Raw genomic sequence first — 116406 nt, 5'->3', positions numbered from 1 at the left:
CAGATCACTGTCTCTGGAAGCTGGCCTCCCACCGTCGTCCTTGTCGCCCTCCTCTTCCTCGGTGGCCCCGCAGCCTCACTATGACCAGTGGCAGTGGTCGGCAGCTGTCTGCGCCCTGTGGGCCGGCGGCTCACGTCCTTCCTCCACTTCCTGAGAGCCTGCTGTGCCAGTGTGGTTTGTATGTTGATGGTGCCTCAGTTCCTGGTTCCATGCGCTTTGTCTCGACTTGATGAGGTAAGTATCACCTGCATTTTACGGCTGTGGAGACGCAAGCCCAGAAGGTCAAAGCCAAGGACTTGGAGGCACATTGTTTTGGGGATGATCCCAAGAAGCATGAGTGAGGACATGGGAAAAAGGAGCCTGAAAGCAGAGAAGTCACTGGAAGGCGCGTTCAGGAGCGGCCCCTGCTAGGGGTGACCAGGCTGTGACTCACTGGAAAACAGCCTCCCACCTGGCCTGACTCTGTCCATGCGGGCGGAGAGTTGCCCGGGCATTAGCGCCGCCACACTAACCCTCGCCCCAGCCTGCAGGACAGGAATCTCCTGTGGTACCAGAAGAGCCCCCGGGCAGGGGCGTCTCTCGTTACGCTGGCTGGACGCAGCGTAACGAGCTCCCCAGCCGCAGGTGGACGCAGGTAAGCCACGGGGGTGTGAGTGCAGCGTCACCGCCTGCGGGTTTCCAAACCTGAAGCCAGGCCCCTACGCAGCGCTCTGCCACGGCGCCCTCTCTCCTCCAAGTAGCAAGTGACGCCTGCACAGCCCCTTCCAGCCTGGGGCACGCTCTGCGGGTACACGCTCTAATTCAGTCCTGCCGCGGGCAGGGTGGCAGTCACCGTGTAACCCCTATTTTGTAAGTAAAGAAGCTGAAACGTGGAGAGAAGAAGATCTCTCCAGTCACTCAGCGCCAGTGTGCTGCAGCCGGGGTTCCAGCCTGGCTCTGGCTGTCCCGGAAACTCAGCCTGGAGTGAATACACCTGGGTGCTTTGTAAGTAAGACAGGACCCAGAGAAACGAGGGGTGCTCCCTCTCCCCTCTGCCAGCCTTGGAGTCTCTGCATCACCACCCACTCCGGCCAGCCACGGGGCAGCAGGATGGAGGACAGGGTGTAGGCGTGGGAGCAGGACAGCCTGTGGTCAGTCCCTCTCCGCTTTGATGTTGCTGAGGTCCCAGTGGGCAGAGAAGGCTCGAGGAAGTGCGCCTGCTACGGCAGGAGCCCTGGGAGGGGGCACAAGCCTAGGGCGGGGGTCGGGGGCCCCCGCTGCCCAGACAGAGCCTGCACACAGTGGTGGAGCCAGGGAGCTGGAGGGGGCGGCGTTGGGAGGCCCGGGCCAGCCCCTCAGTGCTGTGTGCCCCTCTGAGTCCAGCTTGCTCACCTGTGCAGTGGGGACACGGGCTGCGCCCTCCCAGCCCACTGCACCCGTGAGACCCGGCCTGCCTGGCTGGGCCAGCCTCTGGGCACCAGGCCACAAAGCTCAGGGCTCAAGGCAAAAGCCATGCCCTTTCCACTTCTCATTCCCCACCTAGGGTGCCGCCGTCCACTGTTTTCCTTACGATTCCAAAGGGAAGAGACATTCGTCACAGGAAATAAAGGACCAAAGGAGCAAAAAGAAGACTATAAACACCCTGGCATCCAGAGATAGCTGTTCCCTACACCATTTTTCATGTGTGTGTATGTGTGTGTGTTGTATTTGCCAAATGGAATCATAATGTGCGTTCGGTTGTATACATTGGTTTTCAGATTTCAGCTGGGTACACGGTCTCCTTATCTTTAAATAGCCACTTACACCCTCGGTTTTCATCCCTGCCAGCTCTGCCCAGCATGTGGAGTGGACCTCACACGTGTCAGTGTCCTCACACTCCCACAGCTGAGACTGAGGCAGGAAGCAACACCCATCCTTACGGGGAAGACTGCTCTCCAATATTTTTGTTTTTTCTGGACCCTAACATAATCCACTGACTGAGTTCATGGCCCACCAAGGGGTCTTGTCTGCAGTGTCCCACTGCCGGAGGAGCCAGGTCCCCTGTCGGACAAGGTGGGGTGTCCAGCGTGGGGCTCTTGGACACAAGGCGTCATCCACCCACACGGACTCTGTGCACATCTCTAGCCCTTGCCTCTGGCTTCTGGAAGCTGACTCCCTGAGTCAAAGGGGAAGGCATCTGGGGACCCGGCACAAATCACCCTCCAGGAGAAGACTCGGGGTCCCTCCCACCACGGAGGACTCAGCGCCTGCTTCCCTCATGCACACCAAGCATTGTAGTTACAGCAGCTTTGGGGGAATTTTTTTTCTTTTGGCTGGCTCAGCAGATGACGAATGACCTCTAATTCATAGTCTTATTTTTAGTTTTCTAAGGATGAGTGAAGGTAAACTTTTCATCACCGAGTCATTTCCAAAATGTGGCCACTTTGCCCAGTCCTGGGGTAAGCCTGCTGGTCACGACCCCCTGGGCATCTCCAGGGGGCACAGTCCATGTTCCATGTCTAGCCAAGAAGCTCCACTGCTTGTGCTGTTGCAGAAACCAGTGATCAACAAACCAAGCCCCACACCTGGAGAGTTGGCAAACTCAGGTTTATTACATCAGCGGGCCCAGAGGAGTTAACACTCCAAGCTCTGAGCCCCGAACAAAGGGGTTACAGAGTTTTTATACACGGACAGGCATGATTAAGCGGGTTTGCGGGTTTGCAGGGGCCGGGCAATTGCAAAGAGCAGGACAAGGGTGAGTGAGATGAGCTCCAGTCTCTAGTGTTCTAAGTCCCCACTTTCTGAGACTACGTGACCTATGTGATCCAGACTTTGCAAGAAGCAAGCTGAGTTACAGAGGCAGAAGGAACAGGAGGTTATGTAAAATTTTAACTTTTCCTCTTCAGTGCAACTGCTAAGTGGTTAGTGACTGATTTGTGACCCACAAGATGCAGGAAGCATGATGGGAGGTCACTTCCAAAATGTAATGACAAAAACATCTGTCCCTTCCCTCTTACCTGCTCCCTCCTGTGTTCCCTCTCCGACCCTCCCTCCTGCTCACTGCCTCCCCTCCCACTTCTCTCTCTCTCTCTCTCTCTGTTCTGTCTCTGGATCTGTGGAAGCAGGCACCCGTGTTGTGAGCTGCCCGGAGTAGTTGTCACAAGGAGAGAACCAAGGAGCACTCAGGCCAACAGACAGGGACTCAGACTCTCCGTCCAAACGCAGCCCTGCAGCCTGCGGGTGACTTGGGAGCAAATCCTCCCCGAGTTGAGCCCAAATGAAGCCACTCACCAGCCTGTGGGACACCCAGAAGCAGAGCAACCTAGCCAAGCCGTGAACAGTACCCAGACCACACTGGGTTGGATAGTAGGTATTTGTAGTTTTAAGGTGCTAAGTTTTGGAGCAATGAGGAACTGACAGCTCACACAGTCCATGGGCCCTAGGTTCCAGTCCCACCCTCCTCCCCATGACCTGCTCCTCCTCCCTGGGCTCGCTCCAGCCGCGCCAACTACCTTCCTGCCCCTCTGCCCAGACTCACCTCTGCCTGACAGTCTCTGCCCGAGCGCTGCCTTCTCCCTCCCGTCACCTGTGAAGTGAGTCGCTCAGTCGTGTCTGACTTCTTGCAACCCCATGGACTGTACAATCCATGGAATTCTCCAGGCCAGAATCCTGGAGTGGGTAGCCTATCCCTTCTCCAGCGGATCTTCCCGACCCAGGAATTGAACTGGGGTCTCCTGCATTGCAGGCGGGTTCTTTACCAACTGAGCTATCCGGGAAGCCCCATCTGGTTCCTACCAATTTCACCCCAGGTAGGTCTCTCGGACTGTCCTACCAAGTGACTCCCAAGTCCTTCCTCAGAGCTTCATCTCAGGCCCTTGAAAGGCACTCTCCTTTCACATGTCCTTAGTTTCAGGCTTCTGTCCATGTCCATCTCCCTCCAGACTGTGAGCTCATGGCAGACAGAGACCAGTCCGTCATCTTCAGCATCACACCCGACCTCCAGGGCACCTGGGCAAGGTGAGTGACTGCTCGGTGATGAAGTGGAGGGATTTGGGAAACCCTTTCTTGATTTTGACCAGCTGAGTCTGGAGTTGAATGCTAATAACAGGAGATGAAGTTAGCTCTGAGGCTGAGGGACAGCCAGAATGACCTATGCATAACTCTTTCTGCCCCAGTTGCTCCCCGGAAAAGCTCAGTGGGCACCTCAGACAAGGGAGGCTGCCTGCCCCCTGGTGTCCAGCGCCAGAACTGCAGCCCTAGGAAAGAACGTCACAAAACCAAACACGCATACTTCCTTGTGTGACCTTTCAAGCCAATGGCTCTCAAGTCCCAGATGAGCAAAGAAGCAGGACCTTCAGGCCCCAAGGGACACGCCAGGGACCTTGGTAGCCTCACTGGCCACTCTCTCTGTCCACCCCAAGTGTCCTCTTCACACATGAGACATCCTCAACTGGGCCAGGATGAAGCCCACCCTCTCTCCAAGCTGAGAGCCCCGAGGGTCCAAGAAAGACCAGTCCTGTCCCTGGACCCTGGACTTGGCCTGCAGTGCCTGTGCCACTATGGAAAGGGGATATATGCTGGAGGAGAGACCTGGCTTGTCCACGGTCACACAGTGATCCAATGGCAAAGCTCATACTTTGGCCGGGATTAGATTTGGCTACATACAGCGGCAAACCCAAAATAATGGCATAAACAGGGGAGAGAGATTTATATCTTTCTCATGTAAGAGAACCCTAGAGGCAGGCAGTCCGTGCTCATCCTGGGCTGCTCTTCATGGAAGGTGATAGGTGATCTGTCCTGCTCAGTACCTCAGCACGTGATTGTAAAAATTTTTTTGCTGGTTAAGCACAGACTTACCTAAGATTTGTGTGGTGTGTGTTGTGGTTTAGTTGCTCAGTCATGTTTGACTCTTTCGACCCCATGGACTGTAGCCCCCAAGGCTTCTCTGTCCATGGAGTTAATTCTCCAGGCAAGAATACATGAGTGGGTAGCCATTCCCTTCTCCAGGGGATCTTTACCACCCAGGGATCAAACCCAGGTCCCCTGCATTGCAGGTAGATTCTTCACCATCTCAGCCACCAGCGGGGTGGCTTCCTAAGATTTTTGGTTGTGTATTGAAACTTGCTGGGAGTTCCCTGGTGGCCTAGTGGTTAGGATCCCAGGATTTCACTACTGTAGCCTGGGTCCAATCCCTGATTGGGGAACCAAGATCCTACTTTCTATCATCAAAATGGTCCAAAGTGGCTGCTGGGGCTCCAGTCTGAACCCGCCACCATTGCTGCCTTTCAGATGCAGGAGGGAGGCAGGCGTGAGGGCAAAGGGGACCGGCTCAGCCCTGGCAGCTCCATCTGACCACCTGACCTCCCCCCAGAGTCCCACACCACACTTCTGCTCACATGTCATGGGCCTAAACTTTGTCTGGTCACTCTTAGCTGCAAGAGAGAATGGGAACTCTGGTCTTTTAGTCTGGTGAATTGCTGCCTATAGTCAAACTGTCTCTGTTTTCAAGCAAGGGGAGAATGAAAACTATGGAAACAACCAGCGCTCTCTCCCTACACGGAACTCCAAGATGAGGAGTAGGAGACGGCTTGTTTTCGGAGGCACGGGGCATTTGTTCACCTACCACAGCCTGACTTGTCTTGGTGTTTTTCATTCACCAACAGAACAAAAAGTATTGGTTCCAAACCAGGATATATGAGTGGGACTCTTGCTTTTAGTTCCCAGAAAGATTATCAAAGCCACACTATTGGCTCGTCTGCTTATCACTTGTAAGTGGATCTGAGAAAATTCTTTTCTATTTCATAAGCGGGGTGGGGTAGGGATTGTGGGGATTTAAAAGCAAGCAGCATGTTTATTAAAAATCTATTCAGAATTATTTCTCTGTAAATAAAAGTATAAAATGCATTTTCCTCAGCATTTTTGACCCTCATGATAAATGTGGTAGGAAAGATAATCCACAAAAAATAAAACTGATAGTGGTTAAAACTGCTCACGGTAAAATGTATCATTAACTAAAATTAACAGAAGGAAAACTATATTTGAAAATATTTTTACATGCATAATTTGACCCCAGTAAAGTGACTTAGTTAAAATAATGATCCCTAAAATTTATAATAGCAGAATCCATAGTCAATAAATTGCAATGTGGACCGCAAATCAAGTAATTTAGATTTAAAAAGTGATCCTGACAAAAATAATTGCAGTGAATTAAGAATAAAAGTGGGCAAACTAGAATTGGTTTTCTGTGTTATATGTTTTGCATGATATCATCTCATGTACTTTTTAAGATTTATTTTATTGTATAGTTTAATTACAATATTGTGTTAATTACTGCTGTATAGCAAAGTGACGCAGTAATATGTTCTTTTTCTTTATTTAATTTACTTATTTATTTTTGGCCATGCTGGGTCTTCTCTGCTACATGGGCTTTTCTCTATTTGGGGAGAGTGGGGGCTGCTTTCTCGTTGCCGCGCACAGGCTCTTTATTGCGGTGGCTTCTCTTGTTGCGGAGCGCGGCTCTAGGGCATGTGGGCTTTAGTAGTTGCCGCGCGAAGGCTCGTTAGCCATAGCTCGCAGGCTCCAGGGCAGAGGCTCAGCAGTTGTGGTCACAGGTTTAGTTGCAAGTGGGATCTTCCTGGACCAGGGATTGAACCTGTGTCTCCTGCTCTGGCCAGCAGATTCTTTACCACGGAGCCACCGAGGAAACCTACATTCTTTTTCAAATTCCTTCCCATTATGGTTTATCACAGGATGTTGGATGTAGTTACCTGTGCTATACAGTAGGACTTTGTTGTTTATCTGTTCTGTATATATCAGTTTGCATATTCTAATCCCAAACTCCCAATCCAACCCTCTCCCACTCCCTCCCCTTTGGCAAACACCAATCTATTCTCTATGTCTCTGATTCTATTTCTGTCTCATAGATAGGTTTCTTTGTGTCATCCCTTAGATTCCACATTAATTTACTTTTTAAATACCGAATAAGCTTCATATTTTAGAGCAGCTTCAAGTTTATAGAAAAATTGAGCAAATAGCACAGAGTTCCCAATTATTCCTTCTCATTAACCCCTCTTCTCAATTTACTCTATTTTTAATCTTGCAGTAATACAGTTCATTTGCTAAAATTTATGGGCCAATATTGGTACATTATTAACAGCTAAAGTCCATAGTTTGAGGGGTCTATGCATTTTGACAACTTCATAATGTCACGTATCCATCAATACAGTATCACCCAGAATAGTTTCCCCTCCTCAAAAATCCCCTGTGCTTGACCTATTCTTTCCTCTCTCCTTCCCCCAAACCATTGACAACTGGGATCTTTTCACTCTCTGTGTAGTTTTGCTCTTTCCAGAGTGTCAAATTGTTGGGATTGCACATTATGTGGTCTTTTCAGACTGGCTGCTTTTACTTAGCAATATGTATTTAAAGTTCCTCCAAGTCTTTTGGTGGCTTTTTATTGCTAAGTAATATTCCATTGTATGCACATATCACTGTTTGCTTATACATCAGCCTATTAAAGGACACCTCGGTAGCCTCCAGTTTAGGACAATTATGAATAAAGCTGTTAAGTATTTGTGTGGAAGTTTTTGAATAGACATAAATTTTCAACTCTTATTGGATAAATGCCTAGGATCATGATTGTTGGATCATATGGTGGGACTACGTTAAGCTTTGCAAGAAATTGCCAAGCTGTCTCCCAAAGTGACTATACCATTGTTGCCTTCCCACCAGCAATTCTGTTTCATACCATCACTAACATTGGATGTTGTCATTTAGCCCTTCTGATAGCTGTTTGCTGATATTTCATTGCTGTTTTAATTTGAAATTTCTTAATGACATATGATGTTAGACATCTTTTCATATGGTTATTGCTATCTGCTTATCTTCTTTGATGAGATACCATGTTCAGATCTATTGCCTGTTTTAAAATTGTTTGAGTTTTGTTTCTTGAGTTTACAAGAGTTTGTTTGGTTTGTGGGACCTTGTTTGTTGAGTTTTAGGGGTTCGTATGTTTTGGATATCCTTGTTTGCCATCTTTATTCCTTCTTCCTGAGGTATCTATTCAGATCTTTCAACCATTTTTAAATTGGATAATTGTTTGTTTTCTTATTGTTGAGTTTGAAGAGTCCTTTGTATATTTTGCACAATAGTCCTTTATTAAATAGATGTTTTACAAATATTTTCTTCCAATCTGTGATTTATCTTTTCATTTTCTTAACAGTGTTTTTTGCAAAGCAGAAGTTTTTAATACCAATGAAGCTCCAACTTACCAACTTTTTCTCTCATGGATCAAGATGTTGGTGTTTTATCTAAAAAGTTATTGACAAACCTAAAGGTCACCTAGATTTTCTCCTATGTTATCTTCTAGGCGTTTATAGTTTTCCGTTTTACATATAAGTCTGTGAACCATTTTGAGTTAGTTTTTGTGAAAGGTCTATGTCAAAGTGTTTTTTTACATGTGGATGTTCAGTTATTCCAAAATCCTTTGTTGAGAAGACTATCCTTCTCCACTGAACTGCCTTTGCTTCTTTGTTAAAGATCAGTTGACTACATTTACATAGGTCACTTCTGGTGTCTCTTCTATTCCGTTGATTTCTTTGTCTATTCTTTCACCAATACCATACTGCATGATTATTTTAGCTCTACTTTATGGTAAGTCTGAAAATCTGGTAGTATCAGTTCTTCAACTTTGTTCTTCTCATTCAATGTTGGGTTAGTTCTGGTTTGTTTTTTGTTGTTGTTGTTCTTGTTTGGTTTGATTTGGTTTTTATCTTTCCATATAAACTTCAAAACCAGTTTGTCAATAGTCAAAAAATTACTTGCTGTGATTTTTATTGAGATTACATTTTATCTATAGATTAATTCGGGAAGAACTGACATCTTGACTACTTTGAGTCTTCCTATTTGTGAACATAAAGTCCTCTTCACTTATTTAGCTCTTCTTTGGTTTCTTTCATCAGAGTTGTTCAGTTCAGTTCAGTTCAGTCACTCAGTCGTGTCCAACTCTTTGCAACCCCATGGACTGCAGCACGCCAGGCCTCCCTGCCCATCACCAACTCCCAGAGTTTACTGAAACTCATATCCATTGAGTCGGTGATGCCATCCAACCATCTCATCCTCTGCCGTCCCCTTCTCCTCCCGCCTTCAATCTTTCCCAGCATCAGAGTCTTTTCCAAGGAGTCAGTTCTTTGCTTCAGGTGGCCAAAGTATTGGAGTTTCAGCTTCAGCACCAGTCCTTCCAATGAATATTCAGGACTGATTTCCTTTAGGATGGACGGGTTGGATCTCCTTGCAGTCCAAGGGACTCTCGAGAGTCTTCTCCAACACCACAGTTCAAAAGCATCAATTCTTCTGCGCTCAGCTTTCTTTATAGTCCAACTCTCACACCCATACGTGACTACTGGAAAAACCATAGCTTTGACTAGATGGACCTTTGTTGGCAAAGTAATGTCCCTGCTTTTTAATATGCTATCTAGGTTGTCATAACTTTTCTTCCAAGGAGAAACCTTCTTTTAATTTCAAGGCTTCAGTCACCATCTGCAGTGATTTTGGAGCCCCCCAAATTAAAGTCTGTCACTGTTTCCACTGTTTCCCCATCTATTTGCCATGAAGTGATGGGATCGGATGCCATGATCTTGGATTTCTGAATGTTGAGCATTAAGCCAACTTTTTCACTCTCCTCTTTCACTTTCATCAAGAGGCTCTTTAGTTCCTCTTTGCTTTCTGCCATAAGGATGGTGTCATCTGCATATCTGAGGTTATTGATATTTCTCCCGGCAATCTTGATTCCAGCTTGTGCTTCTTCCAGCCCAGCGTTTCTCATGATGTACTCTGCATGTGAGTTAAATAAGCAGGGTAACAATATACAGCCTTGACGTACTCCTTTTCCTATTTGGAACCAGTCTGTTGTTCCATGTCCAGTTCTAACTGCTGCTTCCTGACATGCATACAGATTTCTCAAGAGGCAGGTCAGGTGGGTCGGTATTCCCATCTCTTTCAGAATTTTCCACAGTTTGTTGTGATTCACACAGTCAAAGGCTTTGGCATAGTCAATAAAGCAGAAATAGATGTCTTTCTGGAACTCTCATGCTTTTTCAATGAGCCAACAGATGTTGGCAATTTGATCTCTGGTTCCTCCGCCTTTTCTAAATCCAACTTGAACATCTGGAAGTTCACGAGTTGTGGTTCTCCTCAAAACTATCTTATATGTACTTCTTAACTCTCTTTTTTCTTTTTAAGCCTCAGGTGGCCACAGCAAGGTACTCTGGCTGGATAATAGCATATACTGTGTGGTTAGTGCTATTTCTTGACCCACTCAATTCAACACACATTTCTTGGGCACCTGCAGCATCCTAGCTATGAGTAGGTAGAGTAAAGGTAAGGCAGAAGTATCTCTAGCCACCACCCTGAGGAACCTTCATCATGGAAGAAAAAAATACACACTTGAATAAGTTGTCATCATTACCTGTTCTGAGCCAACAGTTACTATGTCAAAGGCGGTAGTAACCTAGAGGAGGAAGTGATTATCCACACCCAGGGCAGAGCATGGAAGCTTGCCAGAGGAGTTGATATTTGAACTGGGCATGGCACAGTGAGTAGGAGGTCAACAGGAATAAAGATAGTCCTGCCAGGCAGAAGGAAAAACATGAGCAAGTGTTCTCAGACATGGGACTACATGGCCTTTGGGCGAGGAGGTTAGAGGGAGGGTGGACTGCAGGAAGAGGTATGCAGGGCTGGGTTGTGAAAGTTCTTGAGTGACCACGTCTACCTCTGTCTGCAGACTGCCTCAGAGGTGAGCCTGTGTGGCATGGTGAGCGTGTGCAAGCGCTAGGCATTCTAAATCTATAGCAAATCCAGTTTGAATTGGGACTCACTTAGCCTCGATCGCACACGAAACTCTGCTCCTCATACAGCTCCTTCGCTCCGCCTGTCCTTTACGCTGCTGTCACAAATCTTACCTTTTATATTATGTGCCCAGTGACATAGATTTATAATTACTTCTTGTGTTTGTATTTTAAATTATGTAAGAAAAAAGATTCACAAGCCAAAAGTACAAAAGCACTGCCTTTTATATTAACCTATGTAATTACCGTTACTGGCGATCTTTATTTTCCCATATGGCTTCAAGCGGGAGAAGGAAATGGCAACCCACTCCGGTGTTCTTGCCTGGAGAATCCCGTGGACAGGGGATCCTGGCGGGCCGCTGTCCATGGGGTCGCACAGAGTCGGACACGACTGAAGTGACTTAGCGTGCATGCGTGCGTGCATGGCTTCAAGCTGCCATATTACATTGATCCTACTACTGAAATGTGTACAGACAGCATGTCCTTGTGTCCCTTATACAACCCTAAAAAGCAAAATAAGTTTACAAACTAAAGTTATTGCTTCATTCAACAAGTACGTATTATTTATGATGTGTTCTGTGTCCCAGGGGTTCAGTGTTGTATAAGAAATAGACAAGGTTTCTACCCTCTCCTGATTGGTATTGGGGGTGGGGGATGAGGAATGGGAGAATCCGTAAACAGATAACTCTCGATGATAATATGCTCCTGAAAAACAACATGGAAAATGCTCCAGAGATTGACTAGATGTGTGTAGATAGGATGATCCTCACAGAGCTGAGGTTGAGCCAGAAAATTGAACTACAGGGGTGAGGGTTTGTTTAAACAAACAAACAAAAAACCTGACAAAACAAGCAAACTGCCTGCATTTTCACTTATTGTTGGCCTAACTTGATTTTGATCTTAGCGAGCCATCGTTTGAGTTACTGTCATTACGACTTGCTTTATTTTTCACCTTGAACAATAAAAAGACCACTTGACCTTCAGACACATTATAAGATCAGGCCTGAGAGAGGATGACTTGAACTCATCTAGAGCCATGCTTTTCTCAGCTTTAGCATTATGGCTCCAAGTAACTCCAAGGAAAGATCTTGACCAAGTAGTTGCTAATTCTGCTATTTAAAACATCCAGCCACTGTCTAAGTTACATATATCTTTTTAATGGGTCTTGTTTATTTGCAAGGAAATAACCAACTGGAATTTAGAATTTTGTCCGGGTGCTATTTTCAAGAACGACATCATTTGATTAATTAAAGCTTGCTTAGAAGAGGGAAATGTGACACGTGGCCAAGATAAGACATAGGAAAGTTGTGACAGCATTCTCCAAATTATCAGACAAGCCCCGCTCCTTAGGGAGGATTCTACTCTTTAGCCAGTGGGTGGAATTAGGGCCCGTGGGTAGACACACTAGAGAGGGGTCTGTGAGATCAACACAGCATTGTAACCTTCAAGCACTGCCTGCCCAGTAAGGACAGGCTCACACACAAGGGGAAGTCCCCTCTGACACCGAGGTGGTCCACACAGAGGTGTGACATGTTGGAACTCGCCAAGAAGGGCTCCCAGTTGATTGACATGTTGATGTCAACAGGAGGCTGGAAGAAAAGTAGGTCTCAGTTCTCCAGCCTGTTCTCCATTGTACCACCCAAGACCCACCAGGCCTGGAGGCGAGCAGAGAGCCTGTCTAACTTCCCTAGGAAGGAAAGTGTGCAGGGAAGAAAGTCGGAAGAGTGAAAGAAGAAAGAAGAAAGAAGAAAATCTGAACTCTGTCTGAAAAGAGATACTCTATGGATAAAGAGTAACAAAGTAAAACTCAAGGCTCTTTCTGAACAATTTCCAGCCCATAAATTGGTTTCTAGATTTGGTGCAAGCTATTTGCTAACCTATATTATACAGATCTATGGCTCCTCTTCGAGGTTTTGATAGGGGAAAAGCTTTTTACTCTGTCTTTATGCTTTTTTATACATTTTCTTTCATTTGCTTCTTAAATCCCGTATTTAATTCACCAGGTATACAAAGAGGTGGCATGGCATTGTAGGAGGAGGATAGACTTGACATTTGTTGAATAAATGTTTATTACAAGCCTATACATGCCAAGTATTGGAACACTGTGGTGACTATGACTAGGGATATATAATATGCTTTGTAAATAGAACTCCCATAATTACAGTGGTATTTACAAGTGGCTTATAGATCAACCTTCAAACACATTTTCAGCAACATGTACTGCACAAAGGGAGGGAAATGCCATGCTAGTGCTAACATATTGCACTGCTCTCAGATTAATTATCACTTTCCTAGAGGAAAATCTCCTTTGGGGGTTTACTCTAGCCAACAGTTTCCTAGCTCCTTTCTTAGCCAATGGGCTTCACTGGTGGCTCAGAGGTTAAAGCGTCTGCCTCCAATGTGGGAGACCTGGGTTCGATCCCTGGGTCGGGAAGATCCCCTGGAGAAGGAAATGGTAACCCACTCCAGTATTCTTGCCTGGAGAATCCCATGGACAGAGGAGCCTGGTAGGCTACAGTCCACGGGGCTGCAAAGAGTCAGACACGACTGAGTGACTTCACTTTCTTAGCCAATAGCTGGTCCCCAGGACTATAAACTTCTAATTGCAAATATAAAACATCCTGTTTTAAGGAAGTTGCTGCTGAGAGTGAGGAGCCCAGTTTTAAATGAAAAAGACTAAGTGTGAGGGGATGAGAAGACAGTTGGGCAGAAGACCACCTCCTCTACTTAGGGTAGGGAGATACAACTTAGTGCAAAGTGAACTCCAGGAAGAACCCCTCTAAGAGTGGTTTTAACTTCCTCAACTGACGGTGAGTGGTAGGGAATGTCAGGTGATTTGGTAGTGGGGAGATGCAGAATTCTAAGCAATACATGCGTCCATCCCTGTGTCTGTGGAGCAAATAAGAATGTCTTGTTCAGCTTCTCTTTGGGTGGGATTGGCTGCTGGGGAGTTTCTAAAAGCAGCACCCAACCCTACACGACTCTTTTAAAACAAATATTTTGTAATTCCGCTCTTCTACTGCCCTGAAATGAAATCCACAGATAAAATAACCTAGAAAATCAGTTGTATAGTGAAACTGTTAAAAAAAAAAAAAAGCTACTTGTGTTTATACGTAAAGCAGAGCTTTTCTCACCTACAGGAGTGACTGGCAAGACATTCACGTGTTGACTAGGACAAGGACAAGGCTAGAGATGTGGGGGACTCTTGTACACGGCAGGACAATGAGCATCCAGCTGGCCCACTAAATGCCCCTGATCATTGTGACAACCAACAATAACTTTGTGAAAATCCAAAGTGCCCCTGAAGGGAGAAGTTGCTCCCATGGAGAACCACTGGTGAACGGGGATTGACCAAACATCCCCCAAAGAAGCTCTTTTGCTATTTATTGGGTTAACTTGGCCACTTAAGGGAATCTGAGGCTAGAACAAGACCAAAGGGCTCCTGATTTAACAGAAGATCAAGCCCCAGATGATTTATCCAAAGTCAGACAGCACAGGGACAAAGGTCCTCACCGAATAGTATACTCTTAGTCTGAAGCCACACTTTGTGAATACTGACAGCCTGCTTCTTTGATTTCAGGGTCAGCTAACTTGCGCTTGAACACCCCCTATGTGGTTTCTTCTCCCTGCTTCCTCTCTTCCTCCTCCCTAGCACCTAAGACAGTGTAATCTTTGTACCAACTGGTTTATGGACTGTTACAGAGTTAGTAATGTTGTAGTTAACTGCCTTGCTTACAGTATTTGTTACCCTGCCTTCATGCCCTACCCCAAAACTGGACCCTTAACCAGCTGCTAACTCATACAGGGTTCTAACTGTTGCTTCTGACCCTCATACAGGTTTCATCCGTGGAATCATCCTTGCATATGGGCCTTGTCCAAGGCCAAGCCGTGTAAATGACCCACAGCTTGAGAAGGGATAGAGGCAATCTCTTAGAGAGCCATGACTCTCCCCTGTCGGTCTATGACCTTTCTCTATACAATATGGCTTAAAGCTTTCATTATCCCCTGTTTTCCAGTATTCGGTGCCTGTGTGGCCTCTACGGCTTTAGCTATCAGTCCCTTCTAGGGATTAGCCTCTTTCAGCTGACTCACCTTGGAGGCCTTTGTGGGCAGATTAGGGAGTTTTGCTTGATCAGCACATCCTTAGCTTTACCAGAGCTGGGATTTTAGCAGGGTTCCTGGAATCTGTCCCTTTTATTTTTTGTTTTGTTTTGTTTTGTTTCTCCTTACTCAGTTAAAATGAATGCAGTTGTCTAGAAATTTCTCTGCATTTGTTCATGAAGCAATAGCTGATGGGAGAGGGAATGATCATAATGTTAATGATTAACCAAAAATAGATCTGTCTAAAGATTCCTTTTGTCATGGATCTATTTTTCCTGACCTTTTATGAAAGCAAAAAGTACCCAGGAGGCTGGGTTTCATCCATATACATACCTTTGAACATGTTGTTGTCTAGTTTCAAGAAGGAGTTAAAATTGTTATTACTAAAGATTATTTGCAGTTAAATAACTCAGGGGGAAAAGATGAATAAAATCTAAAGTCTTTTCAAGTTGTTTACAAGGGAGATGAAACATGGAATCACTTCCTACATCCTCCTCCACAGTGAGCAAGTTTGAGGGATAAATAAGGGGCTCCAAGAGCTCAGCCACAGGAGGCATCATTTCCAGGTCAGGGCCTCAAGGAAGATTTCCTGGGAGAGTAATTACATAGGACACTGATTAATGTCACAGTCAGGTCCCTGGGACTCATTTCGTGGTACATAAAGTGATAGATACATAGGCTTCAGCATTATGTGAACCAAGAACTTCCAGATGTCCAAGCTGGGTTTAGAAAAAGAAGAGGAACTAGAGATCAAATTGCCAACATTCGCCAGATTATAGAGAGAGCAAGGGAATTTCAGAAAAACATCTCTCTCTGTTTCATCAACTACACTAAAGCCTTTGACTGTGGGGATCATGACAAACTGTGGAAAGCTCTGAGAGAGATGGGAATACCAGACCATCTTACGTATCTCCTGAGAAACCTGTATGAGGATCAAGAAGCAACAGTTAGAACCCTATATGGAATAACTGATTGGTTCAAGATCAAGAAAGGAGTATGACAGGGCTGTCTGTTATCACCCTGTTTGTTTAACCTATACACAGAGCACATCATGAGAAAGGCCAGGCTGGATAACTTATAAGCAAGATAAGCGGGAGAAACATCAACAACCTCAGATACGTGGATGCCACTCTAATGGCAGAAAACAAAGAGGAAATAAAGAGCCTCTTGATGAGGGTGAAGGAGGAGAGTCAGAGAGGTGGCTTAAGACTAAATATTAAAAAAGAAAAACAACTAAGATCACAGCATCCAGCCCCATGAGTTAGTTTCAATCCAGTCACTCAGTCATGTCCGACTCTTTGTGACCCCATGAACCACAGCACACCAGGCCTCCCCGTCCATCACCAACTGCTGGAGTTTACTGCATGGCAAATAGAAGGGGAAAAGGTGGAAGCAGTGACAGATTTCCTCTTCTTGGGCTCCAAAATCACTGCGGACAGTAACTGTAGCCATAAAATCAGAAGACAATTGCTTCCTGGCAGGAAAGTGATGACAAACCTAGACAGTGTGCTGAAAAGAAAAGCAGAGACATTACTCTCCTGAAAAAGGTCCGTCTGGTCAAGGCTGTGGTCTTCCCAGTGGTCATGTACGGTTGTGAGAGCGGGACCGTAAAGAAGGCAGAACACGAAAGAATTGATATCTTCAAACTGTGGTGCTGGAAAAGACTCCTGAACGTCCCCTGGACAGCAAGGAGATCAAACCAGTCAATCTTAAGGGAGATCAACCCTGAATATTCACTGGAAGGACTGATGCTGAAGCTGAAGCTCCAGTATTTTGGTCATCTGATGTGAACAGATGAGTCATTGGAAAAGTCCCTGATACTCGGAAAGATTGAGGGCAGAAGGAGAAGAGGGCATCAGAGGATGAGATGGCTGGATGGTATCTCTGATGCAATAAACATGAACTTGGGCAAACTCTGGAGATGATGAAGGAAGAGAGGCCTGGCGTGCTGCAGTCCCTGGGGTCACAAAGAGTCCAACACAACTGGGCAACTCAACCAACAAAGTGATAGAAATAAGAGTTTTGGTTTTGGAGAGTCTTCTTTTTGGAGACAGTATAGAGAAGAAACAGGTAAGTTCAGATGAGAAGTGAGATGAGGGCAACCAGGGGTATCTGAAGTCACCGCTCTCAATTTTGGGCTGTATTGCAAACTCCAAAACATCCATCAGGTGAGATAAAAACAAGGTGAGCTATTGGTGTATTCTTGGAACACTGTCACTATCTCCCCTTGATTCTAAAGGGTGCTTGCCGAACTGAGAAAAGGAAGGGATTCAACTCAACCGACAGCTTTAGTTCTCTCTGTTTTTACAGGTGTTTCGGTGCTTGTGTTCAATGTGGTGCCTCTTTCCAAACGAACAGGCCCCCAAATAGAAAAATGCTTGAAGGGTTTTAGATGAAGGTTTCACGCTTGAGATATTTCCACCTGTCTCAGCCCAGGATAAACTGGCAACAAATCCATCTTCCTTCCTCATCCTTGGGCCTCTCACCTGGGCATGCCCTTTCCATGATAGCCTCTCTTGAGAAATATCTGGATGAGCCTGTCAGGCTACTGCCTACCCCTGAAAGCCACCTGAGCAGATCACTAAGGACCTCTTGACAGCCCTTGGGAATGGGAAGTGTGTCTGCCTTTCCTGAAAGAGTGACCCAGATGTTCCTGCCCCCAGATCCTGTCTTCCAAGCTTGAGCTTGAGCTTTTGCTGAGAGAGAATGCCTTTGCAAGAGGCAGAGAATGAACGCCTGAGTCTTGTCCATTCTGAAAATTCTGCTTCACGGCCCCATAACATAGGCTTTCATCTAAGGAAGTTTTTAACACAAGTTCGTAGTAGGACTTCAAGAACTCTGAACCCTCTAAAATCATATGTCAAATTTTGTGTCTGTGTGTTGCTTTCACATATTCTAACCCCACCCCTCACAAAATGGTAAGAAACATTGCTTAAAGAGTAATCAATTTGTGTCATCTCTGATGTCCCTTAATTCCCCTGAAATCCAGTTATATTCAGGGCATGGAGGTTAATGTTTAAATTCCCTGGACCTTGGACCAGTCCCAGAGAAAATTTAAAAAAAAAAACTTCCTAGTCTGCCCTTGGTATGCCAGCTATTCAAGGACTTCTGAGAACCTTCTGATATGTGTCAGCCAAAAATCTGTAGAATGGACACTTCACCCAAAAACAAATCTGAAGAGGCAATCAGCACACGAAAAGATACTCGGTATCATTAGAGATGCGAGCGTGCTAAGTCGCTTCAGTCGCGTCCGACTCTTTGTGACCCTATGGACTGTAGCCCGTCAGGCTTCTCTGTCCGTGGGATTCTGCAGGCAAGAATACTGGAGTCGGTTGCCCTGCCTTTCTCCAGGGGATCTTCCTGACTGACCCAGGAATTGAACTGGTGTCTCTTACGTCTCCTGCAATGGTGGGTGGATTTTTTACCACTAGCGCCACCTGGGAAGCCCCATAATTAGTTATGGGGAAACACAAATTAAAATCTCAATGTGATATCTTTATACATGCACTGAAACGGCTAATATTAAAAAGACTGACAATTCCAAGTATTAGAGAGGATTTGGAATACCTGGAATTCTCATTCATGGCTGTAAGTTAGAAGAAGGGGAGCCCAAAATGATACAGTCACTTTAGAAAACCGTTTGACAGTTCTTAAAAAGTCAGACATACACTTATCCTAAAACTAGCAATTCTATTCCCAAGTCTTTATGCAGGAAAAGCACATGATCACACAAAGACCTGCATGTAATTGGTATGGCAGTTTTATTTACAACAGCCCCATATTGGAAACAACACAATTGTATATCAAATGTAAATAGATAAAAACACTATGACACAGCTATACATTTGATGACACAAAAAGGAAAAGACTACTGAGATATGTTACAACCTGGTGATTCTCAAAAGCATTATGCCAAGGGAAAGGAGCCAAAAGGACTACAAATTGTATGATTCTGTTTATATGACATTCTAGAAAAGGCAAAGCTGTAGTGACAGAAATCATTATCAGTGGCTGCCAGGGCCTGGAGGTAGGAGAAAGAAATTAACTGTAAAGGGCCACAAGGAAATTTTTTGGAATGACGAACTGGTTTGAAAAGTGATTGTGGTGGTAGACACATGATGAAATATATTTGTCAAAATTCATCAAACTTTAATTTAAAATATTTATTATATGTAAACTATTCATCAACATGGCTGATTAAAAAAAAACTAGCTGCTGAGCATTTACTTTATATATAGGACAGTTCAAACATGGAATTCTTTTTTGCAAGGATAAAGGATCTCAGACTTGGGGTCAATGAACATCATTTTTAGGATTTATTTTACATATTGGACCCTGGAGTTTGTCCTAATTTCCTACTCCAACTGGCACTCTTTCAATTGGAAGCTGCTGTTTTCATCTTTCCCATCTTAAGGGTACAGCCAGAAGATGTTATGAGCACTGCAGAGTCCAAATTGTGTCTGGTTGTATATTACATCTATTAAATCCACTGCAGTGTTTGGAGCTGACTGAAGCAGAGAGAAGGAAGAGAGAGAGAGTTGAGATAGAATGAAACACAGCAGCAGGGACAGAACAGGTGCCGGGGAGAGACATTTCAGCAGACTTTGTCAGGGACTAGATGTAGGAGTATAAAAGACAGCAAGCATTGTTCAGAGGGGACTTTGAACACTTCCTCGTTGCCTTTGAGAAAAAGCCCAAACTCCTGATCATGAGCTATCAGGCCTTCCATAATCTACTTCATATCTCCCTCTTCATTGCCCACTACCCGTTTTCACTAAAGCTGAAGCTCCTCAAGCACAGGCTTGTGCCTTATAACAAGTAGTCCTCCATAAACATCTGTTACTTAACAGCAGTTGTTCAGTATAAACTGGTTGTATTATAGATATGTACAAATGTCCATTCACCTACTGATGAGCATTTGTATTGTTTTCTTTTTTGGCTATTAGAAACAAGAATATGTTTGTATGTTATGTATGTATGTTACGAATATTCTTGTCCAAGTCATTGTGTGGACATATGCTTTCATTTTCCTTAGATAAACCCTGGGAATGGAATTGCTGGGTCATACTGGCTCAGTTGGTAAAGAATCTGCCTGCAATGCAGGAGACCAGGTTTTGATCCCTGGGTCGAAAGGAAGATCCCCTAGAGAAGAGAATGGCAACCCACTCCAGTATTCTTGTCTGGAGAAATCCATGGACAGAGGAGCCTGGTGGGCTACTGTCCATGGTATTACAAAGAGTCAGACATAACTGAACGACTAACACTATGTTATGTTTAGTAGATCCACACAAGGGAATACTACTCAGCAATAAAAAGACATAAACTTTTGGCGCACACAACAACATGGATGAATCTTAACATGCTTACGCTGAGTGAAAGAAGCTGGATGCTGCCCCACTCCACCCCCTGAAAAAGACACCCCCTCCCACATTGTCTGATTCCATTCATATAAAATTCTAGAAAAAGCAAACTAATCTATAGCAACAGAAAGCAAACTAGCAGTTGGGAGGGCAAAGGACAGTGAGGCACATCGGTTGACAGTTATAAAAGTACATGGGGAAAGTCTTTTGGGGTCATGGATATGTTCATTATTTTTATGGAGCAATAGTTTCACAGCTGTATACATATATCAAAACATATCATATATGTTTAAACAAGTGCACTTTATGTCAATTATTCCTCAATAAAGCTGTGAAAAATACTGTTTGAATAAAGAGCAGGCCCTCTGTAAATGCATATAGAATGAATGTAGAGAAATGTGCAATGTTGGTTTAAGGGACACAAACCAGTATGCCCAATAATCGTTGGTAGAATTAATGTACAGAAGAAACAAGTGAATAAATAGTAGGTGTTCAACAATTTTATAATGAATGAATGAATTTGACAAATGTTTAAATCAGCCTATTGTGTGCCAGGGATTAGGGAACAAAACGAATATCCCAAGGATCACAGAGCTTTAATTTGAGGAGTAAAGAGATAAATAAAACACGTATTAGGGTGCTAGACAGTGCCAAGGAGAGAAAAAGCAGAGAAGGCCCACCGGGACTGTCAGAGGAGACTGACAGTTTTGAGAGTGTGGCCACCCTTCTCCCAGGATGACGCCTGAGAAAAGACCTAAAAGAAATGAACGGGCCAGGTGGGTGTCTAGGAGAATAAAAAGTAACTGCTCTAGAACTGAAGAAAGGAATGAGCAAGACTTGAATGAAACTTATGACGTGTGAACGCAATAGCCGGCGCGCGTAAAGGCTAATAAGATCGGCCGGGTCCAAGGCCCTCCCGGCCAGTCAGTCCTTGCATGGTCCGCGAGGAAACGCCCCCGCCATCTCCTTTCTCCGGCCCGTGCGTGGGCACGCGCAGAAACCGCTAGACGGCGTCGGTTTCCCTTCCCACGCGCGGACGCCGGCGTGGGCTGACGCGGCCGGGGCGCCCGCGCGTGCGCAGAGCCGAAGCCGGCGGCGCCCGGGGCGGGGCAGAGCGGGGCGGGGCCGAGCAGGGCGGGGCGGGGTCTTGAGGTGATTTCCCAAGCCGCGGCGGCGCCTCAGGCGGTGCGGGGAAACCGAAAGTGGGCGGCTGCCGCGGCTGTGGCGGTGAAGAAGAGGGCGGCGGGAGCCGGGCCCAGAGGCGCTGGGACGGGCCGCGGGCCCTCAGGACGAGGTGAGCGCAGGTCCTGCCGGCTACGGGAACGACAGGTGCCAGGCGAGGTCTGACGAGGTTTGGGGCGGGCGCGGCACACCTGTGTTCCTAGCGGGACAGGCGCCCGAACAGGACTCCAACGGGCTGGGGCCTCTTCCCTGCAGCCGCAGAGGCTGCCCCGGTCCCCACTTGACCAAAGCAGGCTGGGCGCCAGGGGAGTTGGAGTTCCACAGCGTTGTGTTTTAAATCTGTGACGGGACCGTCTGGGCGTTCACCCCGGAGTCGGACGGACCTCTGCCGCTTGGAAAGCTCAGTGCAGAGGAAAATACCGCGCGGTGGGTGTGGACTAGGGGCGGATGGTGCTGACCAGGAAGTGGTTCCCGGCACCAGCGCGGCCGGCCTCAGCTGCCCGCCCGGAGGAAGGGATATCCGAGCCCCCTGGCTGTTTGAGCTCGCGTCTTTTACACCGTCCTCTTTAAGTTCCTCTTTACAGACGAGCCCCTGCAGGCCGCTTAAGCAATGCAGGACACAAACACTATCCGTTTCTCTCAAACCGTGAGCAAGCACCCTGAACCCTGGGTGGGTACAGAGCTTCAAGTTAGGAGGGAAATATGAATCCATGAGTGAGTATCTCTTAACTTTCACCAAATCCCCCAACAGGATCAGGTTCTCAGCCTTCATTTAATGGGAGGGAGCTTGAAGCCCACACAACTGTTCTGCTCCCATTTCCTTGAGGGGGTAGGTACATTGCCATACATAACCAGACACCACTCCTTCCCAAACCATTTCAAAGAACCAGAAAGGGAAATACCTTTATTCGAAACAGCCTTGGCCCAGTTCTGAAAGCCACCCTACAAAACAGAAACAAAAACACCACTGACCTGGGTCATCCCTCCCTCCCTACCAGCCAGCCCTGGTGCTGGCCGGTAGGGAGGAAAGACTGCAGGTGGAAAGACTGCAGAAAAGTGCCCTGCCTATATACAACGACTTAATGACAGAAGTGAAACTTAGACCAACTCCTGGCTGCTTTGATGTGGAGGTGTTGCATAATGCAAATAGCATGGACTTTGCAGATTCACGTTGGATTCTGGGTTTCTCCGCATATTAACTGTATGCTCTTGAACAAATCACACGCTTGCTTTGAGCCCGATTTTCTCTTTATCAGTTGGAAATATTTCACTTACCCTGCAAGGCTTTTCTTAGATGGCTACTGCAATTCATTTGACTCAGAATAATAGCCAAGAAGTGTTAACTCTTTTCCTCCCACCAAACTTCCTATATTTTACCTAATTGGATTTCAGTTTTCTTGCATGCAGGGACACATTTTTAAGTTCTCTATATAATGTAAAATGGCCCATGGTAGAGATTATTGCAGTTCCACTCAACTGAGCTTCATGGAGCATCAGTTACATGCACAGTCCCAGCTGGGGGAAGGAAATAACTCTGGGGCCAGCTGGATTAGAACCCACATCTTTTGTGCAGCGCCCTTTGCTGGCCTATAGCCTCTCTGCTAGTTCAACACAGTGAGACTCTGAAGCAGCAGTTGGTGGTGCCTTCAAATTTCAGTCCCTGTAGATTGGAAATGTAATCCCTGCTAATGCCCTTTTAAGTGTATCGGTTGAACATGGCTGAATGAACTATTGAATTTTGTACCAAGAGATTTAAACTCCTTGAAGGACCTCTCTTTAAATTCTCTCTCTTTAAATTCTCTGTGCAGTATAATCTAGTTGGAGACTTAATATGAATGTAAGAAAAAAACAGTTTGTAAGTATTTTAACTCTTAGGTGCCTACTCTGTGTTTGGTCAGTTGCTATTTGTAAGGTCTAAGATTTGACGTAGAGTGAGCGCTTTGCTTCTGGACACTTTCAGGGTCAGCACATAAATCCAGAAAGGACAGTTCCTTGGTGCTTGGAGTGAAATCTAATTTCATATTTATATGAACTGATTTTTCTTTCTTTATGCAGAACCGACTTTCTCCTCCTTCTATTCCCACCTTTGTGCTTTGAAAAGCTTTGTTCTTTTCACTCTCCTCATTGGGCCAATTTTTAAAAAATTTTGTCTTTCAAATAAACCACTTAAAAGTAATTTGTCATTTTTAGCTAAAGGTGTGTGTTAGGATATACGGCAGTTAGTGCTTCTGATTGGCACAAAATACTCAGTGGGACCCCAAAACAAACTCAGTGTTTAGCTCTGCAGCTTTGTCCAGAGGAAGCAAACCCATTTTCATTAGATCTTTGGACCCTCTTTCAGCCCTTGAAGGACTCCAGGGAAGGTTGAGAACCATGGATCTTGCCCATCCTCCTTAGGTTCCATATGAAAAAAACAACCTGAAGTGACTTCCTCAAAGGGTCATAGCTAATTAGAAGCAGAACTGGGATTAAGGCCCAAACTCCTAACTAAGCCACTTATGATCTCAGAGCTTTTTCTCAAGTATGTAGATATATGGAGAGCTGTTATTTATTCATACTATGTAATTAGTAATGCATGTATAATTTGGAGGTTGAAATTATAGTAATAAAAAAGAAAACTGCCCTCTGAAGGAAGTATATCACCACCTGAGGGCATTAATTACCATCTTCAAAAAAAAAAAAGAGTTGGTAAAGGAGTAACTCAGGTGGTAACAAATAGACTGTAATTGGAAATAAAAGATAACATGTAAACTGTTGCCGGATGAGAAACTGCCTCCAAAGGGTCTTAGACAAAAATCTTCCTTCTTTTAGGCTCAGTTTATTGATGCATAATGAGGGGTTTGGGATAGACTAGATGATGCCTAAAGTCTTTTCAGCACACACATTCTGGATTTTAGGGGCCTGACTCATTGCTAAAATAGTATCTTCATGGAGAAGGGCAACCATTTACCAGAAGGATGTGCCCTAAGGAGACACCAAAAAATTGAGTAGCTGACTAAAGAAGATATGAGAGATTGTTTGGTGATTTCAGTTTACCCTAATAATTCTTTAGATTTATTTAAAGGTTGAGTGCCACTCTTTTACTCAAATTTATGACACAAAAAAATGCAACAAGGAAAATGAATCAAATAGTATAGTTGGAAATAGTTGAAAAAAGAGAAACTGAGAGGAGAAAGCATAGATGGGAGCATGACCAGCTTGACCAAAGGTCTCTGGGCAGCAGGAGTGAGGAAACCGAAGCTACGGAAAGCAGATCAGATGTGAAATGACTGAGCCAGGGAGGATGAGCTAATGGTAAAGGCAGGTGTCCAGAGGACACCAAAACCTGCTTCTGCAGAATAAGACTCTCCAGGGGCCATTTTCGGGTGTATTAGAAAAACTGAATTTACACAATGTAATATTGAAAGTGAAAGTTATTTTAGGCTGTTTACATTGTTTAAACCTTGCTTTCCAAAAGGTGGTCATTACTTTCCCCTGCCCCCTGCCCCACTTGGTGCACATTGTTGGCATTTTGGGGTACTCGTGATTAATTGTGTAGCAGAATAGAAAAGTAATAGTGTAAAAGAATTGAATTTTTACAGCAGTTGGAAAGTATTTTGGATTTGAGTGCCACACCCTTAAATCAGAATGTGACAGATCCCCATTTCATGCCACTTTAACAGCTAGTCACTAAATACGCCTCAGGGTTGCTCTCCATGTTCTCCAAGTCAGATTTACTTTCAGAAGCCAATGCTGTACATTTGGAGCAGCTGTCTGAAAGCAAGCCCTACGTTTGGGAGCCAGACCTGGATTCTTGTTGTGGTTCTGGCCATAAAAATGTGTGAGTCCTGGAATAATCACCTTGTACCTCAGTTTCCTCATTTTTAAACTAAGCAGTTTGGAGATGGTGAGAAGGTGCCCACAAGCATTCCACGCTTCTCTCAGCTCCCCACTCTGAGGTCAGGCCACCGTCCTGTGCTGCCATACAATGGTCCAGGGACATTGTATTGACATAGCAGTCAAGTGACTTCTGCGTACAAGTTAGGTGAGAAATCTTAGGGGAGATCTGGTGGTTTTACTAAGCTTGCCTGGTCAAGTATGTTAATGAGGCAAGTAAGAAAAACTGGGAAAGTTGCAATGTTTCAGATTTGATGCTGTACTAAAAATGTCTCCAGTAGGCCAATGCCTGTATCTTTGCACTCTTAGCCATGTAATGCACATATTCATAGGTAGTTTCCCATCCATACCAGGCTTCTAGGAAAGTATAACCACTGAATGCCAAGTATTGTGCTAAGCACATATAACTCTATTTTTGACACTTATCATTCAGAAAGAGAGGCAAGGAAAGGAGGAGAAAGGGTGAGAGGAAGGCCATGAAAGTCAAGTGCAGTCTGTTGTGATCATTGTGGCTGATTTCTTTCTCCTTGACTGAGGTCTTTGCTAGCTGACCTTGGTCAGTTTCTGAGATTAAAGTATCCTGATTAAATAATTCCCCAAATTCACCTCCACTTTACTCTTCTTAAGCAGGGGATTCTTACTCAGCTCAAGCAGCCCCTTTATTATCCAGGGAAACCCTTTAAGAATTCTAACCTGAATTTTAAAAGATGACCAACCTTATTTCTCCCAGCCTAGCCTAACTTACCATCATCAGGGTTTGCATAACATTCTCAAAGTAAATTGAATTCTCTTAAACTCTAATCACAACACTTTTAGAGAGTAGAAATAAGGAGGAAGATTGAAAGAACAAAATGGCAGCTTAAGCAGTCGGGGAACCACTTTGAAAGGATTGCCGTTGAGGCTCTGCACTGAGTTGAAATTCCCATGGTAAGCTTTCTTCTACGCTTCTAATGGATGACACCCAAGATAATAAACTTGATTTTTATAGTTAGAGGAAAGTACTCTTCTGTGTATACTTTTTATAAAAGTTCTTGAGAATAACTGCCATCTTCAGGAAAGCTGAGAAAATGCCATGATAACCAAGGAATTAGCAAAACTTAGAGCATTCTACAGCTGTATAGGAGATTAGAAAATAACATTAGGTTTTTTAAGCTTTAGTTGTAACATTGTTTTTGTTCAGTGCCTGAACTGATATTGCTGATGTAGAAATTGCCAACTGGACAGACATGAGAACACAGACCCGAGAGTAAGACGTCCATCTAAACAAGATACACAACCACATTCACCCTTCCAGGTTTTATTACGCTTCTCACCAGCTTTGAAATCCTCAGTCATATAGTCCAATGGACTGCTCTTCCCTCCAAAACATTGTTTACTAATGGAGAATTATAGTATTCCATGAAAATAGCATGCTTAAAAAAGGGGAGGGAGAGAAATGCTTTTCATTTTAGTCATGTGGTCAAGTGTTGCTTCCCAGTCTCCTCAAGTGTCAGGCGCTTTTTTTAATGTTTAAAAAAAACTTTGTGAAACTTCACACACAAGTAGTTGTACTTCTAATATCCACTGGTTGACAAAATATATAACTACAAAAAGCTATTGAAAATTCATAGCTTTTGAACTGAATGAATTGAATGCATTTTCAATTCATTCACAAAGTTGTGTTTTTGAATCTCAACCATATCTGCATATTGTTTGAGAAATAGGAATACATGTTAGTATGAGACATTTACCAGTGTTCAAGCAGTACATGCTTACACATCGAGGTGTGTCTTGCAGTAACTCTATGGCCCAGACCTGAGCCTGCTCATTGAGAACTTGGAGTCAGAGTGGAAAGGCCCAGAAATAATCTATGTGATGGATCTCAATCATAATTTGACATAATTAACTGTCTCAATCAGTTTACAACAGCCATTAAAATTTGAAAATAATTTTTTGAAATTAAATTGAGGATTATTCCTTTAACTGCCTGCATACAATATGCTATTATTTTAGTGAGTAGGAGAGAAAAGGAGTGGTGCTAGCTAGATAGAGAATTTTTTCATTCACTCACTCAGGATTTACTGAGCTCTGGTTGTGGGCTGGACACTAGGGATTCAGCAGTGAACAAAACCCATCCAAACCCCTGCTTCCATGAGCTTACATTCAAGTCAGAAAGTTGTTACTCAGTCCCCAAATCTTGTCCTACTCTTCACCCACCATGGACTGCAGCATGGCAAGCTTCCCTGTCCCTCACCATCTCCCAGAGTTTGCCCAAGTTCATGGCCATTGAATTGGTGATGTCATCCAACCATCTCATCCTCTGTCATCCCCTTCTCCTCCTTCCCTCAGTCTTTCCCAGCATCAGGTTCTTTTCCGATGAGTCAGCTGTTCACATTAAGTTGCCAAAGTATTGGCGCTTCAGCCTCAGTATCAGTCCTTCCAAAGAGTATTCAGTGTTGATTTTGTTTAAGATTGACTGGTTTGATCTCCTTGCTTTCCAGGGGACTCTCAAATGTCTAATCCAGCACCATAGTTCAAAAGCATCAATTCTTTGGAGAAGGAAATGGCAACCTACTCCAGTATTCTTGCCTGGAAAATTCCATGGACAGGGGAACCTGACAAGCTACAGTCCATGAGGTTTCAAAGAGTCAGACACGACTGAGCGACTAACACTCTAACACTGCCTTCTTTATTATCTAGCTCTCATATCCGTACATGACTACTGGAAAGACCATACATTTGACTATATGGACCTTTGTCCACAAAGTCCACAGTGGTTTTTAACACACTGTCTAGGTTTGTCATAACTTTTCCTGCCAAGAAACAATCTTCTAATTCCATGGCTGCAGTCACCATCCGCAGTGGTTTTAGAGCTCAGGAAGAGGAAATCTGCCACTTATTCCACCTTTTCCCTTTTTATTTGCAGGAAATGATAGGACTGGTTTTTTTTACTCTCCTCCTTCACCCTCATCAAGAGTCTCTTAGTTCCTCTTCACTTTTTGCCATTCAGTTCAGTCACTCAGTCGTGTCTGACTCTTTGCGACCCCATGAACCGCAGCACGTCAGGCCTCCCTGTCCATCACCAACTCCTGGAGTTTACCCAAACTCATGTCCTTTGAGTCGGTGATGCCATCCAACCATCTCATCCTCTGTCGTCCCCTTCTCCTCCTGCCTTCAATCTTTCCCAACATCAGGGTCTTTTCAAATGAGTCAGCTCTTCGCATCAGGTGGCCAAAATATGGGAGTTTCAGCTTCAACATCAGTCCTTTCAGTGAACACCCAGGACTGATTTCCTTTAGGATGGACTGGTTGGATCTCCTTGCAGTCCAAGGGACTCTTCAAGAGTGTTCTCCAACACCACAGGTCAAAAGCATCAATTCTTCTGCACTCAGCTTTCTTTATAGTCCAACTCTCACATCCATACATGACTACTGGAAAAACCATAGCCTTGACTAGACTCATCTTTGTTGACAAAGTAATGTCCCTGCTTCTTTTTTTTTTTTTTTTTTTAATTTTTTTATTAGTTGGAGGCTAATTACTTCACAACAGTTCAGTGGGTTTTGTCATACATTGATATGAATCAGCCATAGATTTACACGTATTCCCCATCCCGATCCCCCCTCCCACCTCCCTCTCCACCCGATTCCTCTGGGTCTTCCCAGTGCACCAGGCCCGAGCACTTGTCTCATGCATCCCACCTGGGCTGGTGATCTGTTTCACCATAGATAATATACATGCTGTTCTTTTGAAACATCCCACCCTCACCTTCTCCCACAGAGTTCAAAAGTCTGTTCTGTATTTCGTGTCTCTTTTTCTGTTTTGCATATAGGGTTATCGTTACCATCTTTCTAAATTCCATATATATGTGTTAGTATGCTGTAATGTTCTTTATCTTTCTGGCTTACTTCACTCTGTATAATGGGCTCCAGTTTCATCCATCTCATTAGAACTGGTTCAAATGAATTCTTTTTAATGGCTGAGTAATATTCCATGGTGTATATGTACCACAGCTTCCTTATCCATTCATCTGCTGATGGGCATCTAGGTTGCTTCCATGTCCTGGCTATTATAAACAGTGCTGCGATGAACATTGGGGTGCACGTGTCTCTTTCAGATCTGGTTTCCTCAGTGTGTATGCCCAGAAGTGGGATTGCTGAATGTCCCTGCTTCTTAATATGCTGTCTGGGTTGGTCATAACTTTCCTTCCAAGGAGTAAGCGTCTTTTAATTTCATGGCTGCAGTCACCATCTGCAGTGATTTTGGAGCCCAAAAAAATAAAAGTCAGCCACTGTTTCTACTATTTCCCCGTCTATTTGCCATGAAGTGATGGGACTGGATGCCATGATCTTAGTTTTCTGAATGTTGAGCTTTAAGCCAACTTTTTTACTCTCCTGTTTCACTTTAATCAAGAGGCTCTTTATTTCTTCTTCACTTTCTGCCATAAGGGTGGTGTCATCTGCATATCTGAGGGTATTTCTCCCAGCAATCTAGATTCCAGCTTGTGCTTCTTCCAGCCCAGCGTTTCTCATGATGTACTCGGCATATAAGTTAATTAAGCAGCCTTGACATACTCCTTTTCCTATTTGGAACCAGTCTGTTGTTCCATGTCCAGTTCTAACTGTTGCTTCCTGACCTGCATACAGGTTTCTCAAGAGGCAGGTCAGGTGGTCTGGTATTCCCATCTCTTTCAGAATTTTCCACAGTTTATTGTGATCCACACAGTCAAAGGCTTTGACATAGTCAATAAAGCAGAAATAGATGTCTTTCTAGAACTCTCTTGTTTTTCGATGATCCAGTGAATGTTGGCAATTTGATCTCTGGTTCCTCTGCCTTTTCTAAAACCAGCTTGAGCATCTGGAAGTTCACAGTTCACGTATTGCTGAAGCCTGGCTTGGAGAATTTTGAGCATTACTTTGCTAGCGTATGAGATGAGTGCAATTGTGCGGTAGTTTGAACATTCTCTGGCATTGCCTTTCTTTGGGATTGGAATGAAAACTGACCTTTTCCAGTCCTGTTACCACTGCTGAGTTTTCCAAATTTGCTGGCATATTGAGTGCAGCACTTTCACAGCATCATCTTTCAGGATTTGAAATAGCTCAACTGGAATTCCATCCTCTCTACTAGCTTTGTTCATAGTGATGCTTCCTAAGGCCCGCTTGACTTCACACTCCAGGATGTCTGGCTCTAGATGAGTGATCACACCATCGTGATTATCTGGGTCGTGAAGATCTTTTTTTGCCTTTACAGTGGCATCATCCAGATATCTGAGGGTGTTGTTATTTATCCTGGCAGTCTTGATTCCAGCTTGTCACTCATCCAGCGAGGTGGTTCACGTGACGTGCTCTGCGTGTAAGGTAAACACACAGCGGGACAGTCAGCAGCCCTGTTGAACTCCTTTCTCAGCCCTGAGCCAGTCAGCTGTTCCCTGCAGGCTTCTGACTGTGGCTTCTTGACCCGGTTCTCAGGAGACAGGTTTGTTATGTTCCGCATAGTCACAGGCTTCAGTGTAGTCCCACCCTTCTCCTCCTCGGCAAGCATAAGTTCTGTTTTTCAGTACCAGTCAGGGTAAAATGATAAAATAGACCTGGACTAAAATCCTGGCTTCCACATATCCTGTAATATGTTGATTACTTAACATCTCTGAATTTGGTTTTCTCATCTGCAGAATGAGGATAATACGTTCCTTGTGTAGTTATTATGGATGTTAAATTTTCAGAAAATAGAGTTTACACAAGAATAAGAAAAATAGCTTTGCAGAGCAGCTTTATTTACTCTCGTACTGAACTGTGGTGGATTCTCAGCGTTGTTCTGGGTTGTTTTTGCCGCACAGCAGAGTGACTCAGTTATACACATATATACATCCTTCTTTTTAATGTATCCTTTCTCGTTATGGTTTATCTCAGGAGATCGCACGTAGTTCCCTGTGTTATACAGCAGGACGTTATTGTTTATACATTCTGAATGTAATAGTTTGCATCTATTAAAACTAACCCCAAGCTCCCAGTTCACTCCTCTCTCACCCCTCTCGCAACCGTAAGACCGTTCTGTATGTCTGTGAGTCTGTTTCTGTCTCATAGATGTGTTCATTTGTGCTATATTTTAGATTCCACATATAAGTGATATCATATGATATTTATCTTTCTCTTTCTGACTGACTTCACTTAGTATGATAATCTCTACTTGTACCCATATTGCTGCAAATGGCATTATTTCATTCATTTTTATGACTGAGCAATTTTCTATTGTATATACGTAGCACATCTTCTTTATCTGTTCATCTGTCTATGGATATTAAGGTTATTTCCATGTCTTGGCTATTGTGAATCGTGCTGCTATGAACATAGGGTGTAAGTATCTTTTTGAATTATAGTTTGTCCCAGTGTATGCCCAGGAATGGGACTGCTGGATCATATGATAACTCTACTTTTAGTTTTCTGAAGAAACTCTGTACTGTTTTGCATAGTGGAAAGCACCTGACCTTTTTAAAAAATTATTTATTTATTTTAATTGGAGGCTCATTACTCTACAATATTGTGGTGGTTTTTGCCATACATTGACATGAATCAGCCATAGGTGTACATGTGTCCCCCATCCCGAACCCCCCTCCCACCTCCCTCCCCGTTCCATCCCTCTGGGTTTGTCCCAGTGCACCGGTTTTGAGTGCCCTGTTTCATGCATCAAACTTGGACTGGTCATCTATTTCACATATGGTAATACACATGTTTCAATGCTATTCTCTCAAATCATCCCACCCTCGCCTTCTCCCACAGAGTCCAAAAGTCTGTTCTTTATATCTGTGTCTCTTGTTGTCTTGTATATAGGGTCATCATTACCATCTTTCTAAATTCCATATATATGCATTAGTATACTGTATTGGTGTTTTTCTTTCTGACTTACTTCACTCTGTGTAGTAGGCTCCAGTTTCATCCACGTCAAATGTGTTCTTTTTAATAGCTGAGTAATATTCCACTGTGTTTATGTACCACAGCTTTCTTATCCATTCATCTGCTGATGGACATCTAGGTTGCTTCCATGTCCTAGCTGTTGTATACAGTGCAAGCAGCTGAACTTTTAATACTCCAAAAGTGGAAACAACCCACATGTCTATCAACATGGATGAACAAATGGTGGTATATCCATACAGTGGAATACTACTCAGCAATAAAAAGCAACAAACTCCCGGTAACTGTAGTAACATGGATGATATTCAAGAACACTGCTACTGCTGCTAAGTCACTTCAGTCGTGTCTGACTCTGTGCGACCCCACAGACGGCAGCCCACCAGGCTCCACCGTCCTTGGGATTCTCCAGGCAAGAGCACTGGAGTGGGTTGCCATTTCCTTCTCCAATGCATGAAAGTGAAAAGTGAAAGTGAAGCCACTCAGTCGTGTCCGACTCTTCGAGACCCCATGGACTGCAGCCTACCAGGCTCCTCTGTCCATGGGATTTTCCAGGCGAGAGCACTGGAGTGGGTTGCCATTGCCTTCTCAGTCCTAATCTGTACTGACAGCAGATCACTGGACAGGTTGGAGCCAGGACAATATATGTGTGATGGGGAGAAAGTTGACTGCAAAAGGGGCACAGCTTGAAGGAACTTTTTTTCGGGTTTATTGAGATCTACTTTATGTAAAGTAAAAGTCACCACTTTTGGTTTATAGGTCTATAGGTGGTGGTGGTGTTCAGTCGCTCAGTCAATGTCTGACTCTTTGTGATCTGGTGGACTGCAGCATGCCAGGCTTCCCTGTCCTTCACCATCTCCTGGAGTTTGCTCAAATTCATGTCCATTCAGTCAGTGATGCTATGCAACCATCTCATCCTCTGTCATCCCCTTCTCCTTCCCTCAGTCTTTCCCAGCATCAGGGTCTTTTCCAGTGAGTCAGCTCTTCATATCAGGTGGCCAAAGTATTGGAGTTTCAGCTTCAACATCAGTCCTTCCAATGAATATTCAGGGTTGATTTCCTTTAGGATTGATTGACTGGTTTGATCTCCTTGCAGTCCAAGGGACTCTCAAGAGTCTTCTCCAACACCACAGTTTGAAATTATCATTTCTTCGGTGCTCAGCCTTCTTTATGATCCAAGTCTCAGATCCATACATGACTACTGGAAAAACCATAGCTTTGACTAGATGGACCTTTGTCGGCAAAGTAATGTCTCTGCTTTTTAATATGCTGACTAGGTTTGTCATAGCTTTTCTTACAAGGAACAAGTGTCTTTTAATTTCATGGCTGCAGTGATTTCATCTGCAGTGATTTTGGAGCCCAAGAAAATAAAGTCTGTCACTGTTTCCATTGTTTCCCCATCTATATGCCATGAAGTGATGGGACCGGATGCCATGATCTCAGTTTTTTGAATGTTGAGTTTTAAGCCAACTTTTTCACCCTCCTCTTTCACTTTCAGCAAGAGTGTCTTTAGTTCTTCTTCGCTTTCTGCCATAAGGGTGGTGTCATCTGGATATCTGAGGTCACTGATATTTCTCCCCGCAGTCTTGATTCCAGCTTGTAATTCATCCAGCCTGGCATTTCGAATGATGTACTCTGCATTAAAGTTAAATAAGCAGGGTGACAATATACAGCCTTGACATACTCCTTTCCCAATTTGGAACCAGTCCATTGTTTCATGTCCGGTTCTAACTGTTGCTTCTTGACCTAGCTACAGGTTTCTCAGGAGGCAGGTAGGGTGGTCTGGTAGTCCCATTTCTTTAAGAGTTTTTTCCACATTTTGTTGTGATTCACACAAAGGCTTCAGCGTAGTCAGTGAAGCATGAAGTAGATGTATTTCTGGAACTCTCTTGCTTTTTCTATGATCCAGTGGATGGATGTTGGCAATTTGATCTCTTGTTCCACTGCTTTTTCTAAATCCAGCTTGTACATCTGGAAGTTCTTGGTTCTCATACTGTTGAAGGCTAGCTTGAAGGATTTTTTTTTTTAATTAAACAGATTTTATTAAACTTTTTAGGATGAGGAAAACAAGTGATATAAAATAAGTCATAAGAAATGCTCCCTGGTACTACTATCTCAAACCATTTTCAAGGTTTTACAAAATACTCATACAGCAAATACAAAAAGCTTCAACATACTCTTCTGACTTCTGCTGCAATAAATGCAACATTAACAAACATACAAATTTCCTCTGTACTTCTTAAAAGCAGAATTACTGAATTACTAATTTTTACAATGTTATTCATACACATTTTTATTCATATGCTACTATGAGATCATTGCCAATACATACATTATTTTCCTTTAAGCCAAGAGATGTCATGCAGCCATCAAAAACCTTATAGTAAATTACACAGGTTTGTAGTCCAAGTTACACTCTAGCTTCTTAGAACCAGCCACTTTCCTGACTGCTTTCATGAAGTCTTCCTGTACTCCAAAATCATGATCAGCATGAATTGCAAACAACCTGCTTCAGTGCAAACATTTCTTAGGTTTGCTCCATTAAAGCCGTCTGAAAGCTTCACAATTGCTTCATAATCTATTTCACCGTGCTTTGTAACAGGACCTGCATGGATTTTCAGTATATCTAACCTTGCTTGTTCATTTGGTAAATCAATATGTACTTTTCTATCTAATCTGCCTGGACGAAGCAAAGCAGGATCCAGTGTATCTGGTCTGTTGGTAGCCATGATCATTTTAACTCTATGCAGAGTATCAAATCCATCCATTTGATTCAGTAGCTCCATTAAAGTTCTCTGAATCTATCTATCGGCTGAAGTACCCTCAGAAAACCGACGACCACCAATAGCATCTATTTCATCCATAAAAATGATGCGTGGCTGATGGTCCCTGGCATTATTAAACATTTCTCTGATCAAACGAGCACTTTCACCAATGTACTTGTCTACTATAGAACTAGAAACAGCCTTTAAGAAATTGCAATCCAGCTGGCTAGCCACAGCTCGTGCCTAGAGTGTTTTTCCTGTACCTGGTGGTCCATATAACAAACAGCCTTTTGGAGGTATTATTCCTACACGCTGGAATAATTCTGGGTTTGTAAGAGGTAATTCTATTACCTCTCTTAATTCCTGAATCTGTTCTGAGAGTCCTCCAATCTCAGAATAAGTAACATTCCCAGGGTCCTCATGAGACATGTTGTAAACCAACGGATCCACTTCTCTTGGCAAATATCTCATGATAGTTAGTGTAGTCATATCCAAAGCAACTCTTGTTCCTGGCTTCAGCTTACTTTTGTCAAGCTGTCGATGACAACCCACAACATATCTCGGTCCATTTGTAGCTCTAACAATGAATTTTTCTTCAGTTAACTGCTTAAGTACTTCACCCACAATCTGCCCAACACTTTGTAGAGCCTTCAGATCATTTTCAGATTTTTCATACTGCTTGGTAAGTTCTTTTAATTGTTCCCTTAACTCCTTGAGACGGCCGTCAGTCTCTTTGTGCTCCAGCAGTTTCTTGCGGTAGTCCTGAAGCACCTTATCTCTAGGGTCCGCCATGATGAGAAGCCATCGCTCATAGGGGATGCCGGGAATGGCCATGGCCGCCCGGCATTAAGGTAATTATTGATAAGTATGATCCTGTTGCCATTTACTTTGTTGTTTTGGGTTCAAGTTTATAAACCTTTTCTGTGTTTCCTGTCTAGAGAAGATCCTTTAGCATTTGTTGGAGAGCTGGTTTGGTGGTGCTGAATTCTGTCAACTTTTGCTTGTCTGTAAAGCTTTTGATTTCTCCTTCATATTTGAATGAGATCCTTGCTGGATATAGTAATCTGGGTTGCAGGTTTTTCTCTTTCATCACTTTACGTGTGTCCTGCCGTTCCCTTCTGGCCTGAAGAGTTTCTATTGAAAGATCAGCTGTTATCCTTGTGTAGATCCCCTTGTGTGTTATTTGTTGCTTTTCCCTTGCTGCTTTTAATATGTGCTTTTTGTGTTTGATCTTCATTAATTTGATTAATATGTGCCTTGGGGTATTTCACCTTGAATTTATCCTATTTGGGACTTTCTGGGTTTCTTGGACTTGGGTGGCTATTTCCTTCTCCATTTTAGGGACGTTTTCAACTGTTATCTCCTCAAGTATTTTCTCATGCCCTTTCTTTTTGTCTTCTTCTCCTGGGACTCCTATGATTCAAATGTTAGGGCATTTAACACTGTCCCAGAGGTCTCTGAGGTTGTCCTCAGTTCCTTTAATTCTTTTTTCCTCTCTGCTTCATTCATTTCCACCATTCTATCTTCCACCTCACTTATCCTATCTTCTGTCTCAGTTATTCACCTGTTGGTTCCCTCCAGAGTACTTTTGATCTCATTTATTGCATTATTCATTATTGATTGACTTTTTTATTTCTTCTAGGTCCTTGTTGAACATTTCTTGCATCTTCTCAATCCTTGTCTCTAGTCTTATTTATCTGTAACTCCATTTTCTTTTCAAGATTTTGGATCGTCTTTACTGTCATTATTCTGAATTCTTTTGTCAGGTAGACTCCCTATGTCTTCCTCTTTTGTTTAGTTTGGTGGGCATTTATCATGTTCCCTTACCTGGGGAGCATTTCTCTGCCTTTTCATTTGTTTAGATTGCTGTGTTTGGGGTGGCCTTTCTGTAGGCTGGAAGTTTGTGGTTCCTCTTTATTATGGAACTTGCTTCCGTGGGTGGGGTTGGACTAGTGGCTTGTCAAGGTTTCCTGGTTAGGGGAGCTTGCGTCTGTGTTCTGGTGGGTGGAGCTGGGTCTCTTCTCTCTGAAGTGCAGTGAAGTGTCCAGTAATGAGTTCTTGTGTGTCTGTGGGTTTGGCATGGCTTTGGGCAGCCTGTGTTTTAATGCTCAGGGCTGTGTTCCTGCTTTGCTGGAGAATCAGCGTGGTCCGTCTTGCTCTGGAGCTTGTCGGCTCTTGGGTGGAGCTGGATCTCTTGTCTCTGAAGTGCAATGAAGTGTCTAGTAGTGAGTTTTGGGGTGTCTATGGGTTTGGCATGGCTTTGGGCAGCCTGTGTTTTAATGCCCAGGCATGTGTTCCTGCTTTGCTGGAGAATCAGCATGGTCCGTCTTGCTCTGGAGCTTGTTGGCTCTTGGGTGGAGCTTGGTTTCAGTGTGGGAATGGAGGCCTTTGGATGAGCTCTTGTCTATTAATGTTCTCTGGAATGAGGAGTTCTCTGGTGTTCTCAAGTTTTGGATTTAAGCCTCCTGCCTCTAGCTTTCGATCTTATTCTTACAGGAGCCTCAAAACTTCTCCATCCATACAGCACAGATGATAAAACATCTAGGTTAATGGTGAAAAAATTCTCCACAGTGAGGGACACCCAGAGAGGTTCACCGAGTTACATGGAGAAGAGAAGAGGGAGGAGGAAGATAGAGTAACCAGGAGGAGAAGAGGGGGAGTCAGAAGGGGGGAGAGCACTCTAGCCAGCAATCAGTTCCCTAAGTGTTCTCCACAGCCCAGAACACCCAGAGAGGTTCACAGAGCTAAGCAGAGAAGAGAAGGGGGAGGGAGGAGATAGAAGTGACCTGGGGGAGAAAACAGAGAGTCAGAAGGGGAGAGGGCAATCAAGCCAGTAATCACACCCCAAGTGAAAATAGATACTGAAAATTAGATTCTTATAGGTACAAAATTGATAACAAATACCAAAAAGCAAAGTTTAAAAATCTAGAGTAGAGGTTAGACTCTCAAAAATACAATATTAGAAATCCAAAACAAAATCAGTCACAAAAATTATAAAAAATACGTATGAAGTTTGCTTTAAAAATAGGGTCTTTTTTTGGCAAGGTAATAGTAGGTTATAAAAATGAAAATAAAAGGAGTAATAAAGAACTTAAAATAAATTTTTAAATGATAATAGTAAAAATATATCTAGGAATTTCTCTGGAGCTGTTGTGGGCAGTGTGGGGTCAGTCCAATTTCAGATAGTTCCTTGTTTCAGCTTGTACTTCTCAAGGTCTATAGGCCTCTTCCAGTGCTTAGTCAATGTTAACTACAGGGTTTTAATCTGTTCACCTGTCACTCCCAGGGCTTTTCCGTCTTCTTTGTTTATTTTGCCTTCCTCTGCTTGCAGGTCTCTTCAGTGTCTAATTTCCGCCCTGACACAAGGGGGTGAAGGTGTCACTTATTTAGACTCCTTGTTCCGTTGTGCTGCGGGGAGGGAGGGGCCCTGCAAACAAATGTCAGTGGTGCGTGTGGGGAGTGCTCGCAGCGTCCGGACCACACTGGGTTTGCCCCAGCTCAGGGTGGCGTGTGCTTTCTGGGTCTGCCCTGCTCAGGCTCCAGGTTGCTCTGCAGGGGTACTGTCCAAAGTGGGCCCTGCATTTCGTGCACTTCCCAGGTGTAAGCTGCTCAGGTTCAGGTTCTCGGCTACTCCGCAAGGGCACAGACTCAGCTGGGCGTGCGTTTTGTGCCCTTCCCAGGTCCGAGCAGCTCAGATGGCCAGGTGCTTGGCGAGCGTACTGTCCCAGGTGGGCCGTGTGTCTTGATCACCACCCTGGTCCCGGCCGCTTGGTTTCCTGGGCAAGCCCCAAGAGCATTGTCTCAGGTGTGCCGTGTGTCTCCTCTGGGGAGCTGATCTCGGGCTGCGACCCTCCTGGCAGATGTCAACCGTCTAGGATCCCAGGAAGATGTGGTTAGCAGCTGGGAGCCTGCTCACAGTTTGGTGGAGGATGCCGGTCCCTGGGGCTGAGATTGCCCCTTGCCTTCCAGCTCTGGCTGTCACACACCTGCCTCTCTGCCTCGGGCGGGGGGCAGTGAGGGGGCCCTGTACCCAGCCAGCTAGCTCTCTTTTGCTGTTGGCTCAATTTAGGTTAGAGCCTTTTGTGTCCCACAGTTTGGGTTACTATCTCACGTTAGCTCCCTCAGATTGTCCTCAGGGCATTCAGGCCCTGTCCTTACCCTAAGCATGCAGCCCGTGCTGCCCTATCCAGCACAGATGTGAACATCTGGGCTACTTCTCCACTGGGAGTTGTGGTTAGGCGCGTATTCTGTGGGTTGTTTTTTTTTTTTCCCCTCCCAGTTATGTTTCCCTCTGAGATTCCAAAACTCCCCACAGACCCACTGGTTTCCTGCTGTTTGGAAACTTCTCCTCCTTCACGACTCCCTCCCCATGATGGGTCTCGGTCCCTAACTCTTTTGTCTCTCTTTTTATCTTTTATATTTTGTCCTACCTCCTTTCAAAGAGAATAGGTTGCCTTTCTGGGTGCCTGGTGTCCTCCACCAGCATTCAGAAGTTGTTTTGTGGAAGTTGCTCAGCATTCAAGTGATCTTTTGATGAATTTGTGGTGGAGAAAGTGGTCTCCCCATCCTATTCCTCTGCCATCTTGGGACTGCCCCCTCTCAAGGCCTTTTATGGATATTCCCTTCTCTGCCCGTCTCTTAAATGACAGCCTTCCACAGGAATCCTTCCTTAACCTTATTTTTTTGACTCCTTGAATACCAAATACCACATGTATGCTGAAGACCAACAAATCTATAAGCAGCTCAGACTTGTAACCAGAGTTCCTAGTGAATATAACTACATGGCTGCCCTAAAGGCATCCCAACTGCCATATGTCCAAAATGATTTCACTCCCTCCCTCTCCTGCAAACTTGTCTCTTCCCATTACTATCCACCATGCTTCTAAGCTAGAAATTTGGAGGCTTCCCTTGTAATTCAAACAGTTAATCAATTCCTATTGATCCCACTTTCTGATTAGCTCTGATACTGATTTTTTGTATCAGTATTCCAAGGCCCTGTTTTCCGATCTTCCATATCTTCAATTCATACAACTCATTTATCTTTCTCTTTCTAGTTTATTTATTTCCCCTGATACTAATGAGTGATCTTAAAATGCAGAGTTGATCATTTTATTATGCTATTTAAAATCCCTCCAAGGGTCTCACATTAATTTTGGCAAAAATGCAAACATACTAACATAATATAGTAAATAGTCTCTTCTGGGTCTGCCTCTCCTCACTTCTCCCATTTCCCTCTTTCAATCCTTAGCTTTGGAGTCTTTATTCATTCATGTCCTACCACTCAACTGCCTAGAGTTCCCAGAACCAACCATGTACTTCTCTCTCACCTCTGTGCCTTTTGAATTTTCTCTTCCCTCTTCTTGTGGCGGATACCTTTCCCCATCCCTGACCCCAACCTCCACACATCCTTTTCTTCCTTGCCTGACTGATTGTACCTTGTCCTTTAGAACTCCATCAGACCTCCTCTCATCTGGGAAACATTCCCTGATATGTTCCTTTTCCCAGGCTAGTCTTTATGCCTTTCTGACTTCCCTTGTTTTCTCATAGTATTCCATGCTTTTCTCTACCATAACAGTTATTTCCCTGTATTGTAACAGCACATAAAGTATTCAGTAGCAGTTTATGAAATACACAAACAAGTGAAAACTCTGAAAATATATTTGAATTCACAGCCTAATGCATCGTTATAGTAACCTTTTACCATGTTCTCATAGGTGAAGATGCTGGAAGCAGATCTGGTTTCAAAAATGCTTCGGGCTGTTCTGCAGTCTCATAAGAATGGAATAGCATTACCCCGGCTCCAAGGAGAGTACAGATCCCTAACTGGAGACTGGATTCCTTTCAAGCAATTGGGCTATCCTACGCTAGAAGCCTATCTGAGAAGTGTGCCAGCAGTTGTCAGGATAGAGACTAGTAGGTCTGGAGAGGTAAGAAGGTAACTGTGTTTCAGAAGAGGCAAGCCAGTTCTTAATTGCCTGTCCAGTACTTCTAGTCTCATAATTAGGATAGAAGTCAAAGTGAAAAGCACTAGCCAAGATTAGTGAAGAAGTGAAGGGAAGTGAAGTGAAAGACTCATGTCCAACTCTTTGCGACCCCCGTGGACTATACAGTCCATAGAATTCTCCAGGCCACTGGAGTGGGTAGCCTATCCCTTCTCCAGCAGATCTTCCCGACTCAGGAATTGAACTGGGGTCTCCTGCATTGCATGCGAATTCTTTACCAACTGAGCTATCAGGGAAGCCAGGGTTAGTAGTGATAGAGAATTGCATCCAAAGCACAGCCTAGATTCTCATGTCTTTTGTTTTACTCTCAAATTCTTTGTTATAAAAATTGGATTTTAACCATATTCAGTTAAAAAATTTGAAGTTTACTCAGCCTCAGTGTACATACAAAATAACTGTATTAGAGACCTTAACTGCCTAAATATCATACCACTCATTATAGGCCTGCCACAGCTGTTTGGCTAGGTCACTAGTGACCTCCTGATTACCGAATCCAATAAATACTTTAAAATTCTGATCATCTGACCTGACCCCTATCTGTTCCTATTGTCTTGATCCTAGTCAAGCCTCTGCTTGGTCATTCAGCACTTCTGGTTATTACAGGGCCTTCCCTCCTGTTCTCCCTGTCTTTAGTCCCTTCCGTCCCTAGCCTGTCATCACCTTTACTTTAGTAATAGTGATTATCCTACAATCTTAAATCTTCTAGTTCCTCTGGAATCATGTTTTATATATAATGTGGGCAACTGAGTGGTAGCAAGTAAAATTTTTTATTACATATCCCCTATGACTCAGTAGTTTTGATTCTGGTTGTCTGCCCAATATACAGTATGAAAGATTGGACAGACTACCACCCAAGACAGAAAGGTGCCCACCCCCCCCCAAATCAGTATATTTGGGGATATGTTTCATATGTAAATATGTAGGACAGGTCTGGGGTATTTCTCACAAAAATTAGAATAGTTCTTCCTCTGGTGAGGGGGTGGGTCAGAGAGGCATTGGTAGAGGAGAAAAGGGACCCAGGGGTAGGAGCCTGGCCTTCCCTGGTGGCTCAGATGGTAAAGAATCCACCTGCAATGCAGGAGACCTGGATTTGATCCCTGGGTTGGGAAGATCCCCTGGAGGAAGGCATGGAAACCCACTCTAGTATTGTTGCCTGGAGAATCCCATGGACAGAGGAGCTTGAGAGGCTACAGTCCATGGGGTCACAGAGAGCTGGACATGACTAAAGCGACCAAACAGCTCAGCACGCAGCAGAGGTTCGCCTAATCTGTAATACATTTTATATAAGGAGAAGGTATGAATTAATCAAATATTCTATTAATAGTAAAACTTTCTTCAGTGTCCCTGGTTCTCCCAGAAAGATTTGAGCCCTCCTTTCTGTCTGCTTGGCCTGTTATAATACATTCAATATAACACTTGACATAATGTTTTCTGTTCAGTCTCTTTGCCTCTCTTTCCTTCATAAGTTCCTTATGGATAAGGGATTTGTTTTTTGTTTTGTTTTGTTTTGTTGCCCCTAACTTTTGGTGCTTAATAAATATGTGTTGAATGTATAAATGATCAAATGTCTGAATGAATTAATAATTTAGTAGTGCTTCATATAGTTACTGTGCTATAAATTACTCAACTCTTTATTCTTCTTTTTGGGACATTTTTAATGTTTCCAGGTTTTGACTATTAAAATAACCCCTAATGCACATATTCGTGCATTAGGTAATTTTTCTTCTTTTGAATTGTATTCTCATATTTTCACAAATAGAAATACTGGATGAAAGATTATGAGCATGTTTCGGCTGTGGTGTAAAGCCTCCTTGCTTTCCTGTCTTGATTTCAACTTAAAATTAAAGACATTACCGCTAGATGGGGCTCTAGAGATCATCTAACCTCAGCAGTCTACATTCTGTTTTCAAATCCTTTTTCAAATATCCTGTATATCCTATCTTTTTTTTTTTTTTAATATAAAAAGCTGAGCTACTGTATTTTAAGTAGATGCCAGAGGCTCCAGGGCCTTTGCTTGCCCTGTCTTGCCCTCACACCTATGAGGCACCTCCATGGAATCCTATGACTCCACTGAACAGTTTGAAAACCCCAGATCTAAGCTATTCCCTGTTTTGTAGCTGATAGTACTGGGGTTTTTGAAGTAAACTGATTTGCCCCAAGTCACTCAGGTAATCCATTTCACTGGCAAGACTAGAATTTAGTGGTCTCTTGGAGGTAGTACAAATAGCAGTTACAAGTATGTACTTTGAATTCAGAGAGATAGCCTCGCTGCATGGCTTGAGGAGTTTGCTTAACTTTCCTGATCCTCTGTTTTCCCATGTATAAAATGGGAATAAAATAAATCTCGCAGAGTATATGAGATAATAGATACAAATCACGGGTTTCTTTTGGTTCATTTGTTAAGCCTATATACCTAGCACATTTTAGATGCTTAATGGAAACATGTTTAAGAAATAAGTGAACTTTTCAGTTTAAGGAAAAATGATTATTTAGTGTGCTGGACTATGCTTGGTTTCTCTTGCAGAAAATATAATTTAGCTCTAACATTATGAAAGAGAGAGACATGAATATTTGCATACAGCTTGATTTGGGACACGTAAACTCACAGAGATACACTTCGAAAAGTCAGCCTCTGGTTACCAGTGAATCTGAGAAATGTTTCTCCTCTCCCTTACCTTTCATAATTAGATAACCTGCTATGCCGTGGCCTGCACAGAAACTGCAAGAATTGCTCAGCTTGTGGCTCGACAGAGGAGTTCTAAAAGGAAAACTGGTCGGCAAGTTAATTGTCAGATGAGAGTAAAGAAAACCATGCCATTTTTTCTAGATGGTAAGATCTTTTCGCATGCTAAAATTGTAAAGCCTGTTTATGAATACATTGCCGTATGAAAATATTGCTTGTATTCATGATAAACACATATGTTTGTTAACATTCAAATGTCAAGGGAGAAATCCATTTGAATTTAAGTGAACATGATAAGAATGACTTATTAAGTGAAGTAACTCAGTATAACTTACTATGGCAAAGTGTGGTTTTGCTCTTTATTTGAGGGGAAAGCCTCATATAGAATGTTGGATGAACCAAGAACCTCTGAGTTAATACCTTATTTAGGAAATTGTATCTTTTACTATAAATCCTCTATTTTCAGAAAAATATGAATTATATAGTACATAAAGATATAGGCAACTCAGCCTGTATTTACTGATCATTTATCTCACGGAGCTTATAAAATAATCATTTCTAAAACTAAGTTCTCAAGAAATAGTCTAATGATAGTATAGAAGAGTAGATGCTGAATACCACGACGAGCATTTTAGGCAAAAGAGCGATCCTTGTGAGAACCGCAGTGGAGAGCGTCATGGCAAGGGGGAGACCTGAAACTAAGTTAGGGAGACTTGCAACCAGACCCCTAACGATTGGAAGAATTCAGATTGGTGGGGAAGCAATGGGAGGACTAAGATACCGCTACGTATGCTGCATTTGTAAGAATGTGAGGTGGCTGCTACCAGGTTAGTTGGTGAGTGGAGGAAAAGTAACAGGCTTGCCCAGCAGATGAAGCCACATTTTGAAGAAGCTCATCTGCTAAATACACACCAATCTGCTCTTCCCCTGCTGACCGACCCTTTGATGGCCACCCCCTCATATTCTTACAAACTGTTCTGAGCATAGAGACCAACAGAAAACATCTGGGCAAGGGAGTGACGTAATGAAACCAGGGTTTTGGGAAGCTAATTGATTCCATTATGTATGCCTGACTTCACAGGAAAACCAAAAGCAACCCTCAGACAACCAGGATTTTCTTCAGATTTTTCTGTCAGCAAAAAACCTAATTCAACACTATTAAGAAGCAAAGGAAACTCTCTTGGAGTTAAATCTGATGCTGAAATGCTGCCTTACACATTACAAACAACTATTGGAAATGAAGTATTCAAAGATGTTCCAGTGCAGAGTCATGTGACCATGTCTACCAACAACAGGTATTTGGGCTTTGTCTGGCTAAAAGGAGAAGTGTGGTGAACCTAGGATGATAAGTCTTAAACATGTGTGTCCAGGTGAAGAAGGAAATACTTTGTTTTGTGTAATGTACACATATGAGTAGAGAAATGAGTCGTTACTAGTTTCTCCACTGTTTCTGGCTGCCTAAACATCATTTTCTGAATGTCTCCATTTTGTATTTGCTGTGCATTGTTGGTAGTCTCTGCTTGTAGCATTCATTTTAGAAGGTCTCACAAATTGTCCTGAGATGCTACTTCAGCATAACTTAGTTTGGCTGAAGATCTCTCTTCCAATTAGTTTTGTAAGTTTTAAATAAAATCTCATTGATTTGTGTGCTCTACTGTGTTCCAATAATCATACCCATAATGCAGTAGATTACACGCCCATGCATCAGAAGACTGAGCTGGAAGTAATTCCGCATCCTTGAAGTTTTTGTTTGGATGCTGCCATTCATTGGCCAGGTGAAATAACTGAAATTATTTCATCTACTGGGGCTGTGGTATCCTCATTTGCCCAATAAAAATGTTAACTCAGTGATCTCACAGTTCCTTTCTGGCTCTGAATTTTATGCTTTCATGAGGTAATTCAGGTGAAGCAAACTACAACATACGGACCGAGTCTGGCCCATTGACTGTTTTTATAAATAAAGTTTTATTGGAACACAGCTACATTCCTTTGTTTATATATTCTCTGTGACTGCTTTTATACACCTGCAGAGTTGAGTAGTTGTGCATAGACAGTATGGCCTGCAAAGCCTAAAATGTATACTGTTAGACCCGTCACCCCAAAAGCTTGCCATCCCCTGGTGTAGATGAGTCAGCGTCACATTCTTCCATCCTGTTTGTACCTATACAGAACAAAATTTTTGTATCATTTTCCTTTAAATCAATGCTCGAAGATTCCATTTTGTATAAAAGATAGTTCCCCTCCCCCTAAGTGATCCCCCCACACTAGAATATTTAGAAAGAAAGAATATTTTTAAGTAGGCAAAAGGGTACTAGTTTTTTATATTTTAGTATTTTTTAATAAAGCAACCTTTAAATATTTTTCATAATGGTGTATATTTAATTGTGTTTATGATTAGTTATTATAAATTTTTAATAAAGTCTAGAAAATATATAATTAAAACTTGAATCTTGACCCAAAGCACAGTTGGTGACTTTGGTGACTGAGCTACTGTTGTCTCTGCTGGTTCTGGGCCTAAATTTCAAGATTTTGAATTGAATTTATAAGATGACAGCAAAACCAGGTATCCTGGATTGTGGGCCCAGAGGAGCACTCTCTACCCATGGTCTGGTATCTTCAACTTCTCATCTAGTGGCACTGTGTGGCCTAGATGAGAGCCTTCCATCCCTGCAGGTAGCACCAGCAGTGACTGAGTGGAGGACCTTGCCACACCATGCAGCCCTTAGGGCCCAAGGTAGTGCTGTCTGACCTGCTGCATATCATTTTCCCGCCCTCCCACCTGGCAGCACTGAGCCTGGGGAAGTGTGTTCCGCTTGCATGGGCAGCACCTACAGAAATCAAACAGGAACTCCAGCAATAAGCAGGAGCTCCATCAGCAACAGGTGAGTGTACCAGACCAGAAGAGTACCACAAGGGCCCTGAAAACTAAATTATTACTGAAACCGCAGCCTACAAAAGTGGGCCAGGAGGTATGTGATAAACCTAAACAGAAAAACTGCCTGCTAAAATTAGACATTTAAATAGGATTCCGAGTCTCCTAATATGTGTTCAGATGTGCAGGTTACAATGAAAAATATCAATCATTATATAAAGAACCAGGGAAATGACAACTTGAATGAGAAAAAACAATCAACAGACACCAATATTACCTTGAATCAGATGATGGAATTATCTGACAATGATTTTAAAGCAGCTGTTGTAAAAATGCTTTAATTTGCAATTGCAAATCTTTTTGGAAAAAAAAATAGAAAATTCACCAAAGGAAGAGAACATACAAAAAAGAACCAAATGTTCATGGTGTTTTTCAAGTCTACTATATCCTACTTTTCTGTATATTTTAAAAAATAATTTTATTTGTTTGTTTATTTTTGGCTGTGCAGGGTCTTCACTACTGTGCAGGCTTTTTCTCTAGTTGCAGAGAACAGGGGCTAGTCTCTAGTTGTGGTTTGTGGGCTTTTCGTTGTAGAAACTTCTCTTGTTGTGGAGCATAGGCTCTGGGACTTACAGGCTTCATTAGTTGCAGCACATGAACTCAGTAGTTGCTGCTCATGGACTTGAGAGTGCAAATTCAGTAGTTGTGGCACACGGGCTTCGTTGCTCCATGGCATGTGGAATCTTCCCAGACCAGGGAAGGAAACCTGTGTCTTTTGCTTTGGCGGCAGCTTCTTTTACCACCGAGCCGCAAGGGAAGCCCCTACTTTTCTGTATATTCATTCCATTAGTTTTTGAGAGTTTGATATTGAAACTCCAACTAAAAATCTTAATTTATTTACTTAAAAATAATCATAATATATAGTGGGCTTATATATAACTTTGTTCTATATTTTCCAAGTTTCCTGTAAATGTATTATCATACTTTCATAATTTAAAAAATAAAAAAGAGGGGAAAAAAGAACCAAATGGAATGACCAAAATAAAAATTCAGTGTATGAGCTCATTGGCAGAATGAATATGACAGAGAACACAATCAAAGAACTTGAAGCTAGAACAGTAGAAATTACCCAATCTGGACAACAGAGTAAATAAACTTAAACAAAACAAAATAACTAGTTGAGACTGAGAGTGCTGTCTCAGGGGGAAAAAAAAATCTAGCAGAGTCTTAGGGGCCTGTAGGGAGAATAAGAAAAGATCTAGTATTTGTATCATCAGATCCTCAAAACAAAGAGTAAGACTGAAGGTATATTTGAAGGCATAATGGCTGGAGCTTCTCAAATTTGGCTAAAAACATAAATCTGCAGGTTCAGGATGCTTAGGAAATCCCAGATAGGATGAATTCAAAGAATCCCACACCAATAATGAAACTTATGAAAACTAAAGACAAAGAAAAAAATCTTATAAATAGCCAGAGAGAAATGATACATCACCCATAGGGGAATACCAGTTTTAATGACAGTGGTTTTTCATTCACAGTCATGGAGAAATCATGAAGGAAAGAAATGGCACATTTTTAGTGGTGAAGGAAAAAACCTGTCAGTCAAAATTCTATATCCTCCAGAAATGAAAAGGAAATAAAGAAGATATTCTCAGATGAAAGAAAACTAGGAGAATTTGTCATTAGCTGACTTACTCCTAAAGAGGGACTAAAGGAAGTTGTCTCAACAGGACAGAAATAATCTAAAATGGTTTGGAACTTCAGAAAGTACAGGCATAAGCCCTAACATAACAGTAATTACTTTAAATATAAAAACACATAAAAATATGTTCAGCTTCATTAGCTACTGCTGCTGCTGCTAAGTCACTTCAGTCGTGTCCAACTCTGTGTGATCCCATAGACGGCAGCCCACCAGGCTCCCCCGTCCCTGGGATTCTCCAGGCAAGAACACTGGAGTGGGTTGCCATTTCCTTCTCCAATGTGTGAAAGTGAAGTCGCTCAGTCGTGTCCGACTCTTAGCGACCCCATGGACCCCAGCCTGCCAGGCTCCTCCATCCATGGGATTTTCCAGGCAAGAGTACTGGAGTGGGCTGCCATTGCCTTTTCTGGTAAATTAAAGCTACATTGAGATTCAACTGGCCAGTCGGGGTCATGAGCTCTCCATCCTAGAACCATGACCCAGTTTGTCCATAACCTCACAGAGAAGGTCCCAGCACTGCTGTGGCTTACTCAAAGCCTCGATTGGCCACATTTTGGCACTATGCCAAGGTTGATCTGGTGCCTCCAACTCTGCTGAGATCCTTATAGCTATTCAGAGCTGGGGGAAAAATATCAATAGTGCTCAAACAAGTAGCTTTAAACAGCTCCCAGTTAAGGAAACTCTACTGAATGGTGTGGTGACCACTGAGATGTGAATGTGGTTTTATGTTGGTGAGATTGTAGGCAACAGTGACATCATTGGCTATGATGTTTGAAGACCAGTCTTTAATATATGATTATATTTGCTTTATTATTTGAGTGTTCTTGGATTATGTGTGAGCAGGCTGTTAATTGAAGATGAGATAAGATGATAGTAATAAGATAATGTGTCAGAAAAAAAAAAAACCTATATTGAGACACACCTATCAGAATGGCTGAAATAAAAAATAGTGATACAGTAATAATAGGGGACCTTAATACCCACTGACATCAATGGACAGGTCATCCAGACAAAATCAGTAAGGTAACAGAGGTCTTAACACAGCAGACCAAATGAACCTAATAGATATCTTGTTTTTCAGTTACCAAGTCGTGTCCACCTTTTTGCAATCCTGTGAACTGTAACATGCCAGGCTTCTCTCTCCTCCGCTGCCTCCCAGAGTTTGCTCAGATTCATGTCTATTGAGTTGGTGATGCTGTCTAACCTTCTCATCCTCTGCTGCCCTTTTCTCCTTTTGCCTTCAGTTTTTTCCAGCATCAGGGTCTTTTCCAGTGAGCCAGTTGTTCACATCAGGTAGCCAAAGTATTAGATCTTCAACTTCAGCAACAGGCCTACCAATGAATATTCAGGGCTGATTTTCTTTAGGATAGACTGGTTTGATCTCCTTGCTCTCCAAGGGACTCTCAAGAGTTTTCTCCAGCACCACAATTTGACACCATCGATTCTTCAGTGCTTAGCCTTCTTTATGGTCCAATCTCACGTACATAACAACTGGAAAAATCATAGCTTTGACTATATGGACCTTTGTTGGCAAAGTGATGTCTCTCCTTTTTAATATGCCATCTAGGTTTGTCATAGTTTTCCTTCCAAAGGACAAGCATCTTTTCATTTAATAGATATCTATAGGACATTAAATCCAAAAGCAGCAGAATACACATTCTTTTCAAGTGCACATAGGACATTCTCCAGGATAGATCATATACTAGGTCACAAAACAAACTTCAACAAATTTAAGAGGAAGAAATTATATCAAGCATTTTTTCTGAGCACAGTGGTATGACACTAGCAACCAACTACAGAAAGAAAAATGGGAAAAGAACAAACATATGGTGAGTAAACAGCATGCTACTAAAAAAAAAAATGGTCAACAATGAAATCAGAGGAAATCAGAAAATATCTTGAGACAAATGAAAATGGAAATATAACTTTCCAAAGTTGGGAGGCATCAAAAACTGTTTTGAGAGGCAAGTTTATAGTGATACAGACTTGATGTCTATATCGATGTATCACCAACTCAATAGACATGAGTTTGAGTAAACTCTGGGAGTTGGTGATGGACAGGGAAGCCTGCCGTGCTGCAGTCCATGGGTCCACAAAGAGTTGGACATGACTGAGTGACTGAACTGAACTGAGACTTCTCACAAGAAACAATGAAAGAAAACCTCAAAAACCTAACCTATTGCCTAAAAGAATTAGAAAAAGAAGAGCAAACAAAGTCCAAAGTCAGCAGAAAAATGAAATAATAAAGATCAGAGAAGAAATAAAATAGAGATCATAAAAACAATGGAAAAGATCAATGAGACCAAGAGCTGGTTCTTAAAAAAGATTTAAAAATTGATAAACTTTTAGCCAGGCTCACCAAGAAGAAAAGAGGACCCAAGTAAGAATTGAAGAGGAGAAATAACAACTGATACTTCAGAGATACAAAACAATCCTAGAGAATATTATGCACAGTTAGGTGCCCATGAATTGGACAATCTAGAAGAGATGGACTTCCCTCATAGCTCAGTAGTAAAGAATCTGCCTGCAATGCCGGAGACCTGGGTTCGATTCCTGGGTTAGGAAGATCCCCTGGAAATGGCAACCCACTACGGTATTCTTGCCTGGAGAATCCCATGGACAGAGGAGCCTAGCAGGCTACAGTCCACGGGGTCGCAAAAATCAGATGCCACTTAGCAGCTAAACCAGAAGAGATGGACAAATTTCTAGAAACATACAAATAGCCAAGACTGAAACAAAAAAACAGAAAAGACAGTTTGAACAGGCTGGTTACTAGAAGTGAAACTGAATTTGTAATAGAAAAGCTAGAAGCAAAGTCCAGGACTAGATGGCTTCACAGGGGAATCCTACCAAACATATGAATAAGAACTAATATCTGTTCTTCTCAAGCTATTCCAAAAAATTGAATAGGAGGGATCACTCCCACATTCATTCCATGGGTTACCATTGTCTCAATACCCAGAGATGCCAGAGAGAAAATCACAAGCCAATATCTTTGATGAATATAGATGCAAAAATCTACAACAAAATATTAGCAAACCAAATCTGCCTGTATAAAAAGGGTCATATACCATGATCAAGTTGGATTTATTCCAGAGTTGTAGGGATGGTTCAACATTTGCAGATCAATCAATGTGATACACCACATTAACAAAGGAAGGCTCAGAATCACATGATCATCCCAACAGACACAGACAAAACATTTGACAAAATTCCATATCTACTCAGGATTAAAAGCTGTCATCAAAGTGGGTATAGAGGGAACTTCTCTCAGCATAATAAAGACCGTTTATGACAAACCCACAGCCAAAATCAAAGTCAGTGGTAAAACCCTTCCCACTAAATTCAAGAACAAGACAAGGATACCCGCTCTTTTTACTTCTGTTTAACATAATATTGGAAATCCTAGCCACCGCAGAAAAGAAAAAGAAGTAAAAGGTATCCAGATTGGAAGAGAAGAAATAAAACTGTCACTTCTTGCAGATAACATAATACTTTATAGAGAAAACCCAAAAGTCTCCACCCCAAAACTATTAGAAATAATAAATGAATTCAGCAAGGTTGCAGGGTACAAAATTAATAGACAGAAATCTGTTGTATTTCTATATGCTAATAATGGAATATCAGAGAATAAGAAAGCAATAGCATTTATAATGACATCAAAAAATAAAATAACTAGGAATAAACCTAGGTAAGGAGGTGAAATACCTATGCTCTGAAAACCATAAAACATTGATGATGAAAGTTGAAGATGATACAAAGATGGACAAAGTGCTCCTAGATTTGAAGAATTAATATTGTTAAACTAGCCGTACTGCCCAAAGCAATCTACAGATTTAATGCAATCCTTATCAAAATACCCAGAACATTTTTCACAGAACTGGAACAAATAATCCTAAAATTCATATTGAACCATAAAAGACTTTGAATTGCTGAAGCAATCTTGAGAAAAAAGGAGCAAAGCTGGAGTATATCCCTCCTAGACTTCAGACAGTACTACAAAGCTACAGTAATGAAAGCAGCATGCTGCTGGCACAAAAACAGACACAGATCGATGTAACAGACTAGAGAGCCCAGAAATAAACCCACACACCTATGATCAATTAACTATGACAGTGGAGGCAACTATATACAATGGAGAAAAGACTGTCTCCTTAACAAGTTGTTGCTGGGATAACTAGACAACTACATATAAAATAAGATATTAGAGCATTCTCTCACACTGTATACAAAAGTAAATTCAAAATGGTTTAAAGACCTAAATTATTATTAGTAAAGACCTGAAGCTATAAAAGTCCTAGAAAAACATTGTATAGCACAGGAATTATCTTATTAGCCATTATCTGTAATAACTTACAATGGAGTATTATCTGCAAAAATACTGAATCACCATCTGTATACCTGAAAGTAATACAGTATTACAAATCAAATATACTTCAATTTAAAAATCTAACACTATCTGGCAAGCATACAGAGAAAATGGATCACTCATAGCATTGTTTTTGGGAATATAAAATTGTACAGCCATGTTAGAAGATAGTTGAGGATAAGTTAGAAGTTAGAGGATAAGTTAGAAGATAGTTTCCTTAAAAAAAAAGAAAGGTAAACAAATTTCACTCCTAGACATTTATCCCAGAGATATGAAAACTTTGGTTTACACAAAAACCTGTACACAGGTGTCCATAGTAACTTTATTCATAATAGACCCAAACTAGAAACAACCCAGATGTCCTTGAGAAGTTGAAAGATTGAACAAACTGAATACATCCGCACTACAGAATATACCTCTCAACAGTATAAAGGGATGAACTATGGACATATGCAACATCAGTGGATTTCAAGGGAATTGTGCAGAGTTGAAGGCAATCTCAAAAAGTTACATGCTGTATGACTCTATATAACATCCTTGAAATGACAAAATTTTAGAGATAGAGAACAGAGAAGTGACTGCCAAGATCAAGAGCTGGAGAGAGGGGAAGGATGTGGCGACGCGAGAGGGAGCCTTGTAGTGAGGGGTAGTTCTGCCTGTTGGTCCTAGTGCTGGCTGCATGCAGCTGTGTGTGTGGCAGAACCGTACACACGTACATGTAAGTGAATCCAGAGTGTGCTCTGGATTATACCAGTGTCAGCTGCTTGGTTTTGATATCGTACTATGCAAGCTATTACTCTTGGAGGAAACTGGGTGAAGGGTACATGAGACGTCTATGTACATTTTCTTGAAAATTCCCATGAATTTATTATAAATATTTCAAAACAAAAGATTAAAATTGATAGCAAAATCTTTCTATATGGTTTTAGTTTTGAGAATTAATATAGGATATGCTTTTGTTTTTTGCCTTTCACCGTAAGAATTTTGAATTCCGTATAGTGTAGAATGTCTTCTGGGCTTCCCAGGTGGCTCAGTGGGTAAAGAATCTGCCTGCACTGCAGCAGACACTGGTTTAATCCCTGGGTTGGGAGGATCTCCTGGAGGAGGGCATGGCAACCCACTCCAGTATTCTTGCCTGGAGAGTCCCAGGGACACAGGAGCCTGGTGGGCTATAGTCCATGGTGTCACAGAAGGGCAGACGTGACTGACGCAACCAGCACGTACGCACAGAATGTCTCCTACCTTCTTGTGCAGTGAGTTCTAGAACTGCGCACCTGTCTTCAGTTGTCTGTCTTTGTACGGATGTGTTCAGACTATTTTAATTAAAGCTGTTGAAGTTGTTGTAAAACATCGTCATCAAACCTTTTTTTAAAGAGTATAGTACAAATTGAAAGTTACATAAGAGGAATCTAAACACCATCTGGTGGCAGAGGGTATGGGCTGCCTTTCAAATTATAAAATCAAAGAAGTTGCTCTTACCAAAATACAATAATAGCAAAAGATTTTATTTCTAAACTTACGAAATATTAAGGAGTAATCTTAAGTAGTATAAGCTATTATGAGTTTAAACTTTTTAAAGTCACCATATGTTTTGAGAAGCTAATGAAAGCTATGTAATCTTCCCAGAAAAATTAGTTGGTGCACATATGCATGCATGTTTGTCTACGAATGCAGGAAATATATGGACCCCAGAGCCCATTCTCAAAAATTCTGCTTAAAGAACTCATGGCTGCCAGTTAACAAACTGGAAGATTCTAGAAAACTAATGTAACTGATATTCTCTAGTATTGTAGGTATCAATCTAAGTTTACTATGGTCTATAGTGAAATAGAAAGAGGAGTCAAAAGTGAGGATATGTGATTGATTTGTGGTTTTTCTGGGAAATGTTTATTATTAAAAAAAATATAATTCACAACCATTGTATTTTGTTAAAATGATGATTATTAAAATGGGGTGTTTAAATATATGTATGCATGAAACATAGGTGAATATGGTGCTGAAGACCAGTGTTTCATTAGGCCTAGAATGAGACAAGAAATCACTGTATGTATATCATAGTAAGATCATGGACTTTGGATATAAATAAAGGACTGTTTGGCATTAGCCAATGGGAACCATGATTGAAAAGGTATCTTGCAAGTATTAAGCTAAAGTAAATGAATGTATATTTTTGAGATCTTGTAGGTTTTAAAAGTTGTATACTAAATAATTATAGGAAACATTTTCTAAAATACATTTATTGTTTTGTTGTGATTACAGAAGTATTAATGTGTATTGTGTGGAAAATTTGCAAAGTATAAACAAATAAAAGAGAAAAAAATCACCTCTAATCTAAACACAAATGTAAACATTTAAAAATATCTTTCTATGTTATTTATGTAAGTTTTAAAAATACAAATTGGGCCATGATGTATATTACTGTTTTTTAACCTGTTTTAAAAGACAACATATTAACATTTTCCATATTGTTAAATACGCATCTACAGTATCATTTTTAGTGTCAGGCTCATCCATAGTCTAGTCATTTATTGTTAAATATAAGTGATTTTCACTATTGCAAGCAATTCTACAATGAACATATATGTAGAATAATCCTTGCCTGTATTCACAACTAGTTATTTAGAGTAAATTAGTAGAAATAGACTCTCTGGGTAAGAGGGTATACACACTAATGCTTTATTAATTTGTACTCTAAACAATGATACCAGATAGAGTTTTCTAGAAGCACATGGGAATGATAGTTTACTTGTGCACTTGCCAACACTGGGCATCAGTTTTTTATTTGGTGTTCTAAAAGGTAAAAAGAAAATGTACCTATGCTTTAATTTCTATTTCTTTGATTCTGATTCTTAAGGAAGTTATGTTTTTCACATGTTTATTAGCCCATTTAGGATCTTTTATAACTTAGATATTTTGTCATTTGTTGGTTTTTCTTTCTAATTTGTGAAAGTGATTTATAAATTACGATGTTGACCTTTTTGCCCTGTAGTATGCTGGCAGCGCTTCCTCAGTTTATTTCTTTAATTTTACTTATTTGTTTATTAAGGCTGTGCTGGGTCTTCATTGATGTGCAGGCCTTTTTCTGGTTTGAAGAGTGGAGCTACTCGGGTTGCAGTGCACAGGCTTCTCGTTGAGGAGCACAGGCTCCGGGGCACTCAGGCTTCAGTGTCTGTGGCCTGTGAGTTCAGTAATCATGGCCTGTGGGCTCAGTAGTTGCAGCTCCCGGGCTCTAGGACGCAGGCTCAGTAGTTGGGGCACACGAACTTATTTGCTCCACAGCGTGTGGGATCTTCCGGGATCAGGGCTTGAACCTGTGTCTTCTGCATTGACAGGCGAACTCTGTACTACTGAGAGCCATCAGGAAGGCCCCTCCCTTGTTTATTTAATTATGATATTTTGGGTATACAAAAACTTTAAAATTTTCTAGTTACATCTATTAATCTCTTCCTTTATGGCTTTTGCCTTTAGGTGTTATGCTTAGAAAAGCATTTCTACCCCCCATTTATGTAGTATGTCTTCTGTTTACTTTTAGAATTTTGATGGTTTTTTTTTTTTTTTTTTTTTTTTTGCATTTAAACCTTTAATTCACCTAGAATTTATTTTGCTGTATAGTGTGAGAGATGACTCAGTGGGTAAAGAATCCACCTGCAACGCAGAAGACGCCAGTTCGATCCCTGGGTTGAGAAGATCCCCTGGAGGAGGAAATGGCAACCTACTCCAGTATTCTTGCCTGAAAAATCCCATGGACAGAGGAGCCTAGGGGGCTACCGTCCATGGGGTTACAAAGAACCAGACACAACTGAGCGACTGAGCATGCACATTGAAATTGTGTGAGAGTAGGAATCTTTCCTGTTATGATGTCCTAATATCAATTATGACATAATACTTTCTTTTCCTGATGGTTTGAAATGCTGTGTCTGCCAATACTAAATTGTTATAAGTATATGATTCCATTTCTGGGCTTTCCGTTCAGAGTCATTGACTATACCTATCTCTTCTTTCACAGTGCCAAACTACTCAGGTTATTATAAATTTATAATAAGTGTTCATACCCTTTCCTTTCTACTTGCTTCTTTCTGTACCTCCTAATTTGGTTTGTTGCTTTTGTCATGTGCTTTTATTACACCTACTGCCCCTATTACAGCACTTGGTAGACTTTGTTTATATATATATATTCAATCAGTGCATTAATTATCTATTATGTAACAGATGACCACAAATTTAGCAGTTTACAGCACATGCTTATTATTATCCCATAGCTTCTATGGATTAGGAATCTAAGAACCACTCAGCTGAGTTTCCTGTTTCAGAGCTTCTCATGCAACTGCAGTCACACTGTCAGCTGTGGCTGGGGTCGGCTGAGACGAATCCCCTCCCAGGCCCACTTACATGGTTGTTGTTACAATCTATTCCTTTTGAGTTGTGCCTTAGTTTCATCTGGCTGGCCAAAGACCAGCTTCAATTTTGTGCCATGTAGGCCTCCCTAAGGTGGCCATTTGCCTCATCAGAGCCGGCAAAGAGAGATTATGCTAGCAAAGTGGAAGTTAGAATCTTCTGTAATCTAATTATGTATAATCCCCTCAACCTTGAAGTACCCCATTGATTAGAAGCAAGTTCCTCAAAGGGAGGGGGTTACACACGGCTGTGGCACCAGAGGCAGGGGCACTGGGGGGCCGTGTTCTAGCTGCTTGCCACGGTCAGTTTTCTCAGTGGTATGTGTAGTCCATGAGACTAACGCTGTCTTTCTCTTGTGTATCGTTGATCATTACGCTCTGACACAGTGGCATGTAATAGTAGGTCCTTAAATACTAGTGGGATAATAGTGTGTCTCTAATAAATGGCATATGTTTAAATATGGCTTTTTTTAGGAGGGGACAGCCTAAATATTTGTCTTTTAAGAAACAAAGTAATAAGTCTTTTATACTGACTGTTACAAAACTGGTTGGACCTGTGTTATCTCCTTATGTTTGTTTTTCATGTGCCCCTGTGGTTTTCCTTGACTATTTTTCTTTTGCTGTGTTGACTGTTTTCTTTTCTGTGCCTTGGACCCAAAGGCTTGAACCAGAGCAGCCCCTACCATATCCTTGCTGTGCTTTCTGTCATTCTTCACTCGTGACCCCCTGCTTCCTGCTCAGGTCCTCACAGCTGACTCAGAGCAGGCAGAGGTTCCAGTTTACACTTCTTAGGGTTCTGAAGCAAGGGAAAGGATTGCTGTCTCCCTGCCAGTTCTGCATAAGTAGAAATTGGATATGTTTTTGGCATCTTCTGTATTATCCAGATGCATTAGTACACGAATGTGATGCTCTTATAATTGCAGAGCATCGTATACTAAATAAACGTTTGCTTGTAGCCTACAGTCTAATCATTTCTTTTAGAATTTAGCAGATGTGCTTCATTTCTTTTTTTTCCCTCCCGGTTATGTTGCCCTCTGAGATTCCAAAACTCCCCACAGACCCACCTTGTGGAAACCTCTCCTCTTTCATGACTCCCTCCCCGGGGCGGGTCTCCATCCCTAAATCTTTTGTCTCTGCTTTTGTCTTTTATATTTTGTCCTACCTACTTTCAAAGAGATTGGGCTGCCTTTTTGGGTGCCTGGTGTCCTCTGCCAGTGTTCAGAAGTTTTTTAATGGAAGTTGCTCAACATTCAAATGATCTTTTGATGAATTTGTGGGGGAGAAAGCAGTCTCCCCATCCTGTTCCTCCACCATCTTGGGACCTCCTCCGATGTGCTTCATTTCAGAGAATTGATCTAATTTTTAGAGTATTCCATACTGTTGAAAAATTGTGAAATAGGTATACTGTGTCACAATCACCTCTAGTCCCATACTCACTGCTGGGAAGTCTTTGATTCATTCAATCATCCTATTCCTTCTTAGAGCATTCCGTCCTCCTTGCATGTACCAAGCACTGCCTTAGGCACTAGAAAAACAAATAATTAGTGCTCTAGGCACTGGAAACACAAGTAATAGACATCTGGAGTCTAGTGAGACAGGCAGACATGAACACAGATTATTTCTGTTTGTGGGTGGGGATGGTATTTCCTTGTCCTTATGTTTAGAAAATTTTTCTATGTATTTCCAGTACAATTTACACAAAAATTATTTTAGTGAGGGTATGAGGTGGGAAATCTACCTTTCTTTCCTAAGTCGTTAATTGACCATCCCCTCTCTGGTTTGAAATGCCACTTTTATCTTGTGCTGAGATATTAATATAATGTAAATTGAGTATTTATAAGCTCTCTACTATTTTACTTATCTGTCCAACTATTTATAAGCTCTCTACTATCTTACTTATCTTGTCCAACTATGTTGTACCTGTATAACACATTTCAGTATCTGGTAATGCAAGTTTTCCATTTTTTAGTTACATTCAAAAATATTCTTTATGTTCAACTGTTTGTTCTTTGCATAGCTTTCTTTATTTTGGATTGCTAGTTTCTTAATGCGCTTGTGTGCTCTGTCGTGTCTGACTCTGCAACCCCACGAACTGTAGCCCACCGGGCTCCTCTGTCTATGCGATTTTCCAGGCAAGAATACAGCAGAAGGTTGCTGTTTCCTTCTCCAGGTTATCTTCTGGACCCAGGGATTGAACCCGTGTCTCCTGCATTGCAGGTGGATTCTTTACCCACTGAGCCATTGGGGAAACGTGACTTCCAAGTTCTTTTTAAATTACTAGTTTAAATTCAGCCTCTAATATACTTTCCTTCAGTGAATATGAAAGCTGTTACAAGGTATCATTTTAATTTTCCCCTTTTGAAATACTTTAGTGACTTATTTTGCTGCTCAATGCCACAGAGACTTTAAATGAAAAGTATAGTGTTTGAAACTTGGTTACTGACTTTGCTATTTGAATTCTAATTTACCTTTGTTTTATACCTTAGGTTTAGCCCAAAGGCATCCCTTCCTCCACCTTTTCAGATGCATCTTTCAAGAACCTGTACTAAGGAAATGAGTGGTATGTTTTCTAAACATTATTTGTGTGATACATTATGACTTCCTGAGCCTCAGAACCCTAAGAAGAATATCTAGTGGTGGCTTTTGACATTTGTTCTCACCTCCCACTTGTAATATCTCTCTCCTTCTCTCTTTTCTGATTTCTTTAAGTTATGAATTGTAGTGATCTAAAGACAAAGTAATACCTCCAACGGTATCATTATTGTTCTGACTTGAGACTTTCCTCACACCAGACCTGTTCTGTCACTTCCGCTTGTTACCTACAGAGATCCTGTGTCCCTTGTCACTTTCACTCATTAGAGAGTAAGATTTAAAGCACATAAATAGGGAACTTCGACTCAAAAAATAGTTTCAGATACTCATAAAATACTTTCACATACTTAACACTATGTGAAAACTGGTCTCCTAAACTGTGTGCAATGACCGTAAGCACCTAAATATGAATATAAATATATACAATCCAAAAGGACAATAGAAGACATAATAAAGTTGAAGAATCTGAAGATCAAAAGTGCACACACTTGTCTTCTCCAACCAAAGTGTAAATCCCTTGCTCTTAGACTCACCGGAGGAATACATGGTTTTCAGAATTTGTACTTATACTGCATGAAATTTATGTGGTTTTAAATGATTTGCTGCTTTACATGTGATTCTTACTGAGTTGAAATTATGGAAATTTTTTTCCATAGGAATATATCTCCAGTATTTCTCATGAAAATTGATGGAACAGTTTGATTTTTGTCTTTATCAATTATAGTTACCTATGCATTTTCTGAAAAATGACCACTTAGTAAAGCCACATACCTTTAGAGGTTGTAAATCCTTTAAATTAGAATAAGCTTTTTCTGCAGAACCAAGAGGACTTGTTTCAGGAGGATTACGATTCACCCAGGGGCTGGGTTAATAACCTCTTACACATAACGTCTTCTAATTGCTGGCAGCCTTGATTACTTCCTTGATTTGTTGAACAAAAGGCACAGAAGCTTAAATAACTCCAGTAGCCCCACAGAGCAGGTGCATTTGCAGGCTCCAACTACATGCCAACTGCTGACTCTCTCTTTAAGGGAGGGACTGGCCAATTCCAAGAAATTCATCTTTTCCTTCTTCCTAGTTCTTTTATATACCATTATTTAGGAAGAACTTTATAAATTAACTGTGCCTTTAATAGGAAACAGATGTGGAAATCTTGGACCCTTCTACTGGCTGAGCCAAGCTAAGTCTCAGCAAAAGGAAGTTCTCATGCCCTCTGGTGGGTAAGGCAGAGTCAGCATCCAGCCATCCCCAAGGGATAGCTCTCCTTTCCGTTTCCTAGCATCCTCAGAGGCCAGCAACCACAAACCAGCCTAAGTGTCTCTACAAGCCAGTTTTTAAAATAAGATAAAGTAAAAATTGTTGAATCCCAGCAGAAATACTGTGTGATTAAAATGTGAACATATTTTGTTTACAGACGGTAATTTTTCATATACTCTGGTCTGTATCCCAGTAAAATTTTAAAAAGGTTTGGAATGAATTTCGTAGTTCTTCCAGAAATGTCAGCTATTGTGGACACTTAAATTAAGATATTAACTCAGGTATTCTAAGTTTTAAATAAAAAATAAATGTAAGAGAGCTAGCCAAAGCTCTGTAGTATTCACTTATGAAAAATGAATGACTTGTTTTGGGGAAATAAAAGCAAATCATTAATAGTTATCTGTGGGTATCAGATCTTTTATTTATGTTCATAAACTGAGGCTAGGTTGTTTATTACATGTGCATCAATTTTTGAACTTTTGCTTAGTGCTGAATTATTTTTTCTTATTAATAAAGGGCAAATTGATCATGTCTTAAAACCTGGACAGTTGTTTATTTTTTATGAAGTGTTTCTTTGATCTTACTATTAAGGCATTATTCTTACACTTTGTAAAATACAGCTTTAAATTTAGCATTACATATATACTATTATTGTCTAAAATTTAACCTTTCTTGGTTGGAATTAGAAAATAATTGGTTAAATAATTTCATTATTCTTTATGAAGCAAACATCATCCTGATGTTTAAATTAAACTGTGACATATCTTTGCAAAATAAAGGGGCTAGGTTCCCTCTTTGAGTGGCCGTTGACCTTCCTGATTATTTCAGGATTAAAACTTAGAATGAAGTTGTTATGGTCTTGCTCTCCTAATCCTGTTCCCTTTGAAGTCCCTTAACCCCCACAAGCCTGAAGTGCCACAAAGCCTAAAGACAGAAATACTGGATAATAGGGATAATCTGAAATGTTAAGCATTCTGGTTAATTCTATCATTTTTTTAATTTAAAGATAATTTAAATCAGGCTGTTGAAAAACCAAATGTCACGCCTCCTGCCTCTTACACTTATAAAATGGATGAGGTTCAAAACCGCATAAAGGAAATGCTAAACAAGCATAGCAATGGCATTTGGATATCTAAGCTTCCACATTTTTACAAAGAATTATATAAAGAAGAACTAAATCAAGGAATTTTACAACAGTTTGAACACTGGCCTCATATTTGCACGGTACGTTTCTTCTTATTCTTCCCTCTTGATGCTTCCTCCCTGCCTCACTTTCAGATTTTGAGTTATTAGTCGTATCATCTTTTATTTAGGGAGCACAAAGCACTTTACATAATATTGCTTCATTAATCTTTTATCACTAAGTTTAACACATATAAGTTCTTATTTATAGGAGAAATACGTCTTGGTTGAGAGCTGTGTGTGTTGTAACTGCTGTGTGTTTAATATATGATCATATATATATACACATACACACCATTTAGTATTGAACTGTTACCAGTAGATACTGATGGCTCTGTCAATCTAATAATTTAAACTTAACTGGTAATAGAACATTTTTTGTTGGCCTCAAATTTTATGTGCTTGTTCCTGAGCATTTTTAAAGACATTCAGCTGAACAGATTTTAGTTATTTGGCTAATTATTTATAGAATACCTTAAAAAATTAATATAGAATTCAGATTTTAAATTTTTAAAAACTCCTTTGAAGGAAAAAATTGAAAGGTGAGCTAACATCAATTTTCATGCCTGTTCCTACTTGAGAGTCTATTATGGTAAAATGATGGATCAGAGTAGTTTATCAGAAACCTTAGTTCAGCCAGAGATAGAGAAAACTAGCTTCCTAAAGGTAAATAACTAATCTTTAGATATTTCTCTTTTTTAATATAATTATTTATTTTTGGCCACACTGGGCCTTGGTTGCTGCTCGCAGGTGTTTCTCTAGTCGTGGCGACTGGGGTCTACTCTCTAGTTGCAGTGCACAGGCTTCTCATCCCTGTGGCTTCTCTTGTCAGGAACACGGGCTCTAGGCGCCTGGGCTCAGTAGCTGTGGCACACGGGCTTACCCCACAGCTTGTGGAATCTTCCCAGGGCAGGGATCAAACCCATGTCCCCTGTATTGGTAGGCAAATTCCCAAACACTGGACCACCAAAGAAGTCCCTTAATGTTTCTTAATGCTGTTTACATAGACTGTATTCAGCAAAATAACTTCTAAATAGTAGCATTAGCTTTACTTGGTGCTTCTAAGCTTATAGAATTAGATATGCATGACAATTATTATTTGACACAGGGCTTTCATTTCTTTACCTTAATGTATATTTTGGTCCCCAACGCTGGGCGCAGTATGGGCCACTCCCTCTTATAGGCACCTGGCCTAAAGACGGCATGTATTTTTATAACCGCTGCTTCCTCCAGGGCACTAACACCTGCCCCAGTCCCGTGGGCTTTCCAGACAAGGGTTATGTGTCCATCCATCCATCCATCCATCCATCCATCTTGTTCGTTCTCTACACCTGCAGGTACCAGGCAGTGCCTTAGGTACTGAGGCCACCTTAGGGCAATGTAATATGCTGATGAATACACAGTGTGAAGTGAGAAAATAACAAATACCAAACTCTGGAAGTATGGCTATTTCCTTCCCTATAAAGTCAAGAATGATCATAAGAATGTTTTCCCTGATTTATGTTGAATATGGGGTTTGTTCTTGTGGTAGGAATTTCTAAGGTCGCTATTTGATTTCTTCCATTTTTATTCTTTTCTGGGAAGGATATTCTTACTGGATGCAGGCTGAGCAGCATTGAGGAACCTCTCAGGTTTTCATAATCTTGAGGAGATTTTTGAGGTTTCACCAGGCCGCTCAGTCTGAAGGTTCAGGGGCCTGGAGCTTCTTTTTGAAATGCATATGGTTCTTTTATTTTTTAAATCCATAGGTATTCATGAACTTATGTTTTCAATGAACTTTTAAGTCCTCTTATTGTGAAGATACACATATAACTCACTATTAAGTTTCCAAAAAGAAGGATCGTCGGAGTAAAAGAATTTTAAATTAACTTCACAGATTCTTCCTAATGTAGTATATTTCTGGTTGAGGGTTCCCAGGTGGCTCAGACAGCAGAGAGTCTGCCTGCAGTGCAGGGGACTTGGGAAGATCCTCTGGAGAAAGGGATGGCAACCTACTCCAGTGTTCTTGTCTGGGAAATCCCATGGACAGAGGCACCTGGTGGGCTACAGTCCATGGGGGTTGCAAGGAGTCGTACACTATTGAGCGACTAACACTTTCTTCACTTTTCTGATTAGTTTGTTTTAAACTGCATGATAATAACTAGTTATTTGTGTAGCTAAATATATGGCTTTGGGAGAGAAATTCTCATCCTTACTACTTTACATGTCTCCAGACCCTCACAATTTCTTTTGCCAGGATTGCAGGTGACAGAAGAGCTGTCTCTTTGATGTTGAAACTTTACCTAAAATGGGTGGTTTCCTGCTAAATTTCAGGTGCTAAAATAATTTTTAATTTTTTGGTTGCTCAAATGCATCTTTGTTGCATGATTATTTCTGTCTAGGCAATGAGGGTAGAATGTGAAGCAGAAATAAAATGTTATCTTTCTTATCTTCATGCTGTTTCTCTCAATTTTAATAGGACTGTTTCGATGTAATCACTATCAGTTGTCAGGTGTGAGAAATTGATTAATGAAGCATTGTGTCTAGGATGACAAAAACTGGCAGTTTTAATGAGATCTATCAGTATTTTTCAAAATGGTCTTTTTAGTAGCCTGATTTTTTAAACAGACTGGTAGTAAACAGTTTCAAAATGTTACACCATGGTCAATTTTAGACAGTTTTAAATAGCTACACCATGATTATTTTCCCTTTCTTCTGACTTCTTGCTTTTCACCTTGCTGGAAAGCAGGAACACTGATAGAATTCCCAGGGCTGATTCTACTGCAGATAGGTCAGACAGGTTAGAACACCCTGCACTGCAGAAAATTTAGGGTGAGAACGACTTAGTGCTATGTATCTCCATATGGCTTGTTGTGTAACTGAAGAAGAAATCTGAGTGCACTGTATTTCTTCCTTTTTTTTTTAAAGTGCTTTCTCTCCCAGTCATATAAAATATCCCATATAAAAGTACTGAAAAATAACATTGTAAAAGAAATAAAAATCACCCATCATCCTAGCACCCAGAGATAATCACCTTCAGGAGTTCTATTTGAGTGTAGCATGGGTCGCATCAGCTCAAGGGACCAAATAACAGCTCTGAAATTTTACCTTGACAGAGGTTTCATCAGCTCTATGCTACAAGTCACTTTACAAGTTTTTTAGATGGCATCTTGATGCAGGCAGAAGTATGCTTTGAATCTGTTGTTTTTAACCTTTTGATCTCTCTAGCAGCAAAATGTGTACTGAGAGTTTTCAAGGCTAAAGAGAATATAGAGCCATGTTAACAATGATGACCCAGTTCCATAGTGTTCCTTAAGAACTTGTGCAGAAGCTGTCTTGGAAAGCCTCAGAGCCCAAGATGGCAGACTGTTGACCAAGGATACAAGCATCTAAGAATCGCTGTTGGATCCTAGGAGAAAGATAGCAACACCTCCTGGCTGTTCTGAAAGGGTGGCCTTATTAATAATGTTTTCTTTAACTGTTGTATTTGGCTGGTATTATATTTATAAAATGCTTCTGTGAGCCACTCACTGACCTGGGTGCTAAGAATAACAATAAACAAGACAGACCTGAGTTTTGCCCTTCTGGAACTTAAGGAACTTTTCCCTGCCCAACAGGGAAAATAAGCATTGAGCAAATAAGGGTAAGCCTGCACTGGTTATGAAGAAGAAATGTAGGGTGTTAAGGAAACATGTAAACAGGAGGGTGTGGCATCGTCAGCCAAGTCAAGAAAAGCTTCCCAGAGGAGGTAGCCGTTAACACAGAAATTTCAAATCTCGTGACAGTGACTGTGGAATACCAGAGGTTTTGTTGGAACCCTCCACTTTCTGAAACATGGGTGGCGAGAGAAACCTCTCCATTCGTGCATGGCATGGAGTATGTCTTCAGTGCCTTGGCTGAAGCTGTGTGGAGAGCTGGGGGGTGGACGGGGGCTGCTTCAGAGCCAGACAGGATCAGATGCACCTAGCTGAGAAGACTTTGCTGGTACCTCAAAGGCCTCGCAGAGGAGCACGGGGGGTAGCTTCAAGATCGTGGGAAACATTCTGAGTTCAGCTAGAAGCACATCAAGCCTTAATCACAGAACATAACATCAGTGAATAATAACATAAAATGATATAAATGAGAAAAGTACCTAATGATGCTAATTATTCATGCTTTTACAAAAAGGTTTTACTGTTAGCCTGTATTTTATATGTCATTTTTTTGTTTGTTTGTTAGAAATCACTGAGCTTTAAGTCATTTAGTCCTTCTAATACCTCAGACTTAAAAATACCTGAAGTTCTAGATTGCAATTTCTGTAATATCAAAGGCGGCAACAGCAGTTATGCCACTTACATACTTTTGTATGTTCAGGAATTTGCCTTAACTTTATTTTTTTTTCTGCCTTAACTTTAATTATGATAATTACATAAGATAAAGCACCTGTCAGCCCATGCAAAATGAATTGCCTCTTTTTTTGAAGCCTGGATATGTCCGTGTAAAAAACACCTTGAATTCTAAGGAAGTGAACATAAATGAAACAGCAGTGATGTATCCTCAGCCTTAACAGTATTGATACAATCTATAGGGCCATTCCAGCAGAAGCAGCTGCTGCTGCTGCTGCTAAGTCACTTCAGTCGTGACCGACTCTGTGCGACCCCACAGACGGCAGCCCACCGGACTCCTTTGTCCCTGGGATTCTCCAGGCAAGAACACTGGAGTGGGTTGCCATTTCCTTCTCCAATGCATGAAAGTGAGAAGTGAAAGTGAAGTCGCTCAGTCGTGCCCGACTCTTAGCGACCCCATGGACTGCAGCCCACCAGGCCCCTCTGTCCATGGGATTTTCCAGGCGAGAGCACTGGAGTGGGTGCCGTTGCCTTCTCCAAGCAGAAGCAGCACTGAGGAGTAAAGCCAGAACTTGAAAGTACGGCCGTAATAGCAAATTGAAATCCAGTGTCTTTTCTGACTTTTCATCAGTAAAAAGAAACACAGAATGAACACATTGGAACAGTTTTAAAATTTAAATTCAGTGACTATCTGAGTAGGGGAAAGATAAAATTGCAATGCAGTGAAATCAGAATAGGACACTTGGGGAGTAATGTGATGTTGCTGTTCCAGAACTTGAAACAGAAAACTACCCACAGGCCCAACAGTACAGGTGAGTTTGGTCTTTGGGGTTTGGTTTTTGCCTTGACCATCTGTTAGTGGTATTACTTTCAGCATACAGATCAGGGCCTCACTCTGCTCTAAAACATGACTGTCCTTCCCGTCTCTTAGGGTTGTTAGAATTAAGTGATAGAAACGTTATTATAAAAGAGCAGCTGCCAGTACAGTCTAGAAACATAGCAGGTATATAGGAAAAGACAGCTGTTCTTTTTCCCGGGGCAGCCCAGCTTAAATGAAAGCAGGTTAAAACCCACTGGTAAAGCAGAGGCATTACCAGCAAATGCTACAAAGGAGCTTCTATCAATGAAAACAGAGGTAACGCTAAAAAGGACAGAAAAATGGAAAAATAAGGAGCAGTGGATAAAGAAAATGATACTCTTAGATGAAGTGAATCTCTGCCTTCCTAAAGACGCAGATCCTGCTCCCCCTAGAGGTAATGAGAAGCGTATCTAGTACCTGCTTGGCTTAGAATACACAGTGAAAGCCAGAGCTGCCACCCAAGATCATGCCCCAAAGACCTCCACACATTTAACCAGGATAATGTTTTCCTGCGGAGACCTGTGAACAAGTGCTGAACCTCAGGCCATGCTAAAGGACAACGGCTAGAAATTGATCCAAATACAAATGATTGTAGTCAGCATCAGTGCAAAGTCCTTAGTAGAAAAGGGGTAAGAGTGAAAGAGTATTGACCTTGAAATATTATAATGTCTATAAAACTACTCACACAAGGTGGTGGAAAAAGAGTTTCTCTGGGTAGATGGTTTGTGAACACATCGGGTACCATCTGCAAGGAACTTTCTCCTTTCCCTCTGATTAACTCTTTCTGGAATATACCACAAACACCTGTACTTTCTTAAAGAGAAGTGACTAAAAATTATAATTTTCTGAACTATCCTGGGCATAGCGGGAGCCTCTACAGAGGAGGGTGGCAGATGTACGTGGCCTGGAAAAGGTAAGTTGGGTACTAACTCATCTTCATGTAGTATACTGTGTGAAGTATAAGCCCCACCCACTGCCCTTAGAGGCTTCAGATCTTAACCTATCAGTTTTTTCTTCACTGGGGACCATTTCCTCATCTCTTTATCAATTGTCCAACTCTTCCAGAACTTCTTGGCTTTAACACAAAAAGCCTAAGCTCTGTAGGAGGTCATCAACCAGTCTTTCTTTCTGTGAACTGGCTAATCATAGGGTGCATGCTTCTGGTCAAGGACTCTCTGATGTTTTAGTTGTTGCTAGGTACCCAGGGGTCTTTACTCCTTGCTGAAATTGACTTTTTTAATTGGTTTGCTTTTGAATTACAAGCCATTGCTAATACTTGGGATACTGGATGGCAGGTCTCCAGGTGAATGTGATTTATCATCAGTTGAGTTCAGTCGCTCAGTCATGTCTGACTCTCTGCAACCCCAGGGAATGCCTCACGCCAGGCTTCCCTGTCCATCACCAACTCCTGGAGCTCGCTCAAACTCACATCCATTGAGTCGGTGATGCCATCCAACCATCTCATCCTCTGTCGGCCCCTTCTCCTCCCGCCTTCAATCCTTCCCAGCATCAGGGTCTTTTCCAATGAGTCAGTTCTTCATATCAGGGGCCAAAGTATTGCAGCTTCAGCTTCAGCATCAGTCCTTCCAATGAACACCCAGGACTGATCTCCTTTAGGATGGACTGGTTGGATCTCCTTGCAGTCCAAGGGACACTCAAGAGTCTTCTCCAACACCACAGTTCAAAAGCATCAATTCTTCTGCGCTCAGCTTTCCTCACAATCCAACTCTCACATCCGTACATGACTACTGGAAAAAACCATTGCTTTGACTAGATGAACCTTTGTTGGCAAAGTAATGTTTCTGCTTTTTAGTATGCTGTCTAGGTTGGTCATAGCTTTTCTTCCAAGGAGCAAGTGAGTGCCTTTTGATTTCATGGCTGCCGTCACCATCTGCAGTGATTTTGGAGGCCCCCCCCAAAACAAAAGTGTGTCAGTGTCCATTGTTTCTCCATCTATTTCCCATGAAGTGATGGGACCGGATGCCATGATCTTAGTTTTCTGAATGTTGAGTTTTAAGCCGGCTTTTTCACTCTCCTCTTTCACTTTCATCAAGAGGCTCTTTAGTTCCTCTTCACTTTCTGCCATAAGGGTGGTGTCATCTGCATATCTGAGGTTATTGATATTTCTCCCAGCAATCTTGATTCCAGCTTGTGCTTCATCTACCCTGGCATTTCACATGATGTTCTCTGCATATAATAAGCAGGGTGACAATATACAGCCTTGATTTACTCCTTTCCTGATTTGGAACCAGTCTGTTGTTCCATGTCCAGTTCTAACTGTTGCTTCCTGACCTGCATACAGATTTCTCAGGAGGCAGATAAGATGGTCTGGTATTCCTGTCTTTTGAAGAAATTTCTACAGTTTGTTGTGATCCACACAGTCAAAGGCTTTGGCAGATTCAGTAAAGCAGAAGTAGATGTTTTTCTGGAACTCTCTTGCTTTTTCTGTGATCCAAAGGATGTTGGCAATTTGATCTCTGGTTCCTCTGCCTTTTCTAAAACCAGCTTGAACATCTGGAAGTTCTTGGTTCATGCACTGTTGAAGCCTGGCTTGGAGAATTTTGAGCATTACTTTGCTGGTGTGTGAGATGAGTGCAATTGTATGGTAGTTTGAACATTCTTTGGCATTGCCTTTCTTTGGGATTGGAATGAAAACTGACCTTTTCCAGTCCTGTGGGCACTGTTGAGTTTTCCAAATTTGCTGGCATATTGAGTGCAGCACTTTAACAGCATCATCTTTTAGGATTTGAAATAGCTCCTTTTTCCTATTTATTGGATAGTGATTTATCATACTGTCTCAGGTTTGTATTGAGTGGTACCCATATAAAGTGAAATTTAGGACATAATTTAAAAGCTTCAACACAAAGAAACCACTACCCAATGGAAACAAAGCTGTGGCTGAATAAGACCCATACAACTGCTTTGAAAACTTTGATTTAATTGAACAGTACCAATTCCATTACAGAATCCCAAGGAAAATTCTAATTCCATTAGAAACAGGAAGTTTACCTTAGCAACCCATGCTGCATAGTTAGCAGGTGAACCTTCATAGATTCAAAGGAGTTTGGCTTCAAGAACTTTACAGCACAGGTAAATTAGGAAGAAGTGAAGACTTCTTAGTATTAAGAGATAATTTCTAGGCATATAGGATGAAAGCTTTTATTTTTTGAATGTGCAGAGCTCCTGAAAAAGTTGATGTTTTAAATCCTTGGGTCTCACATCTACCAAACCTAATCTGTCAGCTGCAAACTTACAGAAGCTCAGAGGGATGTGAGGGAAGTATCTCATTCAAGTTGTGATTCCAGATGAGGCAGAAATCAAACTAAATACAGTGAACTTGTGGAAATAGTATGTTTAAGACATGTTAGATTCTAGAATATTCTGATGATCACCAGAGGAGATCTTGCCAGTTCCCAGTCATGGGACTGGTGACATTTGGGGTGGATATCCAAACCCAAAGGAATAATGTAGAGCCCAGAACAAAGAGAATGTGGAGGAAAACGGCAGGACCGTGATCCCGAGTCCCCTATAGACAGGAGGCCTTTTGAGCCCCTCCTCAGGTATGTACCTGAATCAAGTAGACTAAAGGATCGAGAAGTTGTAAAGCACCCTCTTGAGAGACCCAGTGGGAATGTTCAGCAGCAGGTTATCACACTAAGGAAGTAATAGCAGCCATGTTTCAAGTAGCAGTTGACTTCCCTTGGTCGTCTGTGAAGGCCAGAAGACAGCTGTTCTGCTCTGGGGGGTGAGCCAGTAGAACAACATGTAAATCTGGTCGGATGTACCCGAGCACAGTGCAGAGTGGACACCATCCTGTAACCGCATTCCAGCAGTTTCTTGCCTCTGGAGAGATTCTCACAGGCTGGGGATAGGTATTGTAATAGGTGTATTTTCTCAGGCAGTTGACCAGCAAATTAAAAAAAGACAAGACACATGCTGTGGAGGACAGATGGTGATCACATTGGAATTCCTGAGAAAAAATAAATTTTCACTTCCATGAAAAATTTAAGACTTTAAGTTAGAAGAATTTTATTTGTCTTAAATTACATATATTTTTAAAAAATATGAGTTCCATGATTTTTTTCCTTTGAGTTGAGTGACCTTTTCAGCCATTCCCCAAAGATTGGCTAATGAAGTATGTGGACAGGGCATGTTTTCCATGTCACTAAATTATCCATGAATATTTGTCTAACCTGTTGAAGGACCTCTGAATCAACTCCAGTTAAGTGTCAGGTTCAGTTCCTAAAGTCAGGCCTATGTTTAACTTTAGTAAATGCTAATTTGAATTTAAAGAGGCCAAATCACTAGCCAACAAAGTGTATTTAGGCATATAACCAACCTTCTAGAGATCAAAAAGAAGTCAGTAAGAACTGGAAAGTGCCTGCAATTCAAGGAACTAGTCGTTTTGGTGATTGGCAGAGGTGGGATAGGGTATCGACCTTAAACAATGAAAATAAAACTGCTGAGGAAACAAATATACCTTCCAGATTAGATGATTATTTGGCTATTGTTTGTATTTTGGATAAAATCAGGCTTATTGGTCAAAGATCTCTTTGATGGGCTGACTGGCAAAGCTTAATATAAATGCTCCAGATGGAGCCCTGGAAGCTTCCTACTTAAAGGTGATTTTTAAACATTAGTCTGGAATAAAGGCCAGAAAAAATGTGAATTCTCCTCTTGCCCTGAACAAGTTCACATCAAGTGGACCAAATATTCATAACTTCTGTTAAGACAGGAAGCCCTAGTTGGAAGAATTCAGTGTATTGGTCATGTTTAGAGGTCATGCTTAGAGCTTTGACAAAGTACATTGTTAGGTAATTGGTTCTGATTACATCTAGAGCACAGATGGGAATGGAAGCTTTGGGGCCAAGAGTGGGGAAGGCTAGTAAACAAACATTGAAGTATCTCATATTCCCAGTTAACTCATTGGAAAGAAAAGGATCATAAAGCTAAAGAACTCTTATCCTCATTTGGATCAGAAGAAGCTATGGCAACAGTTGGTCATGGGGCTAGTGAGAGTTATTTTAGATACGTAAGATGGGCTATATTCCATTGAAATGAGTCTCTGCCATCTAGCGAGAGAGTTCCAGAAAAACATCTACCTCTGCTTTATTGACCACGCCAAAGCCTTTGACTGTGTGAATCACAACAAACTGTGGAAAATTCTTCAAGAGATGGGAATACCAGACCACCTGACCTGCCTCCTGAGAAATCTGTATGCAGGTCAGGAAGCAACAGTTAGAACTGGACATGGAACAACAGACTGTTTCCAAATCGGGAAGGGAGTACGTCAAGGCTGTATATGTCACCCTGCTTATTTAACTTATATGCAGAGTACATCACACTGGACTGGATGAAGCACAAGCTGGAATCAAGATTGCTGGGAGAAATATCAATAACCTCAGATATGCAGATGACACCACCCTTATGGCAGAAAGCAAAGAGGAACTAAAGAGCCTCTTGATGAAAGTGAAAGAGGAGAGTGAAAAGGCTGGCTTAAAATTCAGCATTCAAAAAATGAAGATCATGGCATCCAGTCCCATCACTTCATGGCAAATAGATGGGGGAACAGTGGAAACAGTGACAGACTTTATTTTGGGGGGCTCCAAAATCACTGCAGATGGTGACTGAAGCCATGAAATCAAAAGGCACTTGCTCCTTGAAAGAAAAGTTATGACCAACCTAGACAGCATATTAAAAGCAGAAACATTACTTTGCCAACAAAGGTCCATCTAGTCAAAGCAGTGGTTTTTCCAGTAGTCATGTATAGATGTGAGAGTTGGACTATAAAGAAAGCTGAGCGCAGAAGAATTGATGCTTTTGAACTGTGGTGTTGGAGAAGACTCTTGAGAGTCCCTTGGACAGCAAGGAGATCCAACCAGTCCATCCTAAAGGAGATCAGTCCTGGGTGTTCATTGGAAGGACTGATGCTGAAGCTGAAGCTGCAATACTTTGACCACCTGATGTGAAGAACTGACTCATTGGAAAAGACCCTGATGCTGGGAAGGATTGAAGGCGGGAGGAGAAGGGGCCGACAGAGGATGAGATGGTTGGATGGCATCACCGACTCAATGGATGTGAGTTTGAGTAAACTCTGGGAGTTGGTGATGGACAGGGAGGCCTGGCATGCTGCATTCCATGGGGTCGCAAAGAGTCGGACCCAACTAAGCAGCTGAAATGAACTGATCCACTTTAGAGAAGGTGTTGCAGAGAGTTAAGAAGATGCTTTTAGGTGAAGACTGAAGAAGAGTTTTAAGATGGACCCAGAAGGCTCAAGTGACTTTGGATAATGGAGGTTTGCCATGTCTAAATCTAAAATTATAAAAAGTAGGATTCTGCATGATGAGTGAATAACTCACATAAAAATAGAATTCTGGTTTATTTTTTGCATTTTCTCAAAAAGTATGTTTTTCAAACTTTCTCTGGATAACTGATGTGTGTTCATGTATCTTAAGTGTCTTAAAGCACAGTGAAGATTGGCGTTTTAAGATACCAGATGTTAAGGCATGAGCCTCTAGAGAGGTGGGCTAACCATTGTGAGCAAGATGAGGAGTGCCCCAGACGTTTTTGTTTCTAGCCTTAACATTAAGGACGCATCTGGAGTATCTAGAACCATCTAGAAGGTCTCATAGTGTCAGCAGGGGTGCACCAGTGATGACAGGGAATGCCTGCAGATGCTGAACACATGCTGTATTCCTTCTGCTTTCATTGATGCCTCAAGTTTGTCAGGCATGGACCTTTCCCAAGTCTTAAGCACACGTTGGCAGAAGAAGGAGGAGGAAAACCTAACATTTTACATGTATACTAGCATTCTTAAGATCTCCTCTTAGCTGTCATCCAGAATATAGCAAGATTAAAAGCAATCTAATTTAATATTAAATTGACTTGCGTCTTTTGACTTATTAAAGCTCTTCTCTGGTAACAAGAGGATACCTTCTTTATGCATACATACAGTTGACCCTTGAACAACACGGGGGTTAGGGGCACCAACCTCATGTACAGTTAAAAACCCTTGTATAGCCTTACAGCCCCCCATATCCACACTTGCCACATGTATTAGGCAGTGTTTGCCCCTGAATTTTCACAATCGAGATGCAATTCACACATCATCGAATGCATTTAAATTTATTTTATTTATTTATTTTTGGCTGTGCTAGATCTTCATTGCTACGGATTGTGTAGTACTCTAATGCATATTTAGTGAAAGAAAAATCTGCATGTAAGTGGACCTGTGAAGTTCAAACCTGTGTTATTCAGGGGCAAACTGTATTTATGGTCTCTCTTCCTAAGCATTATACAGAAAATTAGTATTAATGAACTCAATGTTTTTGCTGACAAGCTACGTACCCAGCATACTTTAACAGTCTGTTCTTTTGGGAGAAGAGGGTATTTCTCATAAGCTTGCATTATCACCTTAGTGGTCTGGGTAGCCTCCTAAGGGCTTAAATTTTAGCTAAGGAATAGGTGAATAGGATCTGACAAAACAGAAAATTTTGGGAGGGCTATGCATACTAATTCCTGTCTAATCAGAAGTCGAGAAACTTTTTCTGTAGAGGACCAGGTAGTAAGTGTTTTAGGTTTTGCAGGCCATGAGCGATGTGACCGTCACCCACAGTCTGGCACGACTACTTGGCTCTGCCGTTGGAGCGCAAAAGTGGCCACGTGCTCTGCATAGAGCATGGCTGGGTGCCAATAAAACTTTGTTGGTGTACACTGAATTTCATTTTCATATCACAGAGTAATTCTTTTCATTTTTTCTAACAATTTAAAAATGGAGGGACTTCCCTAGCAGCCCAGTGGTTAAGACTCTGCTTCCACTGCAGGGGGTATGGGTTCGATCCCTGGTTGGGGAACTAAGATCCCGCATGCCACACAGTGAGGCCTAAATAAACAAATAAATAAAAGAAACACCTTTAAAAAAGTAGAAAAGTCATTCTTAGGTCACAAACTAGGCAAGAACAGGTGGCTTGCCGCATTGGGCTGTAGCCTATAGTGTGTGGCCCCTGGTCTAGAAGTAGACAGTCTTAGAACTCGGGGAAATGGTACCAGGCTTGTTTTTCTTCTCCTTCTCTTCCATTAGGAGATGCCATCATGCCATGCCTCTCTGGAATGTTGCGAAAAGAAAATTGGATTATATGCAAATGCTGGGCATTTTTAAGTCTTGTTCATTAAAGGGGCAACACATTTAGTTCTTTCTAGTGTGGTGATTGGAAAAAGCATTCCTTACCACTGGAGCGACCTTTCTCTACAAAATGAAAAGCTGAGGGTTTTCTCAGGATATTGCAGGAAGAAGAGAGCTAGCGCTTCATTTTTGCCTGCATATTTCCAGCTTTCTTCCCAGTCATTTATTCCTGACAGTCCTGATACCTTTCCATGGTTTCATTCCTCCTCATATTCTGTCAGTTTTCTAAGCTGCTGCTTTGGCTTTTTCAGAGAGAATGAGGTGAGATGTGGTGTACAAGGCAGAAGCGCCTGTGGTTTCCTAGGGTTATTGGAAGTCAGATCCTTCACAGGGAGATCCATATTATTTCATTTCCCTGCCTCTTTCTGAAATGCGGTGCATGATCATGTTCACAAGTAAAGGCAGTGATTGAGAAGAGTACAATGTACACTTTTGTGTTCTCTTCATTCATTTGAAAAGTTTTTCTCAAAGTTAAAATGCATTCATGTGTTTTCACATTGTTGATAGCCATTAAAATATCTGTAATTTGCTTTATTTAAAAATTTCAGGTGGAAAAACCTTGCAGTGGTGGTCAGGATTCACTTCTTTATCCACCTAAGAGAAAGCAGCTTTTGAAAAGTGAACTGAACGCTGAAAAAGTGCCTCCATCCCCACTACCTGCTCCAAAACAAATCCCACCGCTCAAAGGGTGTCCAGCAGTTATGCCAGGAGACTTTAAAGAGAAAGTCGCAGAGCTGCTGGTGAATTACTCTAGTGGTCTTTGGGCCAGTGCACTCCCGAAAACATTTGAGGACATGTACAAAGTGAAATTACCCGAGGATGCCTTAAAAAATCTTGATTTGCTTTCTGATGTATGCACCATAGACTACATTTCTGGAAATCCCCAGAAGGCCATTCTCTATGCTAAACTTCCATCTCCCGCTGACAAAATCCTAAAGGATGCAGAGCAAGCACGTGGCAATTATGATATCAAGTCTATGGTTGAACAAGAATATTTGCAGATAGAAGAAAACATTGCTGAAAGTACGGACACCTTTATGGAGACTGTGACAATTCCTCCGTTAATCATTCCAACGGAGACATCACCATCAGTCTTGGTGGTTGAACTGAGCAACACAAATGAAGTGGTTATCAGGCAAGTTTATTTTCTAATTCTTTAGAATTCTGGTAAAGATCTCTGGGAGAAGGAAATGGCAACCCACTCCAGTATTCTTGCCTGGAGAATTCCATGGACAGAGGAGCCTGGCAGGCTACAGTTTCATGGGGTTGCAAAGAGTCAGACACGACTGAGAAGCTAACACTTTGACTGTCACTACTGTTGCTACTTGGCTTTTCTTCACATGGGTGCTGGTTGAGGAAGAATACTATATTTTTAGTTATAAATAGAGTTATAATGATTCTTAATATTTGTTAAATGTTCAAAATAACTATTTTGGAAGAAAAGATTTCTAACACTTTTAAAAATTGGATGATATGGTCTGAACCTGAAAAAAAATCTGTCAGAAGCTTAATAGTAACTATATATTAATATGTCAAAAGCAACCACCCACTATGTAGGAAATGCTGTTTAATCTGGAATTATGTAGCATTTATGAAAAGTCAGAATAGCCCATCAGCACCTTCCTAGTGTAATATCAGATTAGCCCTCTGGTTTCTTGAGCCTTTTGATATTATTGCCTGGGAGAAGGAATTATTGCGTAAGTGGCTAATGATTACTGAAATTATAAACAAACAGTTCAGCTCCAGGTACTTGATGTGGACTTTTGGAGAAAATGTAGACTCAGTTCAATTCAGTTGCTCAGTTGTGTCCAACTCTTTGCAACCCCGTGGAATGCAGCACGCCAGGGTTCCCTGCCCATCACCAACTCCCAGAGCTCGCTCAAACTCATATGTGCTGAGTTGGTGAAAAATATGATCCAACCGTCTCTCCTCTGACGTCCCCTTCTCCTCCCACCTTCAATCTTTCCCAGCATCAGGGTCTTTTCCAATAAGTCAGTTCTTCGCATCAGGTGGCCAAAGTATTGGAGCTTCAGCTTCAACATCAGTCCTTCGAATGAGTATCCAGGACTGATCTCCTTTAGGATGGACTGGTTGGATCTCCTTGCTGTCCAAGGGACTCTCAAGAGTCTTCTCCAACACCACAGTTCAAAAGCATCAATTCTTCTGCGCTCAGCTTTCTTTATAGTCCAACTCTCACATCCATACATGACTACTAGAAAAATCATAGCTTTGACTCGATGGACCTTTGTTGGCAAAGTAATGTCTCTATTTTTTAATAAACTGGCTAGGTTGGTCATACTTTTCTTCCAAGGAGCCAAGCGTCTTTTGCTTTCATGGTTGCAGTCACCATCTGCAGTGATTTTGGAGTCCAAGAAAATAAAGTCTGTCACAGTGTCCATTGTTTCTCCATCTGTTTGCCATGAAGTGATGGGACTGGATGCCATGATCTTCGTTTTTTGAATGTTGAGTTTTAAGCCAGCTTTTTCACTCTCTTCTTTCACTTTCATCAGGAGGCTCTTTAGTTCCTGTTCACTTTCTGCCATAAGGATGGTGTCATCTGCATATCTGAGGTTATCAATATTTCGCCCTGCAATCTTGAGTTCAGCTTATGTTCATAGCTCAGTTGGTAAAGAATCTGCCTGCAATGCAGGAAACCCCAGTTCGATCCCTGGGTTGGGAAGATCTGCTGGAGAAGGGAAAGGCTACCCACTCCAGTATCTGGCCTGGAGAATTCCACAGACTGTATAGTCCATAGGGTCGCAAAGAGTCGGACACGACTGAGCGACTTTCACTTTCACTTTTTTTATCCAGCCCAGCATTTCACATGATGTGCTCTGCATGTAAGTTAAATAAGCAAGGTGACAGCATACAGCTTTGATGTACTCCTTTCCCAGTTTGGAACAGTCCATTGTTCCATGTCTGATTATAACTGTTGCTTCTTGACCTGCATACAATTTTCTCAGGATGCAGGTAAGGTGGTCTGGTATTCCAATCTCTTTAAGAATTTTCCACAGTTTGTTGTGATCTCCACAGTCAAAGGCTTTAGCATAGTCAATAAAGCAGAAATAGATGTTCTTCTGGAACTCTCTTGCTTTTTCTGTGATCCAGTGGATGTTGACAGTTTGATCTCTGGTTCCTCTACCTTTTCTAGATCCAACTTGAACATCTGGAAGTTCACGGTTCACAAACTGTTGAAACCTAGCTTGGAGAATTTTGAGCATTACTTTGCTTGTGTTTGAGATGAGTGCAATTGTGTGGTAGTTTCAATACTCTTTGGCATTGCCTTTCTTTGGGATTGGAATGAAAACTGACCTTTTCCAGTCCTGCGGCCACTGTTGAGTTTTCCAAATTTGCTGGCATATTGAGTGCAGCACTTTCACAGCATCATCTTTTAGGATTTGAAATAAATAGCTCAGCTGGAATTCCATCACCTCCACTAGCTTTGTTTGTAGTGATGCTGCCTAAGGCCCACTTGACTTCGCACTCAAGGATGTCTGGCTCTAGGTGAGTGATCACACCATCGTGGTTATCTGAGTCATGAAGATCTTTTTTGTATAGTCCTTCTGTGTATTCTTGCCACCTCTTTTTAATATCTTCTGCTTCTTTTAAGTCCATACCATTTCTGTCCTTTATTGTGCCCATCTTTGCTTGAAGTGTTCCCTTGGTACCTCTAATTTTCTTGAAAGATCTCTCGGCTTTACCATTCTATTGTTTTCCTGTATTTATTTGCATTGATCACCTAGGCAGGCTTTCTTATCTTTCCTTGCTGTTCTTTGGAACTCTGCATTCATATGGATATATCTCTTCTCCTTTGCCTTTTTCTTCTCTTCTTTTCTCTGCTATTTATAAGGCCTTCTCAGGTAACCATTTAGCCTTTTTGCATTTCGTCTTCTTGGGGATGGTTTTGATCACTGCCTCCTGTACAGTGTTACAAACCTCAGTCCCTGGCTCTTTCGGCACTATATATGTTAGATCTAATCCCTTGAGTCTATTTGTCACTTCCACTGTATAATTATAAGAGATTTGATTTAGGTCATATCTGAATGGTCTAGTGGTTTTCCCTACTTTGTTCAATTTAAGTCTGAATTTTGCAATAAGGAGTTTGTGATCTGAGCCACAGTCAGCTTCTGGTCTTGTTTTTTCTGACTGTATAGAGATTCTCAGTCCAGCTGCAGAGATATAGTCAGTCTGATTTCGGTGTTGACCATCTGGTGATGTCCATGTATAGAAGTGTCTCTTGTGTTGTTGGAAGTGGTTGTGTGCTATGACCAGTGTGTTCTCTTAGAAAAATGCTGTTAGCCTTTGCCCTCTTCATTTTGTTCTCCAAGGCCAAATTTGCTTGTTACTCCAGGTAACTCTTGACTTCCTACTTTTGCATTCTAGTGCCCTATGATGAAAAAGACATCTTTTTTTGGTGTTAGTTCTAGCAGGTCTTGTAGGTCTTCATAGAACCGTTCAACTTTAACGTCTTCAGCATTACTGGTTGGGGCATAGACTTAGAATACTGTGATATTGAATGGTTTACCTTGGAAACGGACAGAGATCATTCTGTATGTTCCTTGAGCCTTTTAATATCATTGCCTGGGAGAAGGAATTATTGCTTAAATGGCTAATGATTACTGAAATTATTAAAAAAAAAAAAAAAAAAAAAAACAGTCCAGCTCCAGGCTCTTGATGCGGACTTTTGGAGAAAATGTAGACTATATAGGAAATGAAACAGTAATTTGCCCTTTCTGACTTGGGATAAACAATAGGAACCAGTAGAGCTGGATCTCCAGAAGGAGCAGCCCAAGGTGTGGCTGTGGATAGACAGACTGGGCAAAGGCTGAAGCAGAACAGGGTCCAGCCTCCTTCAACCAAAATGTCCCTTGTGATGTGGGCTCTCCCTCCTCCTCAGGGTCGTAGCTGAGCTGGGAAGACCCAAAGAAAGGCCACAAAGAATTGTGGCCAAGTTCTTTAATAAAATGTTGCAGCAAAACTATTAAAGCTGTTCTATATGAACAAACTAAGTCTGATAAAGAAGTGAGAATCAAGTATCTTTGAATGTTAAAACTCCAACATGCTGAAGCTTTGTTGAGGTCTGTTTTATATAGGGGTGGTAAATGCATGGAGCTTTTATTTGAAAGGTGAAGTATGGGCTGAGGATAGAAAGCGCTTGCTGAGGGTTTGGGTTCCCACTGTGGGTCACTAATAAATTGAGGTTAAGGAAGGATGTTGAGCACATTGCTAACATTTACCGTTTGATGTTATAAAGGAAAAAGTCTAAATCTGCTTCCTCGGCAGGATCCTTGGGTTTGTGTTACCAATAGTCCCTGGGGCCACTTTCAGAGACCAGTCACCCAGCACAGGACTGAATCAATCATGTGATTTCTTAAGTTCTTCCCAAGAGTTGGCAGGAATCTGGATCAGTTCCAAGACTTCAGTAGGAGGGTTCCAGTCTATTCCAGGATGATTAGGTCCAGAGTCCTCTGGTTACCTGAATCTGCTTTTTCAGTGTAAATTAGAATCCCAGTGTCAGCATTCTGTGTGTTCAGCAGGGTGGCAGGCAACCAGCAAGCATGGTAGGTGCTATCTGCCCTCGGCCATTGGTATCCCCCAGCTACCCTGAAGACTTAGCAGATCCGGCAGGCTGAGCCCTCTTCTGTACCCATAGCTTTACCCAGGCAGGCAGTAGACTCTGGAAACCTGTAGGCTTGTAACTCACAAAGTTACACAGAGGTGCTGTGGCGGGGACCCTTAGGTCAAGTAAGGGAATCTGTTGTCATCAATCTCAGAAATTAACTTTGTATAACCTTTATTTGTGGCCCACCTAAGTGGGCCTACACATCATTCTTTGTTCACTTGCTCAGGTAATTTGGGGGTAATGACCTCATTCTTGCCACCACCCACTATTAAACCAGCTGTAACATTACCTCCCTATCCCCCGCAAGGCACGTAGCTGCTAGCATCGTTCTCTGCTGGTGGCTGCAGAGAGCAAAAGCTGCCTGCAGAGCTCATGCTGCTTCTCACCACCTTCCTCCTTCCTGGCAGGATCCCATGCTAGGCAAACCACCAAACTACGGCTGGAGCTAGGCCTCTGCCAGTGGAACATCCAGGACTGCATTGCTACCAGGAGTCCCCGTGAGACTCCAGGTCCCAGGAAAGGGCACTCAGGCAGAGGTGCAGATGTCCCAGGAGACCCCAGAGCCAAGAGTGCAGCCAGTACCTTAACATTTGTAGAGCTCAATAAACAAGTGTTAGAGTGTGGAGTGAATAATATGCACGTCATATGTGGGTTTAAAACAGGCTTTGCCTCCCAAAGAGACATTATTTCCATTCTGTGTAGGACTTTTAAAAGCTTCTTTTCTGCTAGTAACAAATAGGTTGACTCTAGCGTTTTCTACCCTGCTAGTAGTTACCAAGAATATAGGAAGACACTCCTAAAGGAATAGTTTCTTAGAGCTCTAATAGGACTCTTTGGGCCCCAAGTAGAAGCTGGAACAGTTCAGAAAGCCCTGTCCTTGTGGCATACCCCCATCTCCCTGGCCAGGGGACTCTAGTGCTGGTGCCCATAGCCTTAAAACTCAAAAGGCTTCATCCCATGGCTGAGATAGCTCCTGCTACAGGAGCCACACTTGATTTGCCAGGTTTTCCATTCTGGAAGGAGGCCTTTGTTGGAATTGTCTCTGAGTACTTAGGGCCAAGGAAACAACAGCCTATTTATGGCAGAAAGGAAAATAGTGAACTGGGACAAGGTGATTGCAGTTATCAACAGCAGAAAATTATAGAAGGAGGTAGAAGAGTATCCTGAAAAATAATTTTTCTTAGGAAGCGTACAATTTAAAGAGGCATTTATCTAAAACATGTCATCTCTTTAAGGGTGTCAGAACTCAGCAGTTTGATGTGATTTGTTCAGTAAGTTGGAGGGAGGGATTGTCACGTGATTTTGTTTATTTTCTAGGGTTTGTTTTTCTCTTGGAGAAGTTAAGTTTCATTGGTTTTTCAGAGCTTGAGACTTGTCCATATGCACCTTAGTTAAGGCAGAACTACTAACTAGATTTTCTTCTCAGTAATCCACACAAATCTCCAGCAGCCTGAGTCAGAATCTCAGGTTGATTCCTGCTCATCAGGCCTCCTCTGGTGTCTTTCTTTCCACTTTCTTTCTTCCCTTCCCTTGAGTCTTCTCTCCGCCTAGTCCTCCTCTAAAACTCCTTGACTGCTTACTGTTACATCCGCTAGGTCATTGCATTGTTGTTGAACATTTGCTCTGCTTTGTGGTGTGTTGGACTTTGGTCTTGTTTTATGATCCACAGTATTGCATTCTCCTTTTTCAAGATATAAATGTTTACTAAATCCACATTCTCCTCCCTGTTGATGTAAGCAAATCTGAGCCTGGCACCAAAGATGACAGTAGAAAAACAGAGTAATATTAATGAGTCCCTGTAGCTTTCCTTCTTCCAGCTTGTTTCATCTGTGTTCTTTTCCTTTAATTCAGGTACGTGGGCAAAGACTACTCTGCTGCTCAAGAATTAATGGAAGATGAGATGAAGGAGTACTACAGTAAGAGTTCTAAGGTCAGCCCGGTCCAGACTGTGCAGGTTGGCCAGCTGCTGGCTGTAAATGCTGAAGAGGATGCTTGGTTACGAGCGCAGGTCATTTCAACAGAAGAGGGCAAGATAAAGGCAAGCATTATGAAGACAAGCACATTATTTTTCAAATGAAAATATTGCTTCTAATATTGTATCCTCTAACTGTATTTAGTTTCCTCCAGAAGTTAAAAAGATAATATCTGTTAAAAATAATAATAATTATCCCTGTCAGCTTTTAAGTCAGTGGTAGTTATATTATCTTAGAGTTTTAGTTTAAACAAAGAAAAAATTCTTCTCCATTGGAATACCATAACCCATGATGTAATTAATCAGGAAAACAAACAAACAAACCTGTATTCCTATTCCTCAGGGTTACCTAATGAATACTGATCAGAGCTCTGTGGGCTTTTTATCAAGGTCAGTACTGGGAAATGAGGGAAATCATACAGATTGGGAGAGATGGCATTCTGTCCTCTCTTGCACAGCCAGCTGAGGGGAACCCCAGATAAGACTCGACCGTGCCCCAAGTCTTGCCCTCTTGGTCATCTCAGAAAGGTCAGAGGGCTCTTTCACTAGTCTCTTCCATCAGAGGCTCCAGTACTTCCAGACTTGGCCGCGTTCATGGTGACCAGCCCCTGCCCTTGCTGCCTTTTCTTTCCTTCACCTTAGAGACCCAGAATGAGAACTTGCTCATCAAGGCACCGTTTTGTCTAAACTTTGGAAATCAGGGTTAGCACATCTTAGAACGCTTAGCACTGCAGGGGGTGGGAAGTCCAGATGCCTGGGACCCCAGGCAGTATGTGGCCCTGTTGCTGCTGTGTGTTTGGTGAGAAACCTGAGTGATCTCTGGATGAAGGAGAGTAACTGTCCTAGATGTTAGCTCAGCTTCAGTCCACTTCCTGACTGTTTCCCTGTCCTTAGGAAGTTCAAAAATTAGCTGCCTGAAGGCACAGGGATCGCTTATGAAGAGAAGAACCGTACAAACCCTGATGATATGTTAAGAGTGCGTCAGGGTTTATGATAAACACTGCAAATCCTCCACAAGGACATCCCCCAGTCTGAGATCTACAGGGCAAAAATCACTTGGGCCTCCCTTCCTTCCTTATCTCTGCTTTGAGAATTTAAACTCTGGAGTCAGTCAGACCTGAGTTTGAGTCCCAACTCTGCCACTTCTAGCTGTGTGACCTTGGGACTTCTCTGATTCCTTACCTATAAAATCAGACACTGTCATCATGCTAGTATCTGCCTGTTATACTTTTCATTCATTTTTTTTCCATTGTCTTAGGGAAAGAGACAAGACTGACAAGGCTTGTTCTCGAGAAGCTTTTATGCTAGTAAAAGAAGACAGATAATGAACAAGTATACAGTAAATGAAAAGGCAGGGAAAAGCAGTGAAGGAAATAACCAGGGTGCTGCAATAGAAAATAACTGTGAAGGAAGGGATAAGCAGGGAGATGTTATCTGGTTTATTTGCTTCGAAGGTTGTTCCAGTGCCTGTGTGGGGCATAGGTTGTAGTGTAGGGCAGAGATCAAAAGTAAGACCTGTTAGTTGGCTGTTGTGGTAGTCAGCAGTTGCAACCTGAGTTAGGGTGGAAACAGTGGAGCCAGAGGTAACAAGACAGACTCAGGATGTGTATGGAGGTAGGACTGATAGGACACTAATTCATTGGATGTGGAAGAGAAGAAAGGAGAAGGTTCAGGATGGCTGATGAGCTCAGGACTTGAGCAGCTGGGTGGATGGTCATGGCATTTATTGAAACTGGGAAGTCAGGGAGAAGAATCAATATATAGGAAAATCAAGAATTTTGTAGGACCTATTAGGTTTGAGAATAGCTATCTGATTTCACCTGGATGAGCCTGGAGCTCAGGGAGAAGTCAGAACCAGAGGCGGGGCATCGGCATATAGGTGCCACTTGCAGCCCTGGGACTGGGTCAGGTCACCTACAGGAAGAATCACCCGTAGAGCAGAGAAGGGGGCCCAGAACCAGGCTCTGAAACACTTCAGCATTTAGGTGGTGGGTGTGAGAGGAGCAAAGGAGACTGTGAGAATGGCCACAGAATGAGGAATACCAAGAGGACCATGTTATGGGAACCAGAACACGGAAGTGCCTCATGGAAGGAAGACAGAACAGGAAGCAGCCCGCTGTGTCATTGCTTCTGAGAGCTGTGGGCTAGTGTTAGGAATAAAAGGGGTAGCTTAGTGTGTTGTAGATAGTAAGCTCTTTAAGATAGCAGTAGTTGTGGCAATCCTGGCCTGATCTTGTTCCCATATCCCTGTGAACCAGACAAAGATGAATTTTACCCCTTACTAGGAGAAACACTAGCTACTCAACAAGTCTTGTTTCTCTTGACTTTTTCTATGCCTGATGGCAAGTATCCATTCCCTCCTTGATTTCCACAGATTTTGGTGAACATGAGAAACAGGAACTGGTGGTCACCCCTCAGGTTGTTGCCAGTTTTACCTGGTCCAGACCCATGTCCCAGAGGTGTCTGCTGGCTATTACTCAGAGGGCACTGTGAGACCTGTGGCCACTTGAGGGAGCCAGAGAGCCAGGAGTGGACTGGGGCCCACCGCCAGGATAGCGAGCCTGCTTGTGCTAATCCAGGGGCTGAAGGGCAGAGGGCTGTGAGAGTCTAGCCGGATGTCCACGGGCAAATGTTTTATGAACTAACAGCTGACATGCAAATACATGGTATCGTGATTCCAAAGAATAAAGAAAGAAAAGAAAAGCTTCAGAGTTACAGAAACCCTTTGAAGAATTTAGAACAGTATTCTTTTGTCTCTTGCTGCTGGGATTACATTCTGAATTGCCCAGGAATCATGATTTCACATATTATGTTCTATTCTCAGAACACGTTGTCTCCATTTTGGGCCTAGGAAGAGCAGAATCCAGGTTGTGGGTGGTGATTACTATTAAAGGAAACAAAAGCTGCGTGAATCCTGAGGTTTTGGGGAGGGAAATGCAGGTGCTAATTTGGGGTTGGAGAAATTGCTGGCTGCAGTGTGGGGACCCCGCCAGGGATTGAGGCCTCAGGGAGCATTGAGTCAAGATATGAGCTCCAACAGATGATCCTTTTCAACCTGGGATACATAAGCTGCACAGCCCCAGTTATCAGGTAGCCAGGGAAAGACTTTAGTTGTCTCTCTGTGCTTTTCTTCCTTAGATTCTCTGATGGGGGAGAGTTTTTGGTTTTTATACTTAATAGCAGAATCTCAGTACTCAGAAGCTGTGGACTTCATTTTACTGCAGAAAGCAAAACTCTATATTACTTGGTATTTCTTTGCCAGCCTTTGCCCTGATTTGTTTTGTCTTGTGTTTGTAATAACTATCATCTGCTTTAATTAGAGAAGTGTGCTAAATTTTCAGCACTTTCCCTCCTATTCCTAGGTGTCATTATAAATCAAAGCTTAAGGTCTCTAGATTTTATTTTTCTCCAAATGGAAAAAGGCTTTGGCTATATAGTCCTTTTCAAATAAAGTTTTATTAATACACTAAACATACTGTCCAGGCCCTCAGTGTTGGTGATGAGAAAGCATCATGCAGGTTTCTGTAAACACAGAACTCTGTCCAGCAGACTTGGGATCTTTACCTGAGCTGGATGAAAGCCTAACCCAGCTTCCCAGCCCTGAGAAAAAACAGAATTGTCTACTTTTACAGTGTAGGATTTCATGTTATCCAGCTGCAACATCCTTGCTGTCATGGACAACATCTCACTCCCTGGGAGCATAACAGCTGAGAGCAGGCCATCATAAGTGCTGCTTTGGGGGTATAGAATCTGACAAATACCCTAGTGTGTACCTACTCTAGAAACAAATAATGGAGGGGTGTAGATCAGAAAAGAAGGAGGTGATGCAGGCATTATGATAGTAGGGCAAGAGTGGAGCAGCCAGGGTCGGCAGAGCAGATACGTGTGCTGCTGACAAGCTGGTGACGGAAGGTGTCGGAGCTCAGCAGTCCTCCCTCTGCTCCCTGTTGGCAAAGGAGCAAACTGAAGCCACTTAAGTGCATCGTGAGTTTTTTTTTTTAAGAAGTAAGGATAAAGAATTTTATTTGAACCTAAACGTTGTTTCTGTTATCATTAGGTTTGCTATGTTGACTATGGTTTTAGTGAAAATGTCGAAAAGAGCAAAGCATACAGATTGAACCCGAAGTTCTGTTCACTCTCATTCCAAGCTACAAAGTGTAAGCTCGCAGGTAAAAAGAAACTTTTTTAAAAGAGCTCTCCACTTTGGTGTGTATTACCATTGTACTTTGGGGTAGTTAAATCCTAAAGCATACTAAGTATTTACAGGTGTTAAAATGTGTTATTTCTTGAAAGATATAAGTAAATTCATGTTTAATGTTCTCTCTATAGGATATGATCATTACACAAATGTTATAATGTTTTTGTATGTTTTTGTTGCATTATACATAACATATGGGCTTCCCTCATAGCTCAGTTGGTAAAGAATCTTCCTGCAATGCAGGAGACCCGGGTTTGATTCCTGGAGAAGATCCCCTGGAGAAGGAAATGGCAACCCACCCCAGTATTCTTGCCTGGAGAATCCCATGGACAGAGGAGCCTGGCAGGCTATAGTCCGTGGGGTCGCAAAGAGTCGGACACGACTTAGCAACTAAACCACCATTCAAACCACCACCGTACATAACATATAGCATGTTTAGTGTTATTATTCGGACATCTGCTGGACATCTGAGAGGGTTTAGTGGTTGCTGCCCTAACTGCCCTAGCAGCAGCTTCTCGAGGCCCTGTGTCGTGGGATTTGGTCAGTTTAAACTGTGTCATCCAACCTGTTGTGACGTGACTCCCAGCTTTCCTGCCGAGCTAGACTCTGCCGGTACTGCTTATCACCATGGAGCACCCTCTCACGCCCTCAAGCAGGAGCCTGGCTGTAGGTCTTGGTCAGTCTCTGGTACTATCAAGTACTACTGCTCTTTTTTCCCCTCCTCGAGGAGGCATGGAGAAATGCATGTGTGTGAGGATGACGTGTCGAGATGGCCTAAAAGTATGGGGGACAAATGTTAATGTTGAGGAAAGGCATGGAAATATGTGTGCATCATGCAGGAGAGCTGGAGCTAGATTCAGAAAATGATCAAAATTGTTTTCATGAAAATTAGACCTGTGAAGAAATACCTTCTCCCAGCAGGGCTAAGTCTCTGTGTCAGAGGAGCTGGATTCAGCTCTGTCTGTGAGATACATCTTGAGTAACTTTAAAATCTTGTGACAAACCTGTGGAAGTTAGTTTTGAAAAGAACATACCAGGAGCACAGGTGAAGATTTAGGATGCTGAAATGAAAGGTTTAATAGAAACTTAGCTATGGAAAACAGGATAAGACCAAGAGAAAGGTAGGTCATAAGGAGTCTGTGAACTTTTGTTTATGGATTTAAAGGGGGAAAACATAGAAATAGACACTGTAGTACCATTGGGGAAGTGATGCCCTAGTTTAATAGATTAACTTTGAGTGGTCATATATATGATCTATGAAATTGCAATTTTCTAAGAATAAAGAATAATTAGACTATGATAAAATTCACCTAATACCCATATTACATTAAACAGTATTTAATCTTTCTTTCATAAATCAGAAAGTTCTTTGGTATTCTCAGTGCCATCATGGTGTACTTGAAAAGAAAGGGCGGGGGGACGCCATCTAAATTTTCAATAAATGCATGTTTGTGAAAGAAATAATTGTGTATACTTACTTAGAAACTGGAAAAAAAAAAAAACACCAAGGTTATACTTTTAAGGAGAATGTTACAAATCCATGACTATAACACATAATTGGTTGCTAATTTTTTATATGCATTAGTCTCTTTGTTTTAAATATGTGCTTGTATATAAAGTGAAGCCTATTTCTCCTAAGGTAGAAATTCAGATTGATCATCAACTTCTCTTCTTGCTGTAATATTGCCTGCAGCTAGTGTGATCATTCAAAAAGACTCACATTATAATGAATATTTTTAAACCTAAGGCTGGATATACTACAAAGAAGTTTGTAAAACAAAGCTTCCCTATAAAATTTCAGAATTTTGTAGCAGATTCATAATTGTAATAAGTAGCCAGAATGAATACAATCAATGTATCTTAAAATGTTTCTTCTAATTAAATAGAAATTTAAATATTCAATATTTTTCAGGGTTGGAAGTTCTAAGTGATGATCCCGACTTAGTGAAAGTGGTGGAATCTTTAACTTGTGGGAAGATCTTTGCAGTGGAAATACTTGAAAAAACTGACATTCCACTGGTTGTTCTGTATGATACCTCAGGAGAAGATGACATCAACATCAATGCCACGTGCTTAAAGGCCATATGTGACAAGTCACTAGAGGTTCACCTTCAGGTACCACCGTGACCCCTGTTGTCTGTTCACACATATCACAGGAAAGAAATTCACCAGAATAGAATGCGGTACATTTTAGGTTAACATTAGATAGGGACAGAATACATATGTATTGAGAAAAAAAAAATAGAGGGGAGTTAAAAGTGGGGGGAAATGCCAAAACATGAATAGTAATTGTTAAGCATTGGATTTTATTTTCAAGTTTCTACAAAGAGCATATGTTAATTTTATATGAAATTTTTTGCAAATATAAGGGAAGATAATTCAAAAGAAGGGAAAATTAGATCAGTGAAGATGTACATTGAATTGCTAGCTTTAACATTTTTAAAATGTGAAGAACATAGATGTCTGTAGGAAAGGACACCTTTAAATAAATTATGGAGCAGCCACTCATAAGAATAGGATTAGGTGTTAAAAATGATTATTTTAGAAGCTTCATAACAACATTGGGAAAATATTGTTTTAATAATTATCAATAGAACAACAGTGAATTGCCTTCATACTTCATATTATTATTTGACTAAAAGTGGCTGAAACTAAACCTTTTCTGTTTTTTTAAAGTTACTAAAATTCACGTGGGCCATTGGCAAGGATTAGAAAGTAGACTAATGATGGGATTGATCTTTTGAGAGTTGTTTGTTTTCATTTCTGTTAATGTTACAAAAATATTTATATAATAATTCTTTTTCTAAATTAATGGGACTAAGATCTTGCCATCCGGTCCCTTCCATGGCAAATAGATGGGAAAAAAGGGGAAACAGACATTATTTTCTTGAGCTCCAAAATCACTGCAAATGGCGACTGCAGCCACAAAATTAAAAGACGCTTGCCCAATGGAAGAAAAGCCATGACAAACCTAGTGTTGGTTGCTCAGTCATGTCTGACTCTTTGCGACCTCAAGGACTGTAGCCCGCCATGCTCCTCTGTCCATAGGATTCTCCAGGCAAGAATACTGGAGTGGGTTGCCATTCCCTTCTCCCGGGGATCTTCCTGACCCAAGGATTGAACCTGGGTCTCCCTCATTGCAGGCAGAGACTTTACTGTCTGAGCCATCAGGGTAGTCTCAAACCTAGACAGCGTGTTGAAAAACAGACATCGCTTTGCTGACAAAGCTCCGTGTAGTCAAAGCTGTGGTTTTTTTCCAGTAATCATGTACAGATGTGAGAGTTGGACCATAAAGAAGGCTGAAAGTGAAAGTGAAAATCACTCATTCGTGTCCGACTCTTTGCAACCCCATGGACTATAGAGTCCATGGACTTCTCTAGGCCAGAATACTGGAGTGGGTAGCCTTTCCCTTCTCCAGGGGATCTTCCCAACCTAGGAATCAAACCCAGGTCTCCCACATTGCAGGCAGATTCTTTACCAGCTGAGCCACAGGGGAAACCCAGAGAAGGCTGAGTGCCAAAGAATTGAAGCTTTTGAATTGTGATGCCAGAGAAGACTCTTCAAGAGTCCCTTGGACAGTAAGGAGTTCAAACCAATCAATCGTAAAGGAAATCAACTCTGAATATTCACTGGAAGGACTGATGCTGAAACTCCAATATTTTGGCCACCTGCTGCAAAGAGCTGACTCATTGGAAAAGACCCTGATGCTGGGAAAGATTGTGGGCCGGAGGAGAAGGGGATTACAGGGGATGAGATTGTTGGATGGCATCATTAACTCAATGGACATGAGTTTGAGCAAAGTCCAGGAGATGGTGGCGGACAGGGAAGCTTAGCATGCTGTAGTGCATGGGGTCACAAAGAGTCAGATAAGACTGAATAGCTGAACAACACAATTAATGGGGAGAAGTAAACCAGAGTTAAAGATACTCTTAGCCTATTAGACAGGGGAAGGTGGTAATAATATAATGCATGCAAAATGTCTACTCTGTGCCTGATACAACTGAGAGCAGATACTCCTTTTGAAAGAGAGACAGCCACACTAGTTTTTCACATCTGCATTATGAATTTCATTCTGTCCTATCTGTCCTCCTGCTTGCTTTGAAAATTGTAAAATGCAGAGACTGTGAGTGAACCAGGTCTGTCCCCTCAGGGAGGTGAGAGCCGCACTCTGTTCTCAGCATCGTGGTGTGCCCTTTGTTCCAGGTTGATGCCATGTACACCAATGTCAGAGTGACCAACATCTGCTCCGACGGCACCCTCTACTGCCAGGTGCCCTGTAAGGGTCTGAACAAGCTCAACGACCTGCTGCATAAGATAGAGGAATACTTCCACTGTAAGGTATGGCTGCGCAGCATCTGTTCCCGAGACGGGTCCTAGCGTTGCAGACAGGAGGAGTCACTAAATTGTACTCTTGTAGTGAATTTTGAACAGTTTAAGGTAGAATCTCTAAAATAGAGGGTAAGAGCCCCAGACTTGAGAATTTGAACAAAACCCCTCACTGGTTTCTGCAGGGTAGAATGAGGATGGTAATAGTGAGTATCCACAGGACGGTCGTGGGGACTGGTCACAGGGCTGCTGAGCCCAGGGCCTGGCCCACAGAACGTGCTCGGCGACGGGTCGAGGTGCAGCTGGGGAGCCTCCAGTGCAGCCGCCTGTGACTGTCCTCGCGTGCAGCTGGCTCCTCTGCCTGGACAAAGACAGAGCCATGGAATTTACAGGAGAATAAAACTTCCACGGCATCATTCCCCAAGCTCTTTATGGTCCCCGAGAGAACCTGTACCCTGGTAAATGTGGTTCTACAGTTATACTTATTAATAATCTCTTACCGCCTGTAATGCAGGAAACCTGGGTTCAATCCCTGGGTTGGGAAGATCCCCTGGAGAAGGGAAAGGCTACCCACTCCAGTATTCTGGCCTGGAGAAGTCCATGGACTGTATAGTCCACCGCGTTGCAAAGAGTCGGACATGACTGAGCGACTTTCACTCTTAGTTTACCCTTTAATTCTAGTATCATTTTCTCTGAATCAAGATCTGTAGAGGTTTTCTTTTAAGTTCCTAAAGGGATATCCTTGCCTCCATCAGGACATTGTAGTCATAATCCACAATATGCTGTGGTTTCCGAATGACAGAACTCCTATGCCCCTTCAACTCTGACCCCCTTGCCCTGGAAGTGAACGCTTCTCGCTAACCTGCAGAACACCCCAAGGCCTCTGAGTACTTGCTTGCAGCATTGTTTCAGCTGTTTGGACGTTTGTTTGCTTTACTAGAGTGTAGGCTTCCTGAGGGCAGAGACTGAGCCTCCCCAGGTTCTGGTAAGTACCTAAGTCACTTAGGTACTGTAGTACATTATCTAGTGTCTTACATAAAATCAGTTTTCCAAAATATTTGCTGAATTGGAATAAACTTGTGTTCAGACTACAGCCTAGAATCAAGACGTTAGATCTGTAACTTTACCTCTTTCTCCATTGCAGATGTCTTAGAAGGTATCTCAGGAGCATTACTTAAGTTTGATTTGCTAATCTATCCTGAAGAAATCTGAGACACCCAGAGGGTGGACTATAGTTATTCATTTACATGCATGTGCTTATTATCTACAGTAATGAAAAGCACCCTTGATAGTTCTTAGTGCCCTGGGAACTCAAGGGGAGGGAGACATTGCCTTTGGGGAGAGTGGAAACATTTACCCTGAAGGAAAGAACCAATGGCAGGTCCCCAGCTTCAAGCTACAGAGAGGAGGAGGAAGATACTGAACTGGCGCTGATGGCCACATTTGTGTTGATAACATTTCTTTTGTTTTCGAATTAAAATCTTTTATTTGAATCTGAATGTTAGCAGAAGAGAAGAGAAGGCCTAATGGACAGCTAACCTAACCACCTCCCTCTCATCCAGGCTGTTCTTTTTATCAGATTCATCCTCCTCCTTTGTATTTAACTGATGTTGCCAGAGCCTAGATGAATCATCCTGACCTCCATGCTATCATTTTTAGACATGTTTTAACAGGGCTGATTTGTGATCCATGTGCAAGGAAGGAGAGTAGAAACATTCACACTAAAGGAAAGAGTAGATGGCTGCCGCCAACTAGCACTGGAGAACAAAAGCCGAAGCCCTGCGAGCCCAGCACACGCGCTGTGTCCGCTGTCCTGCAGGCCTCACGGGAAGTCTGATCATGGACGGGAACACAGGCAGCCTGCCCTCGGCAGTGGTGTGGCAGCGTGCGCTTTGCCGGGAGTCATGAAAGTGTCTCGTCTTTGTGTTTTGCAGCACATGACCTCTGAGGCCTTCGTTTCGTTGCCCTTCTGTGGGAAAGTCTGCCTCTTCCACTGCAAAGGAAAATGGCTACGAGTAGAGGTAAAATTAGTCACTTGACTATTTTTTAAATTTAAGATGAGCTATTTCAGATGTACAAACAAGATTTTTTTGTTGTTGTTTAAAAAAAAATCACCAGTTTAAGAAATGAAACATGACTGTTACCGTTGACCCTGCCTCTCGGCAGCCCTTGTTTTTACTTCCTCCCCTGGGCACACCAGCTGAATTTCTTATTTCTCATTCCCCTTCACTGCTTTATATTTTTACTATATTTGTGTCTATATAAACACACTTTTTTTTCATTTATTTTATTAGTTGGAGGCTAATTACTTTACAATATTGTAGTGGTTTTTGTCATACATTGACATGAATCAGCCATGGATTTACATGTATTCCCCATCCTGATCCCCCCCTCCCACCTCCCTCTCCACCCGATTCCTCTGGGTCTTCCCAGTGCACCAGGCCCAAGCACTTGTCTCATGTATCCAGCCTGGGCTGGTCGGTCATCTGTTTCACCCTAGATAATATGTTTCGATGCTGTTCTCTTGAAACATCCCACCCTCGCCTTCTCCCACAGAGTCCAAAATTCTGTTCTGTACATCTGTGTCTCTTTTTCTGTTTTGCATATAGGGTTATCGTTACCATATTTCTAAATTCCATATATATGCGTTAGTATACTATATTGGTGTTTATCTTTCTGGCTTACTTCACTCTGTATAATGGGCTCCAGTTTCATCCATCTCATTAGAACTGATTCAAATGAATTCTTTTTAATGACTGAGTAATATTCCATGGTGTATATGTACCACAGCTTCCTTATCCATTCGTCTGCTGATGGGCATCTAGCTTTCTTCCATGTCCTGGCTATTGTAAACAGTGCCGCGATGAACATTCGGGTGCACGTGTCTCTTTCAGATCTGGTTTCCTCGGTGTGTATGCCCAGAAGTGGGATTGCTGGGTCACATGGCAGTTCTATTTCCAGTTTTTAAAGAAATCTCCACACTGTTCTCCATAGCAGCTGTACTAGTTTGCATTCCCACCAACAGTGTAGGAGGGTTCCCTTTTCTCCACACCCTTTCCAGCATTTATTGCTTGTAGACTTTTGGATAGCAGCCATCCTGACTGGCGGGTAATGGTACCTCATTGTGGTTTTGATTTGCATTTCTCTGATAATGAGTGATGTTGAGCATCTTTTCATGTATAAACACACTTTTACTGTCTGTATATTTCAAAATAGAAATAATCAAAATACAGAAATGAATAGTATATATAATGTTGTTCAGTTGCCCAGTCATATCTGACTCCTTACAAGCCCATGGACTGCAGCATGCCAAGCCTCCCTTTCCCTCACCATCTCCCAAAGTTTGCCCAAGTTCATGTCCATTGCATCGGTGATGCCATCCAGCCATCTCATCCTCTGACGCCCTCATACTTACAGTAATACTTACAGTAAAACATAAATACTTAAAGTAATACTTACAGTAAAAACGTGAATAAAGTATAACTGAATGAATGTTTTAAAAATTTGTATCAATTGTAAAGTGTGTTGATTCTTCTGAAACATGCTTTTTCATTCCTTACGCTTGTGATGTAACCTGTTTTCCTGCTGTGTGATGTAACAGTGTGTGAATATGCCGACCTTACCACTCCACGCACCTGACAGAGGGTGTTTAGCTTGTGTCAGATGTTCTGTCGCAAACGGTGCTGCCCTGAAACTTCCCCTGCACACCTCACAGGTGCATGTTCAGGAGCTGGGTTTCTGGGTGTAGGGAGTTGCTCTCCAGTCCCCCTCCCTTAACGGGGTAACCCTTTGAAAGTCCTGACTTCATGGGGGGGGTCTCGTGTCCTCCCTCCCCCTTGCCTAGGATTGCTTGGGTTCCAGTTTTCATATACTGTTTCCAGTGCCTAATAATTGTTTTATTTTTCTTGCAAGCTCAGTTATGAATTTTAAAAGAGGTTTGTTATATTTTATCATATATTTCTTTATGTTTTTCAGAGGCAGGTTTTGGATTTTTGTGGTTGCTATTTCTTTCTATTTCTTTCTTTTCTTCTTCTTTTTTTTTTTTTTTTGATACCTAGTTTCCTCAGTTACTAAATTGCAAATCTGGGCTCAATTTCATTTTTCCTGCTTTTCCTTTGTTATAGTGGTTCTTAACCTAGGTGCAAAGACCTCTACTTACAGGGGGTGCCTGAACCCATCTACCATAATCATATGTATATTGTGTGTGTGTATGTGTGTATGATGTATTTTGGAGGGAAAGTATTCATAATTTTCATAAGATTCTGAAAGAAACCAACCCTAAGAAGGTAAGAATCATTGCTTTATTGAGTTTTAATACAACATAGCAACATTTTGATAACTTAATTGTACTGATTTTCCCTTTTAGTAAATCTTAATCATGACCACTTCAATAAAAGCATCAATTTTGAAATAATTATTGTCATTAATGTGAATATGTCTTAGAAAGTCGAGATCTGGGTATATGACTCAAAATTATATGCTTATCTATAAAGGTCAAAGCATGACTTGTTAAAAAGAACACAACATTATTTGAATTTTAAAGCTCTGTGCTGTTTAGTGTATAATGTATAAATGCATAAATACTTAATTTTTAAGCCTTTTATTTTGAAATAATTTCAGACTTTTAAAAAGTTGCAAAAATATTTCAAAGAGTTCCCATATACCTTTTACCCACCATCGCCAATTGATAACATCTTGTATAACCATTATCAAAACCAGGAAATTAACACTGGTACAATGTTATTAACTAATCTGCAGAACATACTGACGTTCCCAGATTGCCCTCCAGATGTCCTTTTGCTGGTCCTCCAAGTTGTAGTTAGTGGTTCTGTCTTAGTTTCCTCTGACCTGACAGTTGCTCAGTCCTTGTTGTTTGTAGCCTTTTGAAGAATAGCAATATTTTGTAACGTATCTCTCAACATTAGTTTCTCCATGTGTTATAATCAGGTTATACCTTTTTGGCAAATACCTTCTCATTGCATGCTCAAATACTTTAGATAAATATCTAGTATTATTTTTATTGCTATCAAATTGTGATTATCTACCTTTCAGGTAGCAGAGGTATTCATTCTCTTAATGATGCATAGAAAGTTAGGGAAAGATGATTAATGAAAAGCAGATCCTTAAGTGATGTATTTGCTCTTGACATTTTAACTTGTCTAACTTTAGCACATACATTTTTTGAACTGATTCCATACATCCAGGCAACTTTATTGAATGCAGAGGCCATTACTGTCCGTTTCCTTGTAGAAGTGATCAGCCTTCACTCTGCACCATCTTCCAGTCAGTCTTCAATCACGGACACTTGACTTCTGCCCACACTCCATCAGAGAGCCTGTTCTTGTAAAAGCATCTTTATTATGCAGTCAAATTAGTATCTTCCAGGTCTTGTCTTTCCAAACCTCTTCACATCAAATAGTGGTGAAACCTGAAATTCTCTTCTCACTAAGCTACCATATTATCAGATCCTAATCTTCCTTGTGATAGTCTAATGATTCTTTCTCTTATTTTTCACCCCACACCTCCCTCCATCCCCATTTCTGAAACGTCAGTGTCCCCAAGTCCTATTTTGGCTTATCAGTCTTCTCCACCTCTTTATCCTTCTGGATAATCCTATCTCGTAGTTTCAGGTACCATTTCAGCCCTAATGACTTCCAAATTCATTTCGAGCCCCTGGTGAACTGTAGATTTAAGCAAAAATCCAGCCTAATTGTTCATTTCACAAACTTTAAGTTCTCTGTGTCTGAAACCAAAATACTTTCTCCCCATCCTTACCTTTCTCCCGTGTCTCTGTAGTGGTGGTACCTCCCTTTGTGCAGCCGTTCAGGCTGTTTCTTAAGAGTTATCTTTGAATCCTACATCTTCCTCAAGCCCGCAGTGTAACTTATCACCAAATGCTGCTGATTTTACATCTTCGTCAATTCTTGCCCAGGTCACTGCAGTGCCACGCCAACTGTTTCCTCTGCCTTCACCGTTGTCTTCCTCAAGTCTGTACCTCTGTACCACTAAGAATGGGCAGCCCAAAATGCAAATATAAGACATCCAGCTTACGATGAGATTTACTGTTTCCACAGCACTACTTCGTTAAACATGACTGATCTCATTTAATGTTTGCAAAACCCTGTTATCTCTGTTTGTACTGATGAGGAAGGTAACTCAGCTGATAAGTAGGGTAATTGACATGTAACTGTCTAAGCCACCAGGGAAGCCCAAAACCAAATTTATCAGAGCCCAAAGCCCTCATTCGCAATTTTATAAAGTTGACCACCTCATTCTTCTACTTAAGGCTTGACATTGGCTTCTTATCTGCAGAGTAAAGTCTCAGTTCTTGGAGACGTGTCTGGCTCTGCTGACCTTCCCTGTGCCTGTCTCCCAGCCTCGCCTCTCGCCTTGGCCGGCCTCTCACTTGATGCTCTAATGTAACCACAATGCTTGTAGTCCCCACATGTGAGAAATACATGTGTGCCTTTGCCCATCCTCTCCCCTCTATTTGAAATGTCACAATTAGCCCCTAACTAGACTCCTACATTCAGAAAACTAAGATCATGGCATCTGGTCCCATCACTTCATGGGAAATAGATGGGGAGACAGTGGAAACAGTGTCAGACTTTATTTTGGGGGGCTCCAAAATCACTGCAGATGGTGATTGCAGCCATGAAATCAAAAGACACTTACTCCTTGGAAGGAAAGTTATGACCTACCTAGATAGCATATTAAAAAGCAGAGACATTACTTTGCCAACAAAGGTCCATCTGGTCAAGGCTGTGGTTTTGCCAGTGGTCATGTATGGATGTGAGAGTTGGCCTGTGAAGAAAGCTGAGCACCGAAAAATTGATGCTTTTGAACTGTGGTGTTGGAGAAGACTCTTGAGAGTCCCTTGGACTGCAAGCAGTCCATCCTAAAGGAGATCAGTCCTGGGTGTTCATTGGAAGGACTGATGCTGAAGCTGAAACTCTAATACTTTGGCCACCTGATGCGAAGAGTTGACTCATTGGAAAAGACCCTGATGCTGGGAGGGATTGGGGGCAGGAGGAGAAGGGGACGACAGAGGATGAGATGGTTGGATGGCATCATCAACTCGATGGACATGGGTTTGAGTAAACTCCGGGAGTTGGTGATGGACAGGGAGGCCTGTGATTCATTGTGCTGCGATTCATGGGGTTGCAAAGAGTGGGACACAACTGAGCGACTGAACTGACTGACTGACTGAGACGCCTACTAATCTGGTTTACTCCCGTTCATCATTTAGGGTCCAGCTCTGAAAGGATATAAATTTGTGAAACTTATGAAACTTCAGTTTGTGAAAAAGGAAATACTCATATCTAATAAACATGATGATTTCTTAAAAGTGACGACAATTTACACAACTTAAATTATCCAAAGTGATTTGTTAGATAAGTCACAATGGATAGACTTAGGTAAAATTACATAGAAGACAGATGACATGAAATATTTTTATGATACACTGTGTGAAAGGCAGTAAACTATGAAATAGTATCTACAAACATGTTGTAATTTTTGTAAATCTAATTTTTGTGAATCATAGATAAAAGACTAGACAGAGAACTGTAACGTAGATGACAAGTGATTTTTATATCATTCTTTTTAGGTATCTAAATGTTCTATAGTGTAGGCATTTTATTAAAATAAGAAAAGTAAATTTGGGGGGAAAAAAAAGTACCAATTCTAGGCTTTCCTTCCTCCTGAAAGCTAGCTCTGACACCTGCCTCCTGCTGGATCAGTTAACCACCCTGTGTGTTCTCATAATACCCCATGCATGTCTTCATTATCACCCTCACTACAGTATAGTATGGCATGTATTTGTATCCTCTCTCATAGCACTAGGAGCTCTTTGAGAAGGGGTGATATATCTCTGTAGCCCACTTATGCCTGGATATGGCAAGCATCCATTCCAATGTATCTGTTCAGTATGTGTGTATGAATAAATGAATAACATTTTAAAATATTGTTCCATGGGACTGTTTGTGTTTATCATGTCTTAAGAGGTTTAGAAATTTATGCTGTTAATCAGGCATTACCTGGGGCAGTAGAAAAAGGCTTCACTTTTGGTGAATCGGACTTCAAGCTGAGAGTGGCCCAGTTCTTGACAGTCATCGTTTTGAAGGCACCACCACCACGCTTAGGTAGCAGTCCATGCAGTTGTAGATGTGAAATCTTAACCCAGATAACCACCCCAGTGGGGTTGTATTTGGCCAATGTAAATACTTAAGGGGCTTTTCTGATGGTGAAGGGAAAGCCTTTCAGCAGGTAAAGAGTCCACCAGCAGTGCGAGAGACACAGCAGACACAGGTTCAGTCCCTGGGTCAGGAAGATCCCCTGGAGGTGGGCACGACAACCCACTCCAGTATTCTTGCCTGGAGAATCCCATGGACTGAGGAGCCTGGCGGGCTCCAGTCCAAAGAATCATAAAGAGTTGGACAGCTGAGCAGCTGAGCCCAAACACACACAAATATTTAACAATGGCAGATACCACAGTGGCATTTGGGGGGCGCATTAGAGGAAACTGGACTCACCTGGTGGTTCAGACGGTGAAGTGTCTGCCTATAATACGGGAGATCCGGGTTCAATCCCTGGGTCGGAAAGATCTCCTGGAGAAGGAAATGGCAACCCCACTCCAGAATTCTTGCCTGGAAAATCCCATGGATGGACAAGCCTGGTGGGCTACACAGTCCATGGGGTCGCAAAGAGTTGGACACGACTGAGCGACTTCACTTTAGGGGAAACTGGGCATTTAAAGATACTTCCAGAATCTTATATTGTGATGTTGCCATTTGACCACAGGTAGGTGATTATTCAGTATTCTTGGGCTTCCCTGGTGGCTCAGCTGGTAGAGAACCCGCCTGCAATGCAGGAGACCTCGGTTCAATTCCTGGACGGAGAAGATCCCCTGGAGAAAGGATAGGCCACCCACTCCAGTATCCTGGGACTTCCCTAGTGGCTAGATGGTGAAGAATCCACCTGCAGCGCTGGAGACCTGACTTTCTTAGTTCCAGTTTGTAGTTAGGCCAAATGATACAGATTATCACTGGGCTTTCTGACTAGGCTATGAAATAGCAAAATATGTTTTAAAAATATATAGTATTTACCTACTACAAGTGAAATTCTGTCTCTGAATTCTATTAATTTCCTCATTACTGCAACACAATAGTTTTTCTGTCCCTCATGTGCTAATATTTTGGAGAACAGACTGCATCTTATACTCAGCAGCATATAATGATATACCAAATTGTTTTATAATCAGTAGTGTCCTAGAGTTGCAAACATAGTAATTATTACTATATTTATGAATTAACAGCAAGGTGTCAGTTCTACTGTGCAAGAATACCTATTTGAGAAACAAGTACATTTTAAAATAGGAGAAAATTTAGCCAGCATATAGTCTTTGTTGTTTTCTATAATGCATTTTAGAGTTGTGCGGAATGGAATTGAACAGAACCATTTGGCCTGTTGGGTGTGCTCGTAAGTCAGCCAACACTTGTCTCTTTGCAGATCACAAACGTGCACAGCAGCCGGGCCCTTGACGTGCAGTTCCTGGACACCGGCACAGTCACGTCCCTGAAAGTGTCCGAGCTCAGGGAAATCCCCCCGCGGTTTCTCCAGGAGATGATCTCAGTGCCGCCCCAGGTACTGTATGCGCAGCCCGGGAGACTGCCTGGGGGCTTTGAACGCATTCATGGTCACTCTGTGAGACGCTCTCTCAGGTTCTGGTAACGACTGAGCTTACAGCAAGACTGGAAATGACCCAAATGTGCAGTGGCTGACTGGGCTTCAGGTGTAAAATTTTGCTTAGACAAGAAGGCCAGTCAGAGAATGTTGTTTGATAAATGTTTTTTCAAGCATGTTGAGTCATCAGGCTTTATTGTCCAGTTAGAGATTATGTTTTAATAATTGGATGACAGTGCTGGCTTCTACACAGTTTCAGGATATTATATGTCGATATTTACTTCCAGAGTTCTTAATTAAGTAACCTGTCTTGGATATGTTTATGTTTAACCTTTTCCACATAGGTTTTGGGGTCTTGCCTGATAGCTCAGTTGATAAAGAATCCGCCTGCAAGGCAGGAGACTCTGGTTCGATTCCTGGGTTGGGAACATCCACTGGAGAAGGGATAGGCTACTCACTCCAGTATTATTGGGCTTCCCTTGTGGCTTTGCTGGTAAAGAATCCACCTACAATGCAGGAGACCTGTGTTATATCCCTGTGTTGCGAAGATCCCCTGGAGAAGTATTCTGGCCTGGAGAATTCCACGGACTGTATAGTCCACAGGGTCGCAAAGAGTCAGACATTACCAAGCAACCTTCACTTCACTTCCATAGGTTTCAGTGAAAAGATTAACTGCAGTCTATCATTCCCCTCTTGATAGAAATCCAAATGATAAGAAGTTTGAACACCTCTGGCCTCTGTACCCCTTGTTAGAACACCCATCCAGGGCCAGCCTTACCTAGAAAAGGCTCCCGGGGCTGGAGGGGAAGGGGGGATCTGTCCTGCTGCTTCTGAGTGTCTGAAGGTTATGCAAAGTGTACCATCTTGGTAAAAGCCACTATAATTTTTTCTGTTAACCTTACTGGATTTGTCATTTGATCATTGTGAAGTTGGGAGAACCTTTATAACAGCATCTCCCTAGAGGTTGAGGGTAGCAAATGGATCGCCTTTGGCCACGGCTGACCCATGAATGTTGGATCTGAGCTGTTGGCTTGTATAGTGTTTTAAAATGTGAGTTAGTCGTTTGCCTCTATCTTCTGAAACTAGAAAATATGACTGTACTGAGCAGGCCCTGTTACAGGACAGCGCTCTAAGGGAGCTTGGGAGTGCCGCTCTATAGGGGAGGGTGCGAGCTCACCAGTGCCCCGGCCCAGCCGGCCTGCCTCACTCCCTCATGCCCACCAGGCAGAATCTGCGCTCTCTGCTCTCGGTGACCTCCACACCCGGAAAGGAGCCTCATCCAAGGGGCACAGTGGGAGATGGGGGGCCCTCATGGGTGAAGAGAGGCGTGACAGTGAGGATGGGGCGCAGAGAGGAGAGGAGGAATGTCAGATCCTGGAAGTGAGTTTGATCTCCTTCACAAAACTGCCTCCATCAGTTCAAAGGCTCCCGTGAGACTGGAGGGAGTCCCTGGGGTTATCTTTTCCTCCCTGAGGTAGACATTCTACAGATGCTTGTGCAGTGATGGTGGGAGGTAGAAAGCCTCAGGAAAAATGAGGTATCAGGAAGAATGAGCCTCAGGTATCGACGGGTTTCAGTTTTTCTTAGCCTTCTTAATTCTCATAACAACCTCCTTCAAAAGTGAAAGTGGCTCAGTCGGGTCCGACTCTTTGTGACCCTGTGGGCTACAGTCCATGGAATTCTCCAGGCCAGGCCACTGGAGTGGGTAGCTTTTCCCTTCTCCAGGGGATCTTCCCAACCCAGGGATAGGACCCAGGTCTCCCACATTACAGGTGGATTCTTGGCCAACTGAGCCACAAGGGAAGCCCTCCTTCAAAAGAGTGAGCACAAGTGCCTGAGGTACTCCAGAAATGCTTCATTCAGCAGTAAATCTCCACAAAGAGTTCTACAGTGAGTCAGGTTTCCTCCAAATGACACTTCGGTTTTTTTTTTTAAGTTGGACTTAGAGGGAAGACTTCAATATAAGTCCTAATCTTGTCTTCATGACTTTGTGACCTTACTTAAACAGGTTAGTATGTCTGAGTCTGTTTCACCATCTGTAAAATCAGATGGCAACACTAGCCTGCCAGTATTGTAGTATTGTATTGTAGGGTGAGAAGTCCGTACCAGGCCTTTATAACCCTGGCTCATAGGAATAAAGATAATGGTAGTAATATAAATAGGAACACAGACGCTCCAGCCCAAGAGCTGTGATTGTCACTATTAGCTGTTGCTTGCTTTCTGTCTTGGCAACATTTGACTTGTATGAAAATAATATTGACGTTACTCTTAAGTACCTATTTTAAGATGGTGTGCCCTCTTTTCCATTGTGTTTTCGTTTCAGGCTATCAAGTGCTGTCTAGCAGATCTTCCACAATCTATTGGCATGTGGACCCCTGATGCTGTGCTTTGGCTAAGAGATTCTGTTTTGAATTGCTCAGACTGTAGCATTAAGGTTAGTTATCTTAATGGTCTCGATAAATGGGAGCTTGTCAGCCAGAAGGACTCGTTTGGTTTTTGTGAAAGAATTTTATCTTCCTGTAAATTGATGTTTTCGCATCTGACACACTTTTGTAGTTAGGAGATTGATTACATATGTAGCTATGAGACATTTTGTGGTTTAATTTTTATTTAAGAATTTATCCTGTATCTGCAGTATTATGTTTAAATATATATATTTTATATATATAAATAATATAATATATATATAATATATATATATAATATAAATTATTTATATAATTTATTGATTATTAATAAAGTAGCAGATAGTTTTCAGCTCTTAATTTGCTCCATGATAAGGAATTAAGTACCCAACAAAGGACCACATCTCTCTCTCTCTCTCTCTCTCTCTTTCTTTAAGATTTATTTATGTATGTTTGTTTTTTCGGCTGTGTTGGGTCTGCATGCTGCCCGAGCTTTTCTGTAGTTGGGAGGGCAGGGGCTGCTCTCTTGTTGGGGAGCAAGGGCTCAGCGCACTGGCTCAGCAGTGCTGGCACGTGAACTGGTCGCCCCGCAGCATGCGGGGCCTTCCCAGACCAGCGTACAAGGTGGATTCTTATTCGCTGGACCACCAGGGAAGCCCTGGAGCATATATTTCTTGATAAATCTTTCTAAAGACCATTTAAGTAAGTCCTGTATTTCTTTTTTTTCCTAAAGTAAAATGAATTATAAACAAATTTTACTTATCATCTTGGTTTTTTGTCTCTTTTCCTAAAACTTATATAAACTGCTTTCTTTCTTTCACTAATGTGTTTCTTTTTCACACTCTTCAATCTTCCTATCAAAAACACTGCTCATATTTCCAAGAATAGAAATGCAACATTAAAAAAAAGAAATGTGAGATAGTATTTCTCTATTTTAGCTAATATAAATACTGTTATCATTTTATATAAGCATGTAACAGTTAACAGTGAAATGTCCTTGAGAAATCTCTTCATGAAGATCTCTCAGTTATTCTAGCCCACACTGATTTTCCTGTCTTCATTCTCCTCTAGGGCTTATCATGTACAGTCACACAGTTATGTACCATTTTGTAATCATCAGTTACCACACAAATATTGTTTTCTCAGCTACGTTTTCAGCTCCTAAAGCCAGGGTATTGGTCAATAAAAATATTTTTAGTGGTTGATGTTTGAAATAGTGTTTCTGTACCATTAATATCAAAATGAATTAGCAGTCAGCACTTCATTAACCCTCCAAAAGATGAATTTAAATTGACTCCTCTTGCTACAAGGAAAACTTTTAAAGTAAATGACTTTAGAAGGATTGCCATGTGGTGTTTCTTTGTCTTCACATCTGTGTTCCTGCCTTTCATTTCTTAGCCCAGTTTGATCAAAGATAGAAGTGTCTCATTTTTGTTGTTCCTGAGATAAACCAGAGGAGCTGGTGAGAAGAATTAACAGACACCCAGCCCTCGGGGGCATACAGCAGCCTAGCCCCAGTCACCAGCATGTGGGGCTTCTGTACAGACCCCACCCCCACTGCCAACAGAAGAATGTAGACAGGTCGTCAGAGGTCTCCTGGGCAAAAGATGCAACGTGGCGACTCATTTTGGCCTATTCAGTGGAGCTTTCTTCCTCTTCTTCTCCCAAGGCCCCTCTCCTCTTATGTAACTAGGGAAGAGGAAGAGGGGTGAGAACAGATATTAGGACCAAATAAGGAATTTGGACCCAAGGTCCCAAAAGATACAGTGAAAGGTGAAGCTTTTTCCTTCCCCTCCCTGTCTGAGGGTGCACCAGCACTAAACAGAATGCTTCTGGGATGTTTTGCTATTTTTATTGTTTTTATTGTTGAAGTTGGCTGATGAGCACATGGGGATTCATCATGATATTCTTTCTGCTTGGAGTGTTTTCACATATCGTTAATTTTAAAAAAATTAGTCATGGTAATAAGAATCAGACCTTTAGCAAGTCATAGGTATTTTCAGTTTTAGAGGTTAGTAAAATTTCTATTTCTACAAGGTGCTACTGGTTTCTAGATTGCTTGGATCTACGAGCTTATTCTTTGCTTCCAGCTGTGATAGACAACTCATCTGACCTTAAATAAACTGATTTTTAGCAAGTTGGGTTTTTTGCAGAGTACTGTTTTTTAATATTTAAAGTTAACATAATGACCTCTGGGAATCCACCATGAACTTGGATTTCTTAAATTGGTGTTTTGTGTTTTCCAAAGGTTACAAAAGTGGATGAAACCAGAGGTATCGCACATATTTATTTATTCACCCCCAAGAACTTCCCCGATCCTCACCGCAGTATCAATCGCCAGATTACAAACGCCGACTTGTGGAAACATCAGAAGGATGTGTTTCTGAGTGCCATAGCCAGTGGAGCCAGCTCCCCCAACACCAAAAGTGCAAACACCCCCATTTTGGGCAACACTGGAGAGAATTTCAGAAAGAGCCTCACGGATGTCCTCAAGAAGTCTGTGGTCAACCACCCCAGCTCTTTCTTTACAAAGGAACTGCCGCCTCCCGTCCACTTATCCAAGCCAGGGGAGCACATGGACGTGTACGTGCCTGTGGCCTGTCACCCCGGCTACTTCGTCATCCAGCCGTGGCAGGAGATACACAAGCTGGAAGTTCTGATGGAAGAGATGATTCTCTACTACAGCGTGTCTGAAGAGCGCCACGTGGCCGTGGAGAAAGACCAAGTGTACGCTGCCAAAGTGGAGAATAAGTAGGTCCCTAGACAGAGCCTTTATTCTCCTCCTAAGAAAAGTCTGTAGAGTGGTGCCCAGAGCCCTTAGCCCTGCAGGGGGACTTGTGTTAGTCTGTCGGTCGTGCCCGACTCTTTGGGATCCCGTGGGCTGCAGCCTGCCAGGCTCCTCACTCCATGGGGTTTTCCAGGCAAGGATCCTGGAGTGCCATTTGGAGCTCCACACGTGGGAATTCTGAATGTGAAACAAGACCAGTGAATTATGTGATTTTCTAATATTTAAAATGATGTCGTTTAGCTGAAAATCTAATGACCATATTCCTGTTAAAACGTAATTATATCAGAAGTGAAGGTTTAAACATCTTTTCTACTTTCCTGTGAGAAAAAATATTTAGTATTTATATTTATTATTTAGGAAATAATGTTTTTTATGGATGACTTTTAAATTTTAAAAATAAGATATTTACTGGAGAAAATTTAGAAAATCCAGAAAAGTATAAGAAAACAAGGTCAGCCAACCAACATAACCCCTGTTAAACTACTTATATATTTCTTCTAGGTTTTTCTCCTATACATATTTCTACAATTAGTATATTACTATATGTAATTTCATACCTACTTTTTTCACTTAACATAATTCTGTGAACTGTTTTTCATGTGACATCATTTCTTCATAAATGTTTTTAATGGCTAAATATCATAAAGAGAAATCATAATTTACTTACCATTTTCTTTTTTATAGGTTTTTTTTCCTCCCAGACTTTTCACTGTTGTAAATAATGTTGAACTGAAATCTTTGTTCAGCTCTCTGATTATTTATGGGATAGAGTCCTGAAAGAGAAATCCCTTGTTTAAAGGTTACAGGATTTTTTTTAGGCGGTTGGTTGCTTCCTAGAGAGCTTTTGCCACCTTTATAAGGTGCAGCAATGCATATTCCACTGCTCTTTAGACATTGGACTTCCCTAGTGGCTCAGATGGTTAAGTGTCTACCTACAAAGTGGGAGACCCGGGTTCAATCCCTGGGTCGGAAAAATTTCCTGGAGAAGGAAATGGGAACCCATCCCAGTATCCTTGCCTGGAAAATCCCATGGACGAAGGAGCCTGGTAGGCTACAGTCCCTGGGGTCTCAAAAAGTCGGACACAACTGAGCGACATCACTTTCTTTCTTGGCCGTTGGACAGTGAGGCTCTGTTGAACACTTTCGGTCTGTTTTCTCATGTTTGCACATTTGGATCCACACAAAAGAACTGTCTCTCCCCCTACCCTTCCTGTCCCAACATACATACAGGCACATACCCCTAAACTCAGTTTAAAAGGTCAACTGCTTATTTTTTCTAGAAAGTACTTTCATTCATTCTTACGATAAATACCTTAACCATACTTATGTATGGTTATGTATGTATATGTACCTAACCATAGGCATTTATAGAATTTTGCTATTTTTGTGGGAGAAGAAAAAATTTTTAACTCAAAAGTGAAAAGTATAATAGCTTTCATTCTGAAAGGCATTCAAGTTATATGTCACAGCTTTTCATCTTTAAAAAAATATTTTTACTATGTCATGTTATTTACAGTCATAGGCATAAATGGGTTTCAATACAGGAACATAGTATAAATTTACCCTTCAGAATTGCTGTTGGGTAGTTTAATCACAGTTAAAGCCAAACTGATGCTAACTCTTTTCTGAGGAGCAGATTAATGGTGACTAGTGGTGGGGAGCTCCCACTGGAGGGAGGGGTCCTGCGAAGAGCACCCAAACACTGGAGACTGTATTCAGGACTTCAGACTCCACCCCCACACCTCCATGGGTCTGACAGCTCTACTGAGTGAGGACTCTTGGGTTAAATCAGTTAACTTGTCCTAAATAATCAAGGGATGCCTTATCTGTAGGAAGAGATTATCTAATATCTTTTGAAACTTCACAAACTGAATCTATTTAAAGTGCTTAGAGCTTCTATCTTGCTTACAACCCAGGACTATTTACTCAACTTTGTTCTCAGCTCTGGCAAGTTAAGACTTAGGAATTTCACATACACTTTTGATTACAGTGGTTTCCACAGTTATCACAATATAGGAATAACCTAGACAACTTATTAAAAATGCAGGCTCCCCTTCCTCGCCCCAGGACTCCTGAGTCAGAATATCTGACAGTGGAACCACAGAATCTAAGTAAACTCTCCAGGTGATCCACATGCAGCCTTGTACTAAAATTGGTAATGTAGTCAAAACTGAAGCCTTATTTAAGCAGTTAGTTTTGAAAATTGAAAGCTAAATAGAAATGCAACACGTGATGGTTCTCTCCTCACTGCTCTGAACCTTTTTTTTATAGACTGAAAGCACAGACCACTGTCAATCATTTGCCTGGTACAGTTTAAAGACAGTGATATTGGTGGAAGCCAAATGTTTTTATCTCCTTTTATACTTACACAAATTATACTTAGAGCCTGCACCAAACTGGCATTTCCACAAATGGAAATTTCTCTTCAGATTAATCTAAGTCTTATTTGCACAGCTTATCTTCATTTGAATAATACTTACGATAATAGCTACCATTTGCCAAGTGCCTGTTATATGCCAAATGAATGTGTTAGGTACTTAAAATGTATTATTTCTGCAAGTAAATTAAAACTAAACGTTACGCATGAGGTGACTGAGGCACAGAGGTTAAATGAAGAGCCCAGCGTGGCGATGGGCAGGGGCCCAGGTGGGACCCCAGCTCAGGCCTCTCTGGCCCCCAGAGCTCACGTACTTTTCATGACACCTTTGTGTGCCCCTGTTGTCTCTGTGGTGCGTGGATTATTGCTTCCCGCTCTTTGGGCTTATCTGAAGGCTTCTGGAGTTCATCCCAGAAGCTCAATCACACAGAATGTTTGAAGTCAGTCTCTCTGTAGCTTTCGTACTGTGTTCATGCTATAGCATCTGTGTGTGGGCTCCTGTACCTGTTTTCACCCGGCATGCACTGGCTGGGGAATCGGTTGCTCCAGCCAGCCCCAGCCCAGCCTGTGTTGCAGTGATGAGGCTGCTGTTCCCCTGGGCTTGTGGTTCATAATCTTGTTTCAGGGGGTGGCTGGGTCTGCTGCCTAAGGCAGAGCCTGACCCACACCTTTCGGGAGCAGAGACACTTTCATTTTAGACATTATTGACAGTCATCCTTTTCTTAATGTAATAATACTCTTTAACCATGTAGTCAAGATATAGGACTTTTAAATGGTCCTTCATACCTAAACTTTGAAGTCTAGGTTTTTCTCATTTTGATTGAGATGACATAGGTCCAGAGGAGGAACGTATATTCATGTGAATTCCTTTCTCACATCTTGAACTTGAGGTCTAAAATCATACTCTTCTTCCTCCCTCCCCCGTGCCCCCCACACACACACTGTGCTTTCCTATCCTTTATAGGTTCTTTATTTTAGGTGGTGGATTAAATTTTGTGTTTCATGTTATCTCGGGTTTGTAATTCCTTACTTGGCAAAATTAAAATGATCAATCAGTGTTCAAAACCTCTTGTCCTCTTTTCCCAGCCTGGCTTCCCAGTCTGACTGTCTGTTCCATTCCTCCGCATGCTCCACCTTCCAGAGGCACAGTAGCCACCTCGCTGCTCCACCCTGCCCCGCACAGTCTTCTGTGTCTGTCTTTTTTCTCCTGCTTGTCCTCAGCCATCCCTGGCTTGCTTTCCTCTTTCTGTCTTTCACACATGGCGTGACTAAGTTGCGTCCGACTCTTTGCAACCTATGAACTGTAGCCCACCAGACTCCTCTGCACATGGGATGTTTCAAGCAAGAACGCTGGAGCGGCCATTGCTCACACTAGCAAGTGGGTACTCTTTCTGCCCCCTTCTGATGTCTATATCAGAAGCTTTCTCTATCTCCTTTATACTTTAATAAAACTTTATTACACACACACAAAAAAAGAATACTGGAGTGGGCTGCCATTTCCTCCTCCAGGGAATCTTCCCCATCCAGGGATTGAACCCGTGTCTCTGGTGTCTCCTGTCCTGGCGGGTGGGTTCTCTACCACTGAGCCACCTGGAAAGCCCCCACTCAAGGGCCTTGTTCCAAACTTGTGGCCATCTCCTTTCTCCCCATCAGAGGGAAGGGATCCATTAGCCTTGTCCTGGTCGTCATCCATGCCACTGTTTCCTCCTGCTTAGAGGTGGTTCTCCTTTATCAGCTCCATGAGGCTTGTAAAAGGGTATTGAGTGAACACATTCCATCAAATGAGCCAGTGGCAAAACAGAGAATAGTAACCTCTGGAAAAAGAAGAAGCAGTCTCCTTAAAAACTTCTATAACAATATTGTTTTTATATTTTGATGAACGACATTTATATTAATTTTTCTTTTTATAAAGAAAAATGTTGCCCTTAAAGCAAGTGTTGACTTTTTCTTCTCTTTTAATCCAATGCACATCTAGGTGGCACAGGGTGCTTTTAAAAGGAATCCTGACCAACGGACTGGTGTCCGTGTACGAGCTGGACTATGGCAAGCATGAACTAGTCAACATGAGGAAAGTGCAGCCCCTGGCGGACATGTTCCGCAAGCTGCCGTTCCAAGCAGTCACTGCGCAGTTGGCAGGTAAGTTCTGGGGAGTCTGAACGCCATTGTTTTCCAGTGTATTGTTGAACGTCTGGGTTGTTTATGCTTTTATCGTAGTGTTAAGAAAAAACCCACAGCTACATATACTAGCCAAAGTAAACACATGAAAACAATGAAACAACCAACAGGAGAACATTGCATGAATAATATTTCATAATTTATTGCATAAATTATAATGCATCTACAAAATGGACTTTCACAATTATGAAACATTCCTGGCTTGTAGAATATGACCATTTTCATGGCCAACATTTGCATTGCAACTAACAGCACAGAAGTGTGTGAATTCAGCACACTCACACCAGCCCATTGACTGTCATAAAATCTGAGGAGCTAAACTAATAAGCATAGAGTGGTACTTCCATGACAGTATCTGATGAGATGCGTTTTTATCTTCTATGAAAGCAGTGCAGTGTCGGCGGCCCCTCCGTGTGCCCTCGACCAGTAGTTAACGTGGGCGCCTAGCTGAAGCTCTGCCCAGACAGCTGGCAGCATCAGCAGAGGGTGTGGAGGTCAGGAGGGCCGAGGGCTGCCGACATCTCCAAGCATCTGGGCCGTGTGTCCTGCTGTGCTGGGGTGTGGGGGAGTTAAGACCATAAGTGCCGCCCTCATTCTTTGACCGCCACTCACTTCATATACTTAGTAGTGGCAGAACTAACTTGATCTCAGAAATGAGAGCAATTGTGTATGTAAATTCTTATTGACAGCTTTTATTAAAGAGATAGGGATAGATAGATAGAGATGGTCTTACTTGCCAGTTTCTTTGTCTCCTCCTAGACGTCAAAGGAAACTCTCATGGTAGGCAGATGTGAACCAAAACTGGCATCTTACGCGTGGCATGGCTACCATTGACCTTGTCTGAACTCAACATTCTAAATAATTAATGGCTACATTTTCACTTTTTAATGTTCAGGTTTTGCTGTCCACACCAATTGTTAAACATAGCAGTCAGACCTTCCAGTGAAGGTGTCTCTGTGAGTGAGGGGTGCAAGGCACCATCATCCCCACCCCCAGCTCCGTGGTGCTCCTTGTGCGGGTGGCTCCACAGCCACTTCTTGTCACTGAATTCAAACCATGCTGGGAGGTTTAGGCTCTGTTACTGTCACTGAAGCAGTAGTTTACAGACTATCCTAGGTTTCTCTCATCAGAAGTTCTTAATAATCCAAGAGTTTAGCCCACTCACTGATAGGTCTTTAAAATCATACATGAAACTCCCATACCTTCATCACTATGGGACATAGTTTATAGTTTATCTAATCTAGCATAAGTGAACTTAATTTTTATTAGTTTAATGGTATTTCTTGAAAAATACTTAATTCTTATCTCAGTTTTGTTTTAAAACCTAATTCAGAATTCTCTGAGTTGAGCTCTCAAGTTTAAAAGTCATGGGGATGGCTGATTCATGTCAGTGTATGGCAAAAACCACTACAATATTGTAATTAGCCTCCATCTAATAAATAAATGAAAAAATAAATAAAAGTCATGGGGATTTATTAATAGATACACATGAGATTTTAAATTCATCTTTTCCAACCGCTTTATTTTGTGAGAAGTAAACAGGCCTGAAGGATTAGCTGGTTTCCCCGAGATCATGCCGTTTCATAGAGGAAGGGCTGGAAATACTAACTGAATCTCCAGACTTTCATTCCAGTGCTTTTACCATGATGATGTATGTGACTTTAAACACTTGAAGTGTATTAATTCTTCTTCTTCTTTTTTTTTTTAACTCTCTCTGGTTCATCAGAAAAAAATATGTGACTAAGAGAAATGTCATTGATACTGGTATTTTTCTCATCATCAGTCTGTTATCTATGTATACTTTAGGGAAATGGGCAGCCTTTATTATAACTTCTTTTTATAACATTCAAATGAAATTTGTGTCTGTAATTGGAGGTCTACAGGAGTAACCCATTCGGAATAGAAAAACCATAAGCAAGACTATTTTAGGATTGTTTGGCATCTCTGTTTTCAGTTAGGCAGGTCTAACCTGGTATGCTTAAGCTACTTTGCCACTGACTAAATAGCTTTCCATTATAACAGATAAAGAAAGGCTCGTTTGACCCTTCACTGATCTTCGAACCCTTGTCTTTCCCTCAGGAGTGAAGTGTAGCCAGTGGTCTGAGGAGGCTTCGATGGTGTTTCGAAATCACGTGGAGAAGAAACCTCTGGTGGCACTGGTTCAGACAGTTATGGAAAACACTAACCCTTGGGACCGGAAGGCAGTGGTCTATTTGGTGGACACATCGTTGCCAGACACAGATATCTGGATTCATGATTTTATGTCAGAGTATCTGGTAGAGCTTTCAAAGGTCAATTAATCACTGATTCTGAGACCTTGACAACTAATTCAGATTTTTTAGCAATAACAAAAATGTAGTAGGCTTTTAAAAAAAAATTACCTCTGCTACATGGCTTTGACTGCTGTGGGAAGTTGAAAAGAATATGCTTATTTTTTTTTTTTAAGCTTATGTTTGATGAAAGATATTTAACAAGTTTTGTCTTAACGGAGTTGACTTTTCAAAGAGAATTGCACTTGAATTACTACTATAATATTAGAATTAAAATGTTTATCAATACAAAAACTGATTATCTTATAATTTCTTGGCTTTATGATCTTAAAGACCCCTTTCCCTCTCCTGTTCATGTTTTCTTCCTTGCTGTGCTCAGTTCTTCTCCCGTTAACTTGAGAATTTCATGATGTAACCCTGCCCTAGTATAGCGTGGGTCCCACAGCAGGTGGTCACCACACCATGTGAAGTCTCTCCCAAGTCTTCAGCACATCAGCATTGCTACGAGTGGTGCAGCTGGAGGAACAGCCCAGGCAGACCAGCACCTCCCTCACCCCAGATCACCCCAAATCTCGAGTCATTTCTCATCGCCCAGAGTGTGTGGACCGAGAACCCAGGCCTCTGCCATCTCCCTGCCCAACTCACTGTCCACTGCTCTCCCTGCATCAGTCACACTGAGCCTTCATCTGCTTCCCAAACCCCATGCATGCTCATCCGGGGCTGCTGATGTTCTCAAGCAAGTCTTCCTCCCCTCCAGACCACTCTTGCTGTCTTCCCTCAGCCTGCAACTCATGTTGTCTCCACCGTTCTTGTCTGTCAGTATCCTCCCTGACTGCCCAGGCTTATCTGGTTCCACTCCCCGATTCCCCTCCTACTGCATTGTACTTCCAACTCTGCCTCTCATGGTGCCCAGACCTCACTGAGCTTCCTACCATATCAATAGTTATCGGCACCAATCACTCCAAATAGATTGTGAGCACCTGGGAGCGGGGGAGGGAGGGAAGGAGGTGTCTTAGTCATCTGTCCAGTCATATCCTGGTAAATATTGGACAACTAGTTCTAGTGGGTATTTGTGGGGGATGGGGTCAGTGAGCCTTGATTTGTAGTTTCTGATGATTCCCGTGTTATAAATATTCCTACTGTTGTTGAGTTCCAGGTAACAGTGTGAGTTGAGAAAAGATGCACCCAAGTGGCTCTTGTGAATTCTAGGATGATGAGCTCAATTTGACTTGGGAAGCTTAAAATTTTGATTTTGAACATATACTGAGTTTAGGCTAGTTGACCTCTGTGTGAGGAGATGCATAAATAATTAGAAATATAGAGTGGATTTCAGGGCCAGAGATAAAAATTCTTAAATATTTAGACCAGGCCAGAGATAAAAATTCTTAAAGTCATTTGCTTATTTTTATTTGTGAACATCTAGGAAAGGTAAGACCAGAAAGAAAGTACCAGATGTTTAAAATTTTTCATGTAAAATGTGTTGAAATTATCTTACTAGCTTTTTAAAAATTTACATTTAGCCTTTATAATTAAAGTGATTCAAAATTCAGGAATGATTATCCCAGTGATTTAAATAATCATTTATGATAAAATAAAAACATTCCAAAACATAAATATTTAAGTAAAATAAAGTAGTATAAACTTTTTTTTTAAATAATGCTTTCTTTCCCTAATAACAACCAAAGAAAAACCCACAAATATCTTCAAATTGTCTAAAGTTAAGAAAAGGGTGGTTTCTACTACTTCACTAACTTTAGGAGCACTTCTGTTACTTTTTAAAATAAAACAATTGTTGATATAACTGAACAGTTAAGCTAGTGCTGAAACAGTTTGACAGACGAATGAGACTTGCCCCCTCCTCATAACATATTCAGAAGTCCATTCCAGGTAGACTGAAGCCTGACAGTGAAAGGCTACTGTCGGAAGATAACACCGGAAACTACCTTTATAATCCAGGAGCAGGAAGGATGCCTTAAACTGGACGCCCAAAGTGCTAACGATAAAGGAGAAGATTGACCCTTGAACACGGTGAGGGGAGGGCGTTTAGTGGTGCCAACCCTCCCTGCTGTGGAAAATTCCCGTGTAACTTCACAGTTGGACGTCCTCATACATGTGGTTCCTCCATGTCTGTGGTTCCACATCTTCAGGTTCAACTGTCCAAAGATGGTGCGGTACTATAGTATCTTCTATTGAAGAAAGTCCATGTGTATATGGGCTTGCACAATCAAACCTGTGTTGTTCATGGGTCAGTGTACTAGACAACATTAAAATGAAGAACATCTGTGCATTGAGCACGTTATTATGAAGGTGGAAAGGCAAAGCACAGATTGGAGGATATACACACACACACACACACAAAAACAGATTACATATATTCAATAAATTATCCAGATGCAAAATGGGCAATACATCTGAACAAACACTTCACAAAAGAGGAACTCCAGCAGGGCCGTAAACGTGAAAGATGCTCAACCCATTAGGACGCAGGGAAATGCAAACCAAACCTCAGTGAGGTACCACTACTCACGTGCCAGAATGGGGAACGTTTCCATTTCTGTTAATTCCAAGTGTGTTGAAGATGTGTGCACTTGTGCAGGGAGATGCTGGTAAAGAAAGGTCACAGCTAAACATCTGTAATATCTAAAACCCAGAAATAACCTATATGTCCATTAATAGTAAAATGGGTGTGTTTAAAAACTGATATATTCATCCAGTGGAAACCTCTGCAGCAATGAGAGTAAGCAAACTACAGTCACGTGAACCAGCACGCGTTGATGTTAAAACACAGAGTCGAGCAAGTGAATGTAAACTGTGGGGGAAAGAGGCGAGGAAGGAGGCGACGACCGTGCGACTAAAGCAAGTGGGAGCTTTCGCAGGGACTGGGACCCAGAAGGGCGCAGGCTGACTGTTGCCGGCCGTGTTGCCTGCAACAGGGGCTCGAAGGATAAAAATGTTGGACTTTCTTGGTGGTCCGTGGTTAAGAATCCACCTGCCAATGCAGGGGAAATGGGTGTGATCCCTGGTCGGGAAGGATCCCACATGCCACGGGGCAGCTAGACCTGTGTGCCACAACTCCTGGGGCCTGCCCACTGCAGAGTCCGTGCTCCACAAGAGAAGCCGCAACTAGAGGTGCCCCTGCTCCCTGCAACTAGGGAGAGCCTGCGTGGAGCAGCCAAGACCCACTGCAGCCAAGCATAAACAAACAGAAATTGGAACCTGCACACTTATA

General features: G+C 42.0%; 1 protein-coding gene and 2 pseudogenes across 3 annotated transcripts; 2 read left to right on the top strand and 1 right to left on the bottom strand.

Moving 5' to 3' along the window:
• The first annotated feature begins 21363 nt into the window (after positions 1-21363).
• On the top strand, positions 21364-113471 carry TDRD7 (tudor domain containing 7). Of its 3 annotated transcripts, XM_043486908.1 has the most exons (18): positions 21410-21557; positions 30548-30654; positions 40679-40891; positions 43655-43796; positions 44731-44944; positions 59470-59543; positions 61839-62056; positions 75908-76494; positions 82834-83020; positions 87012-87123; positions 89065-89267; positions 91356-91490; positions 93413-93499; positions 100989-101123; positions 103486-103596; positions 105816-106318; positions 110708-110868; positions 112987-113471. In XM_043486908.1, exons 3-18 carry the CDS (start codon positions 40685-40687, stop codon positions 113205-113207), a joined length of 3297 nt encoding a protein of 1098 aa, XP_043342843.1. In that variant the 5' UTR covers positions 21410-21557; positions 30548-30654; positions 40679-40684; the 3' UTR covers positions 113208-113471. The 3 variants fall into 3 exon arrangements, with proteins under 3 accessions (XP_043342842.1, XP_043342843.1, XP_043342844.1); XM_043486907.1 differs by lacking the exon at positions 30548-30654 and having other exon boundaries at positions 21364-21557; XM_043486909.1 differs by lacking the exons at positions 30548-30654; positions 40679-40891.
• LOC122453055 lies at positions 34588-35798 on the bottom strand (annotated as a pseudogene).
• On the top strand, positions 48556-49445 carry LOC122453057 (annotated as a pseudogene).
• Positions 113472-116406: the final 2935 nt, after the last annotated feature.

The sequence above is a fragment of the Cervus canadensis genome, chromosome 14 (assembly GCF_019320065.1).
Source record: "Cervus canadensis isolate Bull #8, Minnesota chromosome 14, ASM1932006v1, whole genome shotgun sequence".
Taxonomy (NCBI): Eukaryota; Metazoa; Chordata; class Mammalia; order Artiodactyla; family Cervidae; genus Cervus; species Cervus canadensis.
This window is presented reverse-complemented; position numbering and strand designations above follow the sequence as displayed.

Bases quoted from the DNA above. Each gene is read 5' to 3' on its own strand.
- TDRD7 (XM_043486907.1), top strand. From the start codon at position 40,685: ATGCTGGAAGCAGATCTGGTTTCAAAAATGCTTCGGGCTGTTCTGCAG. The intron at 43,797-44,730 runs GTAAGATCTTTT...CTGACTTCACAG, and splicing joins CATGCCATTTTTTCTAGATG to GAAAACCAAAAGCAACCCTC. The intron at 62,057-75,907 runs GTACGTTTCTTC...TAAAAATTTCAG, and splicing joins ACTGGCCTCATATTTGCACG to GTGGAAAAACCTTGCAGTGG.